The 120,344-nt window shown below is 44.9% G+C and overlaps 3 protein-coding genes and 2 long non-coding RNA genes across 16 annotated transcripts; 2 read left to right on the plus strand and 3 right to left on the minus strand.

Annotated features, from left to right (window-relative positions):
• The first annotated feature begins 12,411 nt into the window (after positions 1-12,411).
• LOC122460144 lies at positions 12,412-27,201 on the plus strand. The gene is made up of 3 exons (XR_006281248.1): positions 12,412-12,423; positions 21,124-21,128; positions 26,978-27,201. It is a non-coding gene; the product is annotated as an uncharacterized LOC122460144 (long non-coding RNA).
• Positions 15,726-42,598, minus strand: LOC119843884 (C->U-editing enzyme APOBEC-1-like). 6 transcript variants are annotated; one of them, XM_038373833.2, is made up of 5 exons: positions 22,303-22,787; positions 20,789-20,816; positions 20,109-20,509; positions 19,143-19,258; positions 15,726-18,433 (listed from the first exon to the last, which is right to left on the minus strand). In XM_038373833.2, exons 1-5 carry the CDS (start codon positions 22,322-22,324, stop codon positions 17,972-17,974), a joined length of 1,029 nt encoding a protein of 342 aa, XP_038229761.1. In that variant the 5' UTR covers positions 22,325-22,787; the 3' UTR covers positions 15,726-17,971. The 6 variants fall into 6 exon arrangements, with proteins under 6 accessions (XP_038229761.1, XP_043370138.1, XP_043370134.1 ...); XM_043514203.1 differs by lacking the exons at positions 20,109-20,509; positions 20,789-20,816; positions 22,303-22,787 and adding exons at positions 39,150-39,550; positions 39,851-39,878; positions 41,649-42,597 and having other exon boundaries at positions 17,599-18,433; XM_038404176.2 differs by lacking the exons at positions 15,726-18,433; positions 19,143-19,258; positions 20,109-20,509; positions 20,789-20,816; positions 22,303-22,787 and adding exons at positions 32,890-33,524; positions 35,588-35,709; positions 39,150-39,550; positions 39,851-39,878; positions 41,649-42,284.
• Positions 41,003-53,064, plus strand: LOC122460146. The gene is made up of 3 exons (XR_006281251.1): positions 41,003-41,139; positions 43,125-43,130; positions 53,053-53,064. It is a non-coding gene; the product is annotated as an uncharacterized LOC122460146 (long non-coding RNA).
• LOC119856527 (C->U-editing enzyme APOBEC-1-like) lies at positions 51,820-62,402 on the minus strand. Of its 3 annotated transcripts, none has more exons than XM_043514221.1 (5): positions 62,114-62,402; positions 57,268-57,295; positions 56,565-56,965; positions 55,432-55,553; positions 51,820-52,460 (listed from the first exon to the last, which is right to left on the minus strand). In XM_043514221.1, exons 1-5 carry the CDS (start codon positions 62,385-62,387, stop codon positions 52,350-52,352), a joined length of 936 nt encoding a protein of 311 aa, XP_043370156.1. In that variant the 5' UTR covers positions 62,388-62,402; the 3' UTR covers positions 51,820-52,349. The 3 variants fall into 3 exon arrangements, with proteins under 3 accessions (XP_043370156.1, XP_038260063.1, XP_038260072.1); XM_038404135.2 differs by lacking the exon at positions 62,114-62,402 and adding an exon at positions 60,830-60,938 and having other exon boundaries at positions 57,203-57,295; XM_038404144.2 differs by lacking the exon at positions 62,114-62,402 and adding an exon at positions 60,830-60,932.
• Positions 51,820-77,464, minus strand: LOC119856517 (C->U-editing enzyme APOBEC-1-like). Of its 5 annotated transcripts, XR_006281242.1 has the most exons (7): positions 77,104-77,223; positions 76,905-76,997; positions 74,796-74,823; positions 74,100-74,500; positions 72,961-73,082; positions 69,511-69,974; positions 51,820-52,129 (listed from the first exon to the last, which is right to left on the minus strand). XR_006281242.1 is itself a non-coding variant. In XM_038404121.2 (6 exons), exons 2-6 carry the CDS (start codon positions 76,924-76,926, stop codon positions 69,864-69,866), a joined length of 684 nt encoding a protein of 227 aa, XP_038260049.1. In that variant the 5' UTR covers positions 76,927-76,997; positions 77,361-77,464; the 3' UTR covers positions 69,121-69,863. The 5 variants fall into 5 exon arrangements, 4 of the variants coding, with proteins under 4 accessions (XP_038260049.1, XP_038260031.1, XP_038260040.1 ...); XM_038404121.2 differs by lacking the exons at positions 51,820-52,129; positions 77,104-77,223 and adding an exon at positions 77,361-77,464 and having other exon boundaries at positions 69,121-69,974; XM_038404103.2 differs by lacking the exon at positions 51,820-52,129 and having other exon boundaries at positions 69,121-69,974.
• Positions 77,465-120,344: the final 42,880 nt, after the last annotated feature.

Here is a 120,344-nt window from a genome sequence, read left to right on the forward strand (position 1 = left end):
CAGGGCCTAATCACATCAGCCACACTATCAGAGGCTCGTTCACCTGTGCATCTACCAATGTGATATATGCCATCATGTGCCAGCAATGCCCCTCTGCCATGTACAATGGTCAAACTGAACAGTCTCTGCGTAAAAGAATAAATGGACACAAATCAGACATCAAGAATTATTACATTCAAAAACCAATTGGAGAACACTTCAATTTCTCTGGTCACTCGATTACAGACCTGAGAGTGGCTATCCTTCAACAAAAAAACTTCAAAAACAGACTCCAAGGAGAGACTGTTGAATTGGAATTAATTTGCAAACTGGATACAATTAACTTAGGCTTAGGATCATAGAATCATAGAATCATAGAATATCAGGGTTGGAAGGGACCCCAGAAGGTCATCTAGTCCAACCCCCTGCTCAAAGCAGGACCAAGTCCCAGTTAAATCATCCTAGCCAGGGCTTTGTCAAGCCTGACCTTAAAAACCTCTAAGGAAGGAGATTCTACCACCTCCCTAGGTAACGCATTCCAGTGTTTCACCACCCTCTTAGTGAAAAAGTTTTTCCTAATATCCAATCTAAACCTCCCCCATTGCAACTTGAGACCATTACTCCTCGTTCTGTCATCTGCTACCATTGAGAACAGTCTAGAGCCATCCTCTTTGAAACCCCCTTTCAGGTAGTTGAAAGCAGCTATCAAATCCCCCCTCATTCTTCTCTTCTGCAGACTAAACAATCCCAGCTCCCTCAGCCTCTCCTCGTAAGTCATGTGCTCTAGACCCCTAATCATTTTTGTTGCCCTTCGCTGTACTCTTTCCAATTTATCCACATCCTTCTTGTAGTGTGGGGCCCAAAACTGGACACAGTACTCCAGATGAGACCTCACCAGTGTCGAATAGAGGGGAACGATCACGTCCCTCGATCTGCTCGCTATGCCCCTACTTATACATCCCAAAATGCCATTGGCCTTCTTGGCAACAAGGGCACACTGCTGACTCATATCCAGCTTCTCGTCAACTGTCACCCCTAGGTCCTTTTCCGCAGAACTGCTGCCGAGCCATTCGGTCCCTAGTCTGTAGCGGTGCATTGGATTCTTCCATCCTAAGTGCAGGACCCTGCACTTATCCTTATTGAACCTCATTAGATTTCTTTTGGCCCAATCTTCCAATTTGTCTAGGTCCTTCTGTATCCTATCCCTCCCCTCCAGCGTATCTACCACTCCTCCCAGTTTAGTATCATCTGCAAATTTGCTGAGAGTGCAATCCACACCATCCTCCAGATCATTTATGAAGATATTGAACAAAACGGGCCCCAGGACCGACCCCTGGGGCACTCCACTTGACACCGGCTGCCAACTAGACATGGAGCCATTGATCACTACCCGTTGAGCCCGACAATCTAGCCAGCTTTCTACCCACCTTATAGTGCATTCATCCAGCCCATACTTCCTTAACTTGCTGACAAGAATGCTGTGGGAGACCGTGTCAAAAGCTTTGCTAAAGTCAAGAAACAATACATCCACTGCTTTCCCTTCATCCACAGAACCAGTAATCTCATCATAAAAGGCGATTAGATTAGTCAGGCATGACCTTCCCTTGGTGAATCCATGCTGACTGTTCCTGATCACTTTCCTCTCCTCTAAGTGCTTCAGGATTGATTCTTTGAGGACCTGCTCCATGATTTTTCCAGGGACTGAGGTGAGGCTGACCGGCCTGTAGTTCCCAGGATCCTCCTTCTTCCCTTTTTTAAAGATGGGCACTACATTAGCCTTTTTCCAGTCATCCGGGACTTCCCCCGTTCGCCACGAGTTTTCAAAGATAATGGCCAAGGGCTCTGCAATCACAGCCGCCAATTCCCTCAGCACTCTCGGATGCAATTCGTCCGGCCCCATGGACTTGTGCACGTCCAGCTTTTCTAAATAGTCCCTAACCACCTCTATCTCTACAGAGGGCTGGCCATCTCTTCCCCATTTTGTGATGCCCAGCACAGCAGTCTGGGAGCTGACCTTGTTAGTGAAAACAGAGGCAAAAAAAGCATTGAGTACATTAGCTTTTTCCACATCCTCTGTCACTAGCTTGCCTCCCTCATTCAGTAAGGGGCCCACACTTTCCTTGGCTTTCTTCTTGTTGCCAACATACCTGAAGAAACCCTTCTTGTTACTCTTGACATCTCTTGCTAGCTGCAGCTCCAGGTGCGATTTGGCCCTCCTGATATCTTTCCTACATGCCCGAGCAATATTTTTATACTCTTCCCTGGTCATATGTCCAACCTTCCACTTCTTGTAAGCTTCTTTTTTATGTTTAAGATCCGCTAAGATTTCACCATTAAGCCAAGCTGGTCGCCTGCCATATTTACTATTCTTTCGACTCATCGGGATGGTTTGTCCCTGTAACCTCAACAGGGATTCCTTGAAATACAGCCAGCTCTCCTGGACTCCCTTCCCTTTCATGTTAGTCCCCCAGGGGATCCTGGCCATCTGTTCCCTGAGGGAGTCAAAGTCTGCTTTCCTGAAGTCCAGGGTCCGTATCCTGCTGCTTACCTTTCTTCCCTGCGTCAGGATCCTGAACTCAACCAACTCATGGTCACTGCCTCCCAGATTCCCATCCACTTTTGCTTCCCCCACTAATTCTACCCGGTTTGTGAGCAGCAGGTCAAGAAAAGCGCTCCCCCTAGTTGGCTCCCCTAGCACTTGCACCAGGAAATTGTCCCCTACGCTTTCCAAAAACTTCCTGGATTGTCTATGCACCACTGTATTGCTCTCCCAGCAGATATCAGGAAAATTAAAGTCACCCATGAGAATCAGGGCATGCGATCTAGTAGCTTCCGTGAGTTGCCGGAAGAAAGCCTCATCCACCTCATCCCCCTGGTCCGGTGGTCTATAGCAGACTCCCACCATGACATCACTCTTGTTGCACACACTTCTAAACTTAATCCAGAGACACTCAGGTTTTTCCACAGTTTCGTACCGGAGCTCTGAGCAGTCATACTGCTCCCTTACATATAGTGCTACTCCCCCACCTTTTCTGCCCTGCCTGTCCTTCCTGAACAGTTTATAACCATCCATGACTGTACTCCAGTCATGTGAGTTATCCCACCAAGTCTCTGTTATTCCAATCACGTCATAATTCCTTGACATCACCAGGACCTCCAGTTCTCCCTGCTTGTTTCCAAGGCTTTGTGCTTGAATAGAGACTGGGAATGGATGAGTCATTACACAAAGTAAAACTATTTCCCCATGGTATTTCTCCCCCCCCACCCCACCCCCCACTGTTCCTCAGATGTTCTTGATAACTGCTGGAAATAGCCTACCTTGCTTGTCACCATGAAAGGTTTTCCTCCCTCTCCCCCCCACCCCGCTGCTGGTGATGGCTCATCTTAAGTGATCACTCTCCTTACAGTGTGTATGATAAAACCCATTGTTTCATGTTCTCTGTGTGTGTATATAAATCTCCCCTCTGTATTTTCCACCAAATGCATCTGATGAAGTGAGCTGTAGCTCACGAAAGCTTACGCTCAAATAAATTTGTTAGTCTCTAAGGTGCCACAAGTACTCCTTTTCTTATTCTGAAGTGAGTGACTAAACCCTTGAGTCTAGGCTTTGGCAGGGTTAGAAATACAGCTCTTGCTACCTTGTTAACATTCTTCCCTGCTTGCAGAGGGCTGCCCAGCACCAGAAATGCTCATGGAATCCTTCTCCACCCATCAGAACAAACAGCATATGTCTTCACTGGGAAAAAAAAAGAGCACGTTCTTAACTCAGGCCTGGCCCATACTATGAAATTAGGTTGGTATAACTATGTCGCTGAAGGGTGTGAAAAATCCACCCCCCCAAGTGATGCAGGTAAACTGACCTAACCCCTGATGAAGACACCACTACACTGACAGGAGAATTCTCCAGTTGACCTAACTACCATCTCTCTGGGAGGCGGATTATTTACACCAACAGGAAAACTTCTCCTAGTGGTGCAGGTAGCATCTTCACTGAAGCGCTATAGCTGCAGCCGTGCTAATGTTTTGGTTTATGTGTAGACAAGTCCTTAAGCAAGCTAAAGAGGAAAAGCATCCCAGTAAAAGAAGACACAATCCCAGAAATTGGTGCTAACTCAGGTTAGCTAACTTGGGTCAAAATAACGTTCAAGACCCGGCAACTCTGGTTTTAACTCGCATTAGCAACTCTAGTTCAACCCCAAGCTGCCCTGTAGGCTTTAATGTGAGCTGCTAAAGTGAGCTCAAACCCAGGATGCTGTGTCTTCACTGCTATTTTAACCTACATTAGCTAACCCAGGTAGGGACATGCACCCAGCTCCAGAGAGGAACCTCTCCAGGGGAACCATACAGAGCACTTCTTCAGACAGCGTCATGCACAGGGCCCTGCACTGACAGTCTTGGTAAATGAGCAGAGATTAAGCAACCTATAACCGGGGAGTTAATCCTCCAGTGGCTTCCAGAGAGGATTCATCCTGCGGGGCAGACTGGGGAGGAAAGACAGAGAATTGAAACCTGCGGTTTATTTCTCAGCCACAAATTTGTCATCTGGAAAAAACCTTTTTCTCTGTGAATCTCAGAGAGTGATGACGGGTGTTGTCATTTCCGGATCAAGTTATATTGAAAAGGGAGTGCTTGGAGGACGGCACCCAGTTCCTTGTTCTAGGTGGCACAAGTCCCTGATCTCTTCTCTCTCCACTGACAAGACAGATTTGGATACCCCTGTAACGCACGGCTAGGGATCTCTGCTTCAGCAACAGGGAGTATTGCTGGCAATTAGGCTGTGTCAGTTCCCTGTCACACCACTCTGTCCACCTCCTCCAGGCTCTCCCAGCCCAAACCTTGCCTTGCTGTAACAATCAGTGAACTTCAGCCCCCAAGCGCCTCAGAGATGTTTTCTTATTTGTATTTCCATACCCTACTCGTGTTGGGGTGCCCTTCTGTAGATTACTAGTCTGTTTACCTCAAGCTTATTAGTATATATGCCAATTAGTTACCATGCACTCTTGTGGTCAGACATCAGCTGACATTCCTAACTTAAAATACCCCAGGCTGGTATAAACTAGCATCTTGTAATTCACTGCCAGCAGTTTAGTCATTACAGTGTTCTATCTTGTCATATGTTATGATCGCCTTTTATGATGAGATTACTGGTTCTGTGGATGAAGGGAAAGCAGTGGATGTATTGTTTCTTGACTTTAGCAAAGCTTTTGACACGGTCTCCCACAGCATTCTTGTCAGCAAGTTAAGGAAGTATGGGCTGGATGAATGCACTATAAGGTGGGTAGAAAGCTGGCTAGATTGTCGGGCTCAACGGGTAGTGATCAATGGCTCCATGTCTAGTTGGCAGCCGGTGTCAAGTGGAGTGCCCCAGGGGTCGGTCCTGGGGCCCGTTTTGTTCAATATCTTCATAAATGATCTGGAGGATGGTGTGGATTGCACTCTCAGCAAATTTGCGGATGATACTAAACTGGGAGGAGTGGTAGATACGCTGGAGGGGAGGGATAGGATACAGAAGGACCTAGACAAATTGGAAGATTGGGCCAAAAGAAATCTAATGAGGTTCAATAAGGATAAGTGCAGGGTCCTGCACTTAGGATGGAAGAATCCAATGCACCGCTACAGACTAGGGACCGAATGGCTCGGCAGCAGTTCTGCGGAAAAGGACCTAGGGGTGACAGTGGACGAGAAGCTGGATATGAGTCAGCAGTGTGCCCTTGTTGCCAAGAAGGCCAATGGCATTTTGGGATGTATAAGTAGGGGCATAGCGAGCAGATCGAGGGACGTGATCGTTCCCCTCTATTCGACACTGGTGAGGCCTCATCTGGAGTACTGTGTCCAGTTTTGGGCCCCACACTACAAGAAGGATGTGGATAAATTGGAAAGAGTACAGCGAAGGGCAACAAAAATGATTAGGGGTCTAGAGCACATGACTTACGAGGAGAGGCTGAGGGAGCTGGGATTGTTTAGTCTGCAGAAGAGAAGAATGAGGGGGGATTTGATAGCTGCTTTCAACTACCTGAAAGGGGGTTTCAAAGAGGATGGCTCTAGACTGTTCTCAATGGTAGCAGATGACAGAACGAGGAGTAATGGTCTCAAGTTGCAATGGGGGAGGTTTAGATTGGATATTAGGAAAAACTTTTTCACTAAGAGGGTGGTGAAACACTGGAATGCGTTACCTAGGGAGGTGGTAGAATCTCCTTCCTTAGAGGTTTTTAAGGTCAGGCTTGACAAAGCCCTGGCTAGGATGATTTAACTGGGACTTGGTCCTGCTTTGAGCAGGGGGTTGGACTAGATGACCTTCTGGGGTCCCTTCCAACCCTGATATTCTATGATTCTATGATCTAGAGTTACTCCTGGTTAGCCGATGAAGTGGGCTGTAGCTCACGAAAGCTTATGCTCAAATAAATGTGTTCGTCTCTAAGGTGCCACAAGTCCTCCTGTTCTTTTTGTGGATACAGACTAACACAGCTGCTGCTCTGAATCCTGGTTAGCTGCTCTGCCAAGGCTTTTGGGGCCTTATGCCTTGTTTAGCTAAGCTATTGCTTAAAGACTGTGTAGCCATGTTGGCTCATTACATTGCTGCCTTAACTTGTCTTATACCTATGCCACATCTAGTAAATACCTATACCTATAGACTACAGGCCCCCTCTCCCACCTGTAAGCACTGCTTTTCCCTGCTGAGCTGGGGCTGTCCTCTCCCCCTACAACTCCCTTTGTGTCTGCACCATTCTCTCCTGAGATCACAGGGCAGTATGCTGTTTTGGTGCGAGTTACTCCACTCACCGCTTTAAACAAAGACAAAATCTCATTCCCCACAAGAATTGCTGGAATATAATGCAGCACCACAACTTTTAAGGTGCCCACTAAAACCTTCCCATTCCAACTGTACCTTAACCAAAGGTAGAGGAAATTTATAATCTTTCCAATGTCAGGAGTTTTACCTCCTAGCCAGGAAACATCTTTGACCATGCTTTCCGTGACCAGAGAGATCTGGGCACCAGTATCTCTGCATCTTAGACATTCTTTGCCATTCACATTGGCAACTTTAATAAATTCGGTGTCCTTCTCCAATGGGTCAGACCTCACAGAATTAATCAGGGTCCCAGAGGTACTTTGTGCTAATGACAGGTCCATTGTACTGTGGGGAGTGGGCTTAACTTCCTTATTGTAGAGCAATTATTCCTCAGGTGTTCAGTGGAATCACACATGAAACACCTTCTTGGACCGTTCTCCTGTACAGGGGGGGTCTGTGAGCATGATTTCTAGGAGGGGATTCCATTCTGGAGAAGTAGGTGCCTGGGCTCTCAACTACCCTTTCTCTTCCCAGGGACAAAACAGAACTCCCCCCCTCCTTAATGCTGGGCTTCTTCCCTCCCCTCCATGGCTTGCGCCCACTGTATGCACTGGAATCAGTCACATCTGCTGCTTTTTGGAGAGAGCCTAGGGATGCATCCCAAATAGTGTGTTTGACTTCTTCAGAAGATATACTCAGGAACTGCTCCAGTGCAAAAAGATCAAACAACTATTCATAACTCTCTGTCCTCTTCCCCTTGACCCATTTTTTCATCACACAGTGTATACACATTTTCTCCATGACTCATTTTGTCATTCAGTTTGAAGGGTCTAAATTTTGTTCTATGGACCTCCAGGGCAATCTGGAACCTTGGCAATACAGCCTTTGTAAGTTCACCATATGTCAACGCTTGTTCAATTTCCATTTAATTAAATAAATGTAAAGTTTTCCCTGAGAGCTTAGTCACCAAAGTTGAGAATTTCTTGTCCTCTGGATCTTTATACACCCCACATAACTTTTCAAAAGGGGTGTGTATTCTTCAGTACAGTCTGCTTCTTTTTATGCAGGGCCCAGCTTGTGAATCCAGCTGGGAGTCCCTTGGGGAAATAGAGCACCTGTGGGGTCTATCCACACCTTTGCATCACATCCAGATTATATAGAGTCATAAATTCATAGACATTAAGGTCATAAGGGACCATTATGATCAACTAGTCCAACCTCCTGCACAATGCAGGCCACAGAATCTCACCCATCTACTCCTGCGATAAATCTCTCACCTAGGTCTAAGCTATTGAAGTCCTCAAATTATGGTTTAAAGACTTCAAGGAGCAGAGAATCCTCCAGCAAGTGACCTGTGCCTCATGCTACAGAGGAAGGTGAAAAACCTCCAGGGCCTCTCCAATCTGCCCTGGAGGAAAATTGCTTCCCGATCCCAAATATGCCAATCAGCTGAACCCTGAGCATATGGGCAAGATTCACCAGCCAGATACCCAGGAAAGAATTCTCTGTAGTAACTCAGATCCCACCCCATCTAACATCCCATCACATAGCCTCTACTCTTTTTCAAGAGCTTCTTTGTCTTTCAGCTCCATGGCTCATTGGTGGGCAGTTGCTTTTACTTCTAGGGCCCACTTGTGTGCTTCTTCTTGCTCTTTGGCTCATCTCTCCATTCCTTATTTTTGGTATTCACGATCTCTCTCTTGTTAGGTTCTGCTTCCCATTTGTGCTGCTTTCTCGGACTCTTTTTAGGGCTTTTTACTCCTTATCCAATTTAGCCAGTTCTAATTTAGCGATTGCCATTCATTTTAAATGTCTTTTGTTCTATTTCCCTTGCCCAAAATAAACAAACAAAATAATAAAACTGTAACCTTTCTTTGACTGTTCCCAGCCTTATCACTTGAGAATTATTTAAATCTATTTTACCTGGCTTATAGTGTGAACCTCAGTCAAAAAAACAAGCTGTGTGTAAATACCATGAGATTACACCACTGTAACACACTGCAGGGGATACCCAGAGCTCTGAACCACTGTGTTACCCTTTTGTCTCAGCAAGCGACAGCTCCCTGCCACACCAGTCTGTCTGCCTTCCCAGCAAAATCCTCAAGGCTCTCCTGGCCCAAACCTTGCCAAGAAGTAACAATCAGTGAGCTCCAGCCCCGAGCTACTTGGAGATGTTTCTCTGCAATGCACAGCCTCTGCTCCTGTACATTCACAAAAAATATTAAGTTCACGGCTCTGTTAAAGTCAGTACATCACAGCTCATGAATGTAACTGGGGTAACTTAACTGGGGTAACTGGAGCTAGTGAACAGGAGCAGCTAACGGGAGTTTTGCAAGGGAGTTTGGAGGGGGAGTGCAAGGGGGACTAGATACACTTAACATTCTTTAAACTTCACGCCAAAACCACCCCCCAATAAAAACAAAACATCAACAAAGGAATGAGCTGCAGGAGTAAAAAGAGAATACAGGCAGAAGTCCAGCAACAGTGTGGGGGCTATCCAGTTTATTGCACTCAATGCACCATGTTTGATTACCTGCCCTATTGGCGGATGACATATGTGTGCATTCAGTGCAAGTAGTTCCTGGCCCTCAGACACCATTTACGGGCTTTGGAGACCAGAGTGGCTAAACTGGAGGAGCTAAGGGAGACAGAGAGGTACATAGATGAGACTTACCGGGACACAGTAGAATGGTTCCACCTGCGGTCTGACAGCCTCTGTGCTGTTGAAGAGGATGAAAGTCTCAGGGAAGGAGACCATCTAACTGGAGCAGAGGGGAATGATCCCATAGTTGGAACCCTACTTCCAGATGATGATGTGGTATCCTCTCACACTGAGGATACCTCTTCAGGTAAGAGAATTCCCATTTTTAGGAAGAGACAGGTATTAGTAATGGATGATTAGATCATTAGAAACATAGACAGCTGGGTTTGTGATGACTGGGAGAACTTCATGGTGACTTGCCTGCCTGGTGCGAAGGTTACGGATCTCTTGAGACACCTAGATAGACTTATGTGTAGTGCTGGGGAAGAGCCGGTGGTCATGGTACATGTAGATACCAGTGCCATAGGGAATGATAAGAGAGAGGTCCTGAAGGCCAAATTTAGGCTGCTAGGTAGGAGATTGAAGTCCAGGACATCCATAGTAGCATTCTCTGAAATGCTTCCAGTTCCATATGCAGGGCCAGTTAGAGAAGCAGAACTGCAGGATCTCAATGCATGGATGAGACAATGGTGTAGGGAGGAGAGGTTTAGGTTGATTAGGAACTGGGGAAACTTTTGGGAAAGCAGGAACCTATACAGTAAGGATGGGCTCCACTTAAACCAAAATGGAATCAGATTGCAGGCACTTAAAATTAAAAAGGTCGTAGAGCAGTTTTAAAACTAAGGGCTGGGGGGAAAGCTGACAGGTACGGAGGAGCACATGGTTTGGACAGAGACATCCCTTAGGGGAGGATCTGTTAATGGAGATTCTCTATGTCTTAGTAAGGAGGAGAGGATGGAAGATGATAAAATACAGGTAGGATCTGATGAGAAACAGTCAAATGACATCACGCAGACAGCTAAAAAGTGACAATTTTTTAAAGTGCTTATATACAAATGCTAGAAGTCTCAATAATAAGATGGGTGAACTGGAGTACCTCGTATTAAATGAGGATATTGATATAACAGGCATCACAGAAACTTGGTGGAATGAGGATAATCAATGGGACACAGTAATACCAGGATACAAAATATATCAGAAGGACAGAACATGTTGTGCTGGTGGGGGAGTGGCAATATATGTGAAAGAATGCTTAGAATCAAATGAAGTAAAAATCTTAAATGAACAAAACTGTATTATAGAATCTCTATGAATAGAAATCCCATGCTTGAATAATAAGAATATAGCAGTAGGGATATATTATCGACCACCTGACCAGGATGGTGATAGTGACTGTGAAATGCTGAGAGAGACTAGAGAGGCTATAAAAATAAAAAAACTCAATAATAATGTGGGATTTCAACTATCTCCATATTGATTGGGCACGTGTCACCTCAGGATGGGATGCAGAGATAAAGTTTCTTGACACCTTAAATGACTGCTTCTTGGAGCAACTAGTCCTGGAACCCACAAGAGGAGAGGCAATTCTTGATTTAGTCCTAAGTGGAGCACAAGATCTGGTCCAAGAGGTGAATATAGCTGGACAACTTGGTAATAGTGACCATAATATAACTAAATTTAACGTCCCTGTGGCGGGGGAAACACCACAGCAGCCCAACACTGTAGCATTTAATTACAGAAAGGGGGACTACACAAAAATGAAGAAGTTAATTAAACAGAAATTAAAAGCGCCAAAAGTGAAAACCTTGCAAGCTGCATGGAAACTTTTTAAAGACACCATAATAAAGGCTCAATTTAAATGTAAAAAATTAAAAAACATAGTGAGAGAATCAAAAAAGTGCCACCATGGCTAAACAACAAAGTAGAAGACGCAGTCAGAGGCAAAAAGGCATCCTTTAAAAAGTGGAAGTTAAATCCTAGTGAGGAAAATAGAAAGGAGCATAAACTCTGGCAAATGAAGTGTTATAATATAATTAGGAAGGCCAAAAAAGAATTTGAAGAACAGCTAGCCAAAGACTCAAAAAATAATAGCAAAAAATTATTTAACTACATCAGAAGCAGGAAGTCTGCTAAACAACCAGTGGGGCCACTGGATGATCGAAGATGCTAAAGGAGAACTCAAGGATGATAAGGCCATTGCAGAGAAACTAAATGAATTCTTTGCATCTGTCTTCATGGCTGAGGATGTGAGGGAGATTCCCAAATCTGAGCCATTCTTTTTAGGTGACAAATCTGAGGAACTGTCCCACATTGAGGTGTGATTAGAGGAGGTTTTGGAACAAATTGATAAATTAAACAGCAATAAGTCACCAGGACCAGATGGTATTCACCCAAGAGTTCTGAAGGAACTCAAATATGAAATTGGAGAACTACTAACTGTGGTTTGTAACCTATCATTTAAATCAGGTTCTGTACCAAATGACTGGAGGATAGCTAATGTGATGATAATTTTTAAAAAGGGCTCCAATGGTGATTCCGGCAATTACAGGCTGGTAAGCCTGACTTCAGTACGGGGCAAACTGGCTGGGAAACTATAGCAAAGAACAGAATTATCAGACACATAGATGAACATAATTTGTTGGGGAAGAGTCAACATGTCTTTTGTAAAGGGAAATCATGCCTACTAGAATTCTTTGAGGGGGTCAACAAGCATGTGGACAAGGGGGATCCCGTGGATATAGTGCACTTAGATTTTCAGAAAGCCTTTGACAAGGTCCCTCACCAAAAGCTCTTAAGTAATGTAATCAATCATGGGATAAGAGGGAAGGTCCTCTCATGGATCGGTAACTGATGGGAAACAAAGGGTAGGTATAAATGGTCAGTTTTCAGAATGAAAAGAGGTAAATAGTGCTGTACCCAGGGGTCTGTACTGGGACTAGTCCTATTCAACATATTCATAAAGGAACTGGAAAAAGAGTAAACAGTGAGGCAGCAAAATTTGCAGATGATACAAAACTACTCAATGTAGTTAAGTCCAAAGCAGACTGCGAAGAGCTACAAAAGGATCTCACAAAACTGGGTGACTCGGCAACAAAATGGCAGATGAAATTCAGTGTTGATAAATGCAAAGTAATGCACATTGGAAAGCATAATCCCAACTATACATATAAAATGATGGGGTCTAAATTAGCTGTTACCATTCAAGAAAGAGATTTTGGAGTCGTTGTGGATAGTTCTCTGAAATCATCCACTCAATGTGCAGCGGCAGTCAAGAAAGCGAACAGAATGTTGGGAATCATTAAGAAAGGGATAGATAATAAGACGGAAAATATCATATTGCCTCTATATAAATCCATGGTATGCCCACATCTTGAATACTGTGAGAAGATGTGATCACCCCATCTCAAAAAAGATATATTGGAATTGGAAAAGGTTCAGAAAAGGGCAACAAAAATGATGAGGGCAATGGAGCATCTGCCATATTAGGAGAGATTAATAAGACTGGGACTTTTCAGCTTGGAAAAAAGATGACTAAGGAGGGATATGATAGAGGTCTATAAAATCATCACTGGTGTGGAGAAAGTAAATAAGGAAGTGTTATTTATTCCTTCTCATAACACAAGAACTAGGGGTCACCAAATAAAATTAATAGGCATCAGGTTTAAAACAAACAAAAGGAAGCATTTCTTCACACAATCACAGTCAACCTGTGGAACTCTTTGCCAGGGGATGTTGTGAAGACCAAGATAATAACAGGGTTCAAAAAAGAACTAGATAAGTTCATGGAGGATAGGTCCATCAGTTGCTATTAGCCAGGATGGGCAGGGATGGTGTCCCTAGCCTCTGTTTGCCAGAAGCTGGGAATGGGCGACAGAGGATGGAGAACTTGATGAGTGCCTGTTCTGTTCATTCCCTCTGGGGCACCTGGCATTGACCACTGTTGGAAGACAGGATACTAGGCTAGATGGACCTTTGGTCTGACCTAATATGTCCGTTCTTATGTTCTTCCCTTGAAATGCGGCACTGAGTTGGTTAATACTAGTAAAAGTAAAACAAATTTATTAATAAATGAACAGGGATTGAGGGATAACAAGTAAAAAACATAAAGGTAGAAGTGGTTGCAAGCAAATAAAAATGAAAACACGTATCTAAAAGTCTAAAACAATCTAACCAGATACAGTACTTGTTCAAATGGTTTATTTTACCCAGTCTTCTTTTCAGCTATTTACCTCTCAGCCTGGCCAGGACTCATCATAGAGATCAAAGAGCTTGGTTTCTTTGTCTACTGAAGGTGAAGGATAAAGACGAAGTCTCTCACTGGTCCTTATATTCCCAAAGGGATGTCTTTGTCTTAGAAGTCAGGAAGACCTCCTGTGGATTCAATCTCATGTGTCTCTCTGGGGTGTTGGAGCCATGTTAATTCTCTGTCTTTCCAGTTCAGGATCAGGATACCCCTAGATAGTTTAGCTCAATGGCTTTATTTATTGCTAATATGTAAATTATTGAGCATAAGCTTTTGTGGATGCATGCAGTGGAAAATACAGTAGGATTAATTTATGTACACAGAGAACATGAAACAATGGGTGTTACCATGCACACTATAATGACAGTTTATTGTTTCATGTTCTCTTTGTATATAAAATTGTCCTACTGTATTTTCCACTGCATGCTTCTGATGAAGTGGGCTGTAGCCCATGAAAGCTTATGCTCGAATAAATTTACTAGTCTCTAAGATGCCACAAGTACTCCTGTTCTTTTTGCGGATACAGACAAACATGGCTGCTACTCTGAAACCAGTTTTTTTAGAGTGTTTCTCAGGGTGTGTCTATTCTGCAATTAGACACCCACAGCTGGCCCATGCCAGCTGACTTGGGCTTGTGGGGCTCGGGCTAAGGGGATGTTTAATTGCAGTGTAGACTTCCAGGCTCAGGCTGGGGCCTGGTCTCTAGGACCCTGCAAGGTGGGAGGGTCCCAGAGATCAGGCTGGAGACCAAACCCAGAAATCTATGGTGCAATGAAACAGTCCCGCAGCCCAAGTCAGCTGACATGGGTCAGTGGCAAGTTTTTCTTTACAATGTAGATGTACCCTCAGTGTTTTATTCTTCCTGAGATGATAGGTTACCTGCAAGGACAAAGCACATGCAGGTGATTCACAAGCCATGGGGTGTAGAAGCCCTTAGGAAGGGTTTCTTTTGGAGATAGAAGACAGAGCCCTTATCAACTTACCTAACTTTGCAGTTACAACAGTGGAGAGGAGCTGGGAGTGGGAGGAGGATAAAGGAACCTTCAGAGGGATGGGAGAGGCTGGTCCAACAGAGACTATAACAGAGCTTATCCTTCAGGTTAGTAGATCTCTGGGAGGAAAATTTGATCCAGAAGTTATCCAGAGTCTAGATTGAGGGAAGGTAGATCTGGGCATGATATAGGAGTATTAATTCATACTTGATCATGATTTATAGTCCCTAAATGTTGTTCCAAGGGGCTGAGGGTCCCTGGGCAGCCCAGTGCCAATATTTAATCAGTCCTCTAGAAATGAATTAAACTCTCCCTGTGTAGCCCAATAGGTGTCAGTGTATGGAAAAACAACAAGGAGTCCTTGTGGCACCTTAGAGACTAACAAATTTATTTGGGCATAAGCTTTTATGGGCTAAAACCCATTTCATCAGATTCATGGAGTGGAACATACAGTAGGGAGGTATAAATACACAGCATCTGAAAAGATGGGAGTTGCCTTAATAAGTGGGGGGTCAGTGCTAATGAGCCGATTCAGTTAAGGTGGAAGTGGGCTATTCTCAACAGTTGACAAGAAGGGGTGGAAATCACTTTTGTAGTGCTAATGAAGCCAATGTAAACAAGGTGGCCCATTTCAAACAGTTGACAAGAAGGTGTGAGTATCAGCAGGGGGAAATTAGTTTTTGTAGTGACCCATCCATTCCCAGTCTTTATTCAGGCCTAACTTGATGGTGTCCAGTTTGCAAATTAATTCCAGTTCTGCAGTTTCTTGTTGGAGTCTGTTTTTGAAGTTTTTTTTTGTTGAAGAATTGCCACTTTTATGTCTGTTATTGAGTGTCCAGGGAGACAGAAGTGTTCTCCTACTTGTTTTTGAATGTTATAATTCCTGATGTCAGATTGGTGTCCATTTATTCTTTTGTGTAGAGACTGTCTAGTTTGGCCAATGTACATGGCAGAGGGGCATTGCTGGCACATGATGCCATATATCACATTGGTAGACATGCAGGTATGGAAAGAATGGATCCACGGAGACAGATTATGTTCTCAGTAACACCTGGGAGGCTCCAGAGTAACTCCCTTGACTTCACAGGAGTTACTCCAGACTTAGACTGCTATAACTGAAATCAGATCCGACCCATTACTTCTCTCTTGGATTTTCTATTCTAACCTTAACAGAGTGTGAATGAAATTCATCCCTGAGCAGAAGCCTAAACACCATGTAAGACTCCCTTAAGATCTGTTTTGAGTGCTTAAGTGGGACTTCAGTGGTGCATAGATCTCATGACGGCCCTCTCGACCAGAGTGAATTATCTCTTGTAACAATAGGCTTGTTGGACCAAATTCAGTCAGTGGAGTTCCATCTGCTGGGCTTGCAGTTCGAAGTGGTACTGAACTCCTGTGCTGGAGTCAATGAGAGCTAGAGGTGCTCAGCACATCTTGGGGCCTGGCCCATAGATTGTATCTAGACTGTAAACTCTTCAGAGTAGGGACTTTGGGCCAAATCCTGCTCTTGATTGCACTGGTTTAAATCCACTGATTTCAACTGTTTGACACTGGTGTAGCAGAGAGCCTGATCCAAAGCCCACTGAAAATCAATGGAAGGGCTTCCACTGAGTTCAGTGTGCTTTGGGTCAGGTTCAGAGAGAAGAATTTGGCCCAGTGCCTTCACACATGCATGCACCTTGCACAACGTTAGCGCTGTACAAATAAAAATTAAAAAATGTAATAATAATTAATCAATATGTTTTAAAAAAAATCCAACTACTGGGTCTCTATCTCTAGTTTCAATTCCACTCAGATGATGCTTTTGTCACACATTAAGTCATTAGCTGGTTATCACTGCCAGGGTCATTATGTGGGCTCAGAAAAATGCACACTCTTAAAAATAACAGCAAAATTAGACAACAAGAGCAGCAGCTCATTAAAATAAATGTTTGATTTATTTTATTCAAAAGGTAACTTCACAACTAAAATGGACAATAAAATCTAGGACACCCCAACTGAAAAATAACACTAAGGAATAAGCTTGGAAGAGTAAAGAATCTTCCAGACCTTGGAATATCAATATGTATCAGTGACGTTCCTCTTTGGTGTTGTCTGGATCAGTGATCTGCTAGGTCACCCTAATCCTTGACTCTGGGAGCCAGCCTTACCCTGCTCTGCTGTGAGAACCCCCACTCCTGGGCTGTTCATGCACAGCCTCTGGCATGTAAGCTGCTCCCAGCTTCTTGCAACCGAATGACAGTAGCCAATATCTCCAGTCCCAGATGCAATCCTAGGAACCTCTGGCTTGCAGTGTCGTTATGCCTGCTGGACACTGCAAGCTTATATAAGTTTGTCAATTTAACAAAGAAATTGATATGTACCAGGCTCGTTCTACCAAGGGGAGCCTCTGACACACTTCAGACTGAATGCACTGCTTCAGGTAGAATAAACAGTTTATTAGCTATAAAGATAGATTTTAAGTGATTATAAGTCAAAGCATTATAAGTCAGATTTGTTCAAATGAAATAAAAGCAAAACGCATTCTAAGCTGATCTTAACACTTTCAATGCCCTTAAAAACTTAAATGCTTCTCACCACAGGCTGGCTGGTTACTTTTCAGTCAGGCTCTCCCCTTTGATCAGTGTTTCAATCGCTTGGTGGTGGTGGTGTCTGTAGATGTAGGTGGAGGAGAGAGAGCATGGCAAAATGTCTCTCCCTTTTATCATGTCCTTTCTTTCCTCTTGGCTTTGCCTCCCCACTCCCCCCCCTTCAGAGTCAGCTGAGCATTACCTCATCACAGTTCCAAAGTGACCAAAGGATGGGGGTGACTCGCTCAAGGATCTAACAGATTCTTTTGTTGTTGCTTAAGCTAGTGTCCATTGTTCCTGTGAGGCTGGGCTGGGTTTGTCCCACCCATGCCCTGATGAGGTGTGAACTGCCTCTCTGTTCTTGGAGAGTTTTTGCATGGGCTTGCTTTAAGCCATGAGGATACATTTTCATCCTCATAACTATATACATGAAATTATAACCTATAACCTTACTATAACATTACTGTAACTTCACTATAACAACCATGCTCAGTGCATTATGAGCCTTCTGAAGACACCCAACATGACAAACTTTGCATTGGACACCACACAATCATTTTATAAAGATGAACATGGGGGTGTAAGGTGTTCCCCTGAGGTACAAAGAGTCACAGTATCACCAATCATTTCCTCACAAAACTGTTCATAGGAGCAATAAATGTTTAGAGTTATTCATAACAAGGGTATTGCCGGAAGTATGTTAAAATGTGTTTTCCCTAGTTTACATAAGTGCAGACTATGAGGGGACTCCCACAAGTTTATTTCCTATGGAGATCCAAGGGGATCTATTCCAGAGCCTGTTACTTTGTTGTTGCTGTTGATTGGCTAATCGTCTAGGCCTGAATCCTGTTGCTGTCACTGATTGGCTGGTAGTTCTGGCCTAAACACAGGTTGCAGATGGCAACTAGTCGATAGTCCTGGCCCAAACACTAGTGGCTGATGATGACTGACTGCTGGTCCAGGCCTAAACATTGGCTGTTGCAGGTGATTGGCTACTGGTCCAGGTCCAAACACTAGTGGCTGATGATGACTGACTGCTGGTCCAGGCCTAAATATTGGCTGTTGCAGGTGATTGGCTACTGGTCCAGGTCCAAACACTAGTGGCTGATGATGACTGACTGCTGGTCCAGGCCCAAACACTAGCAGTTGCTGGTGATTGGCTGTTGATTCAGGCCAGTAATGTGATGACTTCACATGACTGTTTTCTGTGCCAACCCTTTGCAGAGGCATTAGATGACAATATTCTGGTCGAATAAGACTGAAACTTGGAATCTGATTGCTACTTGCCGGCCAGATCTGTAAACTGACTGCAGAGCCCTGGTGGGAGAGGCGAAATATGAATTTAAAAAATATTTGGAGGTTAACAACTAAACATAATGACTTTAGAATCACTCAGATATTTAATGGGTAGGGTCCATAATAGGAAATTTCTTTATAAACCTACAAACACCTGCAACACTTCAACAAACGTATGTCAGGTCCATGAGCATTTCACGTATAACGCAGACCCAGCATGTCCAAAGGAACCATAACACATCTGGCACTGCCCACAAGTTATAGCCCAGCCATGGAACCGTGTCACTCAGAACCAGGGAGAATTCAGGGGAGACCCATGGAATGTTAATAGCCCTATGAACTAATCAGTCACTGTCTGATGTAGAAAGAAAAGGAGTACTTGTGGCACCTTAGAGACTAACAAATTTATTTGAGCATAAGCTTTTGTGAGCTACAGCCATCCGATGAAGTGAGCTGTAGCTCACGAAAGCTTATGCTCTAATAAATTTGTTAGTCTCTAAGGTGCCACAAGTACTCCTTTTCTTTTTGCGAATACAGACTAACACGGCTGCTACTCTGAAACCTATCTGATGTAGCTCAGCCATGGAACGTGGCCGTTCAGAACCAGGAAAGATTTCAAGGGCTTCAGAGGAGATCCATGAAATATCACAGTGGTGCACTGTGGATACCACATCTGTACATGACTCTGGATAACTTCTGGATCAAATTTTCCTCCCAAAGATCTACTAACCTGAAGAATAAGCTGGAGTTCAAAAGAAAAGAACATTATCCATGGGATGAGGTGCCAAGGCAAGTAGTCTTCTCCATTTTGATGGTTGACAAATGTTCTCCAACAATAGTTGTAAGCTGAGGAAATAGAAATATCCAGTCACATAAATTAAAAGATACGTCAAGAGGCTGTCTGTGCAACTGTGAGAGGTCAATATGGTTCAAGAAAGATTAAGTTGTTCTGTAACTGCTATTAAGACAGAGCATTTTTTTTCCTTTTTATTTACTGAGGAAGTTTTAACGGGTTTACAAATCCTTGCCATGTAAATATCAGAGACAAAATAATATGCATTGTAACAGTGAGCTTTTGTTTAGAGAAATGTTATACAGTATTGGAATCACCAGATCTCTTTATTGAACAGAGTGCTACCATATTACAGAGTGAGCAACTTTACAGCACATACACCATGTGGCTAACAAACCAGGCACATCTGTTCAATGTTCATATTCTAAAAAATTGGACAAGTGCGCTGCAGGGTTATGCAGGTGAATGTACTTTGTCAGACTATTGGAAAGCTACAGTTTAGAGCTGAGATAAATGTTGATATTGATAAAAGATGCTGAATTGATGGCACCTGAGAATGAAATTTGCAATTTATCCTCAGAACAGGAACAGGATGGGCCACAGTGAGTGTGTAAGTGAGCCTCTCACGCCCTCCCCACTAGTGTGATTTACCAGGAGACCATGAATAATAGTGAAAGAAGTTCAATCTCCATGTTGCAGTCAGCCCTTGCCATCTCAGCTGAGCCTGACAAAGGGAACAATTAATGTTCAATGAAGGGCTGGTGTCTGTGATGAAAATGACTTTTGGTCACTACATACCAGTGTCCCTGCTAAAATCAATGACATAGAAATGAAAAGCTCCATAGCTCAGTCCTCCAAACCTGTTGATTCTTCCACCTTCTTTGAAATCAAATGAATAGTTACCTGAGAGGTCCATGACTCTAAGGGTGACTCCATTCATCACCAGGTCATGCAGGCCTAGATGGTTGCTTCTGTCTTTATGCCTAAAGAGCCGCGCTACATAAATTTCTAGGTTCACTTTGGGGTATGTCTTCAGGAACTGTAGCACAGATTGGGAGCATTTCGAGCAAGGACTCCAGGAGAGGAACCAGGAGATGGAGCAATGGGTCAAAGGATTGAGAGATCTTTCCTTGAAGGCATTTTCCAGGAAGTTGATTTCAGCATGCTGGGTGCTGTTGTTTCGGCACCAGTTTCTCCATATCTTGGTGCTATTGCCCCATTTAATTTCATAGAGCAGATAAGTCACTCTGGGAAGTACACTCGGGTCATAAACGTCCTTGAACTTCTTTGGTTGTATCTTCCACCTGAAACATGATCAAGACACTGTGAAAATGTAATGTCCACTGATGGCACTTTCACTAGCCCTGTTCCACATAGCTAAATCCTGGGGCTGAAGAGAGACACACAGACCCATGGAGACATAGACGGGGGGACAATGAGAGAGAGAGAGAGAGAGAGAGAGAGAGAAAGAAGAGATCTGGAATAAAAGTGAATAAGGAAGGCTATCTGGAGTCCTCCATCCCCCTTTCCGGAACCCTTGATGGAACTGGTCAGGTTTGGGGATATAGAATGGTCATTCTCACCTCTTGATGGTGTAGTCAGTCAAGTGACCTATTAGAAAACATAATTAGAAAATCATCTATCTTCTGGCAGCAGAAATACAGAGGAAGACAGAAAGAACCAAAATCCTGCAACTCTGCCTTTTTGCGATCACAGAAATCAATTGCATGAGTCTCATAACCACCTGGACCTAACAGATGACCCACGTTCAATGCTGCAGAACAGGATGCAACTCTGACATGCCACCTGTTATACTGCTTAGGGAAGGGGAAATCTTTCTGAACCCCATTTCCGGCGATCTGTTTAACTTTGCATGTTAAGCCTCTAGTGAAGCATCAAATCCTCTTTATTACCCAAGATAAAGTTAGGCCCAGATCCTCTAAAGTATTCAGGCATCTCACTCCAATGGAAATTAGTGGAAGTGAGATGGTCACTGTCAAGGTCCAACTTTCTTAGGTAAACATGTCTAGTTCTCCGAAAATCTAAAAGGGTGACTATTAGGCCATTTATCTATGCCAAAGATAGCCTACTTAACAATACTATGCTAACTTGCTTAAGCTAATCATATAGGATACAGGCCTGTAGGTTCCTTGCATTACAGCCAAACATAATAAAAAGAAAAGGAGTACTTGTGGCACCTTAGAGACTAACAAATTTATTTGAGCATAAGCTTTCGTGAGCTACAGCTCACTTCATCGGATGCATCCGATGAAGTGAGCAGTAGCTCACGAAAGCTTATGCTCAAATAAATTTGTTAGTCTCTAAGGTGCCACAAGTACTCCTTTTCTTTTTGCGAATACAGACTAACACGGCTGCTACTCTGAAACATAATAAAGTAATCTAATACAAAATACAGTAAATCAAACAAGCATACCAGCAAATAAAGGCATAATAATAATAAAACAAGTCAGCAGGCTAGCCCTATGGGCTACAATTGAAATCAGTGAAAATACTTCACTTGACTTCAAAGGACTTCCAGACACAGGACTGGGGTTTTTGCACCAATCTAGCTACTTAGTTACACTGGTGCAAATTTTTTAAGCCCATACAGATAGACACAAACACATATGCATAGACACACACAAAAATCAGAACTGTCTGAGGAAAGATGGGCCCAATGGGATGTACTAATTTAAAAAATTGTTGTTTTAACTTTCATAAAACCAATATGTCTATCTACTATAACTTGTAACCTAGACTGCCTCAGCTCTGTTGTATTCTCTTATCTTTTTCTTTGTAAGATGTACTTGTTTAGTACTGATGTAAGAAAATCATTTACTATCAGTGATTTTGTTTGTCTTTACTGAAAAGATAGTAACTAAAAATACTGTAGATGTATAAACACACACAGAGGGATAGACTGGATTTATCTACCAAATATACATATCTTACATACATAGATCCACAACAGTCATACAGATGCATATACATGTGTACACTAATCAATTCATATAGTGATGAAGACACACAAATGCACACTTATCTGTATATATTTCAAATGTACACACACAAATATGCACAAATGCTGAATCTTTACCTCCGTTCCAGTCAGAAGCCATGGTTTTCCCTAACTACAGCATCCAATGCTGTCTTGTTTTAGTAGTGTGCTTTTCTCCCTTTCAGTTTCTATTCCTGATGATAGAAACTTAGGAGATTACAAAAACAAATAGCACCTAGCCAGCGACTGATTATTCAGCTCTTTGCCGACGTTAGGCTCTGAGTGATGTGGGGGATGGACCTCAGCACTGATGCAAAATTGTTCTTAATAAAACTATTTTAATGTATTCTTATAACATTAGGTTGTTACAAATTTGGCTGCACCTTTACTATATTTGAAAAACTACTGAAAAGTTATTTGATATACATGGGGCTTGGAGAATAATAGCTTTTCTATTGATATTTTAGTCATTTGTTTTATTAAATGAAGTGTTCAAGCTAATTAAAGAAACTCCTAGACTATTTCTGCTGGAAGGGAACATCTCTTCCCCCCCGTTAAGGAATGTGAAGAAATTATTTTTCTGGGCTGAGCCAGGAGCCTCTTCTTTTAACCCTTCTCCCTTTCTAGAGCAAAACGTCAGTTCTAAGCTCACACAAGGAATTCCAGCAGTATTCCTATCAAAAACCGTGGTTAAACACTCTGAAATCTTTGTGTCATTAAGAATCCATGTGACTAACACAGTGGAAGTCACATCCCTGAATGGGCATCAAGAGAGACAGTTATTAAGATGTGGCCCCTCCATTTCTCGTTTCTCTAGACTATAAAATGTAGTAATTTTGGAAATACATGTACTTGTTGCTCACAACTTGAAACAGCCCTTTCAGCTTGCAGTGACAAACTGGAGTTACCACAGCACCCAGAGGTGTGACAGAAATGGAAGGGAGATGGGCAATATTTAGTGCAGGGGAAGAAATATATCCTTTGCCACAATACTGGCATTGCTCCCTGCATGGTAAGACAGTGTAGGCCCAGAACTGCCCTTGAAATTCTCCCCCACCCCCCAGAACACACAGAGAGGAGGCACCATGGAGGGCACTTGTGTAGAGAGCAACCTGCAGAGGGCACTTGTCAGTTGGCCTAGGCAACTGGGCAGAGACTCCGTCATCTATAATTGGGACAGGGATCCTCCAGCAGCCTTTAGGGAGGTTTCTTTGTGTGACAGAAGGATACCCATGGGTGGGAGAAGCGAAAGAATTTACTTGAAATCTGTGGTTAGTGTTTTCAGGCACAGCCTTGTTTCCTTTGACACTCTTCTTTGTGGATCATGGAGGATGACAATGGGTATGGGAGCAATATCCAGGAGAAAACCCAGTTCCTTGTCCCTGATGTCAGCACGGTCACTGGTCACTGATTCCTGGTCACTGGGCTACCAGAGGGAAATATTCCAGAACCATGCTTAAAGAAACACCTTTCCCAACATCCCCACCTGGGCCTGAGTGATCTGTTTCCAGGGCTGATCTACAATACAGTCTGTGCCTGATGAGTTCATGACACTGTTGAACATTTCCTTGAGTATCCCCTAAATTGTTCCTGTGTTCTGAGTGACTCAGTTCCACGGCTGAGCTAGAACAAACAGGCAGTGTCCATTAGAGATATACTTGAATATCAAGGTTAACTGCTGAAAATATGTAACCAACACCTACTGTACTGTACCATAGTTTTCATTTGCAGTTTCTGTGTAGTTAGAAAAATGTAACAGGGAGATGCTGGGTACATTACTGATAGAAACTATCAATGCCCCATTGGGGGAGGGAGGGCAGGATGACAGTAACTTTCTGTCTCTCTCTCTCTTTTTCTCTCTCACTCCATCGCTAGTATTTGTAGGTTTCTTAAAAAGCAATAGTTAGGCCCCTGTTCTTGAAGCTCATCATTGCATCAGTTACCACCATCTCTCTCACCATCCTATTTTTGGGGAAGATTAACGAAAAATCATAATGAGGATTCATTATTATTATGCTGGTGACCATAGCACCTCGTTGTCTCAGATACGCTATTGGACCCCATTGTGCTAGGTGCTGAATTCATAGACATTTGTGTGGACCCCATCAACACAGGACCTGAGCACCTCTCATGCATTAATGCGTTTATTCCCACATACCCTGCTGTGATGCAAGAGGAAGAGATTTTGGGGGGGATTTCCCAAGACTGCAGAATTAACTGTCCTAGGAACTATCACAGCAAATCTCACCAACTTCTGCTTCAAGTGTTAAGGTGCATTTGATCTTACCTCCTCTAACATAAACAGATAGCAACATATATATGAGAGAACAACATATATATGACAGATGTTTATCATGTTACTTCATGCACTACTGGAAGACACTCATAGACTGCAGTGATGAATGCAGTAGCAGAACCTGTATAAAATAGAATGTAGGGGAGTATTATCCCTGTTTTACAGATGTGGAAAATGAGGTATAAGGAGATTTAAGGACTTGCCCAAGGCCACACAGTGAGTCAGTGGCAAAGTCAGGGATACAACTCATATCTACTGACTCAGTTCTGCACTTCAATATGTGGGAAAATAACTGTGGCATTATCTGGAATTTTCAGTTTTTCTGACCAGCTGGCTGGCTTTTGGTACAGACAACTCTGGTCTATTTGGCTGATAACCCGTTCCTGGTAATGAACAAAGATCAAAGGTGACATTCTGGCCCCACTGAACTCAACTGGCGTGCAACTGTCCATCCAGGCTGATTTTCTTCATTCTCTCAGCTGCCTTTGATATCATGGATCACAAGGTCTGTGGGTCCCGAGTGGAGTGTAACTCCATTCTTTTGTCTCTAAGACAGCACAGGTTTGTGTTGGTTGCCTCTGCTCTGTAGAGCTCACTGTGGGCCACCACCAGGCTCCATCCTGTCACTCCTTCTGTCCAGCATGAGGCCACGAAAAGAGACTATGAAACAGTTTGGATGATGACTCCATCAGTATGTGTTTGGAACTCATCATAACATTTCTTTTTAATCAGACTAGTAGGTCTCTTGTTTCTCTCAGTGCCTAGCTGAGACTGGGGTCTGGATGAGGCCCAGCTGGCTAAGGCTCAGCCCAGAGAAGACGGAAGTGATGCTGGGATAAATATTAAGAGAAAACAGTTAAATCTGTCCCATTGGTGGAGAAGAGTTGCTTTTGTTTTCTGAAAGAAAGGTGTTTATTTGGGGGTTCTGTTGAATTCTCAGTTCATTTTGGAAAATCAAGTAGCAGCTGTAGCCCAAAATCTTTTTTTCCTTCACATCTGGTTAGAAGGTCATGACCTTTTCTCTCACATGTTGTCTTCCCCACAGAAATACATCCTAGAATACTCAAGGAGCTGACTGAAGAGATATCAGAGCCATTATCAATTATCTTTGAAAAGTCATGAAAGATGGGAGAGATTCTAGAGGACTGGAAAAGGGCAAATATGGTACCAATCTACAAAAAGGGAACTAAGGACAACCCAGGGAATTACAAACCAGTCAGCTTCATTTCAGTACCCAGAAAGATAATGGAGCAAATAATTATCAGTCAATTTGCAAACAACTATAAGATAATAAGATGATAAGTATCAGTCAGAATGGAATTGTCAAGAAAAAATCGTGTCAAACCAACCTGAAAACTTTCTTTGACAGAGTAACAAGCCTTGTGGATAGTGGGGAACATGGACGGCAGTATAAGAGGCCAGAGGAGGCTAAGTCTCCCCAGACAGCCAGTCCACTGCCTTTAGAGTGTGCTGCCACAGAAGGGGCACCCAGGCTGTGGCCCACCCACACTCCACCTCGAGACCCCACTCCCATTCATCCTCTTCCCCCTTGAGGCCCTGCCCTTGCTCCACCTCTTCCCATCTCCACTCCATCTGGATGGGGGCCTCAGGGAAGGGGGTGAAGAGGCACGCATAAGTGGTGAGTAGCCAGCCACCTAGCTGGCAGGTGGACGGGGGAGAGGCCTCAACGGAGCGGGCAAAGAGGTGCAAGTGTTGGGTGGAGACATCTTGAGGGAGGGAACCTAGTGGGGCCAGAGGTGGAGCATGGGTGGGGCTTTGGGGGGGAATATACCAAGTGGGGGTGGGCCACAGGGCGGAGCCACAGTCCAGGCACACCCAGCCTCCCCAAATGGCAGAATCACTCACCACTCATGGCAGGGAGGCGGTAGATATGGCATATCTTGTCTTTAGTAAGACTTTTGATACTGTCTTACTTGACTGTCTCATAAACAAAGTAGGGAAATGCAACCTAGAGGGAGCTACTATAAGGTGGGTGCAGAACTGATTGGAAAACCATTCCCAGAGAGTAGTTATGAGTGGTGCAGAGTCAAGCTAGAAGGGCATAACGAGTGGGGTCCTGCAGGGATCGGTTCTGTTCAATATCTTCATCAATGACAGGTTTCAGAGTAGCAGCTGTGTTAGTCTGTATTCGCAAAAAGAAAAGGAGTACTTGTGGCACCTTAGAGACTAACAAATTTATTTGAGCATAAGCTTTCGTGAGCTACAGCTCACTTCATTGGATGCATCGGATGAAGTGAGCTGTAGCTTACGAAAGCTTATGCTCAAATAAATTTGTTAGTCTCTAAGGTGCCACAAGTACTCCTTTTCTTATCTTCATCAATGGTTTAGATAATGGCAGAGAGAGTACACTTATCAAGTTTGCGGATACCAAGCTGGGAGGGGTTGCATGCGCTTTGGAGGATAGGATTAAAATTCAAAATGATCTGGACAACTGGAGAAATGGTCTGAAGTAAAAAGGACAAATGCAAAGTACTCCATTTAGGAAGGAACAATCAGTTACACACATACAAAATGGGAAATGGCTGCCTAGTAAGGAGTACTGCGATAAGGGATCTGGGGGTCTTTGTGCATTGCAAGCTAAATATGAGACAACAGGGTAACATTGTTGCAAAAAAAGCAAATATTCTGGGATGTATTCGCTGGAGTGTTGTAAACAAGACACAAAGTAATTCTTCCATGCTATTCCAATGTTGATTAGGTCTCAACTGGAGTATTGTGTCCAGTTTTGGATGCCACATTTCAGGAAAGATGTGGACAAATTGGAGAAAATCCAAACGAGAGCAACAAACATGATTAAAGGTCTCGAAAACATGATCTATCAGGGAAGATTGAAAAAACTGGGTTTGTTCAGTGTGGAGAAGAGAAGATTGAGAGGGGACATGATAACAGTTTTCAAGTACATAAAAGGTTATTACAAGGAGGAGGGAGAAAAATTATCCTCGTTAACCTCTGAGAGTAGGACAAGAAGTAATGCACTTAAATTGCAGCAAGGGTGGTTTAGGTTGGACATTAGAAAAACTTCCTAACTATCAGGATAGTTAAGCACTGGAATAAATTGCATAGAGAGGTTGTGAAATCTCCATTATTGTAGATTGTTCAGAGCAGTTTAGACAAACACCTGTCAGGGATGGTCTAGATCAGGGATCGGTTCCCTTTGGCATGCGGCCCATCAGGGAAATCCGCTGGTGGGCTGGGACGGTTTGTTTACTTGCAACGTCTGCAGGTTCGGCCGATCGCAGTTCTCACTGGCCAAGTTCTCCGTTCCAGGCCAGTGTGGGCTGCAGGAAGCAGCACTGGCTGAGAGATGTGCTGGCCGCCGCTTCCTGCAGGCCCCATTGGCCTGGAACGGCGAACCAGTGCCAGTGGGAGCTGCGATTGGCCAAACCTACAGACGCTGCTAGTAAACAAACCGTCCTGGCCCGCTAGTGGATTTCCCTGACGGGCCGCGTGCCAAAGGTTGCCGTATCTCTGGTCTAGATAATACTTAGTCCTGTTTTGAGTACAGGGAATTGTACTAGATGTTTTATCGAGGTCCCTTCCAGTCCTATGATTCTATGAGCTAGTGTGATGCTGCCCAGAGGTACCCAGGTTTGTGAGTCACCTCGCCACAACTGATCCTTAGCACGAGGAAGCCTGGTCTGTACCTGCAAGGTAATGTTTAATTTGTGCCAGCAGGGCTTGCCAGGGCTTAGCACTGGCACCTCTGGGCTTGGCAGTTCATAGCCTGGCACCTCTGTGCTTGCTGCATCAGTTATGAATTTTAAAAAATTGCTTGAACCCCGGCACATCTTTCATTACAAATTAAGCACTGCTGCCAGGAGTCAGCTCCCAGCTCCACCAATTCATAAGAAACATAAGCCCTCCATTCTCTGCTCACATGGACTCCACTGTCCCTCTACAGGTCAGCAACTGGCACATCCCAACATCTGAGTCCTCCAAGCATCTCCCTGGAGTGCCCAGTCCCTGATCCACTGGACACTCACAGAATTCCCAGATCTGCCATTCCCAAAGAAACAGTGCTGCACAGTTTACCAGCTACCCCATAGGCCACTACAGCTCCATGTAGACACAGCACTTTGCTTTGGTTATAGAGAAAGCAAGCGTATGTGTATTTAACAAAGCCCAGAGATTGCAGTGACAGGAAGCAGAAATATTGGAATCAAAGGGTTACAGATCAAATAAAATCATAACACACACACACATATTCAAGAGCCAAAAGCAAATTAACAAGATGCCCTTTGTCTAGTAAGGTAGAGCCAAGCCAAAGGCCTTCCCTTCTTCTGGGTGACCTGCCTTTAACTTCAAGGCTTTAAGAACATAACTTCCTATATCTGTATACAGCTCCTTCCATATTATTCGCAATACATTTCTACAAGGATTATGATGAGCGGTGTGACTCAGTAGAGACCCTTACATGACATTCTTTGGTGAACTGAGATGTAAATACCAGACAAAGGGGATTCCTTGCACCCTTATGCCCCCCTGTGCCCTCTGCCAGTTGGCACCATGAGATACCTGGGTCAGAGCTAGGCCCTCTGGAGGAAGTTAAAGTATTGTATAATGTATTACCACTGGGCTCAAAGTTCTGAATGGTCTTCTGCCTCCTCACTTCCTTCCCCCAGCTTTTCACAAATAACTCCTTGGGGGCCGTGATGTAATATACCCCTGTTTTCACATCCCACACACTAGTGTAATGATCTATGTACCAGGTATGCTTGTGAGGTATCATTTGAAAACTCATAACTAGCTGGTCAGAATTGTCCTGATAAAACACGTGTGGCAACCTTTACATGAAGTTATATGATTCCCCTGGTTGATGTTAAGAGTGCATGTTCAAAACTCATGTAGCACCAAACTAGTCAAACCAGCCTGTTTTGAACAAAGGAGTGTATGTTTGCTTTAATTTTCAATTAAGCAGTAAACAGAGTCATTAAGCAGGAAGGGAAAACAAAGGAAGCTCAAACAAATGAAAACAGACAGCAAGGAACATCCTTCCACATGAACATCCTTCCCTATTGGGTAGTACTTACTGTGATAAACTGAAGCCTACTGTAGGAAAGAGGGAGGTAGGAACTGAGCCAGGGAGGCTGACCCAGGGCACTCCAGAATGAAAGACATTGGACAGACCTCATAGGGCCCTGCGTCAGAACTCGGTAGCTTGGGAGGGCCTGGGATCCCCTACCTCTCCCATTATGACCAGTAGGTGGAGAGACCACCAGAGACCGCCACCACTAGGTGATGTACTCCGATCTGTCCATAGTGCCCTCTGAATATTAATTCATATTTACTGATAAATTTCACACTAGAAACTTCATTAGTAAAAACCACTGCAAATACTTTCCCATGTATTCACAAAAAAAGGCTTAGTTGGCAGCTCAGGGAGTGTTTCACACCTCCAGCCCCCACTCACATTTTCCTTTTAATTATCCCTGTTTTACACCAGTGTATATCCATGGACTGCAACAGAGTTACTCCTGATTTACATTGGTGGAAGCAAGAGAAGCATGAGAGCAGTGATGTCCAGTGCATTTGCAGACATACACACATACAACTACAAACCCACCCAACTATATATGTACATACTATGTGTGATGTTACAACCCATATTCTTTATGGAAATATGTTTATGATATGGATATGGCATAACTGAGATATACTTTATGCATGATGGGTCTTGTAAGGTATCATCAGAAAGGTTATAATTTACTGAATGTGATTATCCAATTTGTATGCCTATGTAACCCACACACCTCCTGGGTGTGGTGCTCTGTCCCAGCTAGTGGCACCGAGACCACTTAGAGAGAGAGTTAAATGAGTCTGCTCTACAGCCTTAATTAAGAGCCAGTTTGCTTTTAGCTCATGCAGTAGAGGCTCATGCACTAAGCTCCAGAGGCCCCAGGTTCAATCCTGCTCACTGACAACTGGAGTCTGTGGGTATTACACATGGGGGCTTGTCTGGGATTTCAACTGGGAAGTCTCTGAAGCTTGGGACACTCTTCCTCAGCTCAGGGAAATATGTAACCCACACACCTTCTGGGTGTGGTGTTCTGTCCCATTTAGTGGTACCGAGACCACTTAGAGAGAGAGCGATAAAATGAGTCTACTCTACAGCCTTAGCTAAGAGGCAGTTGAGTTTTAGCTCATGCAGTAGAGGCTTATGCTTTAAGCACTAGAGGCCCCAGGTTCGATCCCGCCCGCTGATGACCAGGTTTGTCAGTGTAACACATGTATCATTTCTGTATCTAAAGTTAGGAATATTGACTCTGTAACAATTACAACAGTGTGTGTATTTGAGAGACACCCACCAGACAACAGACCATCAGCTTTGATGGGCCATTTGGAAGAAACAATAAGACTTTGAAGAAACTAATCTCTCTCCTTCTTGAGAGTCCTGGGGTGTAGCTGTGACACTACTAGGTCAGGTGGTCCTCTCACCTGGTATTAAACCCCATCTTGGACTTCTAGTAATTTTCCACTAAAAGGAGGGGGAGGTCAAGACTAGAAACAAAAGATTCCCGCCTTATGTAAATTTTATTTAAGGCTGAGGAGAAAGGCTGAAGAGTAAGGACTCTTCTCCATTGCCTTCCTGCCCAAGAAGAAAGCTGCTGAAAGTACCTGAAGAGACAAAGGAACTGAGTGGTGGGAAAGGCAAAGGCTGAGTCCAGACTAAGAGAGGAGTCTAGCTGTAAAGAGAAATAACTGGAACTATACAACCAGAGACACACTCACTGCTATAACCCTATGCAGCAAATACAAACACACATGTAACTATAAACACCATAAAGAAAAGGAGTACTTGTGGCACCTTAGAGACTAACAAATTTATTTGAGCATAAACTTTCGTGAGCTACAGCTCACTTCATCAGATGCATTTCGTATTTCTCCCCCCCACCCCCACTGTTCTTCAAATGTTCTTGTTAACTGCTGGAAATAGCCTACCTTGCTTGTCACCATGAAGGTTTTCCTCCCTCCCCCCCTGCTGCTGGTGATGGCTCATCTTAAGTGATCGCTCTCCTTACAGTAAGAAAAGGAGTACTTGTGGCACCTTAGAGACTAACAAATTTATTTGAGCATAAGCTTTTGTGAGCTACAGCTCACTTCATTGGATGAGCTATAGCTCACAAAAGCTTATGCTCAAATAATTTTGTTAGTCTCTAAGGTGCCACAAGTACTCCTTTTCTTTTTGCGAATACAGACTAAGACGGCTGCTACTCTGAAACCTGTAAACACCATTGTATATAAACACACACATGCACAGAAGCACACTCACCTAGTAACACATGCATAATCTCTCTCTCTCTCTCTCTCTCGCACACACACACACACACACACACACATTGTTATCTGTCTGTGTCAGAAGCCCTGAGTTCTTTTGGCTATCTCTCCAGCCTTTTGGACTGTTTATTAAATGTTGTTCTTTCACTTCCTATTCCTGGTCACTGAAACATCAGGCTTAAAGGGCACTTCCTCCTTTCCGCTGCATGTGTTACCTGGGATGTAAGGGAAGTGAAGTGAGACATATCTCAGACTTCGATAGAGGGACACCATACGAGGCATCTCAGACACATAGAGGGAACTGGTCAACTGTACTAAAAAGTGTGTGGAGCTTTGATGATCTCTAGTACGGGATGGGAGAATCTCCCCTAAACCTCTAGGGAGGTTTCATTGTGTGTATGTTTGTGTGCGTAATAGAGAGAGACATTGTGGGGAACTGAAGAGATGAGGAGAGGCATACACAGACATATAGAGAAGGGAAAAGTTTCACTTGGATCTTGTAGTTTGTTTTTCAGCCATAGTTTCCTTGGCAAATACACTTCAAAACACCGGGCCCTACAGCACCTGTATCTGCAACAGCTAGAAATGGAGTTGCTCTGGGCCCCCTGCTCTTTTCTCCACATCACCTTCTGCTGGGAGAGGCCAGGAATGGAATAACTGGGAGCTCCCTAAACACAGCATCTGTCTGGTCGAAGAACCTAGGTTTACAATAGCAGGGAAGATTCTCTGCAAGGATTTGCTGTCCTTGCCCAGTGCTGTGTCTTCTCTGTATAAATGCATATTAAAGTCTGCATTTATGTGATGTGTGTAGGATGAGACCAGCCTTCTATGATCTTGCAAAGAAAGGCAATATAGGGAGCATGAGGACCAGGTGAGGGCCTAGAGGAAAATTATGGGCTTGAAAAGCTAAAGTTTGGAATGTCAGTTCATTTTAAAAGTGATTACCAGACTCTTCCTCCTCCCACTTAATGAACTCTTAGAACGGTTTGTGATGTCATACATTGGACCATTCTTATGTTAGCACCAATTAGGATTTATTAAGCAGTGCTACATGAATTACGTTTTGAAAATGAACAGACAAACAAAGGCAGTGCTTCCTTCGATTATAGATATTTTATTCAAATATTAAGTTGACAAAAGACAGAGAAAGTTAAACCTAAAAATCTACCAAGAGAAAAATAATTCAAACAAATAACCCAAGAGAATAAATCCTCTCTAAGATTGCTACATATGTAAATGAATAATGAGTTAGTTCCTTATAAACTGCATTACACAAAGCAAACCATCTAGTGTTATGTTCATTTGGTGAAGCAGCATTGGCTGCAGAATAAGCAAGATACTTTTGTGTTAACTGTGATGGAATAAACCCATACACTGAGTCACAGGTGTTAACCTGATCCAGTCACTGTACAACGTTAAACAGTTAAACATTTAAACATGATTCACTTTTCAAAAGGCTAAAAACTGAACTAATGGGAAGGAAATAGCTAAGAGTAACTAAATCAATTTGGAATGATTAAACATTCTATTATCCTATCAACATTCCTCCCGCACGATGGCCTGGTTCATTACACTTCCAGAGACTGGTTGGCTGCCCAGGCCAGGACACTGACGGCTATCAGGGATTGGCTGATGTGAGTGCTTTTTTATGTTCCTCATCTTCTACACATAGGGTGAAAATTGGAGTCTGATTCTCACCTGGTGAAATCTCTAAGCAAGAGGGAATGTTCTGGTGAGAAAAGCAACAGTTGAAGTTAATTTCTTTTCTGGAGGTTGGCAGCTTAACATTTGCACTCTAGACTCACTTTGGGATTTAATGGACATGGGAGGAACTCCCTGTAACAGCAATCACCTATAATATTAATTGCTTCAAATCTCATTCAGAACCAGGGCAAATTACAAAGGGGTTCTCAGGCATGTTTAATGGTCACAGGGACTCATCTTTACATCTGGTTGGGAGTATTCCAACTAAACGGTTTTACATTAGAAAATGCTGATTCATCAAATCCAAAACATTTTGTGGAAACATATTAGTTGCGAAGAAACTTTTGTTGGGAATGTCTCTCAGGACCACCATGGGAAAAGAAAAAAAAGGAGGGGGGATGGGGCTGGAGAGGGAGACTGTGACCCCACCCCAAAATAGCCAATAGCCTGGTGGTTTAGACATTCCCCTGGGATATGAAATACTCAGGTTCAAGTCCGTGCTATGTCTCATTCAGGATCGGGAATTTGAACCTAGGGCCTAGATTACACCTAAAACTGTGAAAAATTTCATAACATGCGTGATGTGCTCAGGTGAAACTATCCCTCTTTATACTTGAAACAACATAGCTACTGCCTCTCGAGGGGATAAATTTACCACAGCAACAGAAACCCCTCTTCCGTCACCATAGTGTCTATGCTACAGAGCTACAGTGACGTAACTGCACCACCACTGCATCACTTGTAGTGCAGACATAGTCTGGGTATCCCAGAGGCGTGTGTTTGTGCCCTACACACCGGGCTGGCGGCTCCTCTTGGGAGGGTGCTCTCGCTCACTCTCTTCCACCTCCTTGTGGTTTTCACACAAAAACTGAAAAGGTCTTGGGTTTGTTCCAATGCAGAATGAAAACTTCCCTTCCCTTCACGCCCTGACTGTGTGTTACAGATCACCCTGTGACATGGGTGATTTGGAAAGGGGAGAGACTTCAGGGGAGTTCAATGAAACATTCAATGGCACCGTTACTGGGAGAGAATATATAAACTGCATCATAGGCACCGAATCCTACTGGTACCGGTGGGTGCTCGACCCCCCTCGGACCCCGGCCTTATCCCGACTCCACCCCTACCCTGCCCCTCCCACCCCCATTCCAACCCCTTCCCCAAAGTCTCTGCCTGCTCCCTGCCCCTAGTCGACTCCTTCCCCAAATCCCCACCCCGGCCCCACCTCTTTCCTGCCTCCTCCCCTGAGCACACCACATTCCCGCTCCTCCCTCCTCAGCTTGCTACAGCTGTTTGGCGGCAGCAAGCACTGGGAGGTAGGTGGAGGGGTAGGAACGTGGCATGCTCAGGGAAGGAGGTGGAGGCAGAGGAGGTGAGGTGGGGCGAGGAGAGGCAGGATGGGGAGATTGGCTGCCGGTGGGTGCAGAGCACCAATGAATTTTTCCCCATGGGTGCTCCAACTGCGGAGCACCCACAGAGTCGGTGCCTATGAACCCCATCCAGACATTGGCAAGGAAAGCTCTGTTGGGGGATGGAGGGCTGTTGCTGACAACAGTTTTGCATGTGTTGATGGGCTCTAAGAGAAGGATGTGCAGTGTAGAGTTGGAAGCTGTGTCTGCAAGGGAGAGTCAGGAAGAAGGGTCTCTAGATTGAGGACGGGATGAAAGGAAAGAGAAGAACTGGGGGGTTTCTCTGTCTGGAACTTGTCTAGCCATGCACTAGAACTCGCTTTGTACTTGGGCGGAGGAAAAACCCTGTTGTTTTTGTCCCTGAAAGGGACAGGACACTTTACATTTATGCTGTTTTGCAATAAAGCAAACCACAGAGGTGTTTAAACTCCACCAAGGTGTGAAGAGCCTTTTTTCTCCTCCAACCATCCAGCCCTTTGATCTCCTCAGGCGCTGAAAGTTTTCCAATAAACTTTTAGTGTCCCCATGAGCTGATTTGGGAGTCACCGTGTGTTACAGCTCAGCTCTCGGAATCACTGAGTTTTCCAAGGAGGTCAAGGAACTGTCCCGCTCAGACACGGTTCTGCATGTGACTATGGATCATTTTGGCATGCAATATCCCCCTCTCTAAAGTTCTACTGACCTGTAGGATGGACTGGAGTTCGAGAGAATATAGCATTATCCATGGAGCAAAGTGCCTGGGCCAATAATCATCTTTATACTTGTCCTCATCATCGACAAATGTTTTCCAACAGTAGCTGTAAACTGGGAAAATGGAACAAATCAGTCATGTGCCGAAGGAGTTATCAGTGGACTCAGTATACACAAAGGTCAGTCAGTCTCAAGGAAGCAAGACTAATCTGAGCCATGCAGAAAGAATCAGGGCTGGATTAAACTTTTGTGGGCCTGGCGCCAAACATATCTGTTGCCCCCATGGGGGCAAAAGAGCATGGAGTGGGGAGGTCGGTCTCCAGAGCAAGGGGCCAGCCAGGAGCAATGGGGCTTAGCATGGTGGGACCAGCCCCTCTCCACCTAGCCCAGTGCAAGGGCACAGTATATAAACCGGCAGTTGCCAGGCGCACACTGGCCTGCCCAGCCCTGTGCTGCCAGCATGCCCCTTACCCTTGGGGGTGGGCCCATGCCATGCCACACAGCTCCTGACTGCCTATGCCCAGCGTCCCCTGGACCTGCTATGCCCAGCAGCCTCCCACACAGACCTTTCACCACAAATGCACAGTGGCCTGCACACCACCACCCCTGCCCAGCACCCCCCCCACACACAGCCATACCACTGCTGCCCAATGCACTTCCCCACAGCCCACCACCACAACTACACGGCACCCCACTCAGAACCCCCACTGCCTAGCATCCCAATACATAGGCCTCCCTCACCAGCCCCCAAGAGACCCCCCACTGGCCAGCAGCCCCCCCATACACCTCCAGAGACCCACTCCCTCACACCCTGCCCCCTGGCCACACTCACCGGCCCTGCTGGAAAGTTACAGCATCTGCCAGGCTGAGCTGGCAGCACAGCCGGGGCCGGTCCAGTGCCAGGGTGGGGAATCACTCCGGCCTTTTGGGACTGGCGCGATTAGCCAGGTCAGGGTCTGCCCCCGCCCTGGCCAGACTCCCTCAGGACTCACTTGCCTGGAGATAGAGTGACCATACATCCCCGTTTGGCCTGGACAGTTCCCTTTTTAAGCTCTGTCCTGGCCATGCTGACTTTTTTGACAAAAACGGGTATTTATCCCATTTGCTTTGGCAAGAGCAAATGAACAAATGCCCAGTTTACCAAAAAAGTCCCTAGCGGGGCGTGGAGGAATGTGTGTGGAGGATGGCAACGCGAGGTGTCAGGCAGCAGGGCTTGGGGGGTCAACCCCAGCCAGAATGGATCTTGGGGGGGTTAGGGGCCAGCCCCAGCCCCTGGCAGCTGTGTGGAGAGGGTGTCAGCCCCTGTCCTGGCAGCAGCATGCAGAGCTCAGGGAGTGGGGGGGGTCAGCCCCTGGCTGTGGTGTGGGGAGCTGTGTGGGAGGGGTCAGCTTCAGTGATGGATTTAGAGTTAGTGGGGCCCTGTGCTCAGCTTTATTTTTGGGGCACCTCCTGGGGACCCAGCCAAGAAAAAGGACATTCTCTCTTATCTCCCTCCCGTCCCCGTTTTTCATTCTCTTTTTCTTCATCCTCCTCCTATAAGTAATAGCAAGTAAATGAAAATAAAGTGCGGTACCTTGCTTGTTTTTGTAGTCTAACTTACTTTTCCACAGACCACTTGAAAATCGCTGGGGATCTTGGCAGACCACTTAATGATCTTTCCAAATATTGTTTGTACCGTTAGCTAACTATTGTAAAGTTCTTTGGATGAGAGTGCTTTATAAAAAATAATGTAAAAAAAATTGGGTGCGGGGTCTGGCCAGGACTTAGGGTGTGGGAGGGGGCTCAGGGCTAGGGGTGCCAGGTCTGGGAAGGAGTTAGGGTGCAGGAGCAGGCTGGGGGCTGGGGTGCAGGGTCTGGCTAGGAGATAGGGTGAGGGTGGGGGCTCAGGGTTGGGACAGGAGGTTGGGGTGTGGAGCGCTTACCTGAGGTAGCTCCCATTTGGTATGAGGGGTGCAAGTGGGGATGGGGGGGTGAAGGAGTCAGGGAGAGCAGGGGGCTGAGGGGTGTGTGGGGGACAGGGCGTAGGGGGTTGCAGGAGTCAGGGAGGTCAGGTGGCTGGGATTGTATGAGGGGGTGCAGGAGTCATGGCTGGGAGTATGTGAGGGGGGTGCAGGTGCAGGGCAGGGGTTGGGGGTATGGGCTGGGGTCGTGGGTGTGCTCCCAGTCCCCTACCCTAAGCAGCTCACGGCAGTGGGCTGGGGGGCGGGTATGTGTAGGGGAGTGCCAGGGCCCTGCCTTTGCTCTGCCCTGCCCCGATTACACCCCCTTCCCCAAGGCCCCACCCTGCCCCTCCCTCTTCTCCACCTCCTGCCCCGAGTGCGCTGCGGCCCAGGTCCTCCCCCTCCTTTGTGCTGGCAAACAGCTGTTCAGCAGCAGGGGAAGTGCTGGGAGGTGGAGGAGTGGAAACGTGGTGCACTCGGGGGAAGAGGTGGGGTAGAGAGGAGCTTGGCTGCTGATGGTGCGGACAGAGCCTGCCCTGTAGCAGGAGCCCCAGGAGCCAGCAGGACCAAGCTTCTGCCCCCGCAGGAGAGAGCGGTGGGTGGGAGGCGGAGAAGAGCTGGCAGGGCCTTACTGCAGCTCAAGCAGAGAGGGCTGGGGCCCCTTTGGAGCCTGGGCCTGGCGCCATGGTGCCATGTAAACCGGTACTGTGCAGAATGCTTCTGCTAGGTCACCCTTAGGCTGCACCAGTCGAGGACACTACAGCACTTTGGCCTCATATTCTCCTGGCCTTGTCCATCTTTCTGTCCAGGGAAGGTCTCATTAAACCAGCCCTGCAAAATTTCACTCACTTATTCACCTGGGACAAGTCATTTCTGTATTGAGGGAAGAGTAAAATATCGTCTATTTCTTCATGATTAGTAGCAGCAGCCGAACACTCTCAGTGGGTGAGCTGACTTTACTCTGGGGGTAGATTAGAAAAAAGCTGCAAAGACATCCCCATACATTTAAATACAATACTATGTTCGCAGATGAAAGTGAAAGATGGGAGATGGACTGCGCCGGGAAGGAGGCTGGTGTTCTCTGTTTATTCCCTGACGAGAACACTAGAGACAGTGGCTGTGTCATACCAGCTTCACCCACACACACGGCTCACCCACTGTGCCTCAGCTCTGAGTTCCCACCTCTAGCAGTAAAAGGGGCCTTGACTCTTCATGGCTCATTCATGCCACAGCCTCTCTGCTGAGACAAGGGGATCAACAAGTGCCAGCAGGGATGAAGATTTTAGTGATTTTTATCTGTACTGCTAGGAACTGGACTGCTAACACCAGCACATTTCACGTAGGTCAAAAAATGGCTGCCAGCTACTGCATTTCGGTCACTGACACTCAAGTTTGAAACCAGAGACCTAAAGGGGAAAAGCTCTGTATCCCATTGCATTATCCCCCTCCAGACTGGAGCCACTGACCTAGAAGGGAAAAGATTCCATAGTGCATTCAACAACCTCAGTGGAGCCATCTGTAACCAGGGCTGAATTGGAACTAGTGATCTAGAGGGAAAATGCCCCATGTCCCATCTCTATCCCATCCAGTCCCTGTAACTCTATGAGTTATTACCTGGGAGGTCCATGACTCGGATGGACACTCCGATGTTCATCAGGCTCCGAAGACCCTGACGATTGATTTCCTCTTTGTGCAAGTAGATCCGTGCTACATAAATAACTAGGTTCACATTCGGCTGTTCCTTCAGGAAACCCCTGATTGCCCTGCCGCAGTCTCCACAGGGACTCCAGGACATGTACCAGGTGATGGAGCAGTGGTCAGAAGGATCAGATCTTTGCTTTTTAAAGACATCTTCCAGGAAGTAGATTTCAGCATGTTCTGAGAGTGTGTTATGGCAACAGTTCTGCCAGGACCTTTTGCTACTGTTCCTTTTTATTTCATAGAGCAGATAAGTCTCATTGGGAAGGACACTTGGGTCATAATTCTCCATAAATGCCTCTTGGGATATCTTCCCCCTGAAACATGAAATAGATCCCAAGGATTCACTGACTACAGCTTTATCGCTAAGAGCTTGCCAGTCAAAAAAAAGTTCAAAACGAAAGCAATGGAGTAGAGGGACAGATAGATGGAAAGGGGAACTCACAGAAGAATAGAGGGAGACACAGAGAGAGCAATGGGGGGAAAGAGAGAGGCAGGGAAAAAGGAGAGTTAAATCTGGTATCACACTGATGAGTGAGGAGGGAGATCTGACTCTTTCCAGCTCCCTCTTTGCCTGTAGTCTTGGGAAAATGTGGGTATGGTGCTTTCATTCTCACCCCTGCCTGATGCCTTTAGATACATGATCTGTAGGAAAGAGAACAGAGTCACCTGGTGCACAGAGAGAGACACAGGGAAGGCAGATAAACTGAGGTGCCCCCCAATGCCTCCTCCCCAAGACCACATGGCCTACAACTGTTCATTCTCAATGGACAATTCCTATACAATACTGCTTAGGAAAGAAACTCCCTGGTAAGGTGCAGTGTCCTGAGGAGAATGGGGGTGAGAAAGGTTCATCCTTGCCCCAAATATAGCCATTAATTTAACCATGTGGGGGGGGGGGGGAGAATGCCCATTTCTTGCCATGGAACAGTAAAATAATAATTATTACGTATTCATAGAATATCAGGGTTGGAAGGGACCTCAGGAGGTCATCTAGTCCAACCCCCTGTTCAAAGCAGGACCAATCCCCAATTTTTGCCCCAGATCCCTAAATCACCACCTCAAGGATTGAATTCACAACCTTGGGTTTAGCAGGTCAATGCTCAAACCACTGAGCTATCCCTTTGCCCAAATTATTATTATTAATATTAATAATATTATTATTATATCTAGTACATGTACATAGCTCATTAAAATCAATCAGACTCAGGCCATCTGTTCCCATTTATAAGTGTAAGACCCTACCAATATTTAATGAACTTTTATTTTCTTTCTTTTTATTTTAAATGTGGATTGTCCTATATATGTATTTGAATATAAAATTAATAATCATTATTAATTTAATGTTTTTAACTGGAGATTTTTCAGGATATATATTCAGGTTATTTCTATTCTGGAAAAAAAATAATAGTCCCTTGTTATTTGCACTGAGAACCTGGAAAGCAAAACTAGATAAACAGGGCTCAGGACCATTGAGAACAAACATTTAAAAATCTAGGAGACACTGAAAATGTTTGTTTCCTCCTAATCATTGGGAGTTAACATTTAATAAAAAAAAACCAACCCATGTCATTAAAATTCCTTGATCAGCAGTTTCTTTGTGCACTGGTTTCATGACACTTTACATTTTCAACTCAAATCTGAGAGCCTACACAGGGGCCCGCAGAGAATTTCAAAACACGCTCAGCCACACACAGACACATACTCAGCTAGGGCCTGATCCAAAACCCACTGAAACTGTGAAAAGACTCTCCTTGACATCAATGGACTTTGGATCAGGGCCATAAGGTACACATATGAGCAGAGACCGGAGTGGGGGTTTTGCACCAATATCACTATTTAGTGACACTGGTGCAGGTTTTTTTAATATAGGTAAACCCATACAGACAGACACAAACATATATGTGTAGACACACACAAAAATCAGAACTGTTTGAGGAAAGCTGGATCCCATGGGATGTACTAATTACAAAGAAAAACCATTGCTTTAACTCTGATAAAACCAGTATGTATATCTACTATAACTTGGAACCTAGAGTGCCTCTGCTCTGCTGTATTCTCTCACCTTTTGTCTTTGTAAGAAATACCTGTTTAGTACTGATGTAAGAAAACCATTTCACTGTCAGTGATTTTGTCTGTCTTTCCTGACAGGTTAGTAACTAAAAACACTATATGTTTATAAATACACTCAGAGAGCTAAACAAACCAGAGATATTTATTAAATATACATATCTTATATACATAGATCAACAGCTATACAGATGCACCTACATATATATGCCCCTAAATTCATATAGGCATGAACACACATAAATGTACACATATACTGTATAGATATAAAAACACAAATGCACAGATATATGTATATACTTGCAAACATGTACACAGACATATGCACTACTGCTCCATCTTTACCTCCATTCCAGCCAGCAGCCATGGCTTTCTCTCACAATAGCCTCCGAGACTATCTTGTGTTACTGGTGCACTTTTGAGTTTCTATTCCTGAGAACAGAAACCTAAGAGATTAGAGAAACCAGCCATACCCAGCCAGTGATTGGTGATTCAGCTCTGGGAGGTTAGGCTCTGAGTGATGTGGGAGATGGACCTCAGCACTGATGCAAAATTGTGCTTAATGAAACTATTTTAATGTATTCTTGTTGTGTCAGGTTGTTTCAAACTTGGCTGTTACATGGGGCTTGGAGAATAATAGCTTCTCTGTTGATATTTTAGTTGCTTGTTTTATTAAATGAAGTGTTCAGGCTAATCCAAGAAACTCCTAGAAAATGCCTGCTTTCTCCCAGTAAGACACAGGCACAAAAAGCTGGAAGGGGTTGTCTCCCCTCGTAAAGGAATGTGAAGAAATTATTTTTCTTGGCTGAGCCAGAAGCCTCTTCTTTTAACCCTTCTCCCTTTCTAGAGCAAAACGTCAGTTCTAAGCTCACACAAGGAATTCCAGCAGTATTCCTATCAAAAACTGATTCCGTGGTTAAACACTCTGAAGTCTTTGTGTCATTAAGAATCCATGTGACTAACACAGTGGGAGTCACGTCCCTAAATGGGCATCTAAAGAGACAGTTATTAAGATGTGGCCCCTCCATTTCTCATTTCTCTAGACTATAAAATGTAGTAATTTTGGAAATACATGTACTTGTTGCTCACAACTTGAAACAGCCCTTTCAGCTCTCAGTGACAAATTGGAGTTATCACAGGCACCTAGAGGTATGGCAGAAATGGAAGGGAGATGGGCAATATTTAGTGCAGGGGAAGAAATATATCCTTTGCCACAATACTGGCATTGCTCCCTGCATGGTAAGACAGTGTAGGCCCAGAACTGCCCTTGAAATTCTCCCCCACCCTCCAGAACACACAGAGAGGAGGCACCATGGAGGGCACTTGTGTAGAGAGCAACCTGCAGAGGGCACTTGTCAGTTGGCCTAGGCAACTGGGCAGAGACTCCGTCATCTATAATTGGGACAGGGATCCTCCAGCAGCCTCTAGGGAGGTTTCTTTGTGTGACAGAAGGATACTCATGGGTGGGAGAAGCGAAAGAATTTACTTGAAACCTGTGGTTTGTTTTTTCAGGCACAGCCTTGTTTCCTTTGACACTCTTTTCTGCGGATCATAGAGGATGACAATGGGTATGGGAGCAATATCCAGGAAAAAACCCAGTTCCTTGTCCCTGATGTCAGCACGGTCACTAGGCTATCAGAGGGAAATATTAGATAACCTTTTCCAACATCCCCACCTGGGTCTGAGTGATCTGTTTCCAGGGCTGATCTACAATACAGTCTGTGCCTGATGAGTTCATGACACTGTTGAACATTTCCTGGAGTCTCTCCCCTAAATTGTCTCCATGTTCTGAGTGACTCAGGTCCATGGCTGAGCTAGAAGAAACAGGTAGTGTCCATTGGAGATATACTTGAATAGTGCAGTTAAATGCTGAAAACATGTAACCAACACCTACTGTACCATAGTTTTCATGTGCAGTTTCTGAAAATGAAACAGGGAGATGCTGTGTACATTACAGATAGAAACTGTCAATGCCCCTCTGGTGGAGGGCAAGATGACAGTATCTATCTATCTATCTATCTATCTATCTATCTATCTATCTATCTATCTATCTATCATCACTATTGTATTTGTAGGTCTCTTTAAAAGCAATATTTAGGCCCTTGCTCTTTAAGCTGATCATTGCATCAGTCATCACCACCTCTCTCACCATCCTATTTTTGGAGAAGATCAATGAGAAATTATTATGATTATTCATTAATTATTAATTATTACTTTTTATTACATTATTAATTATTATAGTTGTTGTTACTACTATTATTATTATTACTATTATCATCATCAAAGCACTTTAGTTGTCCCTAATTTTAACGACGAAAGTGCTAGTATAGACATAGCCTAAGACCGCACAGGTTTGTGTTGGTTGCCTCTGCTCTGTAGAAGCTCTCTGTGAGCCGCCACCAGGCTCCATCCTGTCACTCCTGTCCAGTGTGAGGCTGTGAAAAGAGACCGTGAAACAGTTTGGATGATGACAACATCAGTATGTGTCTGGAACTCATCATGACATTTCTTTTTAATCAGACCAGTGAGGTCTCTTGTTTCTTTCAGTGCCTAGCTGAGACGGGGGTCTGGATGAGGCCCAGCTGGCTAAAACTGAGCCCTGAGAAGACAGAAGTGATGCCAGGGGAAGCATCAAGAGAAAACAATATCTTTGAATCTGCCCCTCTGGTGGAGAAGGCTTGCTTCCATTTTCTGTAAATAAGGTATGTATTTGTGGGTTCTGTTGTCTACTCAGCTAATTTTTGAAAATCAAGTAGCAGTTGTGCCCTAAATATTTTTTTTCATTCACATCTGGCTAATTAGGGACATTTATAGGGACATTTGATAAGGAATACACCCAATCTCAATGCTGAAGAACAGGTGCTATATGACACTTGGTTTTGGTCACCAAGAGCACATTTCATCTCCAGGAATTTAATCTATCCGTTTTCTTGGAGGATGGCTTTCAGGGACCTCCAATGCTGGGCAGCATACCATAAACAGTCTGCAAAACTGAGCTGCTGTACTACAGTGAGACAACTACTGTACATTTCTCTTGACTCTTTCATCCAGAAAGATCCTAACCTGTGTAATGTGCATATAGGAACCCTTCAGATGGCTCTATACACCAGCAGAGGTCACTTGTCTCCATAATATACAGTGGAGCATAACTCTTTCAAGGCTGATGGGAAGCCTATAAGGGAAGTCTGATTTGTGGTTAAGATATGACTCTGGGAATCAGAAATCCCTGTTGTGCCACTATAACTCAGTGACACTGTGGGTCATGCATGACTCTGTGACTCAGTTTACCCATCTGTAAAATATGAGTAATGACACTTACCTCTGTAAAGCACCAGGAGATCTGCACGTGACATGAGCGAGTATGATGCTGCCCAGAGGTACCCAGGTTTGTGAGGCACCTCACCACCACCATCCCTTAGCATGAGGAAGCCCAGTCTGTGGCTGCCAGGGGTCAGCTCCCAGCTCAGCTCAGACGGGCTCCATTGTCCCTCTGCAGGTCAGCAATTGGTACACACCAACCGCTGAGTCCTCCGAGCATCTCCCTGGAGTACCCAGTCCCTGATCCACTGGACACTCACAGAATTCCCAGATCTGCCATTCCCAAAGGAACAGTGCTGCACAGTTTACCAGCTACCCCATAGGCCACTTCAGCTCCACGTAGACTCAGCACTTCACTTTGGTTATAGAGAAGGATAGGAAGCAGAAATATTGGAACCAAAAGGCTACAGATCAAATAAAATCATAACACACATTCAAGAGCCTAAAGCAAACTAACAAGATGCCCTCTTGTCTAATAAGGTACAGCCAAGCCAAAGGCCTTCCCTTCTTCTAGGTGACCTGCCTTTAACTTCAAGAACATAACTTTAAGAACATAACTTCCTATATCCGTACACAGCTCCTTCCATATTAGTCGCACTTACATTTCACAAGGATTATGATGAGCGGTGTGACTCAGTAGAGACCCTTTCATGACATTCTTTGGTGAACTGAGATGTAAATACCAGACGAAGGGGATTCCTTGCACCCTTATGCCCCCCCGTGCCCTCTGCCAGTTGGCACCACAAGATACCTGGGTCAGAGCTAGGCCCTCTGGAGGAAGTTAATGTATTGTATAATATATTACCATTGGTCTTAAAGTTCTGAGTGTGCTTCCACCTCCTCACTTCCCTCCCTCAGCTCTCGCAGACAGCGAGAGAGGGCTCACAGTTGATAATCACTAGCAGAGAGAGACACTTCCCTGCAGCCCAGACTTAGGCACCTATCTCCAAGAGAGGGGCAGGGCATAGCACCTTGACCCCCCCTCTTTGGCATCCCCCATTGGCTAGCTTAGACATCTCTCCCCATAACATGCTGGTTTTGGGAATCACAGACTAAGGTGCCTGTCTCTCCTCTTCATTGTATAGGAAACCTAGGTGCCTAACTCAGGCTTGGTGAATCACAGTGTGTTCCTGTGATTTTCTAGGAACCTAAAAGTTAGATGTTGTGACACTGAGAGTACCTTTGTGAATCTAGGCTGACCCAGGGGACCATTAATGCCAGTGCAGTGCTAGTTTCTGTGAGGGAAATGATGTTTGCTCATTACAAAGATATGTCCCTGTTATAACCAATGACATAGAAGTGAAAGGCTCCATAGTGCAGTCCCCCAAACCACTTAATTCTTTCAGTCTCCTTGGAAGTAAATTAACAGTTACCTGAGAAGACCATGACTGTAATGGTGGTTCCATTCATCACCAGGTCACAAAGACCTTGATGGTTGTTTCTGTCTTCATGCCTAAAGAGCCATGCAACATGCATTTCTAAGTTCAAAATATGTCTTCAGGAACTCTATGACAGATCGGGAGCATTCCCAGCAAGGCCTCCAGGAGAGGAACCAGGTGATGGAGCAGTGGGGCAAGGATTGAGAGATCTTCCCTTGAAAGCTGGTTCCAGGAAGTTGATTTCAGCATGCTGGGTGCAGGTGTTTTGGCACCAGTTTCTCTGTATCTTGGTGCTGCTGCCCCAGCTGTTTTCATGGAGCAGATAAGCCACCCTGGAACGTGCACTCGGGTCATAAACCTTCTTGATACACCTTTGGTTGTATCTTCCACCTGAAACATGAAAAATAGTCTAGTGGGTCACTGAGAAAATGTTATGTCCACCAATGGCATTTTCACTAGCCCTTTCCCACATAGCTAAATCCAGGGACTAAAGAGAGAGAGGGAGACCCACAGAGAGAGAGAGAGCGAGAGAGAGAGCGAGAGAGAGATTTGGAATAAAAGTGAATGAGGAAGGCTATCTGGAGTTCTCCATCTCCCACTCTTTCTGGAACCCTTAATGGGATTGGTCAGGTTTAGGGATATAGAATTGTCATTCTCACCTCTACATGGCACCTTCAGCCAAGTGACCTATTAGAAAAGATCATTAGAAAGTCATCTATTGTCTGATGGCAGAAACAGAGAGGAAGAACAAAGGTCCCACAATTTTGCCCTTTTCTGATCAGATAAATCAGTTGCATGGTTCTAACAGATGACCTGTGTTCAATGCTGCTAAATAGAATGTACCTCTGACATACAATCTGATATGCTCCTTAGGGAAGGGGAAATATTTCTTATCTCCAGTTCTGGTAATTTGTTTAATCCTGTATGTTAAGCCTCTAGTGAAGTATCTAATCCTCTTTATAACCAGAGATGCAGTTAGGCTCAATTTCTCAAAGATATTTAGGCACTTCACTCTGACTGAAATCAGTGGGAGTTAGCTGTCTAAATACCTTTGAGAATTTGGGCCTTGTTGTCCAAGAAACTATCTGTTGTTATTTTTACTTTAATCCTTGGAGAGTGGATTCTGTTAAAGATACACCTGAATATTAATTGTGTAATTAATGATTAGCTCTGACTGCCATGGGCTGTGATCCTCATCCAGGTGGTTGCCAAAGCTCTATCCACTGTAACACTGAGGAAGCACAACTGAAAGAAGGAGCAGAGCTGGTGCCTTCCATCTCATGGAGGAAAATGAGGACCTCCCATGACTGGGCACTCTGTCAGACATGTCTTGCATCGTTTGATGTTACCACATTCTGCTTTTTGATGGCTTAATATTTCTTTTTCTGCTTTACAAATTATATCAGTTTTTGCAGTTGACATTTTAACCTCATCACACAGAAACACCAATGAAAGCATCTCCTCAAAGACGGTCATAATGAAATGTATCATATGATCACATCTAATAGAAAGGGGAAAGCCCTAATAGATCATCCATTTCATCTCGTTGGGGCAGTGCAGGATTACTCTCCACTACTCATAACTTTCTTGGTAACTTGATTTGCAGGGAATGGAGAGCAAAGCATTGCAGAGGGCTTGCCACTCAGTCTTATTTCCTTGAATATGCAAATCCTTCATCTCAGTTTAAATGTTCAATCTGTCCTATGCTAGAAATAAACTCTTCCCAGCTGCGACCAATAGGGGAAACAAGGCCTGCTATAAAAGGAGAGAGCTCAGAGAGGGATGTGAGGCAGAAAGGTCTGGGACAGTGAAGGGGTAATAGCGCTGTACCAGGCTGTCTCTAGACACACAGCCCAAAGAGGCTGAAGCAGACCAACTGACCTAAAGAAAGGCCAAGGGCCAAACAGAAAAAGCCAGTCGGGGGCAGAAAGGAACCTTTGAAAGACTACATCAAGGACTGGTGACACAGACAGAAGCACACCAACACAGTAACACACATCTCTCTCTCTCTTCCTCTCTCTCACACACATGCACGTGCACGAGTGCATTATTTGTCCTTGTGTCAGAAGCCATGAATTCCTTTGTCTATCTTTTACTGTTTATTAAATGGTGTTTTTTCAGTTCCTATTCCTGATCACTGAAATGTCAGGGTTCAAAAGGCACTGCCTCCTTTCTGCCCAGCATCTGGGATGTAAGGGGGGAGAAATGAGAAATACATCAGACTTTGATAACAGGGAAGCCTTAGGAGGCACCTTGGATGTACAAAGGGCACTGGTCAACTGCTCTACAAACTGCATGGAGCTTTAATGATCTGTAGTTAGGGATGAGGGACTCTTCCAGAAATTTCTAGGCATGTTTTGTGTGTGTGTGTGTGCGAGAAAGAGAGAGAGAGAGAGAGAAAATACCATTCACAGTGTATGTGCTGAAACTATAGGATATTCCACTCATTGGCACCAAGACTGGTTTGACAAAAACAACAAGGAAATCTTCAACAAAAAGAACTGCATTCTGTAACTGGAAAAATGATTCCTCTAACCAATGAAAACATGAGGCTTATCACCTGCTCAAAGATGAAGTCCAAAGGAGGCTACATGACATCAAAAATAAATGGTGGCAAGAGAAGTCCTCTGAGATCCAGGGTTTCGTAGACGAGGATGACATGAGAAGCTTCTTTCAAGCAACAAAGCTATATATGGGCCAAGCTCCAAAGGCCCAACCCCCTTACATTCCCAGGATGGCTCCACCCTCTTCACGGATAATGGGGCCATTAAACAATGCTGGAAGGAGCACTTTGAGAGCCTACTAAATCGTGAATCCACGGTCTCTGAAGACACCATTGAGTCTATTCCTCAACACTCAGCAATGGAACACCTTGCTGATCCCCCATCTTCTGAGGAAGTCTGGCATGCTATCACCCAGACAAAAAATCACAAGGCACCAGGCTCAGATGGCATCCCAGCTAAGGTTTTTAAAGCTGGTGGAACAATGCTCCAGCACAAACTTTGCCAACTCCTCAACAAAATCTGGACCTGCGAAGAAATTCCACCTGATTTTAACAACACTAACATTGTTACAATATTCAAGAACGGGGACAAATCTTTGTGCAGGCACTACAGAAGTATTGCTCTCCTCTCCATGGCAGGGAAATCCTTGCCCGGATCCTTCTAAACCATCTTCTCCCCTTGTCGAGGAACTCCTCCCCGAATCACAGTGTGTCTTCAGGCCATCCCGAGGCACAACTTACACAATCTTCATGGCACGACAGTTTCAGGATAAGTGCAGAGAGCAACACCAAGAACTGTTCATGACATTCATCGATCTAACCAAGGCCTTTGACTCTATCAATCATGATGCCCTATGGAAGGTGCTGTGTACGTTTGGCTGTCCACAGAAATTCATTTCCATCATCCTACTACTCCATGATGGGATGACTGCCACCATTCTGTGCAATGGCTCAGAGACCAAACCATGCACCATTCGCACCGGTGTCAAGCAGGGCTGTGTCATTGCTCCAACACTCTTCTCCATTTACCTTGCCTTGATCCTGATTCTTATCTGTGATCACCTTCCTGATGGAATCGTGATTGAGTATCGAATGGATGATCAATTCCTCAATCTCCAACATCTCCAAACAAAATCTAAGATCACGAGAATTGGTATCACTCTGACCTTCATTATGCAGATGACTGTGTCATTATAGCACACACAGAGGCCGACCTGCAAAGTACCCTAAAACTTTTTGCAGATGCCTATCACAGCCTGGGTCTCTCTCAACATCGGGAAAAGCAAAGTATTCTACCAGCCCTCATCTGCACAAACTACTCTTCACCACAAATCACCATCAGCGGAGAACCCCTGGCAAATGTGGACCATTTTCCATATCTTGGCAGCCACCCCTCCCAAATAGCCAGCATTGACTCAGAAATTGAATACAGGATCCACTATGCCAGCACATCCTTTGGAAGACTGCTCAAACGAGTCTTCAATTATAGGGATCTACAAGCAGGCACCAAGATCTTAGTTTACAAGGCAGTTGTCATCCCCACCCTTTTCTATGGGTGTGAGACCTGGATAACCTATAGACAACATCTCAAGCAGCTGGAGTGGTTCCAACAGCGCTGCCTCAGGAGGATTCTCAGGATCAGCTGGGAAGACCGACACACTAACATCAGCGTTCTCTCTACAGCCAAAATCAGCAGTATAGAAGTGCAGGTCATGAAACACCAACTCCGCTAGCCTGGCCATTGTGTATGTATGTCTGACACTCGCCTCCCAAAGCAAGTACTCTTCTCTCAGTTAAGTCAGGGAAGAAGGGCTTGTGGATGGCAGCGGAAGCATTTCAAAGACATACTGAAAGTACATCTTAAAAAGGGAGGTATCAACGTAACGAACCGGGAGGACTTGACTCAGAACAGAACATAGTGGCACCACACCATACACCAAGCCACAGCTCACCTTGAGGAGAACAGACATGCTCATGAGACAGAGAAGCGACAAAGGAGGAAAGAAAGGGCACAACAATCCAGCCAACAACTAACTATGTCTTCTCCAAGTTTACACCTGTCACTTCTGTGGGAAAATCTCCAAGGCACGAAATGGGCTTCTCAGCTACTTAAAAACCCACCAATGAACCCCCTTGGCAGACATCATCCTCACATTGAAGGATAGCCAAAGAGAGAAAAGTGTGTGTGTGTAGTGGTAAGCGAGACGGGGGATAGGAGGAAAGGAACACACAGACATATAGAGAAAGGAAAAGTTTCACTTGGATCTTGTAGTTTGTTTTTCAGCCATAGCTTCCTTGGCAAATCCACTTCAAAACACTGGGCCCTATAGCGGGGTGGCTAACCTGTCGCTCCGGAGACACACGCAGCTCTTCAGAAGTTAATATGCGTCTTCTTGTACAGGCACCAACTCCGGGGCTGGAGCTATAGGTGCCAACTTTCCAATGGGCCGGGGGGGGTGCTCACTGCTCAACCCCTGGCTCTGCCACAGGTCCTGCCCCTACTCCACCCCTTCCCACCCCCTCCCCTGAGCCTGTAGTGCCCTCGCTCCTCCCCCTCCCCATCAAAGCCTCCTGCATACCATGAAACAGCTGATCAGGAGGTGCGGGGAGGGAGGGGGAGGCACTGATCGGCAGGGCTGCTGGTGGCGGGAGGCACTGGGAGCAGGGGCAGGGGAGGGAACTGATGGGAGGCTGCTGATGTATCACTGCGGCTCTTTGGCAACGTACATGGGTAAATTCTGGCTCCTTCTCAGGCTCAGGCTGGCCACCCCGCCCTATAGTGTCAGTAGCTACAAGACCTGGAAATGGAGTTGATCTGAGCCTCCTGCTCTTTTCTCCACATTGCCTTCTGCTGAGCAGGGGCAGGAATGGAATAACTGCAAGCTCCCTAACCCCAGCATCTGTCGGCTGGGAGAGTCTAGGGTTACAATAGCAGGGAAGATTCTCTGCAAGGATTTTCTGTCCTTGCCCAGTGCTGTGTCTTCTCTGTATAAATGCATGTTAAAATCTGCATTTATGTGATGTGTGTGAGATGAGAGCAGCCGTCTATGATCTCGCAAAGAAAGGCAATATAGGGAGTATGAGGACCAGGTGAGGGCCTAGAAGAAAATTATGGGCTTGAAAAGCTAAAGTTTGGAATGTCAGTTCATTTTAAGAGTGATTACCAGACTCTTCCTCCTCCCACTTAATGAACTCTTAGAACAGTTTGTGATGTCATACATTAGACCATTCTTATATTAGCACTGACAAGGGTTTATTAAGCAGTGCCACATTAATTACATTTTGAAATGAACAGACAAACAAACAAAGGCAGTGCTTCCTTAGATTATAGATACTTTATTCAAATGTTATGTTGACAAAAAACAGAGAAAGTAAAACCTAGAAATCTATTAAGAGAAAAATCATTCAGAAAAATAATCCTGGAGAATAAATCCTCTCTAAGGTCTTTATATATGTTGTTGAATAATGAATTCGTTCCTTATAAACTGCTTACACAAAGCAAACCATATAGCGTTACGTTCATTTGGTGAAACAGCATTGGCTGCAGAATAAGCAAAATACTCTTGTGTTAACTGTGATGGAATAAACCTGTACACTGAGTCACAGGTGTTAACATGATCCAGTCACTGTACAACGTTAAACATTTAAACATTTAAACATGATTCACTTTTCAAAAGGCTAAAAGCTGAACTAATGGAAAGGAAATAGCTAAGAGTAACTAAATCAAATTGGAATGATTAAACACTCTATTATCCTATCAACATTCCTCCCCCATGATGGCCTGGTTCAATAAACTCATGGCTTCCAGAGTTTGGTTGGCTGCCCAGGCCAGGACACTGGCGGCTATCAGGGATTGGCTGATGTGAGTGCTCTTTTCTGTTGATCATCTTCTACACATAGGCTGAAAATTGGAGTCTGGTTCTCATCTGTTGAAATCTCTAAGCAAGACGGAGTGTTCTGGTGAGAAAAGCAACAGTTGAAGTTAATTTCTTTTTTGGAGGTTGGCAGCTTAACATTTGCTCTCTAGACTTACTTTGGGATTTAATGGACATGGGAAGAAATCCCTGTAACTGCGATCACCTATCATATTAATTGCTTCAAATCTCATTCAGAACCAGGGCAAATTACAAACGGGTTCCCAGGCATGCTTAATCATCACAGGGACTCATCATTAGATCGGGTTGGGAGTATTCCAACTAAACGGTTATTCATCAGAAAATGCTGATTTGTCAAATCCAAAATGTCTTGTGGAAAAATATCGGTTGTGAAGAAACTTTTGCTGGGAACATCTCTCAGTTCCACCATGGTGGCGGCGGGGGGGGGGGGGAGAAAAGGAGAAGGAGAGAGATAGAGAGCGACCCCACCCCAAAATAGCCATTCCCCATGGATATGTGAGGCTCAGGTTCAAGTTCCTGCTATGTCTCAATCAGGAGCAGGGATTTGAACCTGGGGCCTAGACTACACCGAAAACTGAGAAAAATTTCATAACATGCATGATGTGCTCAGGTGAAACTATCCCCCTTTCTACTTGAAACAACATAGCTACTAGAAAAGGAGTACTTGTGGCACCTTAGAGACTATCCCCCACTGTAGATGCAGCGCGATGGGTGAACCAATTCTACCATTGACATAGCTAATGCCTCTTGAGGGAGTGGATTTACCACAGGAACAGAAACTGCCCTTCCTTCACTGTACTGTCTATGCTACAGAGACATATCTGCAATGCTGCCTCTGTGCCGCTGCATCGCTTGTAGTGTACACATAGCCTGGGTAACCCAGAGGAGTGTGTTTGTGCCCTACACACCGGGCTGGTGGCTACTCTCGGGAGGGTGCTCTCACTCACTCTCTTCCACCTCCTTGTGGTTTACACACAAAAACTGAAAAGGTCTTGGGTTTGTTCCAATGCAGAATGAAAACACATCTTGGAATTTCCCATGGGATGGAAATATCATTTATTGGCCAGCTCTTCCCTTCACACTCTGACTGTGTGTTACAGATCACCCTGTGACATGGGTGATTTGGAAATGGGGGAGATTTCAGGGGAATTCAATGAAACATTCAATGGCCCCATTACTGGGAGGGAATATATAAACCCCATCCAGACGTTGGCAAGGAAAGGGGTAACCAGTTCTGGTTGGGGGGATGGGAGGCCTGATAACAGTTCTGCAAGTGTTGATGGGCTCTGAGAGAAGGATGTGCAGTGTAGAGTTGGAAGCTGTGTCTGCAAGGGAGGGTCAGGAAGAAGGGTCTCTAGATTGAGGACGGGATGAAAGAGAAGAGAAGAACTGGGGGGTTTCTCTGTCTGGAACTTGTCTAGCCATGCTCTAGAACTCGCTTTGTACTTGGGCTGAGGAAAAACCCTGTTGTTTTTGTCCCTGAAAGGGACAGGACACTTTTCACATTTATGCTATTTTGCAATAAAGCAAACCGCAGAAGTGTTTAAAATCCACCAAGGTGTGAAGAGTCTTTTTTCTCCTCCAACCAACTAGCCCTTTGATCTCCTCAGGCGCTGAGAGTTTTCCAATACATTTTTAGTGTCCCCATGAGCTCATTTAGGAGTCACCATGTGTTACAGCTCAGCTCTCGGAATCATTGAGTTTTCCAAGGAGGTCAAGGTACTGTCCCGCTCAGACACTGGGTTCTGCACAGTGGCGGATTACCGCACAAGCCAACGGGGCCTGTGCCCAGAAGCCCCGGCCAATTTGGGGGGCCCCACAGGCACACTGGAACTCTGGTTCCACCTCCTGATGCTCCTTCCCTCCCTGCTTTTCTTCTCCCTGAGCCCCTGCTCTTGGCCAGGCCAGAAGACGGAGCATGAGGTAGGGAGAGTGTATTCCCCTTGCAGTCCCCCATGCGGAGGTAGGCAAGCTGTTCACCCGAGCCCCTCTCCCTTCCCCTGCTGCCTCCCAGCGCAGAGCTGGCTGAAGCCCCTGTCCTCTGCCCCTCATGGAGCTGGCTCAAACCTCTCCCTCACCCCGTGCGGAGCTGGCCCAAGCCACTCATCTACGCCCCCTCCTCCCCTGTGCAGGGCTGGCCTGAGCCCTGCCACTCACCCCACCCCATCCTTTAGCAAAAACTGGACATTTGTCCTGTTTTCTCTTGCCAGCTGATGATCAATTGACAAGAGCAAATGGGACAAATGCCCAGTTTTGCCAAAAAAGTCAGGATATCCAGGGCCAAAAGGGGATTTATGGTCACCCTAGGCCAGGGGTCCACAAACTTTTTCAGTCATCCCCCCTTTACCGAGTCTGTGCCCCCCTGGGAACCGGGGCCAGGAGCAGAGCCAGAGAAGGGTGCAGCAGCCTGGGGTCGCGGTAGGACCAGGGGCTGCAGTTGGGATCGGGGCCGAAGGCGCATCTGGGGCCACAGCCAGGAGAAGAGCCATGGCTGGGAGCAGAGCAATAGCTGGGGCCGGAGGCAGGGCTGTGGAGGGCTAGAGTGGACCTGGGGGCACAGCAGGGCTGGGTGGTGCTCCTCGCCCACCCCCTGTGGGGGCTGACCTAGGCCCCACCACAACTCCCCAAGTGTTCCTGCGTGTCCCCCTTACAGGACCACTGCCTTAAGCTGTGGTAAGAGCCTCTTAGGAAGCCTGGGCAGCTGTGTGGAGTCCTGGGCCCTCCACCTGTCCTGGGCAGGTGGGGGTGTGCCTGAGAGCAGCCCCCAGCCCATGTCCCTGCGCTCAAGGTGCTCCACCCAGGGCAGGTGGAGGGTCTGGGGCTCCCTACAGTAGTCCAGGCTCCCATGGCAGCTCTTATCAGGGCCCAACTGCTGGCCAGGCCACGGGGCAGGGCCTTGAGGGAAGGGGAGGAGCAGGGGGTGGGGCCCTATGGTGTTGGGGAAGGCCCCAATAAATCTTAATCCTCCTCTGATTCTGCATGTGACTATGGATCATTACATGCAATTTCCTCCTCCCTAAAATTCTACTGACCTGAAGGATGGACTGGAGTTCGAGAGAATATAGCATTATCCATGGAGCAAAGTGCCTGGGCCAATAATCATCTTCATACTTGTCCTCATCATCGACAAATGTTCTCCAGCAGTAGCTATAAACTGGGAAAATGGAGCAAATCAGTCATGTGCTGAAGGAGATGTCAGTGGACTCAGTATACACAAAGGTCAGTCAATCTCAAGGGAGCAAGACTAATTTGAGCCATGCAGAATGCTTCTGCTAGACAGGACCAGCCGAGGACACTACAGCATTTGGGCCTCATGTTCTCCTGGCCTTGTCCATCTTTCTGTCCAGGGAAGGTCTCATTAAACCAGCCCTGCAAAATTTCACTCACTTATTCACCTGGGACAAGTCATTTCTGTATTGAGGGGAGAGTAAAATATCATCTATTTCTTCATGATTAGTAGCAGCAGCCGAACACTCTCAGTGGGTGAGCTGACTTTACTCTGGGGGTAGATTAGAAAAAAGCTGCAAAGACCCATACATTTAAATACAATACTATGTTCGCAGATGAAAGTGAAAGATGGGAGATGGACTGCGCCGGGAAGGAGGCTGGTGTTCTCTGTTTATTCCCTGACGAGAACACTAGAGACAGTGGCTGTGTCATACCAGCTTCACCCACACACACGGCTCACCCACTGTGCCTCAGCTCTGAGGTCCCACCTCTAGCAGTAAAAGGGGCCTTGACTCTTCATGGCTCATTTATGCCACAGCCTCTCTGCTGAGACAAGGGGATCAGCAAGTGCCAGCAGGGATGGAGATTTTAGTGATTTTTATCTGTACTGCTAGGATCTGGACTGCAAACACCAGCACATTTCACATACGTCAAAAAATGGCTGCCAGCTATTGCATTTCGGTCACTGACACTCAAGTTTGAAACCAGAGACGTAAAGGGGAAAAGCTCTGTATCCCATTGCACTATCCTCCAAGACTTGGGACCAGGCTGGAACCACTGACCTAGAAGTGAAAAGATTCCATAATCCATTCTACAACTTTCATGGAGTCATCCATGGCCACTGACCAGGGCTGAATTGGAACCAGAGATGTAGAAGAAAAATGCCCCATGTCCCATCTCTATCCCATCTAGTCCCCATAACTCCATGAGTCATTACCTGGGAGGTCCATGACTCGGATGGATACTCCAACGTTCATCAGACTCCGTAGACCCTGACGATTGATTTCCTCTTTGTGCCAGTAGATCCGTGCTACATAAATAATTAGATTCACATTAGGCTGTTCTTTCAGGAAATCCCTGATTTGCTTGCAGCAATCCCCACAGGGACTCCAGGACATGTACCAGGTGATGGAGCAGTGGACAGAAGGATCAGATCTTTGCTCCTGAAAGACATCTTCTATAAAGTGGATTTCAGCATGCTCCATGCGAGTGCTATGGCAACAACTCTGCCAGGGCCTTTTGCTATTGCTCCACTTGATTTTGTAGAGCATGTATTGCACCCTTCGAAGGACACTTGGGTCATAACTGTCTATAAATGTCTCCTGGAGTATCTTCCCCCTGAAACATGAGAGAGATTCCAAAGAGTCACTGACTGCAGCTTTATCACTAAGAGCTTGCCAGTCACAGAAAGTTAAAAATGAGAGGGAAGGGAAGGAGGCACAGATAAATGGAAAGGGAACTCACAGAAGGATAGAGGGAGACTTAGAGATAGTGATGGGAGAAAAGAAAGAGAGATGGGGAAGATGGAGAGTTAAATCTAGTATCACACTGAAGAGATGAAAGTGAGATCTGAACCTTCCCTGATCCCATTTTCTCTGTAAATCTTGTGGAGGATGTGGGTATGGAGCTTTCATTCTCACCCATCTGTGATGCCTCTGCATACATGATCTGTGGGAAAGAGAATAGAGTTACCTGGTGCACAGAGAGAAACATAGGGAAAGACAGAGAAAGGGAGGCCTCCCAATGCATCCTCCCTGGGACCATGTTGCCTACAATTGTTCCTTCTCAATGGACAATTCCTATTCAGTACTGCTGAATATTGAAGAAGTTCCTTGCTAATGTGCAATATCCTGAGGATAGTGAAGGTGATAAGGGATCATCCCGATCATCATCGTCCCTATGGCTATTAATTTTATCGTGCACATGAGGGAGAATGCCCATTACTTGTTAAGTAACAGTGAAATAAATAGATAAAATAAAAACAATAATAATAATAATTAATAATAAATATCTAGGACATTATCCAAAGCTCATTAAAATCAATCAGACTCAGGCTCTCAATTCTATGTATAACTGTAAGATCCTACCAATGTCCAAAGAACTGTTCTTTCATTTATTTTTATTTCATTTTACTTTAAATGTGGATTTTCTGATTAATATTTTAAAATAAACTTAATAATCATTATTAATTTAAATGTTTAATTTAATATTTCCCAGGAGATATAGTTATGTTATTTCTGTTTTGGAAAAAAATAACAGTCCCTTGTTATTTTCTTTAAGAACCTTGGAAAACAAAACTAGAGAAATATGGCTCAAGACCATTGAGAACAAATTTTTTAAAATGTAAAAACACATTTAAAATTTTCATTACAACCTATGTGCCAGGACTTAATATCAAAATTCCCATGTCTTTGAAATTCCTAGATCAGCACTTTTTTCTGCCACCATTTTCATGCCACAATCATTTTCAACTCAAACCTGAAAGCCAAGACAGTGGCACGCAGGGAAGTTCAAGACATGCACAAACACATAGCCCTGATCTACACTAGGCGTTGAGGTCAAATTTAGCAGCATTAAATCGATGTAACCCTGCACCCGTCCACATGACGAAGCCCTTTTTTTCGACTTAAAGGACTCTTAAAATCGATTTCCTTACTTCACCCCCGACAAGGGGATTAGTGCTGAAATCGGTTTTGCTGGGTCGAATTTGGGGTAGTGTGGATGCAATTAGATGGAATTGGCCTCCAGGAGCTATCCCAGATTGCTCCATTGTGACCGCTCTGGACAGCACTTTCAACTCAGATGCACTGACCAGGTAGACAGGAAAAGGCCCGCGAACTTTTGAACTTCAATTTCCTGTTTGGCCAGTGTGGCAAGCAGCAGGTGACCATGCAGAGCTCATCAGCAGAGGTGACCATGCAGAGCTCATCAGCAGAGGTGACCATGATGGAGTCCCATGATGGATGCAAAAGAGCTCCAGCATGGACTGAACGGGAGGTACGGGATCTGATCGCTGCATGGGGAGAGGAATCCGTGCTATCAGAACTCCGTTCCAGTTTTCGAAATGCCAAAACATTTGTGAAAATCTCCCAGGGCATGAAGGACAGAGCCCATAACAGGGACCTGAAGCAGTTCCGCATGAAACTTAAGGAGCTGAGGCAAGCCTACCAGAAAACCAGAGAGGCAAATGGCTGCTCCGGGTCAAAGCCCCAAACATGCCGCTTCTATGATGAGCTGCATGCCATTTTAGGGGGTTCAGCCACCACTACCCCAGCCATGTTGTTTGACTCCTTCAATGGAGATGGAGGCAACACAGAAGCAGGTTTTGGGGATGAGGAAGACGATGAGGAGGAGGCTGTAGATAGCTCACAGCAAACAAGCGGAGAAACCGGTTTTCCCGACAGCCAGGAACTGTTTCTCACCCTGGACCTGGAGCCAGTACCCCTCGAACCCACCCAAGGCTGCCTCCCGGACCCACCAGGTGGAGAAGGGACCTCTGGTGAGTGTACCTTTTAAAATACTATACAAGGTTTAAAAGCCAGCATGTTTAATGATTAATTTGCCCTGGCATTCGTTGCTCTCCTGGATATACTCCCAAAGCCTTTGCAAAAGGTTTCTGGGGAGAGCAGCCTTATTCCATCCACCATGGTAGGACACTTTACCACTCCAGGCCAGTAGCACGTACTCGGGAATCATTGTAGAACAAAGCATTGCAATGTACGTTTGCTGGCGTTCAAACAACATCCGTTCTTTATCTCTCTGTATTATCCTCAGGAGAGTGATATCATTCATGGTCACCTGGTTGAAATAGGGTGCTTTTCTTAAGGGGACATTCAGAGGTGCCCATTCCTGCTGGGCTGTTTGCCTGTGGCTGAACAGAAATGTTCCCTGCTGTTAGCCACGTGGTGGGGGGAGGCAAAATGCAACCTTGTAATGAAAGCACATGTGCTATGTATGTAATGTTAACAGCAAGGTTTACTGTGAAAGAGTGTACCCATTGTTCTGTAAAATGTGTCTTTTTAAATACCACTGTCCCTTTTATTTTCTCCACCAGCTGCATGTGTGTCAAGAATCACAGTATCTTCTCCTTCCCAGAGGCTAGCAAAGATTAGAAGGCGAAAAAAACGCAGTCGCGATTAAATGTTCTCTGAACTAATGCTGTCCTCCCACACTGACAGAGCACAGATGAATGCATGGAAGCAGACAATGTCGGAGTGCAGGAAAGCACAACATGAACATGAGGATGGGTGGCGGGCTGAAGAGACTAAGTGGCAGGCTGAAGAGAGAGCTGAAGACGATAGGTGGCGGCAGCATGATGACAGGAGGCAGATTCAATGCTGAGGCTGCTGGAGGATCAAACTAATATGCGCCAGCATATGGTTGAGCTGCAGGAAAGGCAGCTGGAGCACTGACCGCTGCTACAGCCCCTGTGTAACCAACCGCCCTCCTCCCCAAATTCCATAGCCTCCTCACACAGACGCCCAAGAAGGCAGTGGGGGGCCTCTGGCCACCCAGCCACTCCACCCCAGAGGATTTCCCAAGCAACAGAAGGCTGGCATTCAATAAGTTTTAATTTTTTAAAGTTTTTAAGTTTTAAAGTGCAGTGTGGCCTTGTCCTTCCCTCCTGGGCTACCTTGGCAGTTATCCCCCTATTTGTGTGATGAATTAATAAAGAATGCATGAATGTGAAGCAACAATGACTTGATTGCCTCTGCAAGTGGCAGTGCAAGGTAGCCTTGCTTGTCACCATGAAAGATTTTCCTCCTTTCCCCCCCCTGCTGCTGGTGATGGCTCATCTTAAATGATCACTCTCCTTACAGTGTGTATGATAAAACCCATTGTTTCATGTTCTCTGTGTGTGTATATAAATCTCCCCACTGTATTTTCCACCAAATGCATCCGATGAAGTGAGCTGTAGCTCACGAAAGCTTATGCTCAAATAAATTTGTTAGTCTCTAAGGTGCCACGAGTACTCCTTTTCTTTTTGCAAATACAGACTAACACAGCTGCTACTCTGAAAATAGCCATACAGATAGACATACATATATATGCCCATACAGTTGCATATACATATATTCACCCATAAATTGATATAGACATCTGCACACATAAATGCACTAAAATACTGTATATACACACACACACACACATATACTTGCAAACACATACACACACACATATACTCTAATCCTGCACCTTTACCTCTGTTCCACCAGGCAGCCATGGCTTTCTCTCACTATAGCGTCCGAGACTGTTTGTTTTACTGGTGCATTTTCTCCCTTTCAGTTTCTATTCCTCAGAACAGAAACATAAGAACATTTTGAGACTCACTGACAAGCTGGGAGACATGGATTGTGTGGAAGCCAGTTGTACATAGCCAGTGAGGTTAGGCTCAGCTCTGTGAGGTTAGGCTCACAGTATTATAGAGGCTAGACCTCAATACTGATGCAAAATAGTTATAAATAAAATTATTATAATATATTCTTATATTTGGTCATTACAGATTTGCCTGCACCTTTATTAAATTTAAAGAACTACTTATAAGTACTTAGATATACATGGGGCTTCTATATTGATGTTTTAGTTGCTTGTTTTATTAAATGAAGTATTCTGGATAATTAAAGAAACCTAGGAAATTTGTGCTTTCTGTCGGTAAAACACAGGCATGAAAAGCTGGAAGGGGACGTCTCCCCCTTGTTAAGGAATGTGAAGATATTCTTTTTCTAGGCTCTCAAAGAGAAGTGGTGTACAAAGCATCTGACCACAAAAGTCGAACCAGGAGCCTCTTCTTTTAACCCTTCTCTCTTTCTAGAGCAAAATGTCGGTTCTAAGCTCACACAAAGAATTCCAGCAGTATTCCTATCAAAAACTAATTCCATGGTTAAACTCTCTGAAGTCTTCATGTAACTTTAAGGGAAACCCATGATTTAAAAAGTGGGAGTCATGTCCCTGAATGGAGGAGAGACAGTTATTAAGAGAGACATCAAGAGAGACAATTATTAAGATGTGACCTCTCCATTTCTTGTTTCTTTAGATTATGAAATTTAGTCATTTTGGGAATAAATGTACTTATTGCTCACCAACTTGAAACAGCCCTTTTATCCCACTGTGACAAATTGGATTTATCACGGGCACCCAGAGGTGCGGCAGGAATGGAAGGGAGATTAGTAATATTTAGTGCAGGGGAAGAAATATATCCTTTGCCACAATACTGGGCATTGCTCCCTGCGTGGCAAGGCAGCCTAGGCCCAGAACTGCCCTTGAAATTTTCCCCCACCTCCCAGAATACACAGAGAGAAGGCACCATGGAGGGCACTTGTGTAGAGAGCAACCTGCAGAGGGCACTTGTCAGCTGGCCTAAGCAACTGGGCAGAGACTCCGTCATCTATAATTGGGACAGGGATCCTCCAGCAACCTCTAGGGAGGTTTCTTTGTGTGACAGAAGGATACTCATGGGTGGGAGAAGCGAAAGAATTTACTTGAAACCTGTGGTTTGTTTTTTCAGGCACCGCCTTGTTTCCTTTGACACTCTTCTCTGTGGATCATGGAGGATGACAATGGGTATGGGAGCAATATCCAGGAAAAAACCCAGTTCCTTGTCCCTGATGTCAGCACGGTCACTCGTCACTGATTCCACCCTTGGCAGCCAAAGAGAATATTTCAGAGCCAACTTCAGAGAAATACATTTCCCAACAGCCACCCCTCCACCCCCACGGTTCCATAGCTGATCTGTAATGCATTCTGGGTCTGGTGGGTTCATGATGCCATTTAACTTCTCATGGGTCTCCCCTAAATTCTCCTCTCATTCTGAGTGAGTCTGTTACATGGCTGAGCTATAGCAAACTGGCAGTGTCCATTGGTATACTTGAATAGCAGGGATAACTGGTAAAAATGTGTAAATAACACTTACTGGATTACATAATAATTGTTACGTGCAGTTTTCATATAGTTCTGAAAATTTAACAGGAGGATGCTTGATTAGTGGTTGAAACTGTCAGTACCACTATAGGGGAGGGCAGAATGCCACCAGCTTTCAATCTGACCCTCATCACCATAGTTTTGTGTGTCTCTTAAAAGACCAATTCTTGGTCCTTGGTTGTGTAGCTGATCTACACCTCAGTTATCACTCTCTTTCTAACAGCCCATTTTTGGGAGATTAATGAGAATTCATTTTGATCATTCTTTCTTATTTATAATATCATAGTGCCTAGGCACTCCAGTTAGGGACCACGACCTGATTGTGCTGGGTACTGTATTCATTGGCATTTCTATGGCCCCCCATCACCATAGTACCCGAGTGCCTCCCTTACAAGAATATAGCGATCCTCAGAAACCCCTGGAGGAGCTGCAGGAGACAGAATTTTCTCAGGGGCTGGTCTGTGACTGTGGAATGAAGGATCCCAGGAACTAAGGACCGTCTCACACTTCATCACCTTCCACTTTAACTGGAAGGTGCAATTCTTTGACCTTAAGAAAAACATATAGCAATGTGTGTATGTGTGTGTGTGTATATGAGAGAGAGAGAGAGAGAGAGAGAGAAATAACAATATGGTTGAACACACACACACACATATATATATATATATATATATATATATATATATATATATATATATATATATATATATATATAGACACACACACACACACACACACACATATATGATAAAAAAAAATTCCAAACGACACTCCTCTGGACACTCCATTTTCTGCTGGGGAGAGGATGAGAGAACAAACACATGACCGATGTTAGTTAAATTGCTTAATGCACTACTGGGAGACACTTAGATATTGCAGGCTGGCTCGTATAGTCCGGGTCCCGTCGCAGTTGTGGTTCAGCTCCATAAGGGTCTTCATCTGGTTCACCAGCTCTTGCAGCAGGGCTCGGTGCTGGGCAGCCTGACTTATCAACAGACGATTGTTCTCCTGCTGCATCTGAGTCGCCTCATGTTGGGCGGTTGTTTGGACCCGGGTAGCATTCTGCTGTGGGTGCCTCCGTCTCAGCCCAGGGGTTGCTACCCTCTCCTGGCTCTATTGTGGAGTGTTTTTGACCTGGGTTAGTTGGTCTTGCCCCACCAACTTCCCCGAGACCAGCATGACAGTACTCCCGGAATCTACTAATGCTATGGTTTCGATTCCATTCATCTTTACTGATCTTGTATACCCATGCGAAGTCATTGTGACCCCTACCAGGCCGATTAGGCCACATTGCTCCCCGTGATCCCCCAGATTACATTGCATAGGCTCTTCCCTGTTGGAGTATTGTGCTGCTATATGCCCCAATTCCCCACACCCATAACACGACCCCTTATTCTGATTGCCGCCCTCTGCCTGGGGCTATTTGGCCGGCCCCCCCAGCCCTCTCTTCCCAAACCCCAGGTCCCTTCTTGACCTCAGGCCATTCCTCGGTGTCTTTTCTCCAAGTTATGGTTCTCCTGGAGTTCTCAATAGTCTGGGGCCTTGGGTTTGGGACTGGCTTCCGCGTTTGCGGTGTCTCACCCCCTGGGATCTGGAACAATTTGTGGGCTGCCAGCTGTCTTTCCACGAGGGAGACCAACTCATCATAGGTGGAGGGATCATTCTGGCCAACCCAAGCCCGGAGGCCTGGTGGTAGCCCCCTCATGTACCGGTCCAGTACCAGGAGCTCCATCATGTTCTCAGAGCTGAGGGCCTCAGGGCGCAGCCATTTCCAGGTCAGGTGGATCAGGTCAAACAATTGTGATCAGGGTGTCTTGTCCTCTTTTTACTGCCATTCATTGAACCTCTGGGCTCGCAATGCCGTTGTAACTCTGGCCAGGATCTCTGCCTCCAGCTGGGGGTAATCTGCTGCAGTCTCCGTGGCCATATCGTAGTAGACCTTCAGGGCCTCCCCACACAGGAATGGGGCGAGGATACCAGACCACTGATCTCGGGGCCAGGTCTCCCTCAGGGCTGCTCTTTCAAAAGCCAGGAGGTATGCCTCCACATCATCCTTCCGTGTCATTTTCTGCAGGCAGAGGCTGGCTCGTATAGTCTGGGTCCCGTCGCAGTTGTGGTTCAGCTCCATAAGGGACTTCATCTGGTTCACCAGCTCTTGCAGCAGGGCTCGGTCCTGGGCAGCCTGACTCATCAACAGACGATTGGTCTCCTGCTGCATCCGAGTTGCCTCCTGTTGGGCGGTTGCTTAGATCCAGGTAGCCTGCTGCTGGACTGTGGTGGCTTGTATTAGGGCCTTGACCACGTCATCCATCTTAGGGACAGGAGGGTTTTGGCTAATCCTGGTTTAAGTCCCCAGCGCGTAGATCCCACTGCTGACACCACGTGTGGCAAATTGCCGGCACTACTTTGATGGGTCTTGCGCTTTCTCTTTTTGGTGGGGTTCAGGGCACTGGGGTATTAACTGCCCCACTAGTATCCTAGAGGAGGGGAGAGGAGAGGGAGGGACCCAGGCCCGCTCTCTACTCCAGATCCCAGTCCAGGGGCCCTAGCGATAGCGGTAAACAGCTTGAACTAGCGGTTCCTTCCCCTGGGCTACTTCCCTCTCCTGCCATTCAGCTTGTGGGGCTTCCTGCCCTCCCTCTGCACAAACCAGGTGTCCCTTTACCTAGGGTCTTGGTCTTCTTAGCCCACCACAGCACTTCTCCAAACCCTCCTCTGCTTCCCTCCAGATTGTTCTCTGCTCCAACACCAGTCCACTCTGTTTCAACTCCTCCAAACTGCTCTTTGCTCCAATGCCAATCCACTCTGCTTCAACTCCTCCAAACTGCTCTCTGCTCCAACGCCAATCCACTCTGCTTCAACTCCTTTTCCTGTCCGATTGAAGCCAGGGGGTTTTATCATGTGACTGCCTTCAGGTGCTCTAATTGGCTTCAGGTGCTTTAATTAATCTATAGCAAACTTTCTGCCCTCTACAGGGAATAAGGCTCCCTTCTAACACTCTCCTGCTGCCCTCTGGCCATGTTGTATCACAATACATACCTACCATCAAATCCGCTGCCCTAATTACACTGTACATTTGTTACAGTGAATAATACATGCACTTATCATATGATTCTGTTTCTTGACGATACCAAATGTAAGGCCCATTTATGTCAGTAGTGTGTGGTTTATAGTACCTATGTTGTGCTGACACTGAATTTATATATGTTATTTTTACATTTAACACATTACCTCTCTACACTTAACTCTGCTCCGCTGGTTATGACTAGCGCTGTCAAGCGATTAAAAAAATTAATCGCAATTAATCGTACGATTAATCACACTGTTCAGCAAAAACAGAATACCATTTATTTAAATATTTTGGATGTTTTCTACATTTTCAAATATATTGATTTCAATTACAACACAGAATAAAAAGTGTACAGTGCTCACTTTATATTTTTGTATTTTTCAATTCACCTAATACAAGTACTGTAATGCAATCTCTTTATCATGAAAGTTGAACTTACAAATGGAGAATTATGTACAAAAAAACTGCATTCAAAAATAAAACAATATAAAATTTTATAGCCTGCCAGTCTACTTAGTCCTACTTCTTATTCAGCCAATCACTCAGACAAACAAGTTTCTTTACATTTGCAGGAAATAAAGCTGCCCGCTTCTTGTTTACGTCACCTGAAAGTGAGAACAGGTGTTCGTATGGCCCTGGTGTAGCTGGCGTCACAAGATATTTACGTGCTAGATGCACTAAAGATTCATATGTTCCTTCATACTTCAACCACCATTCCAGGAGACATGTATCCATGCTGATGATGGGTTCTGCTCGATAACAATCCAAAGCAGTACAGACCAACGCATGTTCATTTTCATCATCTGAGTCAGATGTCACCAGCAGAAGGTTGATTTTCTTTTTTGGTGGTTTCAGGTTCTGTAGTTTCCACATCGGAGTTGTTCCTCTTTTAAGACTTCTCAGATTTTGGAAGGTACTTCAGATTCTTAAACCTTGGGTCGGTTAAAAATCCCACATTGTGTTTTGTGAAATCTACAGTGAAAGTGTTCTTAAACTAAACATGTGCTGGGTCATCATCTGAGACTGCTATAATATGAAATATATGGCAAAATGTGGGTAAAACAGAGTAGGAGACATACAATTCTCCGCCAAGGAGTTCAGTCACAAATTTAATTAAAGCATTATTTTTTTAACGAGTATCATCAGCATGGAAGCATGTCCTCTGGAATGGTGGCCGAAGCATGAAGGGCCATACAATTGTTTAGCATATCTGGCACGTAAATACCTTGCAATGTCAGCTACAAAAGTGTCATGCAAATGCCTGTTCTGCACTTTCATGACAAAGAGATTGCACTACAGTACTTTTATGAGGTGAATTGAAAAATTCTATTTCTTTTGTTTATCATTTTTACAGTGCAAATATCTGTAATCAAAAATAATATACACTTTGATTTCAATTACAACAAAGAATACAATGTATATGAAAATGCAGAAAAACAACCAAAATATTTAGTAAGTTTCAATAGGTATTCTACAGTTAACAGTGCAATTAAAACTGCGATTAATCGCGATTAATTTATTTAATCGCAATTAATTTTTTTGAGTTAATCACTTGAGTTAACTGCGATTAATCGACAGCCCTCATGACCAGAAAGAAATTCAGATATCATTACTATTTAATACATGTTATTCCCCACTTACAGAAACAGCTATAAAATAGCATTATAATGAAATGTGAAACAGTATGGAAATTCTCAGTTATGGGCACACTGAATATTAATTCATGTTCACTGATAAATTTAGCACTAGAAAATTAACTCTTAAAAATTAAACGTCACTTGGTCAGTAAAAGCCACTGCAAATGCTTTTCAATTTAGCTGACTCCGAAGGGAGTGATTCTCTCTCTCTCTCTCTCTCTCACACACACACACACACACACACACACACACACACAGTTGTCATGAGTTCCCCTCACTATCTTGCCGGGCTTTGGAACTGTGGGATGATTTTATTAAATGTTATTCTTTCTGTTTCTATTCCTGGTCACTAAAACTTCAGGGATCAAAGGGAACTGCCTCATTTCTGCCCAGTGTGTCATCTGGAATGTAAGGGAGGTGAAATGAGAAATATATCAGAGTCCTATATAGGGACTCCTGAGGAGGTAACTTAGACACACAGAGGACACTGGTTATGAGCTAAAAAAACTGTGGAGTCTTGATGATCTCTCATTAGGGATGGGGGAATCTCCCAAAATTCTCATGGATGTGTGTAACTGAGTGAGAGACAGAGATATTGTAAGAATTGAAAAGAGAGGGAGGAGGGATAAAGGAGGCAGAGAGGGGAGAGAGTCACAGACAGACATTTAGAGGGGGAAAATTTCACTTGAAACTTGTAGCTTGTTTTTTCAGCCATAGCATCCATGGCAAATCCACTTCAAAACACTGGGCCCTACAGCACCTGTAGCTGCAAGAGTGGGAAATAGAGTTGCTCTGAGTCTCCTGCTCTTTTCTCCACATCACCTTCTGCTGGGAGAGGCTAAGAATGGAATAACTGAGAGCTCCCTAATCCCAGCATCAGTCTGCTGGTAGATGCTATGATTACAATAGCTGGGGAGATTCTCTGCAACAATTTGCTGTTCATGTACACTGCCATATCTTCTTTATGTAAATACATGTTAATGTCTGCATATATATGAAGTTCTTATTTGTAGGATGTGATCAGCCTTCCATGATCTCACAAAGGAACACAATATTTAGAGTGTGAGGACCACGGGAAAGCCTGGAGGAAAATTTAAACACTGGCAAAGCCAATTTCTGGAATGTCAATTCATTTTAATAATTACCCCCACCACTTAATCAACTCTTAGAACAATATGTGATGTCATACATTGGACCATTCTTATGTTAGCACTGACCAGAGATTATTAAGGAGTACCATATGATTTACATTTTGAAAATGTAAAAACAAACAAACAAAGGCAGTGCTACCTTATAGATATTTTTAAGGTTTTTAACCATCAGAGGAGTGAAGTTTTGGAATAGCCTTCCAAGGGAAGCAGTGGGGGAAAAAGATCTATCTGGTTTTAAGATTCTACTTGATAAGTTTATGGAGGAGATGGTATGATGGGATAATGGGATTTTGGTAAGTAATTGATCTTTAAATATGCAGGGTAAATAGGTCAAATCCCCTAAGATGGGATATTAGATGGATGGGATCTGAGTTACCCAGGAAAGAATTTTCTGTAGTATCTGGCTGGTGAATCTTGCCCATATGCTCAGGGTTTAGCTGATCGCCATATTTGGGGCCGGGAAGGAATTTTCCTCCAGGGCAGATTGGAGAGGCCCTGGAGGTTTTTCGCCTTCCTCTGTAGCATGGGGCATGGTTGACTTGAGGGAGGCTTCTCTGCTCCTTGAAGTCTTTAAACCATGATTTAAGGACTTCAATAGCTCAGACATGGGTGAGGTTTTTCATAGGAGTGGGTGGGTGAGATTCTGTGGCCTGGCTGTGCAGGAGGTCAGACTAGATGATCAGAATGGTCCCTTCTGACCTTAGTATCTATGAATCTATATTTTATTGAAATGTTATGTTGACAAATGACACAAAGCAATATCTAGAAATCTACAAGAGAAACATAATTCAAAGAAATAACTGCAGAAAATAAATCCTCTCTTAGGTCTCTATATATGTAAATACATAACGAGTTAGTTCCTTATAAACTGCTTACACAAAGCAAATCTTATAGTTTTATGTTCACTTGGTGGAACAGCATTGGCTGCAGAATAAGCAAGATACTCTTATGTTAACTGTGATGGAATAAACCCATACAAAGGTGCTAACACGACCCAGTCACTGTGCAGCATTAGGAACGAGGAGTACTTGTGGCACCTTAGAGACTAACAAATTTACTACTCGTTCTTTTTGCGGATACAGACTAACACGGCTACCACTCTGAAACCTGTACAGCATTAAATATTTAAACAGGATTCACTTTTCAAATGGCTACAAGCTGAAGCAATGGCAAGAAAATGGCTACGAGTAACTAAATCAAACTGAAATGATTAAACATTCTAATGGACTTTCAGCTCATGCAAGAGCAACCCACCAACTGAGAAAACATGCTGTGATCGCAAAGCAGTCACTCTCTTGCACCCATCCTGGATGCATCCTCTTCCCCTCCCCCAGTTCTGGAGTTTTAATGTGGGTGATGTTTCCTGTCAACTGGTTTCTGTTGCTTAGCAGCTGATGGCTGGTTCAAGACACTCATGGCTTCCAGAGACTGGTTGGATACCCAGGCCAGGATACTGGCGGCTAATAGGGATTGGCTGATGCGAGTGCTTTTTTCTGTTTCTTATCTACACGTAGGCTGAAAACTGGAGGCTGGTTCATACCTGATGAAATCTTTAAGCAAGAGGGAATGTCCTGGTGAGAAAAATGGGAGCTGAAATTAATTTCTTTTTGGGAGGTTGGCAGTTTAACATTTGCACTCTAGACTCATTCTCGGATTTAATGGACATGGCAGGAACTCACTATAAATGCAATCACCATGCTTCAAATCTCATTCAGAACCAGGGTGAGTTGAAAAGAGTTCCATGGCACGCTTAATGGTCACAGGGACTCATCATTAGAACTGGTTAGGAGTTTTCCAACTAAACAATTTTTCATCAGAACATGCAGATTCATAGAAACCAAAATGTGTTGGAGAAATATATCTATTATGATGAAGCTTTTGCCAGGAAGGTTTTCTCAAGGCCAGAATGGCGTTTAAAGAGAGAAAGATAGACGGAGGATGCCCTTCCCAGAATATCCAATAGCCTGGTGGTTTGGGAATTCAACTGGGTTATAGCAGACTGAGATCCAAGTCCCTACTCTGTCTAATGCTGAGTGGGGACTTGAACCTAGGTCTTCCACATGTGTGCTCTACTCACCAGGCTATTGTCTTTTTGCAGAGGGTGTGCTTGCTTGCTTTCACCTACTGGGAATGGTTATAAAAAAAATTCAAAAGGTCTCAGGTTTGTTCCAATGTAGAATGAAAGGAAATCTTGTTATTTCCCACAGAACAGAAATTCCATTCTTTGACCAGCTCTACTCATCATGCACTGATTGTGGATTACAGATCAAGCACTGACACTGGTGATTTGGAAATGGAGGAGATTTTAAGGGAATTCAATGAAACATTCTATGGCCCCGTTACTGGGAGGGAATATATAAACCCCATCCAGACGTTGACAAGGAAAGGGGTTAACCAGCTCTGGCTGGGGGATGGGAGGCCTGACAACAGTTTTGCTAGTGTAGATGGGCCCTGAGAGAAGGATGTGCAGTGTAGAGTTGGAAGTCGAGTATGCAAGGGAGGGTCAGGAAGAAAGGTGTCTAGGTTGAGGACGGGATCTGAGAGAAGAACTGGGGGGTTTCCCTCTCTGGAACTTGCCTAGCCATGCTCTAGACCAGGGGTCGGCAACCTATGGCACGCGTGCCAAAGACGGCACACAAGCTGATTTTTAATGGCACGCTGCTGCCTGCCAAGTCCCAGCCACCGGCCCCTTTCAGCCCGCTGCCGAATCCATGCCGGGACTCTGGCAGGCAGCAGCGTGCCGTTAAAAGTTCTGCCCGCCCCGGCCTGCTCTTCTCCACCCCCCACGCCGGCTGCTGCTCTAGAGCAGGCAAGCTTCCCCCTCCCCCACCTCTTCCCCCAGCGTGCTCTGTTCCTGCCCTTCCTCCTCTCCCTCCCTGCCGCTGATCAGCTGATAGGCCTCGCAAGGGAGGGGGAGAAGCAGCGCTGCAGGGCGCTCACTGCTCTTGGGAGGAGGCGGAGAAGAGGTGGGGACAGGGCCTTGGGGAAGGGAGGTGGATTCAAGGCATATCCCCTCCAGGCCCCTTCCGTGAGCCGCTCTGGGCAGGGGCCTGGGAGCACCCCCACAACCCTAGCCCACATCCCCAGCCCTCTGTCCTGACCCTTACGCCCCCTGCACACACCCCAGCCCCTGCCCCCCCCCACACACACCCAGCCCTCTGCCCTGATCCCTGCACCCCTCCACACCCTAGCCCTCTGCCCTGCCCCCTGCCCCCCCACACACCAGCCTCTTGCCCTGAGCCCTGCACCCCCCATGACCCCAGCCCTGACTCCAGTACCCCCCACACATACCCAGCCCCCCACACCTGATGCCCTGACTCCTGTACTCCCCTCACATATCCAGCCCCCTCACACCCCATGTCCTGACTCTTGCACCCCCCACATTCCCACCCCCACCCTGAGCACCAAACGGGAGCTCCTGTACCCCCTCTACCCCCACCCCACATTCCCAACTGCACCCCTCGCACCAAATGGGAGCTGCCCAGGTAAGCACTCCACACCCAAATCTCCTGCCCCAACCCTGAGCCCCCTCCCTCATTCTAGCTCCTGGCCAGACCCTGCACCCCAACCCCCAGCCTGCTCCTTCACCCCCAGCCCTGTGCTCAGTGCACTCCCACCCTCAGCTCAGTACAGAGAGAGAGGAAGAGAATGGCCAGAACCAGGGAGAAGGTAGGTACCCACTGTATGTAGGCAGGGCTGGCACCCCAGACCGGCAGTGAGCTCAGCGGGGCCGGCAGCCAGGACCCTGGCTGGCAGGAGCAGGCGGACTGAACCCCAGACCGGCAGCGGGTTGAGTGGCAGCGGGCTGAGCTGCTCAGCCCGCTGCTGGTCTGGGGTCCCCGATGCTGGCCCCGCTCAGCCCACTGCCGGTCTGGGGTTCTGGCTGCCAGCCCCATGCCAGCTGGGGTCCCGGTCGCAGGCCCTGCTCAGCCTGTTGCCAGCCTAGGTGAACGGAACCCCAGGCTGGCAGCGGGCTGAGCGGGCCAGCGGCATAAGATCAGCATTTTAATTTAATTTTAAATGAAGCTTCTTAAACATTTTGAAAATCTTGTTTACTTTACATATATGACAATAGTTTAGTTATATAATATATAGACATAGAGAGAGACCTTCTAAAAAACGCTAAAATGTATTACTGGCACGCAAAACCTTAAATAAAAGTGAATAAATGAAGACTCGGCACACCACTTCTGAAAGGTTGCCGACCCCTGCTTTAGACCTTTGCTTTACACTTTGGCTGAGGAAAACCCTGCTGGTGTTTGTCTCTTAACAGGACAGGATACTTTTTACATTTATACTGCTTTGCAATAAAGCAAACCACAGAGGTGTTTTTTAAATGCCACAAAAGATGTGAAGAACCTTCTCCTGTCCTTTTTGCATCCCCATGAGCTCATTTGGGAATCACTGTATGTTATAGCTCAGCTGCAGGAAAAACTCTCACAGAACCAAGGAGATTTCAAAGGAGGTCAAAGAAATGTCCAGGTCAGAAAATGGGTTCTGCATGCGACTGTGGATCATTTCTGGATGCACTATCCCCCTCCCTAAAGTTCCACTGACCTGAAGGATGGACTGGAGTTCGAGAGAATATAGCATTATCCATGGAGCGAAGTGCCTGGGCCAATAATCATCTTCATACTTGTCCTCATCATCAACGAATGTTCTCCAACAGTCGTTATAATCTGGGGAAATGGACCTATTCACTTATGAGCTGAAGGAGACATCCGTGGACTCAGCCCACTCAGAGTTCAGTCAGGCTCAAGGGAGCAAGGCCGTGCATTGGGCTTCTGCCATGCAGACACATCACCCTTAGGAAGAACCAGGTGACAGAAGCCAAGGATACACTAGCATTTGGAACTCATGTTCTCCTGGCCTTTTCCATCTTTCTGTCCAGGGGAGGCCTCATTAAACCTGCCTTGCAATATTTCCCTGACTTGTTCACCTGGGACAGGTCATTTATGTATTGCAGGGAGACTAAAATATTATCTAATTCTTCATAATTAGTAGCAACAGCACAGCATCAGTGCGTGAGTCGATTTTACACTGGGGCTGGATTAAAGGCAGCTTCAAAGACATACCCCTGCATTTAAATATAATGGTATGTTCTAAGGGGAAACTGACAATGTGGAAATGTGCCAGACTGACTGCACCATGAAGGAGGCTGGTGTTTTGTTTATTCTCTGAATGGAACGTTAGAGACAGTGGCAGCCAAACCAGCTTCACCCATGCACATGGGCTCACCAATTTGCACTGCCTCAGTTCTGAGTTCCCACCTTTAGCAATAAAAGGGGCTTTCACTCTTTACAGCTCATTCATGCCTCAACCTCTGTGCTGAGACAAGGGGATCAATAAGTGCCAGCAGGGATGGAGATTTTAGTGATTTTCACCTGCCCTGCTAGGAATTTGCCTGCAACCACAAGCTCATTTCACATAAGCCACAAAATGGCTGTTGGATAGTGTCTTTCAGTTACAGATCTAAAGTGGCAAAAGCTCTGCATCCCATTGCACAATCCCCCCAAGATTTGGGGACAGACTGGAATTGTTGACCCAGAAGTGAGGGGTTCCATAACTCATATACAACTTCAGCTGGTCACTGACCAGAGATGAACTGGAACCAGTGACCTAGAGGCAAAATGCCCCCAGTCCCATCCCTAATCCCCTCTGAACCATCCAGATCCTGTAACCCCATGAGTCATTACCTGGGAGATCCATGACTTGGATGGACACTCTGAAATACTCCAGGTCCCGCAGACCCTGACGATTGTTCTCCTCTTTGTGCCAGTAGAGCCTTGCTACATAAATGACTAGACTCAAATTAGGCATTTTCTCCAGAAAATCTATGATCTTCAGGCAGCAGTCCCCACAGGGACTCCAGGACATGTAACAGGTGATGGAGCAGTGGACAAAAGGATCATATCTTAGCTTTTTATAGACATCTTCCAGGAAGTATATTTCAGCATGCTCACCGCCGGCACAACGGATCCATCTTTGCCAGCACCTTCTGCGATAGTTCCACTTGATTTCATAGAGAAGGTAAGTCACACTTGAAAGGACACTTGGGTCATAATTCTTCACAAATGCCTTCTGCCCTATCTTCCACCTGAAAGACATCCCAAGGAGTCATTGTCTGCAGCTTTATTGCTAAGAGCTTGCCAGTCACAGCAAGTTAAAAATGAGAGGGATGGGAAGGAGGCACAGATAAATGGAAAGGGAACTCACAGAAGGATAGAGGGAGACTTAGAGATAGTGATGGAAGAAAAGAGAGAGAGGTAGGGAAGAAGGAGAGTTAAATCTGGTGTCACACTGATGATACGGGAGTGAGATCTGAATCTTCCCAGCTCCCAATTTGCCTGTAAATCTTGTGGAGGATGTGGGTATGGTGTTTTCATTCTCACCCTTGCGCGATGCCTCTGGACACATAATCTGGGGGAAAGAGAATAGAGTCATCTGGTGCACAGAGAGAAGCATAGGGGAAGAGAGAAAAAGGGAGGCCTCCCAATGCATCCTCCCTGGGACCATGTGGCCTACAATTGTTCCTTCTCAATAGACAATTCCTAATCAGTGCTCCTGAGAAAAGCAACTCCCTGCTAATGTGAAGTATCCTGAGGATAGTGGAGGTGGATAAGGGGTCATTCTGGCCCCCAATATGGCCGTTAATTTAATCATGATGGAGGGAGGGAGAATGCCCATTACTTACTATAGAACAGTGAAAAATCATCATTATTAATAAATAATAAAATAACAATATTAATAATAATATCTAGGACATGGTCCAAAGTTCATTGTAATCAAAGGGATTCAGGCCCTCAAATTGTGACTTATAACTGTTAGATCCCATTGATGCCCAAATAACTGTTCTTTCCTTTCTTCTTTTTTTAAACTTTTATTTTATTTTAAAATGTGGATGCTGCCAGTAATATGTTTGAAACTAAAATTAATAATAGTGTTTTAAAAATTGAGATTTCTCAGGCAATATGCTCAGGTTGGTTCTGTTTTGGAACAGAATAACCATCCCTTGTTATTTGTATTGAGAATCCCAGGAGACAAAACAGGATTGACATGCTATGGGAACTTAGAGAGTAAACTGCACACGACACTTTTAAACTTCTCATTTCCTCCTCAGCACCAGGAGTTAGTGGTAATAAAGAGTCTGTATCTTTAAAATTCCTTCCTTAGCACTTTCTTGTCTGCCATTTTCAACTCAATCTGAGAGCCCACACTTGGGCATGCAGGCATAGTCAAAACATGTCCAGACATGCACAGACACATACTCAGCTAGGGCCTGATCCAAAGCCCATTGAAATCAGTTAAAAGACTCCCCTTGACTTCAGGAGTACTTGTGGCACCTTAGAGACTAACAAATTTATTAGAGCATAAGCTTTCGTGAGCTACAGCTCACTTCATCGGATGCATTTGGTGGAAAAAACAGAGGAGAGATTTATACACACACACACAGAGAACATGAAACAATGGGTTTATCATACACCCATTGTTTCATGTTCTCTGTGTGTGTGTGTATATAAATCTCTCCTCTGTTTTTTCCACCAAATGCATCCGATGAAGTGAGCTGTAGCTCACGAAAGCTTATGCTCTAATAAATTTGTTAGTCTCTAAGGTGCCACAAGTACTCCTTTTCTTTTTGCGAATACAGACTAACACGGCTGCTACTCTGAAACCCTTGACTTCAATGGACTTTGGATCAGGCTCAGAAAGAACACATGCACATACCTATAAAGAAATTTGCACCAGTGTAACTATTTAGTTACAAAAAGAACAAGAGTACTTGTGGCACCTTAGAATAACAAATTTATTTAAGCATAAACTTTCGTGGGCTACGAAAGATTATGCTCAAATCAATTTGTAGGTTTCTAATGTGCCACAAGTACTCCTGGTTTTTTTGTGGATACAGACTAACACGGCTGCTACTCTGAAACCTGTCATTATTTAGTTACACTGGTGCAAGTTTCCTAATATAGATAAGCCCAGACAGACAGACACAAAGATATAGACACACACAAAAATCTGAGCTCTTTGAGGGAAGATGGATTCAGTGGGATATATTTTTTTTTTCAAAAAAAAAAAAAATTTTCTATAACTTTGTACATGTACCTCTTGTAATCTGTAACCTAGACTGCATCAGCTCTGCTGTATTGTATCACTTTTTGTTTTTGTAAGAAGCACTCTTTTGGTATTTAAGCAAGAAAATCGTTTTATTGTCAGTTACTTTATCTTTATTAAAAAGTTAGTAACTAAAAATATAGTTTGGTTATAAATAAACTCACAGAGATAAACAGATTGGAGGTATCTACTATATATTATATACATAGGTTCACAACAGCCGTACAGATGCACATACATATATATGCCCATAAATTCATATAGGTTTTAACACATATAAATGCACACTTATACTATATGGATATAAATACACAAGCATATATATATATATATATATATATATATATATATATTTACACACACACACACACACAGAGCATCTTTACCTCTCTTCCTGCCAGTGGCCATGGCTTTCAGTACAGCCTCCCAGGCTGTGTCCTGTTTTACTGGGGTGTGTTTCTCCCTTTCAGTTTCTATTCCTGAGAACAGAAACATTAGATTAGAGAACCCAGCATGCTGACCCACATTTTCTCGTTAATTTCAGAGAGCATCCTGCCCCAGCATTATTCCTCCCCTGCTCTTTACCTGCCTTCACCGAGCACTGCCTGGGCTCCGTGCCTGTGCCTCCCCCCACCTTGCAGCACTTCAAATCTACTCCCTGTCCTGCCATTGGACACTGGGCCCAGCCAAATCCACCCCACCTGCAATCCCATTGGCAGAAGCAGAAGCAAAAGTAGAGGAGATGTAAACTGCATTACTTCAGTAAACTTCCTTCACGTTTCCCTTCCCCCCCGCCTCCCCCGATTTCCTCCCTGGATTAGTCGGGAGCTGACAACACTTGCCTGTATGCCCGGACACCGGATGCTGTTGACAGTAAAGAAGTATCCCAATGGTGATGTTGGACAGGAGGCAATCCTCTATCTACCCCTCCGCTGCAGTCCTTTTACTTGTAAAGGAAACTAAAATTAGCAATGCCTCCACCTGGCTGGATCCTGTATACACAATGTCGTGCCTTGGGAGCCTCCAGGAATAAACCTGAGCTAATCTGTGCACAGGGTCTAACTCAAAAATACCAATTATAAACAATATACACCCAATCTACACTTAGATTAGAGTTAACACAACTTTACTTAACAATTTAAGGAAACATGCTGTAACAGACTTCAATTAAATGTCCCAACTAATGTATATCCGCAGGGGGGAGTTCGATAAATCAATTAACAAATACAGTTTACAGCAGTAAATGAAACATATCTAACTTGCTTTTACACTGCCACCGTTTACCCCACTCCGGACCTCTGGATTTCAGAGTTGTAAATGCTGGCGTGGGTGCACTTGAAGCTGAGGACAGCACTCTGTTGCTCCACTAAATCTGACCAGCCAAGGCAACAAGAGGCAGAGTCATTCCAATCTGGCATCATTCCAAGCAGCACAACTCTGAAGACTGGAGTTGTTTTAACCAGATGTCAGCAACTCTGGGTTCTGTTTAGATGACAACACCACTCCACCTCTTCTCAGGACAACCCCTTGAAGTCTCTTTGCTATCCTCCTCCCTTTGCAAGCACCTTCCCAAATAGGGTAACCAGACAGCAAGTATGAAAAATCAAGATGTGGGTGTGGAGTAATAGGAACCTATATAAGACAAAGCCCCAAATATCGGGACTGTCCCTATAACATTGGGACATCTGGTGCCCCTATTCCCAAATGAGGGTGGTGGTTACCCACACTGTCTTCACTACAGGCCCCACCTAAGCCAGCTCTGGGCACAACAACAGTGAGTCTCTATCTTGGCTCCAAGGAAGCCCACAACAGCCTCTGAGGCTCCTTGCTTCATCGAAGCCCCAACAGGCTCTCAGCAGCAGCTTCTGGCTTTCTAATGGCAGCTTCTGGTTTGGACAGAGCTCCATCAAGCAAAATGGAGCCCATCGCATGCTCTCTTTGCATTCCTTGAAAGTGGAAGGCAAATGCTCTCTCTCTCTCCCCCCCGCCTCTCTCCCCAAGGCATCATGGGAAGTGTAGTTTCCTAGGCTGGATTGCAGTGCTCAAGATCTTCCCAAATGGAACACTTCCAATTAAGTTCAGAGGCCTCAGAGAGAGAGAGAGAGAGAGAGAGAGACTGATGTACATGTGTAAGCAGGGGTATGCTCCGGCTGTGAAAAGCTTTCCTGGCTTATACACTACCCTGGTGAAAGGGGCTAGCGAAAGGATCTGAGTCCTTGCTCCAACTCCCTTTACCCAGAGGCCTGCCTGACTTTAAGGACGCCCCTTCCACTCTCCTATGTGGCAGAGTCCTCGTAACCCCAACGAGGCTGGGCCCGGGATTCCTGGGAGGCTTGACCCCCTGTCTTGTCATGGTCACTTAGGACAGGGTCGAGGGTCTCCCCACTCCACCCCAATCTCTTCACACCAGACGCTTCCCTGACCCACTGATCATTACATATAGTTCAAAGCATGGGCTTTGAGGAGGCTAGCCCACCGGCCCCACCCCTTCTGCCCAAGGCCTCCCACGCCTCCTGCACACCAGAACCCTAAAAAAACACAGACACCCATAAAAGGAGAAGCCCTGAGGGGCCCCCATGATGGGAGGAGCCCCAGCCTGCCCACCCCAGCCACATTGGGCTGAGCTGTCGCCGCCGCCCCCCACCCAACCCACTGGCCCCCCTGAGCACCAGGCCAAGGCTCCAGCCTTCCCAAGTGCCAGCCCGGCCCTAGTGCTGGGCCGAGCCACCAGCCCCGCAGCCCCCCCCACACACACACACAGTGGGGCCAAACTGAGCTGCCGGCCCCCTGAGCCTCCCCCCAAGGAGGAGGGACGCGGCGAGCAGCGGGGACCTCGGGGGGTAGGGGTGGAGTGGAGGAGGCGGTGGGGATCTCGGGGAAGGGCCAGGGCCATCGCGGCCCAGTTGTCCAGCAGTGGGTCAACGGCAGTGCCAGGGAAGGCGCCGTCCATGGCTCAGAGCAAATACAATTTCTGAAACAGCTACTGTCAAATGATAAGGAAAAAGTGGGAAAGGTTAAAGGAAAACACGTCACCCCGCTCTGTGGCACGGGGACTCCACGACCAGCGTCTCTGGGAGATAAGGAAAGTTCACAGTCAGTTCCTCACACCTCCCAGACTTCCCTCCCGGGCCCCGGCTGCCCCGCGCTGATACCGCGGGTCAGACACCTGCTCTGGTGGCGGCCACACGCCCTCAAGCTGTAGGGAACAGGAGCCTTCTCCTCAGTGTCAGCCCCCGCCGCCGGGGTCACGCTCTGCCGCCTGCCTGGCGATGGCTCCCTGCGCTGGGCTCTCTGCTCTGGGATCTCTCCTGGCTCCGCCCCGCCGCTCAGCGCACCCGGCTCCGGTGACTTGGGGCACAGCAGCTGTCCGCTCCCCAGCCCCGGGCCTGCAGCTCCCGGCTGTAACTCAGCTCTGGCTCAGGTCGGCGTGGCTGGGCTGCTCCAGCACCTGCCCCCCAGCTGGTTCTGGCGGCCGCTGCTCGGGTTCCAGCCCAGCTCTGCCTTCGGGGCTACTACTTCTCCCCCCCCCGGTTCTGGCTGCTGCTCCCAGCTCACAGGGGGGATGGGGCCCTGGGCTCCTGATGCCCTCATTGACCTACCTGCCCTGTCAATCAGGCTGCTCTGAAGCACTGGCCTCTCTCCATTGGCCCTGGGGACTGTCAGCCTCAGGAACTTGATTTCTCATTGGCCCTTCCCTGTGTTTTGGTACCGGGAGAGGGCCAATCAAAAAACCCCTCTAAGTTTCAGTAAGGGGCCAACAGCCCCCTTACATTCCCACTTGCTAAAATTCTGCCAGAGCCAGCATGTTCACACCAGCACATCCAAGTCCCATATTAGGGCTGTCAAGCAATTAAAAAAATTAGTTGCGATTAATCGCACAATTAAACAATAACAGAATACCATTTATTTAAATATTTGTTGGTGTTTTCTACATTTTCAAAGATATTGATTTCAATTACAACACAGAATACAAAATGTACAGTTCTCACTTGATATTTATTTTTATTACCAGAATTTTCAGTGTAAAAAACAACAACAAAAGAAATAGTATTTTTCAATTCACCTAATACAGGTACTGTAGTGCAATCTCTTTATCATGAAAGTTGAACTTACAAATGGAGAATTATTACAAATGGAGAAGTACAAAAAAACCTGCATTCAAAAATAAAACAATGTACAATTTTAGAGCCTGCAAGTCCACTGAGTTCTACTTCTTGTTCAGCCAATCACTCAGACAAACAAGTTTCTTTACATTTGCAGGAGATAATGCTGGCCGTGTCTTATTTACGTCACCTGAAAGTGAGAAGAAGGCATTCACATGGCACTGTTGTAGCTGGTGTTGCAAAATATTTATGTGCCAGACGCGCTAAAGATTCATATGTCCCTTCATGCTTCAGCCACCATTCTACAGGACATGTATCCATTCTGATGACGGGTTCTGCTCGATAACGATCCAAAGCAGTGAGGACTGATGCATGTTCATTTTCATTATCTGAGTCAGATACCTCCAGCAAACAGCTGATCTTCCTTTTTGGTGGTTCTGGTTCTGTAGTTTCTGCATCGGAGTGTCGCTCTTTTAAGACTTCTGAAAGCATGCTCCACACCTCATTCCTCTCAGATTTTGGAAGGCACTTCAGATTCTTAAACCGTGGGTCGAGTGCTACATCAATCTTTAGAAATCTCACATTGGTATCTTCTTTGCGTTTTGTCAGGTCTGCAGTGAAAGTGTTCTTAAAATGAACAACATGTGCTGGGTCATCATCCAAGACTGCTATAATATGAAATATATGGCAAAATATTGGTAAAACGGAGCAGGGGACATACAATTTTCCCCCAAGTAATTCAGTCACAAATTTAATTCACACATTATTTTTTTAACGAGCGTCATCAGCATGAAAGCATGTCCTCCGGAATGGTGGCCGAAGCATGAAGGGGCATACAAATGTTTCATATGTCTGGCACTTTAATACCTTGAAATGCTAGCTACAAAAGTGCCATGCAAATGCCTGTTCTCACTTTCTGGTGAAAGGATGTAGAAGATGTAAAGGAAGAAGAAGGCAGCATTATCTCCTGTAAATGTAAACAAATTTGAGTTGTATAAGTGCCCTACAGTCAATCAAACCCTGCCCCTGCCCCTTGATCCCTTAAACCCCGCCCCTTTACCCCTTAAGCCCTGCTCACCTGTCACCAGAAACCCCCGCCCCAGGGGGTATTACTTCCAGGGTCAAGGAGACCACATGACCAGAAGCAAGGTGTATCATGTGACCCCTCTAAGAACTCCTCCCACTGTCCTCTACCAATCAGGATGGCTTTTGTCCATTTTGGCTTTTAAATAGAATATTTAATAGAATAGAATAGCTTTAAATAGAATATTTTTAAGTTTACTAGACAGTTTCATGTGTTTTATAATAATAGTGTCTGCTTCACAGCACGGTCAAAACATGAGATCCTTAGACCAGAGGGTAAACAAGCTTAAAAGGAAAAAGACAACTGAAAAGAAAAATTCCCCAGTATCAGTGACTGATGGATGGATGAAGCCCAGTAAATATATTTTGCTTATTGGTTTGGTTATTTTATGAGGTCTTGTATTTTAAGTAAATACATAGGTGTGGGTGAGAAAGATGGTAAAGCTAAGTTTTGTAATATGTTTTTTCCCCGCCTCCAGTCAGGCATGTGCAGGCCTTCTGACAATGCTGTAGTGGGAATTACAAGGACATCTCCACCAGAACCACCAAAGAACCAGGAATCTGCTCTGAGACCTTTAACAACGCAAAACAGCACAAGAGTGCAGATGAAGCATCAGGGCAGTCCAAACCTCATATACGTCAAACCCAAGAACAAAACAAAAGACTCTGGTAAAAAAAACAACATGAAAACACAACTCCAGTTCCTCAGTGGCCACTGCCATACCAAGCCCTGAGAAAACTGTGAGCGAAAACGCCCACATTCACAAACCCAGAGCATGCACTCTAGGGGTTGTGAGTAAAAAACCAAGGACTCACAAACCATTCTCCCAACACCATAAGCTCATCACAGCCCCCCCATATTCTAGTATTTGGGAAAAGTTTGATGCTTCATTTAGAAAACTGATGGACGTTGTATCCTTGGGGGTTATAAAAGAACGGCATTCTAAAAAGATTTGGGAGAAATATGATGCTTTGTTCAGAATACTGGTGATCTCTGTATCCTCAGGGGGTCTAAAAGAAAGGAGGGCTGAAAACCACATCAAAAATGCAAAAGCTTTGGCTGGTGACTTTTTGAAAAATATTTCAATTTTTCCAAAGGGTGGCTCTGAGCAGGCCTGACTAGTCGTGGAAAGGGGCCTGGGTAAAAGGGGCACCCTCAAGGGTGCACATCAGCTCAGGTGTAAACAAAAGAGGGGGATAAACAGATGGCTGCCAAAAAGTTCCAGGCCAGGGTCGCTGTAAAAATTTTTAAAAAGTGCTAAAGAGGTAATGAGGAAAAAAAAACAAAAAGAGATGCCTCCTACTGAAGGCTCTCAAACTGGTTTGTCTGAAAATGGGGAGGTGAAATCAGACTCTGGTTTAGACAATTCCCCAGAGGGCTCTCTAGATGGGTCCCCATCTACTCCCAATGACCCTCACGGAGGTGCCTTGGAGTCTGATTCTCAAATAGCCTCTGATGTAGAAGATGCCGCTGATGGTTCCGTAGAGGAAACCTCCAAGTAACCTTGAAAATGCAGAGGTGTATATGGAGAGAGTGAGAAGTTAGCAAGGTGAATTACCTAGATTTGGGGGGTTAGTGTATTGTGAGAAAATTTGTTCTGTCAATCTTGAGCAAATAAATTCAGCTCAACAGGTTGTTGAAGCCATACACAGAGGGATACAGTTAGTTCTTGATGACGTTAATGGTATGGTAGGCCCTGATGATTATTTTCAGTTACATTTAGAGAGCCAAAATTTAACTAACCCTTTGTTTTTGGTCAGAAGAACTAGGGATGAGTTGTCTGCTGAGGATTTCTTAAACCAGACCTCAAAGCTGCTACAGTGCAATAGAGAGTTGCATGTTGATTGGACATTGCGCCTCGTTGTGACAGTTGTAAAAAACAGGGGTGGGGGTGGTCGTAGAATTTTAAATTCTATCCTCAGTACTCAAATTATTCATAAAAAAAGACAATGTTTAGTAGACCTGATTTACACCAGAACCAATCTGTGTTTTGCAGGTGGGCTCTTGGCCGTCATGTCCGACCGTAAACCTATGGACGTGGAATTGTTAGTGGGGGCGAGAAAGTTACGTGAGAAACTGGGGCGGTCAGATCAAAAAAAGGTTCTGCTCAGTGACGTAGCAAGGTTTGAACAGCAGTTTAGGAGTCAACATACAGGTGGTGCTGTATGCGGTGAAAGGCGGCTGAGGCTTTTTTAAAATGGGGGAGCCCACTGTACCTTAAGACTTATTTTATCCTGTTGTACAATGAGCATTACTATGGGGTTCTGGACATGAAAAAATTGTTTGGAGCAAAAAGTTATTGTGAGTTTTGCCACACGGTGTACAGTCACGACCACTCTTGCAGGTATCGTTGCCACCTCTGCTTGAGCGTAACATGCTCGGAGAGCATGGGCCTGCAGCTGAGGTGTCCTAGCTGTCGACTATATTGTCGGTTCAAGGAGTGTTTAGACAGACATGTCGACTGAGCATCGAAAAAACAAGTCGAATGCCTGCCTAAAACTTTGTGTGATAAGTGTCAGTCTTATGGGGACAAGCGGCACAGGTGTAAAGGGAGGTTCTGTAAGCAGTGTCAAGGTTTGATCGCTGGTGATGTACACAGCCACCTCCATTTTATGTTTCAGAGTAGCAGCCGTGTTAGTCTGTATTCGCAAAAAGAAAAGGAGTACTTGTGGCACCTTAGAGACTAACAAATTTATTAGAGCATAAGCTTTCGTGAGCTACAGCTCACTTCATCGGATGCATTTGGTGGAAAAAAAGTTTTTTTCCACCAAATGCATCCGATGAAGTGAGCTGTAGCTCACGAAAGCTTATGCTCTAATAAATTTGTTAGTCTCTAAGGTGCCACAAGTGCTCCATTTTATGGACAGCATTAGAAAGCCCGAATCATCAGAAAAGTGTATTTATTTATTTTTTTAATTATTATTATTTTTTTTTATTATTTTGAATGCACGCAGGAGACGTGTTGGGCATGTGCCCAATTACATTTTTGCTATGTCCCTAAAGCCAGAAAAATCCTGGGAATTTAAGGGCTGTGAGTATCTTTCTATGTTTAGACCTTTATTGGCAAAGAGTTCCAGGACTACACGTTTCTATCACACAATTCCAAAGGTTACGATGAGTACTTCGTCATTAGGCAATTACTGAAGGAAAAGATGCGCATAGAACTGATCACTCAGGGTAGTAAACTAATGTGTGTGGAAGTTAAGGCCCTGGGCATTCGTTTTATAGACTTTTTAAACTTCTTGCCCATGAAGCTTAGCAAGCTCCCGCAGGTGATGGGGTTTGAAGGGAGCAAAGGGTATATTCCACATTTTTAAACACTTTTTAGAAAATCAAAATTACGTGGGGCCTATGCCCGGTCTGGAGCACTATAGTGTGGAAAGCATGATGCCCAGGGAGAAAGGAGAGTTTCTCAACTGGTGTCGGGACCACAGATATGAGATGTTTGACTTGCAGAAAGAGCTTGCGTATTACTGTCAGCAGGATGTCAAAATTTTGAGACAGGCTTGTATCCTATACAGATAAGAGATTATGAAAATGACAGAGATGGGAGATATAATAGAGAAAGAACCTGGTAAATTCACTGAGATGAAACTGTGTATAGATCCATTATGGTACACAATGCTGGCATCTGTCTGCATGGCTATGTACAGGTTTATGGAGCCTAACATGGTAGCTCTTCTCCCTCCAGACAACTATCACAGGCAGAAAAAGAGATATTCGACCCCATCTATTCAGTGGCTGTTGTATACCTCTCACAAAGAAAATATACAGATACGGCATGCTTTACAGGGTGGGGAACTACAGGTAGGCCCCTACTTTTCAGATGGTTATGCCAATGTTGATGGGGTACACACAGCCTTTGAGTTTAACGGGTGTTTTTTCTGCAGCTGTGTCACCTGTTGTGAAAAAGCACTAAATCCTATGACGGGGACAACTTTTGGGTTTCTTTATTACAAGACGCAGCTCAAGACCGACTATCTGAAAAGACTTGGTTTTGTAGTGAGGACCCTCTGGAAGCACGAGTGGGAGGTGATGAAAGAAACAGACAGGGAGCTTTCAGGTTTTTAAACCGAGTCCAGTTGCCCCAGCCTCTTGTGCCTAGAGATGCTCTTTTTGGGGGGAGGACAAACGCTACCCGCCTGTATTACAAACCTAACCCTGGGTAAGAAATCCACTATTATGATTTTACTAGCCTGTACCCTTTCGTAAACAAAACCAAAGAATACCCTATCGGACACTCCGATATAGTTTGACAAATTTGGACCCCTTGCAAATTGTTTTGGAATTGCAAAAGTTAAGGTGTACCCCCCGCGAGGCTTCTTTTTCCCACTGTTACCTGTCAGAGTGGGTGGCAAGCTTATGTTCCCGCTATGCTGAACCTGTGCGGAAACCGAGCAGCGGGAGACATACACCCACACTGACGGCCATCCTGGGCACTTAGTGCACGGTGGAATTGAACGCAGCCATAATAAAGGGGTATGCGGCGGCTAAAATCTATGAAATCTGGCATTTTAATGAAAAATCTGATGAACTCTTTTCAGAGTACATAAAATTACACCTCTGCCAGAAACAAGAGGCTTCAGGGTATCCCAGGTGGTGCACAGATGAAGAAAAACAAAATAAGTACGTTAACGATTTCTACCAGCAAGAAAGCGTGCATTTACGCCAACATGAGATCAGGTCAAACCCCGCTAAATGCCAAATTGCTAAACTGTTTTTAAATTCTCTGTGGGGTAAATTTGGCCAAAGAACAAACCTACCCAACACCAGTATCGTGAGAGATCCTGACGAACTCTTTCAGTACCTGTTTCCCCCCAATTACGAGGTTTCATCCTGCAAGTTTATCAACGATGAAACCATGTGTGTGTCTTGGAAGCACACAAAAGACTGGTACTCTGTCTCTGGCAATACCAACGTCTTCATAGCTTGTTTCACCACTGCTTATGCCGGCTGTGACAGGGTTGGGCCAGATGGCTACAGGAGAGTAATAGAAGGCAGATATATTAACCCCAGGCTAAGTAGGTCCCTTTTCCCTGAATAAGGAAACAGGGAAGGTTCCAGAACAATCAGGAACCTTCTGGAGACAATTAAGATAGGCTGATTAGAACACCTGCAACCAATCAAGAAGCTGCAAGAATCAATTAAGGAAGGCTAATCAGGGCACCTGGGTTTTAAAAAGGAGCTCACTTCAGTTTGTGGTGTGCGTGTGAGGACCTGGGAGCAAGAGGCCCTAGGAGCTGAGAGTGAGAACGCGGACTGTTGGAGGACTGAGGTGTACAAGCATTATCAGACACCAGGAGGAAGGTCCTATGTTGAGGATAAAGAAGGTGTTGGGAGGAGGCCCTGGGGAAGTAGCCCAGGGAGTTGTAGCTGTCGCACAGCTGTTCCAGGAGGCTCTCTAGACAGCTGCATTCCACAGGGCTCTGGGCTGGAACCCGGAGTAGAGGGCGGGCCCGGGTTCCCCCCAAATCCTCCCAACTCCTGGTCAGACACAGGAGGAGTCGACCTGGACTGTGAATTCAGAAAAACAGCCAAGATGAGGGCTGCCGTGACGCTCCAAGGCAAGCAAATCCGCCAATAAGCGCAAGACCCACCAAGTTAGAGCAGGAACTTTGTCACACCGCTTAGAACTATACAACCTCCTAGACAGGTTTCAAGAACGGTGCCTGTACCACGACACTGACTCGGTGATATTTGTGAAAAGGGAGGGTGACTGGAATCCCCCTGTGGGGGATTATTTAGGGGACCTCACAAGTAAGATCCCACCAGATCAACACACCACCGAGTTTGTGTCGGCAGGCCCAAAAACATACAGGTATAAGCTGTTGGGAGGAAAGGCCTTTATGAAAGTCAAAGGTATTACCCTGAACGTAGCAAACTGTGAAAAGATCAACTTTGACAGTTTGAAAGATCTAGTCCTGGACCATTGCACGGACCTGCGAGAAAACACCTCAAAAAAGATAGAGGTGCAGCAGCCCTCTATTGTGAGGAACAAAAATCAGTGGCAAATAGAGACAAAAACCCTTAAGAAAACGCAGAAAGTCATTTACAACAAGAAGGTCCTAGGAGAAGGGTTTAAAACCCTGCCCTACGGCTTCTGAAAATGCATATGAGATGGAAACATCCCTTTTCTGCAATTCTCGCTGGGCCTAGCAACTGCAGGAAAAGTTACTTTATAAAAAATGTGTTGGATAAAGCCAAACAAACACTGTCTGTTATGCCTGAGAATATTGTGTGGTGTTACAGTTGTTTGCAACCTCTGTATAAAGAACTGCTCTGTAAATATCCCGTTATCAATTTTGTGGAGGGGCTGCCTGATGCTTTTGACGATGACTGTTTGTTTCCTACCAATAAAGTAAATATGATTATAGTAGACGATCTGATGAACTCTGTGAAAGCGATGAAATTGAGAAAGCCTTTACTAAGTACGTGCATCACAGAAACCTGAGTATTATGTATATAGTTCAAAACTTATTTTGTCAGGGGAAAAAAGAGTCGCACGATTAACCTAAACACAAAGTACATGGTTCTGTTCAAAAACCCCAGAGATAAATTACAAATGTACCCTGGCAAAGCTCAGTTCATTCTAGAAGCTTTTGAGGATGCTACCAAAAGACCCTATGGCTACCTGGTGGTGGATTTAAATGCTTTCAAACCAGAAGCTTATAGACTAAGAGCTGGTCTTTTCCCTCCACCCTGGCCAGCAGTTTATACTTTGAAAAGAACAACAGCCGGGTATAAAAAGAGATGAATTATTGGCAGGCCCCTTTTTAACAGCTGGGGTTGCTGACTGAAAACATGTCTAGCTGCATGAAGAGAAACCTGGTCCTTTTAAAATTACTTAGCAAATCGACCCCGCAGGAAAGGAGGGCTATACTGTGTTCGGCCTCTGACGATTTAGTAGCGGCCATGTCAGCAATAGCACTCAATACCTTAAAAGGAAATGTACCTTTGACCCAAAATCAAGTGCGTGTGCTGAAAAATAGAAGCATGCTTATAAAAACTTTGTGTAATAAAAGGGTTTCACTTAAAAGAAAGCAGCATCTGGTGAAGCAGTCTGGAGGGTTTATTGGATCTCTGTTAAGTTTTGCTACCCCTCTGATAACGGGGCTTTTGACAAATCGATAATGGAGTATGCAGAAAAAATGTACCTGGTGCCCAGACGCCAGTTGGAGCAATTAAGGGCTCCCCCTCCGGCAGAGGAAAATATCAGAACGACCGCAACTTGCTTACGAGATGCTGAAAATGAAGTCTGTTCTTCAAAGAACTGACTTAGCCAAATACGAAAAGGCTAAACTTTACAGCGCCGTGCTTCAAAGGTACCTAACGTATGTGAAACAGAGAGATGCGGAAGAACGGAAAATAAGTCTGTTTCTACCGGAACAGGAACAGAGTGTGACTGCCAAACCCCCAGAAACACCAACGACCTCAGACTTGCTCAGGAGGTGCTGAATAACATGAATAAGCATTATAAGAAAAATGCATTAGTATTGCTAAATAAGTTGGGCCAGGATAAAAATATCTCTTCATGGAACGATAAAGGGGCTTTTGTGCACAAAGGCTCTGTGGTTAATGGTTCTAACATTCTTGATGTAGTCAGGGCCATCACGCAGATGTGCTCTGTTCCTAGCAGACATATACCTAAAGGATGGGATGTGTTTATAAATGCCAAGGCGGAACTGAACATACCATCTTCCATCATGGGCAACGCGGCCAACAGAGATCTTTTGGAATGCCTCAAGGTCTCAACCGCCGACACCAGGGTGGATTGAGAAACCGTGACCCCTTTTTTGCCGTCTAAAAAATGAAAATTGGCTAAAAGGTCTGAATGGGTCAGTGTGTGATGTTTTTCACGTTCTAAAGTGTTTAAAATTGGTAATGTTTTGCTTTAAATAAAAAATTTCTATACTCTTTTTAAAAAAATAATCTGTATACATTTTCTGAATTGGTCATTGTTGTTTTTTGTTGTTGTTGTTGCTTTGTTGTTTTTTTTAAAAAACCGCCACACGTCAATTCTCTTTAAACCCCTCACCTGGGGTGCTTTATTGGGTAATATGGCTATGAAAATCATTGCAAGATACACACGTCTGGGCTTGTTGAAACATGTTTTGAGCAAGGCTAGGCATGCCCGAGAATTTACATTTATTTTTTACAAAATTCATCATCATCCGGTCGTTTTGCACTAAGTCGTTAGAATACGTCAAAAAATAAACCTTTGCTACGATGATGAAAGAAAAACGCGCAGTGATAGCCACAGGCGATGGAGCAAGGTCTTGTAATTGTCTAGTGTGAAACACAATATCTGTGGCATTTTTGTTTAAAAACTTCATAATGCTTTTAGGAAACAACACACTGTTTGGGGGGTGCCCGTATGAGTCAAAAAACTCTCCACGGTTACGCTCCGCCAGATACAAGGTGAGCCAGTGTTCACCTGGTTAGTTATGTGGATGCGTGTTGACCACCAAACCTCGGGGTCTCTGAGACAGCTTGCCACCAGGGAGCCAATCGCAAGGGAACACATCTAAGAAATTCTTTTTCATGTAAGGGTCCATTGATAAGACACGTGAGAGCTGTATGGTGTCCATGTTCACATATAGTCAAACAGAACATTTCTCTTCTGATTTATCTCTCTGATGTGTCAAAAACCCCATACACGATCATATTGACGGTGACAGTTAAAGCCTTCCAAAAACGTATTTCTGCTCTCAGGTTCCTGGTTTTAATCAGGAAATAGTGATCGGCGCATTCCTGGTCTGGAGACAGGTCAAAGGCAAACAAGGTGTCACCCTGTGCAAACTCCTCACGGTCGATTAACAGAGAACGATCTTTCATGTGTTTTACCAGCTGTCTGTACCAGATTCATGTATTCTCTCACACAGCATCCTGCCTCGAAGTCTGGTTGTAGAGGCTTGGTTGGTATCTGTTCACCATCCACATACAAGTCCACAAAATTAATATCGTAATGTTTAAAATGAAAGGGATTTTTAGCGTAACTTCCTCTAAGGGCATCATTATCCACAAACCCTAGGACAAGCATTTTGGGTAACTGTCCCAAAACAGATTCTCCTGGTTACTGACCCTGCTGCCCACGGGGATGCTAAATACTTTCATTCCCACACGGTCCATGGGGTATTTAGCATTAGTGGTAAGTAGGACCTCCATGTGCCCCAGACGAATGCTCGGGGCCACCCATACTTTCTTCACAAAAAGGGACGCTGATACAATGCGCAGTTTAAAGCCTTTGGCTGCACTGCCCATTAAACAGAAGGCATCTTTACTGCGCATCAGTTTAATTTTCACGTCCATTCCGTTCAACAAAAGTTTTTCTTGAAAAAACAGGTCGCTGTGTAGATGACCCAGCAGCTCTACCATCCTGCTCTGGGCCATCAGCTTTGCATGCCTCACAAACTCTAGATTCCCATCCAACTCCCTTTCTTCGTGTTATCTGGCAGTGTCTTTGTAAAACAGGCCGGCGGAAAATTGCAGGGCGAGGGTGTGGTCGCTGTACTTGAGCACCGATTCTATAAAGGCCCTGTAAGGGTGATAGTTGTTGCTTTGGCTTATGAGGCAGTCTCCCAGCGTGACATCCAGCTGACTGAAAATAGAGGCCACAGGGTAATTCACCAGGCCCACCTCGGCATCTGCGACAAGTTCAGTACCATCTCTTTTTACAATCTTGCAACACAGGTACATCAGCGTGTTGTTTAAAACCATATAATCTATGCTATTCTCTGCTATAAAAAAGTCAGTGGGGGCAGACTCCATAACAGCCAATAGAGGTGGCACCTCGATGTAGATGCTTTTCTCAATGCTGGTCTGCGTAGGGGCTATTTGAAACAAGTCTAGTTTGGATTTGGTGCACTCTTCAGACCCGCAGTGAACAAAAGATATGTTGATTAATATATCTCTCTTTTACCAAGAAGAGAACATCTCTTTCGCCCAGGTTTCCTCTTGGATTTTCGCTTATGGATGGCCCTGCACATCAAAGCTCTCCTTTTAAAGGGCTTCGGGGGACCTGTGCATCACGGGTATGAGGCATTTCTCTTTTTCTTCCTCCTTTTAATGTACATCAGCCCCAATCCTTCCTGTGAAGCTGTATTCCCCACCTTCTCCAGAACAGCGTGGGAGACATGGCCTACCACGTCTTTAGCAATGTTTTGAGCGGCAGTTTTTATGTGGGGTTTAATAATCTCTAGCTCCCTCCTCAAAAGCAGTACGGCTTTTCCAAAGAGGTTATGAAATATTCTGCCCACGCCAGCCCCGTACATCATGTGGGACCCATGATATCCAGGAAGGGGGTATCCCGCCTGGGCTTTGTAATAGTTCCTGTAGATGGTGGGGTCACCGTAATTTTTTAGGATCGCCATAATAGTGTTTTGCTTTTTAGAAACCTCGCTCTCTCTGGGGATGCAGGTGCAGCTTGATGATTACCTTGCCAAAGTGAAATGAGACGCATCTGTTCTGATCTGTCTTTATTTCAATGGTGATGGTGTTGATGTGGTGTTTACTGACAGGGACATAATGAGGTTTATCATAGGTGATGGTGACAAACTTGTTGTTCCTTCCTTGGACGGGGACACAGCATAACAGGGGAACAGAAAAGTCCCCCACAAACTGGTGTTCTACGATATCCATGAACAGATACAAGGAATTGAAACCCCCTGTGATGTCTGCCGAGAAGGGGAATTTTTGGACGCTGTGCTTGGGGCCCAAACCCACAATGTTAGCTAGCTCCCCGTCGGTAGAAAACATATAAGTAAAATCATAGATTCATAGATTCATAGATACTAAGGTCAGAAGGGACCATTCTGATCATCTAGTCCGACCTCCTGCACAGCGCAGGCCACAGAATCTCAGCCACCCACTCCTACGAAAAACCTCACCTATGTCTGAGCTACTGAAGTCCTTAAATCATGGTTTAAAGACTTCAAGGAGCAGAGAAGCCTCCCTCAAGTCACCCATGCCCCATGCTACAGTGGAAGGCGAAAAACCTCCAGGGCCTCTCCAATCTGCCCTGGAGGAAAATTCCTTCCCGACCCCAAATATGGCGATCAGCTAAACCCTGAGCATATGGGCAAGATTCACCAGCCAGATACTACAGAAAATTCTTTCCTGGGTAACTCAGATCCCATCCATCTAATAGCCCATTTCAGGGGATTAGTCCTATTTACCCTGAATATTTAAAGATCAATTACTTACCAAAATCCCATTATCTCCTCCATAAAATTATCGAGTAGAATCTTAAAACCAGATAGATCTTTTTCCCCCACTGCTTTCCTTGGAAGGCTATTCCAAAACTTCACTCCTCTGATGGTTAGAAACCTTCGTCTAATTTCAAGTCTAAACTTCCTGGTGGCCAGTTTATACCCATTTGTTCTTGTGTCCACATTGGTGCTGAGCTGAAATAATTCCTCTCCCTCTCCTGTATTTATCCCTCTGATATATTTATAGAGGGCAATCATATCTCCCCTCAACCTTCTTTTAGTTAGGCTAAACAAGCCAAGCTCCTTAAGTCTCCTTTCATAAGACAAGTTTTCCATTCCTCGGATCATCCTAGTAGCCCTTCTCTGTACCTGCTCAGGTTTGAATTCATCCTTTTTAAACATGGGAGACCAGAACTGCACACAGTATTCTAGGTGAGGTCTCACCAGTGCCTTGTATAATGGTACTAAAACCTCATTATCCCTACTGGAAATGCCTCTCCTGATGCATCCCAAAATCGCATTAGCTTTTTTCACAGCCATATCACATTGGCAGCTCATAGTCATCCTATGATCAACCAATACTCCAAGGTCCTTCTCCTCTTCCGTTACTTCTAATTGATGTGTCCCCAACTTATAACTAAAATTCTTGTTATTAATCCCTAAATGCATAACCTTACACTTCTCACTATTAAATTTCATCCTATTACTATTACTCCAGTTTACAAGATCATCCAGATCCTCCTGTATAATATCCTGATCCTTCTCTGAATTGGCAATACCTCCCAGCTTTGTATCATCTGCAAACTTTATTAGCACACTACCACTTTTTGTGCCAAGGTCAGTAATAAAAAGATTAAATAAGATTGGTCCCCAAACCGATCCCTGAGGAACTCCACTGGTAACCTCCCTCCAGCCTGACAGTTCGCCTTTCAGTAGGACCCATTGCAGTCTCCCCTTTAACCAATTCCTTATCCACCTTTTGATGTTCATATTGATCCCCATCTTCTCCAATTTAACTAATAATTCCCCATGTGGCATGGTATCAAATGCCTTACTGAAATTTAGGTAAATTAGATCCACTGCATTTCCTTTATCTAAAAAATCTGTTACTTTTTCATAAAAGGAGATTAGGTTGGTTTGGCACGATCTACCTTTTGTAAAACCATGGTGTATTTTGTCCCATTTACCATTGACTTCAATGTCCTTAACTAATTTCTCCTTCAACATTTTTTCCAGGACCTTGCATACTACAGATGTCAAACTAACTGGCCTCTAGTTACCCGGATCACTTTTTTTTCCTCTTTTAAAAATAGGAACTATATTAGCAATTCTCCAATCATTCGGTACTATTCCTGAGTTTACAGATTCATTAAAAATTCTTGCTAATGGGCTTGCAATTTCAGGTGCCAATTCCTTTAAAATTCTTGGATGAAGATTATCTGGGCCCCCCGATTTAGTCCCATTAAGCTGTTTCAGTTTCGCTTCTACCTCAGATATGGTAATATCTACCTCCATATCCTCATTCCCATTTGTCATGATACCATTATCCCAAAGATCCTCTTAGCCTTATTAAAGACTGAGGCAAAGTATTTGTTTAGATATTGGGCCATGCCTAGATTATCCTTAACCTCCACTCCATCCTCAGTGTTTAGCGGCCCCACTTCTTCTTTCTTAGTTTTCTTCTTATTTATATGGCTATAGAACCTTTTACTATTGGTTTTAATTCCCTTTGCAAGGTCCAACTCTACTCGACTTTTAGCCTGTCTCACTTGATCCCTACATGTTCTGACCTCAATTAGGTAGCTTTCCTTGCTGATCCCTCCCATCTTCCACTCCCTGTATGCTTTCTGCTTCTTCTTAATCACCTCTCTAAGATGCTTGCTCATCCAGCTTGGTCTACAACTCCTTCCTATGAATTTTTTCCCCTTTTTTGGGATACAGGCTTCTGATAGCTTCTGCAGTTTTGATTTAAAGTAATCCCAGGCCTCCTCTACCTTTAGATCCATAAGTTCTTCAGTTCAATCCACTTCCCTAACTAATTTCCTTAATTTTTGAAAGTCAGCCCTTTTGAAATCAAAAACTCTAGTTGCAGATTTATTTTTGTTAATCCTTCCATTTAGTTTGAACTGAATTAGCTCATGATCACTTGAGCCAAGATTGTCCCCTACAACCATTTCTTCTATGAGGTCCTCGCTACTCACCAAAATTAAATCTAAAATGGCATCCCCTCTAGTCGGTTCAGCAACTACTTGATGAAGGAACCCATCAGCTATCGCACCTAGGAAAATCTGAGCCCTATTATTATTACTAGCACTGGTCCTCCAGTCTATATCTGGGAAGTTAAAGTCTCCCATGATCACGCAGTTTCCATTAGTATTTACTTGATTAAAAACATTAAAAAGGGCTCTATCCATATCCAAATTAGATCCCAGAGGTCTATAGCACACCCCAAGCACTATCCTAGGAGAGGCTTTACTAGTTATCTTCCCCAATGTAATTTTTGCCCAGACGGACTCTGTCTTATCCATTGCATCGCTTCTTATTTCTTTACATTCTACCTCATCATTGATATACAATGCTACTCCACCACCTTTACCTTTGTTTCTGTCTTTCCTAAACAGCACATACCCTTCAATACCTGTAGTCCAGTCATGACTACTATTCCTCCATGTTTCTGTTATCCCTGTAATATCTGGTTTCACTTCCTGCACCAGTAGCTCTAGTTCCTCCATTTTGTTACCTAGGTTCCTCGCATTGGTGTACAAACATCTTAATTTTTGCTGTTTGGCCTCGCTCACATTTTGTACCCTATTAGGCACAGTCATTCTACAGCCAGTATAACCTATTAGACTAGTATCCACACCGCCCTCGCTCCTTATATACATTCTCCTACCCACGGCTGTATCCTTTCTTACTTCGTCTTCTTCCCTCTCATTGCTAAAATCTGGCGTGGAGATTACCTGGACATCTCCCAACCATCTCCCCCTAATTCCTAGTTTAAAGCTCTCTTTATCAGTTGTGCCAGCCTCCATTCTAGAAGTCTATTTCCTTCCCTACTCAGATGAAGTCCATCCCGAGAGAACTATCCTCTGTCCGTGAACACCTCCCAGTGGCCATACATCCCAAAGCCCTCCTTATAGCACCACTGTCTAAGCCATCTGTTGACAGTCATAATCTTGTCACACCTTTGTTGCCCTTCTCTAGGAACAGGAAGGATCCCACTAAAGATCACCTGAGCCTCAATTTCCTTAAGCGTCTTCCCCAGCCTAGCATAGTCTCCCTTAATACTTTCCAGCAAGAATCTAGCCGTATCATTTGTTCCCACATGAAGAATAATTAGGGGATTCTTTCCCACTCCCTTTAGGATCCTTTTCAACCTCAGGTCTACATCCCGTATCTTAGCACCCGGAAGACAGCACACCCTTCTATTCTCAGCATCAGCTCTAGTTACAGGCCTGTCTATTCTTCTCAATAAAGAGTCCCCTATCACAAGGACCTGCCTTTTCCTGGTGACAGTGCTATTCTCCAGTCTCTCCCCTGTTCCCTCTGGCTGCAAGTTCTTTCCATTCCTATTTGCCCTTATAATCCTCTTCAACCCATCCTGTATCCTCCTGGGGCTCATATTTGGTGTCGTCTCCCTTGACTCTTCTGCTTTTCCTATAGGACTAGCCTCTCTTCTCTTCTTCCTTATCCTTCCACCTTCAACAAGTACCTGCTGAGCCCCTTCTTCATTTTCCAACTCTGCAAACCTGTTCCTAAGCTCTATTTCTCCTTCACTAGCCCGTCTTTTCCTCTGCCTGCCTGGTTCTTTTATCACATGCTTCCACTGACCACTTTCCTCAATCAGTCTCCCCTCAAAATTCCCCAGCCCTGCTTCCATCTGTGAGTCTGAGCTTTTCCCTTCAGATACCTCATATCTTTGCTCCATCATCTGCTCAAACCCCTTCCTAAACTCAACCAGACTTTCCACCTGCATCTCCAAACCTCAGATCTTTTCCTCCATCAGCTCTATCAGATGGCATTTCATGCAGAAAAAACTCTTATCGGGTCCCCCCTCCAGGATCATGTATATACCACAGCTTCCACATCCAGTCATCCTCAATGTGTCTTTCACTACAGGAGTCACTCCCACAGCTGCCTCCGTATCTATCATCGCCTTCCCACCTAAGTCCTGTTAATCTGGGAAACACAAGTCACACCAAAAAGACCCCCCCCCAGCAAAAGCAAACCCCAAACAAGCACCACAATACAAACTCCCCTTTCAAACTCCCCTGTTTACAGCTCTGTTTGCTAGCTCCTGTGCCACTGCAGCTGTCTGTGCCGCTGCACGACTGGCTGGCTACCTTTATAGGACCTCTAGTCAGAAACCCCACCCCCTAATCAGGGCTCAGCTGCTCTCCCAGCACAAAGCCCCACCCCTTAATCAGGGCTCAGCTGCTCTCCCAGCACAAAGCCCCTACACACACACACACACACAAACAAACAAACAAACAAATACTAAAAATACAAAACCAAGTACAACTACCTTCTCCTCCAACAGAACTCCCACTCAAACTCCCCTTTTTACAGCTCTGTTTGCTAGCTCCTGTGCTGCTGCAGAGGCGGATTTAAGTTTAACTTTTCTATCCCCAGGGTCGTAATTCATGACTACCTCAGGCGGTCCGGGATGACAAGTCATGGTGCTGTTCATATGATCCAGTAATTCAGGTATGGACGAATAATAACTTTGTCATAGGATGAAACTCCATGCCATGTCTCCAAAGGTGATTTCGAAAGGAGTGTCTTCGTAGATAGTGTTCCAGCTGTGCGGTTATTGTATTTCCACTAACCACACCTCCCAGGCACCCAGGAGATCCAAGGGCTTAATTAGCCGTATTGTAAAGTTCGAGCTGGTGTTTTGGAGAAAAACTGCAAAGCTGGCATTGCTGGACAAAGTAATGTAAAACCCATCATTGCTCATTTTTCTCTCTCTGTCTTTTCAGGAGGAATCTCTTTTTTTGTTTGTTTGTTTGTTTGTTTGTTCGTATCTAAATGTCACAGAGTTGAGAAGCTTCCACCCAGCTGTTAAACTTATCGGGCCACCCCTATCATTTCACCAGTAGCTGCTTTTTTCTCCCTTTTCCTTTCTCTGCTAGAACTTTTTCAATCCTGTAAATCCTGTCTCATTTGGGGTTTACTTTTTGTAATTTGTCAGGGTAAAAACATCCAGTAACTGTCTCACCCTCGTAATCTTTTAATCGGTATACAGGTCTCTGGCCCCTGGTTAAGTCTTCATCCACTATGAATATCTCATCAGTAAATGTCTGTTCATAACCTTTTTCAAAAGTTCCTTTGGTTTTAGATAGTCTCATGTGGTCGCCTTTTCTAAAAGGGGCAACACCCGGTTTTATTTTAAAACCGATTCCATACCTTCAGATTTCAGAGTAGCAGCCGTGTTAGTCTGTATTCGCAAAAAGAAAAGGAGTACTTGTGGCACCTTAGAGACTAACAAATTTATTAGAGCATAAGCTTTCGTGAGCTACAGCTCACTTCATCGGATGCATTTGGTGGAAAAAACAGAGGAGAGATTTATATACACACACACAGAGAACAGGAAACAATGGGTTTATCATACACACTGTAAGGAGAGTGATCACTTAAGATAAGCCATCACCAACAGCAGGGGGGGGAAGGAGGAAAACCTTTCATGGTGACAAGCAGGTAGGCTAATTCCAGCAGTTAACAAGAATATCAGAGGAACAGTGGGGGGTGGGGTGGGAGGGAGAAATACCCTCCCAAAAAAACCCTCCCACCCCACCCCCCACTGTTCCTCTGATATTCTTGTTAACTGCTGGAATTAGCCTACCTGCTTGTCACCAGGAAGGTTTTCCTCCTTCCCCCCCCCTGCTGTTGGGATGGCTTATCTTAAGTGATCACTCTCCTACAGTGTGTATGATAAACCCATTGTTTCATGTTCTCTGTGTGTGTGTATATAAATCTCTCCTCTGTTTTTTCCACCAAATGCATCCGATGAAGTGAGCTGTAGCTCACGAAAGCTTATGCTCTAATAAATTTGTTAGTCTCTAAGGTGCCACAAGTATTCCATACCTTCAGAGAATTTGAAGGGTTAACATCAGTGGCTCTGGTATGTATAGTTCTGTGAAAGCTGTGGTTGTAACTCTTTATAAAGTCAGGTAACACGTTGATGTAGCGAAAGGTGTTATGGGCTGTAAAATATGTCCACATCCTAGTTTTTAAAGTTCTGTTAAATCACTCCACAACCCCTGCTTTGACTTCGTTATTAGTAACAAAATGGTGAACTCCATGCTGCTTTAACAATCTGCTTAAAAGTTTTTTAAAAAATTCTTTCCCCTGATCGGTTTGTAATTTTTGAGGCACGCGACCTTCGCTGAAAATAGCTTTAAAGGCCTTGGATACCTTACCACTCGTCTTGTCTTTTAGGCCTAAGGCCCAAGCATATTTGGATAGAACGTCTATCACTGTTAAGATGTACTTAAAACCGCTGTTGTGTTTGGAGAACCGGTGCATATCCACCAAATCTGCTTGCCATTGTGCATCCACATCTGAAACAATGGTCTTGTTTCTTTTAAAACGTATTTGAGCCGGTTTGTGTAGAGTTTGAGCATCCTGGTCTGAAAGCCAAGCTGTCTCCTATTAAAGTTTTACTATGCTTTTTAGCCACTTGAAAAAGAGAGTTCACCCCACCAAAGCTCCCAACTTCCCCAGGAGTATAATATATTTTCTTTTACAGAGCTGTCTGCATAGAAATGACTGTTACTGGTACTGTCTTTTACTAACACGAGTACAAAGGGAGACACATTCATATTGACACATTTAAATAAGTTTTATTAATCGCCTGGTTTAACACAACCTTTTACAGCCACCTGTAAAAATGGACGCCATGACCCCTACCATAAGGGAGTCTGAGCTGGTTCATTCTTCCATTTTGTCCTTTTCTGTTCTGTCCTCTTGTGATCTGTGTCTCAGACAAGAGCAAAAACAGCTGATGCATGATATATTTACTCCCACAGGGCTATTGTCAAGGTTCCTTCCCCACTCTGAACTCTAGGGTACAGATGTGGGGACCTGCATGAAAGACCCCCTAAGCTTATTCTTACCAGCTTAGGTTAAAACTTCCCCAAGGTACAAACTTTTACCTTTTGTCCTTGGACCTTATGCTGCCACCACCAAGCATGTTAAACAAAGATCAGGGAAAGAGCCCACTTGGAGACGTCTCCCCCCCAAAATATCCCCCCAAGACCTACACCCCTTTTCCTGGGGAAGGCTTGATAAAAATCCTCACCAATTTGCATAGGTGAACACAGACCCAAACCCTGGATCTTAAGAACAATGAAAAAGCAATCAGGTTCTTAAAAGAAGAATTTTAATTAAAGAAAAAGTAAAAGAATCACCTCTGTAATCAGGATGGTGAATACTTTACAGGGTAATCAGATTCAAAACATAGAGAATCCCTCTAGGCAAAACCTTAAGTTAAAAAAGACACAAAAACAGGAATATACATCCCATTCAGCACAACTTATTTCATCAGCCATTTAAACAAAACAGAATCTAAGGCATATCTAAATAGATTACTTATTAACTTTTTATTTACTTATTAACTTATTAATAACTTTATAACTTATTAACTTATTAATTTTACAGGAGTTCTAACCTGCATTCCTGCTCTGGTATCCGGCATAAGCATCACACATACAGACAGGACCCTTTGTTTTACCACCCCCTTCCAGCTTTGAAAGTATCTTTTCTCCTCATTGATCATTTTGGACAGGTGCCAGCAAGGTTATCTTAGCTTCTTAACCCTTTACAGGTGAAAGGGTTTTTCCTCTGGCCAGGAAGGATTTAAAGGTGGTTAGTCTTCCCTTTATATTTATGACAGCTACCAATGTGTCAGTTCTCAAAGGCCTCTAGAAAGGCATTGTCGAGCTGTTGAGAGATTTTTCAGAAAAGAATCAGTGTAAGCCCCCCCCCCACTGCTTGTTTTTAGATTTACGCAATCCCGGGTCACTTCCTAACCCCATTACACCCCATCCTCAACTGTCACTTCTTAATCATTCATTTACCTGAGCAACATCTTTTTGTCCTTGTCCGCCGGTGCCTTCTCCAAGCCATAATCGCCTTCCACCTCTGGGGGGTGGACAATGAGAGGCCATCACACTTATCGGGGTGCCTCATGAGGGTTTGGGTTTCGGGCTCGGGTTCCTGCGTATCCATCAATGGTTGAGTCAAAGGGCCCTCGTTGGAACTGTCGTGGATGTAGCACTTTCTCTACACAAGCCCAAAGGTACTCGGGGCTAAAACAAAGTCCGAAGTTCTCACGGGGATGGTGAAGGAGTCCATATTTCCATGATTTCTAAAACACGCATTCTTGGTAAAAGATGGCCTCTTCTGCTCGGCACTGAAACTTATGGGGTGATGGTGCTGCACTCTGACTGGCAGAGGACACTGGGAGGAGTTCTTAGAGGGGTCACTTGACCCTCTTCTGGGCGGTTCACCCCTTCCCAGAACTTGCCCTATTTGGGTCATATCTGCTCTCGGGGAGGTCCTATGCGGCTGAAACCATTGTTATTGGTAGAGGGTGATGGGAGGAGTTCTTAAAGAGGTCACATGAACCACTTCTGGGCGGTTCACCCCATCCCAGAACCTGCCCTATTTTGGTCAAATCCCCTCTTGGTGTGGTCCCCAGCGGCTGAAACCCCTCCTGGTTGGTAGAGGACAGTGGGAGGAGTTCTTAGATGGGTCACATGACCCACTTCTGGACAGGTCACCCCGCCCCCTGAACTCCCCCTGATTAGTCAAATCTCCTCTCAGGGTGGTACCCGGTGGCTGAAACCCCTCCTGAGTAGTAGAGGGCAGTGGGAGGAGTTCCTAGAGGAACATGAACCTCTTCTGTATGGGTCATCCCACCCCAGAATTTGCCCTGATTGGTCAGTCTCTTCTCGGGGCAGTCCTATTGGGACCAAACCCATCCTGATTGATAGAGGGCAGTGGGAGGAGTTCTTAGAGGGGTCACATGACACACCTTGCTTCCGGTCATGTGGTCGTCTTGACCCTGGAAGTAATATTCCCCTGGGGCGGGACTTCTGGTGACAGATGGGCAGGGTTTAAGGGGTCAATGGTCAGGGTTTAAGGGGTCAAGGGGTTAGGGTTTGATTGATGGTAGGGCCTTTATACTACTAACTTATGTGTCTTAGCGATTGGCTAAATAAGAAGTAGGACTGAGTGGACTTTGTTTTGTTTTTGAGTGCAGTTATGTAACAAAAAAAATCTACATTTGTAAATTGCACCTTAAGGACAAAGATTGCACTATTGCACTACATTTGTAAGTTGCATTTTAAGGACAAAGAGATTGCACTACAGCACTTGAATTGAAAAATACTATTTTCTTGGCTTATCCTTTTTACAGTGCAAACATTTGTAATAAAAAATAATTTACACTTTCATTTCAATTTTAATTACAACACAGAATATAATATATATTAAAATGTAGAAAAACATTCAAAATATTTAATACATTTCAATTGGTATTTATTAACAGTACGATTAAAACTGTGATTAATCACGATTAATTATAATCACGTGAGTTAACTGCAATTAATCGACAGCCCTATATATATATATATATATATATATATATATATAAAAATTCATGTTTTCTATTCCCCTGTCCCCAAGTAACATCAGGTCAATTTGAGGGTTCTGGCAATTTTTGTCAGGGTTTGGGTTTGCCCCTTGGTACTCAGTTTCTGGGACTAGAATCATACCCAGTTGGTTTCAGTCTCCTCAGGGCATGCCGGTCTATGCCTCCTATGGGCCCTGATCAGAGTAAAAGTCCAACATTTTATCTGGTCCCTGTGTACCACTCTCTCAGGACCTCCTCGTTCAGGCTGGATAGTGTAAACCAGCAGTTGGGGATTGTTGTGAGTGACCACAATGTAGGGATTTGACATCCTTGGTGTCTATGGTTATGAACCAGGTCTGATTAGAGCCCCATTGGACTTGCAATCATAAGTCCTTTTTGTAATTTGGACTGTGTCTTTAGCTGTACTGAGACCAACTTCACAGGCTGTCTTCTGCCTGTCATGGTGATCTTTGACCTAGTCATCCAAATTGGTTACCTCATCCTTAGAAAAGACGTCCTGATGCTTCTCTGGCAACGCCCTTAAGTTAGCCACCTGTGCAGGAATCAGCCCTTGGAGCACCACAGTTTCCTATCATGTCTTTCCCAAGAAGAGAAACTTGTTCTCTCTTCTCCCTCCTTGTCACCTGCAGATCATTTCCACTCTCTTCAAATGTCACCTTCACCTGAGGCACCACCTGCTCAGGCCGATTTATCTCTGCAACTCTGGTTTGAGGATGCAACTCCACAGCCTTCACACTTCAGTTTAGAAGACACTCCCCGGATGGCCTTAGTCTGTACTTTGGCTGGCTGGAACCAGGGCTGGCCTTACCATGAGGCGAACTGAGGCAGCTGCCTCAGGTGCCAGACTGTGCGGGGGGTGCCACTAGGACCCAGAGTGTAGAAAATTGTGTCTGCTGCTGGTGCATATATATTCTCTCTGCTCTAGATGCACAGAGATGGTGGAGTGCTGTGCTGGAGGAAGGAGGGCACAAGAGACATTACAGGCAGGCAGGAGAAAAGGTGAGAGGGAATAACAGAAAGCAGCAGGAGCTGCAGGGAGAGAGAGAAGGAGGAGCCTCTTATGTACCTCTCTAGCACCCCCAGGAGCCTGGACTGATTAACACCAGCTTCTCAGGGAGCTTCCTGTTTCCTTCTGCTTCCCTGAACCCATTTGAGGAGAACAGGCAGTCAACTGAAGTAGTAGGAGTCAGTTAGGCCCTTAAGACGCTGATATCTTCCCTCACTCAGGTCCTACTACCAGCCTGCTTATTTGTCCCCTTCAATTGAGTGTTGAGAGCTGGCACAGAACAGCAGTCATGAGTGAAAGAAGAAAATGCCCCTCTGGGGCAGCATTCAGAAAAAGAAAGAAAGCAAAGGAAGCTTTTCTATCTAAGCTGGAAGGAGCTCTCCTGAGATATGTGTGGTGAGGAAATGCCTGATCTTCTAGTTAGCCCGAGTGCAGGTGACCTGGCAGCTACTGCAGCATCCATATCTCCATCTCAAATGAATGTAACCATGCACATTGCTGAAGAAAAGTGTAGGTCAAAGAAGAGTGTGTTGGAGGTGCAAGAAACAGCTGCTGCTGAGTTTAGTTCCTTAAGTCTAGATGATCCAGGACTATGGACCCACTTGAGCAGTAGCCTGAGGGACTTCCTTGTACTGCATGGGCCACAACAAGTGAAAAATTTCATGTTCCCCAAAGACAATGAAAATTAGGGTGACCAGATGTCCCGATATTATAAGGACAGTCCCAATTTTGGGGTCTTTTTCTTATATAGGCTCCTATTACCCCCATGCCCTTCCTGATTTTTCACACTTGCTGTCTGGTCACTCTAATGAAAATAGAAGTTTCCATCCAAGACATTATTAGTGTGAAATCCCCAATGGTGACAAAGTGGAGAGGCCATGGCTTATGTAATCAAAAACCCAGAATGCTGCATACTGTTTTTGTTGCAAACTCTTCCAGTCTAATGTTCCAGCCACATTGGGTTCTACAGGAATAAAGGACTGGAAAAATCTGGCTAGAAATCTGGCATGCCATGAGAAGGCAGCAAATCACCAGAGTGCATTCCACAGATGGAAAGAGCTTGAGATGAGACTAAGGTTAAAGGCCACCATAGATGATCAGCATCAAGAGAAGATTGCATCAGAGTCTCTTTACTGGCAAAATGTTCTGAAAAGGCTCATTGCCATTGTGAGAATGCTTGCTCCCCAAAACCTAGCACTGCGTGGCACTTCAGATCAGTTGTATGTGCCAAACAATGGAAACTTCCCACAAATTGTGGAGCTGATGGCTGAGTTTGATGCTGTACTCCAAAAGCATCGAAGAAGAGTTACCACCCAAGAAATGTACACACCACTACCTTGGAAAAACAATTCAAAATGAGATCATACAGTTACTGGCAACAAAAGTCAAACAGAAGATTGTGACAGATCTGAAGTCAGCAAAATATGATTCTGTTATTCTGGACTGCACACCTGACATCAGCCATACGGAACAAATGACTTTAATGATGTGTTTTATAATGGAACCTAGTGAAAATGTCTCTGCAATGGTGACTGTCAGAGAGCATTTTCTAGAATTTATTGACATTGATGATACTACAGGAGCTGGTATGACAAATGTGCTTCTTAAAAAGCTGGAAGATACGGGAATTGTGATAGCTGACATGAGAGGTCAGGGCTACGATAATGGTGCCAACATGAGAGGAAAGAACAGAGGCATGCAGACATGGATCCGAGAGTTAAACCCTCGAGCTTTTTTTGTCCCATGCAGTTCTCATTCATTGAACTTAGTGGTCAGTGATGCAGCATCAGCTTCTAGTGAGGCTGCTGAATTTTTTAATGTAATTCAAAGCATCAGTGTATTTTTCTCTGCATCAACTCATCGATGGCAAATTTTGAACCCACATCTGGGAACATCCTCTCTGACACGGAAACCACTGAGTGCCACATGATGGGAAAGTCGAGTGGAGGCGATAAAGCCTATCAAACACCAAATTGGGAAGATAGATGATGCCATAGTTGCCATTACGGAGGATAATTCTATGACAGGAACTGTTCATGGGAGAACAGTGGCAGAGGGAAATGGAATCACCAGAAACATACATAACTTCAAATTTCTGTATGGCTTAGTGTTGTGGCATGATATACTGTTTGAAATAAATGTTGTAAGCAAGAGACTCCAAGGTGTTGACCTTGTTATATCTGGAGCAATGGAACAACTGGACAAAGCAAAGTTATACCCACAGACTACTGGTCAGATGAGGGATTTCAAAACGTTCTGAAAAGTGCACAGAAGTTGGCAGAGGAACTTCACACTGAAGCTATTTTCCCACCCATTCAAGAATACTAGAGTCACCAAAGAAGAAGACATTTTGATTAAGAGGCACGGGATAATCCCCTAAGAGACCCCAAACAACAATTCAAAGTTGAATTCTTTAACCAGGTGCTAGATTGTGCAATACAGTCAGCTGAAGAACGTTTCATGCAACTCAAGGAAGACAGCAGTATATTTGGGACGTTGTATGATATTCCAGAACTCCTCACTATACCTGAAGAAGACCTACACCAGCAATACAGGGTACTAGAGACAGTGTTGACACATGATGATATGTGCGATATTAATGCAAGTGATTTAGGTGATGAACTAACAGCCCTTTCAAGATACATTTCAGCAAAGGCTGTTCTGGAATATATGTGCACAAATAAGATGACCACTCTCTTTCCAAATGCTTTCGTTGCTCTGTGCATCCTTCTAACACTTCTTGTAACAGTTGCCCATGGAGAATGTAGCTTCTCCAAGCTGAAGTTAATAAAAACACATCTACCCTCCACAATGACACAGAAGAGGCTGGTCGGCCTTGCAACCATCTCAATAGAGCATGAGCTGGCCCAGATTGTGGAGCTTCAGGAAGCAGTTCAAATCTTTGCAACCAAGAAGGCACGGAAAGCACCACTTTGATTATTCAAACAGATAAAAATGCCAGTGTTTACTATGCAGACAAGAAAAGTTACATTTGCTGTTCAGGCATTTTAAAGTTAAGTGTTACTTAAAATTTTTGAACGAGGCATTTTAAATTGTTAGTTTTCCTTTATTGGGGTAGGTAGCAGAGCAGTACCATGAGAGGAGTAGAACAGGAAGAAGGCTGAATTGAGACCTTTCAAAGTTTTGGCCCAAGTGAGGTGTCATTGGGGTGTCATTTGAGCTTCCAGCCTCAGGTACCAAAATGTTGTGGGCTGGCCCCGGCTGGAGCCCATAAAGTAGGCTTGCCCCAGATGTAGGATCTACAAGCACTCAATATCCATTGGTATTTCCTGGTACCCAGAAGCATTCATCAAGGATCTTCCTGCTCCAGGGATGAATAACTGTCTTCTGTTTTCCAGCCATTTTGACATTTTGGGATTATGGATTGAAGAATATTCCACAGTATGTGTCCTTGCAGGCTGTCAAATGCCTTTTGGAAATCAATGAACCTGATAAGGAGGGTGTAACCATGCCTAAGTGGGTCACAGCTGAGAATGCCAGAATCAGGACAGACTATGGGTATTAGCGGGGTAGCCATGTTAGTCTGTATCCACAAAAACAACGAGGAGTCCGGTGGCACCTTAAAGACCTACAGACTTACTTGGGTGTAAGCTTTCGTGGGTAAAAAACACCACTTCTTCAGATGCATAATGTGGCAGATACATCCACATGGGCAGATACATCCCAATTTGGTGGTTTATTCTAGCATTTGGCACTGACTTGGTGAAATCCAGGCCATTTATCTATGCCAAAGGTCACAAGCTTAACAACTATATTTGACTATACTTATACTAGCTTGCTTAAAGCACTGTCTTCCAGGATACAGGCCGTTAGGTTCCTTGCATTACAGATGAAAATAAAGAAGGCAAGCCAGCCCTATAAGCTACATGTTGAAATTGTTCTGCGTAGCTTTAACATTTTGCAACATAACCAGGCATAGTTATATAGTGTATGTTTTAACATTTTTGCTCTAACATTCTAATAACTATATTTAGAGGTGCCAACAGGTCTATAAAAACCCAAACAAGAAATTGACATTTTGTTAATATCACCATTGCATGAGGGCTGTCAATGAACTGCAGTTAAAGTGTGCGATTAACACACAGCACAATGAACGTGTTAATTTTTTTAACACACATTAATCGCAGACCCTCGGGTAGGAGGGAAGCATGAGCTGCTCGTGAGAACCTGTCCGATCAGGCGCAGTAAGGCAAGCCACCACCAGAAGGCGGGAAGAGACGAGGGGAGAGAAAGTAACCTGGGTCTCATCCTAGCGTTTTTAAAGTAAAACAGGACGCCCAGGAGATCGCTGGACCCCCCCCCCCCCCGCACCGCTCCAGCTTTGCTTGCAGGGCTCACCAGAGCTGCCCTCCCCATGGCTCCTGGGGCTGCCCCCCAACCCCGAGCTCCGCACTGCCCACTGTCCGTGCTGTCTCCCAGCCCTATGCTGCCCAAGGCTGGGGCTGACTCCTAGCCCCTTCCCCATGCTGCCTAGGTCTGGGGCTGACCCCCACTCCCAAATTCTGCACCTCCCCTGGCTGAGGCTGATCCCCGCCCCAGCTCTGCCCCACCCAGGGGTCAGCTGTGAAACCAGCACTGTTTCTCCACTTTCCTGTTGCCTTCAGCTGACCCCAGGGCTGCAGCCGCCTCTCTCTGCTCTGCCTTGCAGCCAGGACAAATGCCTAATTTTGGCAAAGAAGTAGGGATGGACGGGACAGGACTGAAAAAAGGGGCTGCCCTGGCTAAAATTGGCACCCTATCCAGCCCAGGCCCTATTGTTCCTGGCCAGCCCCTCACTCCCAGGACCAATCCCTCTGCGTCATGTCCCCTTGCCCCTAGCCGGTCGCTCGCTCTGGGGGTACCCCATAGAGAACAGGGGCCTGGCGAGCTCAGATGCCCTGCACCAACCTCTCCACCCCTGCAGTACGATGAGTCCCTGAGGTAAAATCCATCCTCCCTTGCAAACAAGGGCTCAATCAGCTGAGGGGGGTCCATCTAGCTCAGTAAAAGGAGGCGAGCCTGGCGAGCCCAGTACCAGAAACCACTCTTCCAGACAGCAGCAAGACACCTTCCTCACCCACCTCCTGCACAAGACATTGCTTACTTCCTCCCTCCCCTGTCCTCCCTCAACACTGAAAGCTTGTTTGTCTGAGCAATTGGCTGAACAAGAAGTAGGACTAAAGTTTTACATTGTTTTATTGTTAAGTGCAGTTATTCTTTTCTACCTCATTCTACATTTGTAAGTTCAGCTTTCATGCTAAAGAGATTGCACTACAGAACTTGTATGAGGTGAACTGAAGTTTCTTTTTCATAGTGCAAATGTTTGTAATAAAAAATAAATATAAAGTGAGCACTGTACACTTTGTATTCTGTGTTGTAATTTAAATCAATATATTTGAAAATGTAGAAAACATCCAAAAATATTTAAATAAAATGGTATTTTATTATTGTTTAACAGCACGATTAATCGCAACTAATTTTTTAAGGAGAGGTGGTGAGGTGGGGAGGGAAAAAGCAACCTAGGAAGGAAGGGAGACCTGAGCAAAGAGAGCTTAATTATCTCTATCAAGTTATCTTAAAGTACAGGCAGCCATGGCAAATTTAAACTGAGAGAGGACATAAGGACATAAGAACGGTCATACTGGGTCAGTCCAAAGGTTCATCTAGCCCAGTATCCTGTCTTCCAACAGTGGCCAATGCCATGTGCGTCAGAGGGAATGAACAAAACAGGTAATCATCAAGTGATCCATCCCGTCTCATCCATCCCATTCCAACTTCTGGCAAATCGAGGCTAGAGACACCATCCCTGCCCATTTTGGTTAATAGCCATTGATGGACCTATCCTCTGTGAATTTATCTAGTTTTTGTCAGGGGTTTTTTAATCTTGTTATAGTCTTGGCCTTCATAACATCCTCTGGCAAGGAGTTCCACAGGTTGACTGTGTGTTGTGTGAAGAAATACTTCCTTTTGTTTGTTTTAAACCTGCTGCCTATTAATTTAATTGGATGACCCCAGTTCTTGTGTCATGAGATGGAGTAAATAACACTTAGAATCATAGAATATCCAGGTTGGAAGAGACCTCAGGAGGTCATCTAGTCCAACCCCCTGCTCAAAGCAGGACCAATCTCCAATTTTTGCCCCTGATCCCTAAATGGCCCCCTCAAGGATTGAACTCCCAACCCTGGGTTTAGCAGGCCGATGCTCAAACCACTGAGCTATCCCTCCCCCCCTTACTTTCTCCACACCAGTCATGATTTTATAGACCTCTATCATATGCCCCCTTAGTTGTCTCTTTTCCAAGCTGAAAAATCCAAGTCTTATTAATCTCTCCTCATATGGAAGCTGTTCAATATCCCTAATCATTTTTGTTACCTTTCTCTGAACCTTTTCCAATTCCAATATATGTTTTTTGAGATGGGGTGACCAGATCTGCACACAGTATTCAAGGGCGTACCATTCATGGGTGTACCATGGATATATATAGAGACAATATGATATTTTCTGTTTTATTATCTATCCCTTTCTTAATGATTCCCAACATTCTGTTAGTTTTTTTGACTGCTGCTGCACATTGAGTGGATGTTTTCAGAGAACTATCCACAGTGACACCAAGATCTCTTCCTTGAGTGGTAACAGCTAATTTAGACCCCATCATTTTATATGTATAAGGAAAACTTAACAGGTATATAAAAATATTAGAGAATGAAGGTTATATTATTAGCTCTGAGTGAAGAGTGGGACTCCATGGATTAAAACAGTTGAGAACCCATACCCCTGTTTTTTATCCTGGCTCTGAGAGGAGCATGGGGGTTGTTACCTGCTCTTGCAAAATCTGAATTTTTCCACCAGTGTCTGTTGCTTTTGTCTGCTTGCCAAATAGATTGCAGGATTTCCCTTTTCTGCTGCAGTTAACTGTTTCTGGGCAAATCCATGTGTTAATGCATCAATTTTGGGTCTTACCCTGCTCACTCTCGGTTTTCCACTTTGAAATTCTTTTTATCCACTCCCCAGTGAGGGCAGGGCACAGTTCTGTGAACTGTTCCATTGTTTCCTTCATCTGATTTACCAATCTAGTGAAAGTATTATTTGCTACTTCTTCTTCCTGTGCACTTACTTCTCCTGTTCTGACAGGCAACAATCTAGGTCTTGGGTTAGGTTTTACCGGAGCCTGGCTATCATCATATGGTGATGATTGCAGTGTGGTGGCCCTGCCCATGGACTGCTTAGTGGCTTTTGGTCTGGGTCATTCTACATGTTCCCATTGCACCATCCATTCCAATCATCCTAGGTGTTCCATTTTTTAATTTTGCTAGGGCTACCTTTTTCCATTTCTGTCCCCAGCCTTCAGACACTATATAAGTATCTGAAGCCCATTGTTGCCCAACAAGATTTATAATAGGGAATGGCACTTCTATTTTTTTGCAGATTCTCTACAGCTGTTTCCAATGTTCTATTCTGTTCCTGAGCTTGCTGTAATGTATCATGTCTCTAATTGTTGCCCAGCTAGGAGAGCGGGAGCTTTTCAGGGTTCTATTGCTTTTCTTGTTTCTTTTAATTTTTTGTTTCTGTTACTTGTCCCACCAATTTTGTGGTGTGTTGTCTTAACCATTTAACAGCCATGGTCATAGTTTGCAATATTGTACATGTCTTACTCTTATTATTATTTTTCAGGGCTACAGTCTCTGCCCTAGCCTTACAGATTCCAGTCCATGTTTCTTCCCCACTTTGTTTTTTAAACCCATATGGACTGCTTTTTTCATTACCCAGTATGTCCAAATCTTATCAAACTCTGTGAAGGTATCTAGAAGGGGATTAGGGGTGTTCCCTATCTCGGAGTTTTCTGCCATGTTAGCTCGCGACTCCTACAGCAGAGAGCTCACCACTTACCAAATCAGTAGCTGGGGTCACCAGTGTTGTCAGTTGACATGTGTGTGTGTCCTGTCTGTATGCTGTCTCAGTCCTGGGCAGATAGTTGATTCAGCAGACCTCACTAGTACTAGCCAGAAAGACCACAGGCTCGGTTCAGTGGCAAAGGCGCCCGGCCAGGTTTATTGCTGATGAAGCACGATCCCAGTGCCCCATAGGAGCTACAGGTACACTAACATGTATACTCTCAACAGTGGACCAGCTCAATCAGCAGTGGGACTTTCTAATGCCCCCTAGGCTGGACAAAGATGCCCCTCCTTTGACTTCTCTTTTATACATTAATACAAACAAGTTACGTATTACACTTCTGATGTGGTTAGTTATCAACCCTACACCTCGTACCTGTTGGTTTGAACAAAACTTCTCCATCTATTATCCTGTCATCCCATCCTTGTCTTACTCTGGGTCAGTGTGTTCCTGTATCATTTCCCAGGAATGTATTTACATGAATATCCAGTACCTAGTACTTAGGACTGCCTGTGTTTTAGCAATGCTTGCCATACCTTTGCCGAGTTCATGTACTGGACAGTGAACTTGTACACAAGTGTCTGCTTTAGGACACGGCCTGACTTTGACTCATAGCATGGCCTGGCTTTGCTGACTGTGGTTCAGGCCTCAGGTCTTGCACCAGGCCCAGTGCTCTAGGTAGGTTCTGTCTCTCTACTACAGCCTGTACTTCTGACATGTCTACTGGATGAATGTTAATGTCAAGTTGATCAAGTTCATGTTCCATCAAAATCTGGCGCTGAAGTGGGCCTAGGTCTGTTGACAATGTCTTTGAAATGCTCTGCCCATTTGTTTTTCTGTTCTACCTCCATTGTAAACATTTTCCATCTTTGCTTTTTATTGATCCATTTCCTGTTTTGAAATGTCCACAAATTTCATTTGGTAAATGGTTCTGTGATTTTCTGTCTTTGCAGCAGCTTCAGCTTCAGCTGTTAGTTCGATATATCTCTGTTTATATCTCCAAGACTAACAAATTTATTAGACTATAAGCTTTCGTGAGCTACAGCTCACTTCATCGGATGTAGCTCACGAAAGCTTATGCTCTAATAAATTTGTTAGTCTCTAAGGTGCCACAAGTCCTCCTTTTCTTTTTACGGATACAGACTATCACGGCTGCTACTCTGAAACTTGTTTATATCTCCGTTTATGTTTCCTTGTGTTGCTTTTCTCGGCTTTGTCTACTTTCTTATTCTCATTCTTATTCTTCCCTATACTTTTCTGAACAGAGTGGTTCAGCATGGACACAGGAGGGAAACAGGGCTGCATTTTATCTCTGCTGTTGTCTGACATTGCCGTAGACTGGATAACGAAGACGTATATTAGCAACACAAACAATGGTATAGCATGGGTAGATGCTAAATGCCTAGAAGACTTTCACTTTGCTGATGATATTGTGCTACTGTGTGACGACTCCCAAAAAATTACAGGCAAAGACAAACAACCTAGCAGAAATAGCTGGCGAATCAGGTGTCAGAATTAGTTATGCTAAAACAAACGTGCCTGATGCCCAGACATCAAGCAGTAACATCACATGAGAAAGCAAAAATAGGAAGAGCGTAGAACAGTTCACCTACCTGGGCATCTGGAAACCTCGAGCAGGAAGCGACATCAAGGATAGGAAAGGCATCCACTACATTTACTAAACTCGTCAACACATGGAAATCAAAGAATTACAGCACTACAACAAAACAGAGGGTTTTTAATTCAAACATAATATCAGCTATAGGCATCATCTTCGTGGGTGCTCCGGGGCTGGAGCATGTATGGGAAAAAACTAGTGGGTGCTCAGCACTCACCAGCAGCCCTTTCCCTCCTGCCCCATTAGTTTTCCGCCTGCCGGCAGGCCCCACCAATCAGCTCCTCCTCTCCCTCCCAGCGCCTCCAGCCTGCCACGATCAGCTGTTCAGTGGCATTCAGCAGGCACTGGGAGAGGAGTAGGAGGAGCGAAGGCAGGGCGCACTCAGGGAAAGGGGTGAACAGGGTGGGTTGGGGGCAGGAAGAGGCAGAGCAGGGTGGGAACTTGGGGGAAGGGGAGAAGTGGGGGGTGGGGCCTGAGGCAGGACGGGGGGTTGAGCATCCCCGGCAACTCATAAAGACACCGCCTATGATACCAGCACTAACATACAGCTGTGAGACTTGGGGATCTACTAAAATGTTAGACAGAAAACTAGCTGCCTTCAAAAACAAGTGTCTATGAAAGATTTTGGGCATTGGTTAGAAAGATCTGAGAGTCACCGAACAGCACCTTGTTTCCACTAGAATAAGAAGGGAGTGTTGGATGTATATGGGGCATGTACTCTGAATGCCAGCATACAGACTCTCCTATGAAGCTGTCAAGTGGAAACCAAATAGTGTGAGAAAATGAGGGCACCCAAGAGAAACTTTAAGAAGCGGCTGGACCAGCAGGCAGGTCTAGTGGTTAGAGCAGGAGCTAGTAGGCAGGAATAGGAGCCCAGAGTCAGAATGGGAATCAGAAGCCAGATGCCAGAGCCAAGGGTCAGTGCTAAAGGCAAAAATTAGGAATCAGAGCCAAGGGTCAGTGCCGTGTTCCCTGAAGCTAAGCAAGGCGGGAACAGGGCTAAGTTGAAAACAGGAGCAGGACTGGAAAAAGGTAGGGGCAAGGCTGGGAACAAGCAAGCACAGGAGCTGTGGCCAAATGCTTTGAGCAGCAGCCAAAGCGCTGCTGCTGCTGGGCTTAAGAGCTAGCCTGACAACTCTTCCCGTGAATCAGGTGGGGTAGCCAGTGTGACAGCCCACTGCAGGCCAGCTGCACTCACTAGGTATGTCTACACTGCAATTAGAAACCTGCGGCTGGCCATGCCAGCTGAGCTGGGCTGGTAGGCCTCGGGCTGCAGGGCTGTTTAACTGCGGTGTAGACTTTTGGGCTTGGGCTGGAGCCCAGGCTTTAGGACCTTGCAAGGTGGGAGGATCCCGGAGTTCACACTGCAGCCTGAGTCTGAATGTCTACATCACAGTTAAACAGCCCTGAAGCCCAAGACCTATGAGCAGCTGTTTTTTTGTTTTTTTTCATTCACATCTCACACATGTTAAATTCCCCACAGAGGTGCAGGCCTTTGTCACCTCTCCTTTGGAATACTACAATGAGCTCTGCCTGAAGACCACATGGAAACTTCAGGGTCCAGCATGCAGCTGGCTTAGTGCCGTTTCTGGGAGGGACACATGATTCCCATGCTCTGTGATCTGCCCTGGCTTCTGATTCATTTCTGGGTATAATTCCAGCTGGCAATTTTGACCCATAAAGCTCTGCATGATTTGGGTTCTGGCTCAGAGACCATCTCTCTCACTGGGTGGCCAGTTAACAGGTTTCAGGTATAAAAGCCATGTATGACATGCTGACATCTCCCAGCCCAACTGTCTCTTGGCTTGCACCAGTCCCCCTGTCTTAGAGACCACCTCATTTCTAACCCCATAGATCCTATTAAAAAAAGAAAAGGAGTACTTGTGGCACCTTAGAGACTAACAAATTTATTAGAGCATAAGCTTTCGTGAGCTACAGCTCACTTCATCGGATGCATAGATCCTATTGACTTTATTTCATTTCTTACTAATCCCTGTGCCATGCTTCCCTCCCTCCCATGCCTGAGCTAGCTTGCCTATTGCTGTGTAATCACTGTATAAGTGCTAAGGAATAGATTTGAGTAAGCCCCTTTCTCAATTAAAATAGATCAAAGAAAACAAGTTATGCTTGTGGCATCATAACTTGCTTTGGAATTTGCTCAGCAGTTAGGCGCATTTAATAAGGAATACACCAGATCTCAACCCCGAGGAAAAGGCACTGTATGGCACTTGGTTTTAGTCACCAAGAGCACATTTCATCCGCAGGATTTTGATTTATCAAACTTCTCAGAGGGTAGCTTCCAGGGAACTCCAGTACGGGGCCGCATGCCCCTAAATGGCACATGAAACTGAGCTGCTTGCTGTATTCTACTACAATCAGACAAGTACCATGCATTTCCCTGGCCTCTTTTTCAAGAAAGAGCCTAATGTGTGCAATGGCAGCTGCTCAGATGATGCTATCCACCAGCAGAGGGCGGTCATCTGCACTCTATACAGTGGAATTAAACAACCCCTGCTTAGACTGAGCATGACTCTTTAGAAAGTTGATGGGAAGCCCATAAGAAATTAAAGAGAAGGATGCACTGTGGTTAAGGCAAGAGTGTGGGAATCAGGAATTCTGGTTCTGACACTGTCACTCAGTGAGCTCATGGGTCACTCACGACTCTGTAACTCAGTTTCTCCATCTATAAGCTGGGGCTAATGCCACAACTTTTATAAAGCACTATGAGCTCATCAGGTGATATGAGCTCTGCACTATTAGAGGAGTTAAATGTAGTTTATAATGGTCTCCTGTAAACATCTCACGGTAGGAGAGATTTGACTCTATCAAAATGATGAGTCACTTATATCCTGAGTACATTTCCTTCTCCCACTCCAGAAGCAGACCCAAATTTTCCACTTTTGGCTATTTCTCATGTTCCTCTGAGGCTACCAGTTATACACTAGTACTTCACCAAGATATTCACACTCTCTGAGGGAGACTATTTAAAAAGGAAGGAAGAGAAGAGCACCTTCTAGCATGATTGTTTCAGAGGTAACAGCCCAGTTTAGTTTAGATGCAGGATATTTTAGGGAAAGTATTTCTTAAATGACAGGTTTCAGAGTAGCAGCCATGTTAGTCTGTATTCGCAAAAAGAAAAGGAGTACTTGTGGCATCTTAGAGACTAACAAAATGGAGGATTTTCCACTGGAGCCTAGGGAATGAGGGCTAAAGACAAACTCTGTCTTGATTTAGAGATGGAATCCAGGAGCCTCTGGGAAGGAGGGGGCTAGTATCTTATAGGCCCATATCCCTCCCCCTGGGACTTATGAGATGGAGCAATATCCCAGGGGTCTACTCTTGCTACCCCAGGGGCTTATGGGAAGGATTGGGGGCAGTATCCAGGGAAAAGGGGGGTCTCATATCATTGCCCCAGGGGCTTCTGAGATGGAGAGGCAGTATCTTGGGGAGGGAGGGGGAGTTGTCCCTGCCCCAGGGGCTTATGGGATGGATAAAGGGCAGTAGTCCATGGGTCTATTCTCACTGGTCCAGGTGTTTCTGTGATTGAGTGAATGGGGGTGGTGTCTCTGTGCCCCTGAGGTTTCTGGGTTGGAGGGTATGGGGAGAGGGAGTGGGGACAGGGGGTGTCCATGAACTTTCTCAGAGATTGAGGTGTTTCAGAACCAGGGTTTTGATTCAGGCCCTTCACTAGTTTGTACGTCAAAAACAAAATGTTGAATGTAGAGTGCAGAGCGCCCTCCTGCACACACCTTTCCCCCACCCTTGACCCTTAACATATCCCTGTTAACTCCCTCTCCCTGTTCATGGATGCCCTCCCATTCTGGAGACAGCGCCCCCTACAGACAAGAATCCCAGGTTGAGTGGAAAGATTGTGTCTCCTGGACAGTGAATCACCTATGGACAGCCCTTCAGAGCCATGAAGCTGCTGGCTGCTTGGGGCACGAGTTAATGCAGGTTAATGGGGGCATGGAGTGTGTGAGCAGGTTTGCAAGTTACTGTTGGCTTTGATGAGTCAGGCATCTGCCTGTTTAGACTAGTTGTCATTCACACTCATTGTTCCCAGGTAGAGCCCCAAGAATTACAGAATCAGAGAAATGTAGGGCTGGAAAAGACCTCGAGAGGTCATGAAGTCCAGCTCCCAGTCCCAAGGACTATAACAGGACCAAATAAACCTAGGCCATCCTTCACAGATATTTGTCCAACCTGTTCTTACAAATGAAGAGAATTCCACAGCCTCCCTAGGTAACCAGTTCCAAAGTTTAACTACCCTAACAGTTAGAAAGCTTTTCCTAATATCTAATCTAAATCTCACTTGCTGCAGATTAACCCCATTACTACTTGTCCTGCAGTCGATGGACATGGAGAACAATTGCTCACAGCCCTCTTTATAACACCTTTTATGTATTTGAAGACTTATCAAGTTCTACTTCAGTCCTCTTTTCTCAAGAGTGAACATATCCAGTTCTTTCAACCTTCCTTCACAGGTCAGGTTTTCTAAACCTTTTATCATTTTTGATGCTCTCCTCTGGACTTTCTCCTGTTTGCTTACATCTTTCCTAAAGTGTGTACTGGACACAGTACTCTAGCTGAGGCCTCATCAGTGCCAAGCAGACCAGGACAGTCACCTCCTGTGCCTACTTAAAATATCTTATTAATTATTATTGTGACTAGCCTAGAACCTTCAAGCAGGTTGGAGCCCCAGTGTGTCGGGCACTGCACAAATATAGTAAATCACAGTCCCTGTCCCAAAGATCTTACAGTCTTCCTTGGGATCTTTTTTTATGGTGGGGGGAGGGCTTCTAAATCTAATTAAAGGCTATAGTGCCTACCAAGGGGAGTCCATGGCTGCGTGCTTCATGTCTGTACCCCATGCGCTTTTTGAGTTAGCAATGAGGAAAAAAAGTTTATGAGGCTATGTCTACACTACAAACTTTGCAAAAAGAAAAGCAGGACTTGTGGCACCTTAAAGACTAACAAATATATTTGAGCATAAGCTTTCGTGAGCTACAGCTCACTTCATCGGATGTATTCAGTGGAAAATACAGTGGGGAGATTTATATACATAGAGAAAATGAAACAATGGGTGTTACTATTCACACTGTAACAAGACAGTGATTACTTAAGGTGAGCTATTACCAGCAGGAGAGTGGGGTGGGGGGTCTTTTGTAGTGATAATCAAGGTGGACCATTTCCAGCCGTTGACAAGAACATCTGAGGAATGGGGGGAAGGAGCGGAGAAATAAACATGAGGAAATAGTTTTACTTTGTGTAATGACCCATCCACTCCCAGTCTCTATTCAAGCTTAAGTTAATTGTATCCAGTTTGCAAATTAATTCCAATTCAGCAGTCTCTCATTGGAGTCTGGTTTTGAAGTTTTTTTGTTGAAGAATTGCAACTTTTAGGTCTGTAATCGAGTGACCAAAGAGAATGAAGTGTTCTCCAACTGGTTTTTGAATGTTATAATTCTTGACGTCTGATAGAGAGACTGTCCAGTTTGACCAATGTACATGGCAGAGGGGCATTGCTGGCACATGATGGCATATATCACATTGATAGATGCGCAGGTGAACGAGCCTCTGATAGTGTGGCTGATGTGATTAGGCCCTATGATGGTGTCCCCTGAATAGTTTATGTGGACACAGTTGGCAACGGGCTTTGTTCCAAGGATAGGTTCCTGGGTTAGCGGTTCTGTTGTGTGGTTGCTGGTGAGTATATACTTCAGGTTGGGGGGCTGTCTGTAAGCAAGGACTGGCCTGTCTCCCAAGATCTGTGAGAGTGATGGGTCGTCCTTCAGGATAGGTTGTAGATCCTTGATGATGTGTTGGAGAGGTTTTAGTTGGGGGCTGAAGGTGATGGCTAGTGGCGTTCTGTTATTTTCTTTGTTGGGCCTGTACTGTAGTAGGTGACTTCTGGGTACTCTTCTGGCTCTGTCAATCTGTTTCTTCACTTCAGCAAGTGGGTATTGTAGTTGTAAGAATGCTTGATAGAGATCTTGTGGGTGTTTGTCTCTGTCTGAGAGGTTGTAGCAAATGCGGTTGTATCGTAGAGCTTGGCTGTAGACAATGGATCATGTGGTGTGGTTTGGATGAAAGCTGGAGGCATGTAGGTAGAAATAGCGGTCAGTAGGTTTCCGATATAGGGTGGTGTTTATGTGACCATCGCTTATTAGCACCATGGTGTCCAGGAAGTAGATCTCTTGTGTGGACTGGTCCTGGCTGAGGTTGATGAAAATAGTTGAAATCATGGTGGAATTCCTCAAGGGCTTCTTTTCCATGGGTCCAGATGATGAAGATGTCATCAATGTAGCGCAAGTAGAGTAGGGGCATTAGGAGATGAGAGCTGAGGAAGCGTTGTTCTAAGTCATCCATAAAAATGTTGGCATACTGTGGGGCCATGCGGGTACCCATTGCAGTGCTGCTGATTTGAAGGTATACATTGTCCCCAAATGTGAAATAGTTATGGATGAGGACAAAGTCAAAAAGTTCAGCCAGGAGGTTTGCAGTGACATTATCGGGGATACTGTTCCTGACGGCTTGTAGTCCATCTTTGTGTGGAATGTTGGTGTAGAGGGCTTCTACATCCATATTGGCCAGGATGGTGTTTTTAGGAAGATTACCAGTGGATTGTAGTTTCCTCAGGAAGTCAGTGGTGTCTCAAAGATAGCTGGGAGTGCTGGTAGCGTAGGGCCTGAGGAGGGAGTCTACATAGCCAGACAATCCTGCTGTCAGGGTGCCAATGCCTGAGATGATGGGGCGTCCAGGATTTCCAGGTTTATGGATCTTAGGTAGCAGATAGAATAACCCTGGTCAGGGTTCCAGGGGTGTGTCTGTGTGGATTTGTTCTTGTGCTTTTTCAGGGAGTTTCTTGAGCAAATGGTGCAGTTTCTTTTGGTAACCCTCAGTGGGATCAGAGGGTAATGGCTTGTAGAAAGTGGTGTTGGAGAGCTGCCTAGTAGCCTCTTGTTCATATTCTGACCTATTCATGATGACGACAGCACCTCCTTTGTCAGCCTTTTTGATTATGATGTCAGAGTTGTTTCTGAGGCTGTGGATGGAATTCTGTTCTGCATGGCTGAGGTTATGGGGCAAGTGATGTTGCTTTTCCACAATTTCAGCCCGTGCATGTTGGCTGAAGCACTCTATGTAGAAGTCCAATCTGTTGTTTCGACCTTCAGGAGGAGTCCACCCAGAATCCTTCTTTTTGTAGTGTTGGTAGGAAGGTCTCTGTGAGTTAGTATGTTGTTCAGAGGTGTG

The sequence above is a fragment of the Dermochelys coriacea genome, chromosome 1 (assembly GCF_009764565.3).
Source record: "Dermochelys coriacea isolate rDerCor1 chromosome 1, rDerCor1.pri.v4, whole genome shotgun sequence".
In the NCBI taxonomy this organism is placed as follows: domain Eukaryota; kingdom Metazoa; phylum Chordata; order Testudines; family Dermochelyidae; genus Dermochelys; species Dermochelys coriacea.

What these genes read in the sequence shown, in the direction of transcription:
- LOC119856517 (XM_038404103.2), bottom strand. Translation starts at nt 77,188, where the DNA reads ATGGCAGGACAGGGAGTAGATTTGAAGTGCTGCAAGGTGGGGGGAGGC. An exon ending in GGCCACTGGCAGGAAGAGAG is followed by an intron (nt 74,824 to 76,904) that starts GTAAAGATGCTC and finishes TCTTTCCCCCAG; the next exon opens with ATTATGTGTCCAGAGGCATC. An exon ending in CCAAGTCATGGATCTCCCAG is followed by an intron (nt 73,083 to 74,099) that starts GTAATGACTCAT and finishes CCATTTCCCCAG; the next exon opens with ATTATAACGACTGTTGGAGA.
- LOC119843884 (XM_043514199.1), bottom strand. Translation starts at nt 41,670, where the DNA reads ATGGCTGCTGGCTGGAATGGAGGTAAAGATGGAGCAGTAGTGCATATG. An exon ending in GTGCATATGTCTGTGTACAT is followed by an intron (nt 39,551 to 41,611) that starts GTTTGCAAGTAT and finishes TTCATGTTTCAG; the next exon opens with GGGGAAGATATCCCAAGAGG. An exon ending in CCGAGTCATGGACCTCCCAG is followed by an intron (nt 19,259 to 39,149) that starts GTAATAACTCAT and finishes CTATTTCCTCAG; the next exon opens with CTTACAACTATTGTTGGAGA.
- LOC119856527 (XM_043514221.1), bottom strand. Translation starts at nt 62,387, where the DNA reads ATGAACCCACCAGACCCAGAATGCATTACAGATCAGCTATGGAACCGT. An exon ending in TGCAGAGGCATCACAGATGG is followed by an intron (nt 56,966 to 57,267) that starts GTGAGAATGAAA and finishes CTCATGTTTCAG; the next exon opens with GGGGAAGATACTCCAGGAGA. An exon ending in AACTCCAGTCCATCCTTCAG is followed by an intron (nt 52,461 to 55,431) that starts GTCAGTAGAATT and finishes TTTTCTCACCAG; the next exon opens with AACACTCCGTCTTGCTTAGA.